The sequence below is a fragment of the Anabrus simplex genome, chromosome 1 (assembly GCF_040414725.1).
Source record: "Anabrus simplex isolate iqAnaSimp1 chromosome 1, ASM4041472v1, whole genome shotgun sequence".
NCBI classification, from domain to species: Eukaryota; Metazoa; Arthropoda; class Insecta; order Orthoptera; family Tettigoniidae; genus Anabrus; species Anabrus simplex.
The window spans coordinates 643,288,486-643,432,664 of record NC_090265.1 but is presented as its reverse complement, the minus strand read 5'-3'; positions in this window follow the sequence as shown (position 1 = coordinate 643,432,664).

Sequence of the window (144,179 nt, the reverse complement as noted above, 5' to 3'; positions counted from 1 at the left end):
ATCTCAAGTTAGCCATCAAATCCAGGTAAAAATCTCTGACTTATCTAAAACTAACTCAGGATAAAATAAATTTAGAAAATACTTGGAAAAGGAAACATTTAACAACAAATTATACCTGAAAAATATACCATTAATTAAAAAACAGAATGGCACGTGAAAAAATATCACTAGATTTTATCAAATCACAATATTAATGATTATTCATTAAAGTAGTCAAAATGAAAATTAAATTTTTGCCTCTAAAGAAGAAGGAACCAGAATCCAACAAAGAAATGGGGAATTATGACCCGCATCAATTAATCGGAAATGACAGATATCAAGAAACTACACAGATCATAAAATTAACGGACGATTTAGAAGAACTGATACCATTTCTCAAACAATAAGATAAAAATTTAGCCACTTTGAATCCATGTAAAAGACATGCCTGGTGGACTTCAGAATGTGATAAAATTCATGAAGAAAGACACCAGGTATGGTTAACATTTCAAACCCACAAAACAGAAGAAAATGCCATCAACCTCAAATATACCAGAAAGAAAATCATCCTACTTATAAGGCAAATCAAGTGACAATCTCAGAAAAATCTAATCAATTCAATAGAAGAAATACCATAAAACCAATTCTACAGACTATTACAAAATCTTTGAAAGACAGCTACAAAAGGCTGAAAAGTGAGGATGGGAAAATGGCACATAGTAACAAGGAAAACCATTGAAATCATGGCAAAAGCGTTTAGTAAATGTTGAAGAACCCAAGGAACTTTAAAAACTTAACACAAACACCCTAATAAAGACCAAAGCTGAACATACAAACCCACCAACAACCCAAGGAGTTGAAGAATTACAAAGCCTGTGGTGAAGACCAAGTTTCTTCAGAAACAGCTCGGATGTTCCTATACATAGCTCTATCGAAAATTTGGATTATAGAAGAATTCCCCAAACATTGGAGCTCTGCTATAATCCACCCACTCCCCGAGAAAAGGAAGAGCAATCTAGATAACTACCGAAGTGTCTCTCTCTTGGACCGCACATATAAGATTCTCTCCAGAATCCTATATGGTATGATTAATGAATAACTAGAGCATGAATTAGGTGAACACCAGGGAGGTTTCAGACCTTAGAGAAGCTACCGAGCTCGATAGCTGCAGTCGCTTAAGTGCGGCCAGTATCCAGTATTCGGGAGATAGTAGGTTCGAACCCCGCTGTCGGCAGCCCTGAAAATGGTTTTCCGTGGTTTCCCATTTTCACACCAGGCAAATGCTGGGGTTGTACCTTAATTAAGGCCACGGCCGCTTCCTCCCCACTCCTAGCCTTTTCCTGTCCCATCGTCGCCGTAAGACCTATCTGTGTCGGTGCGACGTAAAACAACTAGCAAAAAAAAATTAGAGAAGCTGCACAGAACAGATCATCACTTTAAAATTAGTCATGGCATATTACAGGAAACAAAACAAGCCTCTGGCAATAAACTTTGTAGACTTCTTCTTTTATGACCACATAGGATCACTTTAGTCAGTCCGCCGTTCAGGTCTCTTTGAAGTGATTGTTCGGGCTTTGCGGTCTTCCCAGTACTTCTTCAGACGCTCCAATCTTCGTGCCCTTTCCTCAGTTGAAAATATGCGTGTTGTTGGTTTGTTTTATGTAAGGGTAAAGTGGAGGTTTGTATTCTTGAGTTTTGTATTCAATTTTATCTTATTTGTGGTGTCTTCTGTTGTAAGGCCTATTTCCTTTAGATCCTTTCTTACTTCTCTGATTCATTTACATCCTGTTGTGGTATTTTTTTAGACGAGATTGTGTTGTACTAGTTGTTTCAGAAGCCTCGAATCCTGCATCCTCATGATATGTCCAAAGAATCCCAGTCTCCTGTTACGCATAGTATCTGTAATGGGTTCTAGCTCTTTGTACACAACTCCTTCTGGTATTTTTGTTGATGCAGGTTCTTCCAATCTTCCTTTCAATTTTCTGAAGTCTGTTGTCTTTGATTGTTTATTCAGGTGAAAAAGTGTTTCTGCTGCATATGTAGCTTCCGGTTTTATAACTGTGCTGTAGTGTTTTATTTTTGCATTTATTGATAGACATTTCTTTTTGTAGATATCCCATGTTAATTTTTGTGCTTTAGCTAATCTATTTGTTCTTGTTTGGATTGAGATTTTTTCATTTAGGTTATGTGTTATTATTTCTCCAAGATATTTAAATTGAGTTACTATTTTGATTTTATTACCATTTATGGTAACTTCTTTTAGCTGTGTTGGTTTTTGGGGCATAATTTCTGTTTTTTCAAATGATATTTTGAGGCCAATTTTATTTTCAATGTTTTGAAGTTCTGATATCTGAGTTTTTGCTTCTCTTATGTCCACTGCTAGTAATGCTAAATCGTCAGCGAAACCCAGGCAATTTGTTTTGATTTTTCGGCCAATCTTTATTTTGGGGGGATATTTCCTAAACCATTCCCCCATTACCATTTCTAGAGCACAGTTAAATAATAGCGGTGAGAGCCCATCTCCCTGCCGTACTCCAGTTTTAATTTCAAATGTCTCTGATGTTTCACCCCTGAACTTCACTTTTGATTTGGTGTTAGTGAGAGTCAGTTTTATCATGTTTATTAATTTGGGGTGTAGTCCAAGGTGTCTTAAAATTTTGAACTTTGTAGACTATATGACTGAAATATTGAAACTCTCACAAAATTTTGGACTCCACCCAAAATTAATCAGATTGATAGAACTCACCATAACCAACAGAAAATTCTTAAGTCAAGTTCAGAGAGGAATTTTCTGAGCTATTCCTCATAAACAGAGGTTTAAGACAGATATCCTGTCATCACTTCTGTTCAACTGTGCCTTGAAGTATATAATGAGAGAATAGTACAAGAACAACCTGAAGAACATCAAAATTGTAAGATCCAAAGAACATGAGTTTAAACAGTCTGGGATTTGCTGATGGCCTTGCTCTCCTGTCCAACAACATTCAGAAAGCCTAGTGACAACTAAAATCACTACAGGAAATAGTGCAGGAAATCAGCCTCAGAATATCCTTTGAAAAGACAGAAATCCTGTTAACTGAAACACCACATGTAAAATAAAACCACGATAAACAGGAAATAAAAATCATTGACAAATTTAAATATTTAGGAGAAATAGTAAAATGTAACCTCAACAAAAAGCAAACACGGCACAATAGAATGAATAAACTGACCAGAGCTATACATCACCAAGAACACATACAAATAAAAAGGCCTCTCAGTAGCCATAAAAATAAAACACACAACCAGAAATAACATATACAAGCAAAATCCTTTTCAAAACAACTAATACTGCAGAAATATAATACTCAAGATTGAAAGAAGAATCAGAACGTGCATAAACAAAAACTACCAAGCAAATGTACACTGAAGACCAGCTTCTAATGAAAGAGTCTACAAGGAAATAGAACCAATTATGGCAGTAGAAAATGTGTCAGTGCAACGTAAAGCAAAATAGCAGGAAAAAAAAAAAAGGACAGTAAAAAAGTTGTGGAACTGTAAGAGCAACATTAGGTGGATTACAGAAATCAAGGAAGACAAGAGGGAACTACAAATTACAACAGAAGATTTAAAAAGAATAGAACAAACAAAATCAAGAAACTCGTGGACAAATAAACCAGATTAGAAACCAAGATCAACAGATGGACAATGGGATGGGTAATTTCAGACAAAGAAAGAAACTTAAGATCTTAGAGGATGATGAAGTATTGTGCTGACAGGAAAATGTAACATTTATGTTACAATTCTGTTTTTACACTTCATAATATTATTCATCAATTCATAATAATAATTGAAAAATAATAGTAAAAATTAAAAGTGTGATTTGATAGAATTGTTCTTTCAAGAAGGAAACGTGTTACTCTGTTCTATTAATAGTACATTTTTCATGTAAAGTGTAATCTATTATTTTTTAATGTTTTTGTTTCAGGTATTTTCTAAATTTATTTCATCCTGAATGTTTCAACAGACTGAAGAACTTCAGAGTTACAAATACAGCATACCACAATTTTCATATTAATCCTGTTCCTACTTTCATCATCATCATAATCATATAACCCTTCCAGCTACCAGGTAGGTGTTGTCTGTCCTTATAGATCTTTCCCTCCATGTTGACTCTCTAGTCCCCTTCTCTGCTCTTAACATCTATCTTCAGTTGGTTTAGCCATCATTTCCTTGGTCATCCAACAGGTCTCCTTCTGCTTAATCTCTGTTCCATGTATGCATGTGATGTTCGAGTACCTGGCATCTCTTTAGATGTCCGAACCATTTAAGCCTTACTGACCTTAGTCTTTCTTCCAGGGGGTGCTCCACTCCCAGAAATGATCTGACATCCTCATTTCTCACATGATCATGCCATGTTTTCTGCATGGCATTCCTAAGAAATTTCATTTCACAGGCCTGCAGTTTACTAAGGTCTCTAGTCTGCAATGTGCAGGGTTCTAAGCCCTGAAGAGTTGTTGTGACAAGATGGCTGACAGAACACGGAATACCATTTACTAATACTATGTATAAGTCTGAACTGTACAATTAAATAAAACTCAACAAATGGAAGCATAGAATATTCAATATTGATGATAACTTAGCAGAGGAAGGCCACTCAGTATTACGTATATTGCCGTATCAACCATCGAAGCCCCCATTGAATTGATATGGAGGTTAATGAAAGGTATTGTAGCAAACGAGAATGTTACATACACAATTATTGATTCAATCATGAAGTTAGTGGAAGAAACTTGTGCACCGATAACCTAGGAAAACTGTGCTTCTCAATGTGAAAACTGTAAAAGATCTGAACAAGAATATTTAACAACAGAACCAGCCATCGACAATTTAACAAAGCAGTTTACAAGAAGCTTTTCAGTGAGGAAGAGACCAATACTGACGAGGAATAACCAGTGATCTCAAAGGAATGTAACCATTTTGAGAACAGGTAAAGTGCTTTGACTAGATACAGTAATACTTTTCATTTCTAAATTATAATTTAATAATAATGTTGTTAGTTTTCCCTCAGAGGAGCCTGTCAACCCCTAGAGGACGTGTCCCCAGGTGGGACGTATTCCACATTGTGTGATCTGGTATGCACTTCGTGACCATGGTATACCAGAAAGCCTTATCCATTGGATCAAGATACTTTACCCAAACACCACAAGTCATGTATGTTGCCCTGTCGGCATCTTGGAGAGCTTCCCATTGAAAGTCGCTGTACACCAAGGCTCCGCATTGTCCCCATTGCTCTTTGTTCTCGTCATGGACACAGTTACATGAGACCTGCGGAGAAGTGTCCCTTGGACTATTTTATACGCAGATGTTGCACTTGCTGATACCACCAGAAGTGGAGTGCAGCATCAAGTTGAAGACTGGAACAGCTGTCTCTCACATTACAGTCTTAGACTGAACAAAAAGGAAGACCGAATACCTGGAAACCATTCCAAGCCATGGCTCAATTGAAGTTGATGGAGACACCTTAATGAAGACCGTAAGCTTCAGGCTTCTAGGATCTCGCCTACAGACTGATGGTGGGATACGTCATGAAGTGCGAAGTAGGATAAAGGCAGCATGGATGAGATGGACGGTAGTCACAGGAGTGCTCTACGACAGAAGGATGCCACTACATCTGAAGTCCAAAATATACCGCATGATAGTATGTCCTGTTGTGTTATACAGTGTTGAATGTCGACCAGCTGACAAAGCTACAGAGCGCGAATTACACACTGTGGAAATGCGTATGCTCTGTTGGTCAATGGGCATCACACTTCTGCATCATGTCAAAAACAACGCCGTTCGTTAGCAAATGGGCATTGCACTCGTCACTGAGAAGGCGCGGGAAAAACATCTCCAATGGTATGGTCACGTCCTATGTGCTGCATCTGGAAGAGTTGCCAATTTCACCCACACCTTTGAAAGTAATGGGCAACGACCACGTGAGTGTCCAAAGCAGTGCTGGCATCACACAGTGAATGCTGATATAAAGACTCTGGACTTAAGACCCCACAATGCCTAAGACCGTGTAAAATGGCGAGCCAAGATTAGAACAGTGGACCCTGCGCCAGTGGGAAAACGCTAGAAGAAGAAGAAGAATGCTGTTAGTTTTACATCCTTTTAATTACTTTTCTTTTTCACAGATGTCAATGATGATGGAATTGTGTCCCATGGGAGTCCTTTTACGTGCCAATAAATCTGCAAGACTGACTTATTTAAGCACCTTCAAATATCAGGGCTGAGCTGGGATCACACCCATCAACTTGAGCTCAGAAGGCCACCATTCTACAATCCAATCTGTTCTGCCTGAAAACGGTTATAATTTATTTTTAGAACATTCTGTGATATTTGTTATGTCAGTAACACATCAGACCAGGGAGCATTTCTATGAGCATAATCAAGGAGATGCTTACATGTGAATATAAATGTAGTCATTGTTAGCAAACATTAGTAGCTGTATGACCATTTTGTTTCACTCTCCTCTTGGCCATCGGTCCGTACCCCTCTTCTGCATCTAATATGGCAGGTTTCGCCTCTGACAGTACTGACACCAACCTAAGCAATCGTTTGCTAGTGTCTCCTAGATTTAAGGGTTTGTAGTAGTCAGCATGGTTTGTTTGAGTTAGCCTTTTTAACATTTCAAATTGGACTAAAAACAAAATAATTGAATAGGTCTATGCCAGAATTAACTATTATATAGAAATAACAAAGAAAGAGTGTGTGTGTGCTTTTTTAATCATTTATTAACAGAATGCTCCATTACAGAAAGTAATACTACATGCTTGTATATACATAATGACAGTACTAATACACTTAACTGCTATCTCGTTGTAAGATGTCAATTTTTTTTTTTTTTTACAAATTTATAATAATCTTTTAGGTGTTTGTTCACGAGTTCGTGTTTCTCCACTGGCCAGTGGCCCACTGACTTTATAACACTTCTACAAAGTTAATCTCTCTTGGAGTTGAGTAATTTACACTCCCAAAGAATATGGTCAACTGTCTGATGATTTGTTTCACTGCACACACATGTAGGGTCATTTGTTATTTTGAACCTAAAGGAGTATTCACCAAATTTTCCGTGGCCTGTTGTCATAGCTGTCATATTATGACTTAGGTTTAATTTAATTTAATTTTTGGTCTACTCTGTACATTAGGAAAGTATGATTTTGTTATGCTTCCGTTTGTAGTGTTTTCCCACTCATTCTCCCACAGTCAAATGGTTTCCTCCCTCAGGTCTTGTTTGATTGTACAGATAGCTGTTTGATTGTGATGGAAGTCCAGATTGTTTGCAGCTTGTTTGGCCAAATGGTCTGCAAGTTCGTTTCCTTCATTGCCAACATGAGCCGTGATCCATGTAAAATGTATGATCAGTTTTCTTGCTGAAGATATCGTAAAATCCTTTGTATTTCTTCTATTAGTGTATTGTGCTTGCATTTGTTTCATAAAAGATCCAAGCTTATTTTACTGTCAGTGTGTATTACAGCAGATTTTTCATGTATATTGTCTGTCTTGTAGCTTTTCAAGGGCCTTCAGTACCACAACTTGCTCAGCCTGATTGAGCATCTATTATATAATTTGAACCTAAGCTGGTGAGTTAGTTCAGAGTTGATAGGGTATATAACTATTCCAGACCCAACACCCAACTCGGTTTTGCTGACGTCACAAGTAACTAATCTCATTTTGTTCCATATTGAAGATACAATAAGTAAATTATTTCTTGAGTAAAATTACTGTGTCCACCTATTCAATGCAATTATATTTTGTAGTGATTAAATTCTACATGAAATATAAACACTAGTTAGGGACATGTTTCGCCTAGTTTTGGGCATCTTCAGCCTAATACTAATCTTAAGGTCAAGTCTTAAATCTATTGACATAGGAACTTAATACTAAACTTAAAATTAATATCAAATACTAAATACAACGGTCTTATGCTTATTACATATTTACATAGTTTACAATATGTACATTAACTACATTGCTGCCGTCTGTGTACATCTGAACTGTATACTGTACTTCTTCCTTTTTGTCTTATATTATTTTTTCAGCTGGGTGAGGTCAATTTTTGTAATTTTTGGTACAGTGAATTTTAGCGATATCTCTCATGTGTTTAACTCTTCTCTTGCAATCATGGCCGATGACAGGAGAGGTGAAAATGAGCCTCAGTGCGAAGAACAGAGTAATTTAGTAGAACGTAGTGGAGAAATTGTTTCTGCTGATCAGGAGGGAGAAAATAATGGTGTTTCAGACATGAATCAGGAAAGGTAGAGATATCAACCCACAAAATTGGAGTCATTTTTTGCCATCACTAAATCTTTAATCATACGAGCACTTGTCATTTACTTCATAACATAATTCCTCCGTTGGCCACCTCTGAATCAGCAGGCGTATGAAATGGTGTAGTTGCTCCTAGCAGAATTTCTGCCTTTAATGTATTTGAAAATGGAACTGTTATGGATATGTATGTCTCTTTATCTGAGGATGACGAATTTAAGGATTTTGACAACCATAAAGCCTTCATATGGAGTATACCGAGGCTTACAATTAGGCATGCAAAGCACAATAATCCAAGTGTGTGTGTGGAGGGGGGGGGGGGGCGGGGGTTAAAAGTAGATGTCAGATACAATGAACCTCTCTTACTGAATCTTGAATCTCAGTATTAAGTTAAGTTATGCTACAGTAGAAAATTATTTAGTAACTGGATCACGTAGCTATCAGCTTGCATTCAGGAGATAGTGGGTTTGAACCCCACTGCCGGAAAATCTGAAGATGGTTTACCGTAGTTTCCCATTTTCACACCAGTCAAATGCTGAGGCTGTACCCTAATTAAGGCCACGGTCACTTCCTTCCATTACCTAGCCCTTTCCTAACCTATCGTCACCATAAGATCTGTCTATATTGTTGCGATGCAAAGCAAATTGTAAAAATTGTTTAGTGACTGAATCTCTTCATGTAACTGGTGAATTCAGTTCTGTTGAATGGCTTTGTTATGAGCATATTGACTTTTATTGAATTAGAACTTCATTTGTAGGATTTGAATCAATAATGCAGAATGAGTAGCTTTATTATAATAAGTATTACCAACAAAAACTGTTAAGAGACTATAGTGGAGATTCATCTGTGTAATAAATTAGGATATACCATTTAAACTCAGCATTTGAAGGCTAGGGGGCACTGAGCTGCTCCATATCTGCCCCACTACTCACTGTCCTGGGGCTGGGTTGCAGACCATGCACCTTTTATTTGACAGTGTTACAAACCACTTGAGTAATTTAAATGTTTCATTGTGAGGCATAAATGGGAATTTTCATTGTTTGAAAAACAATTACAGGAAAAAGATTTTGAAAGATTCCCATCTTTCCAATTGTAACACCGATAGTTAAGTCCTTAACCATTTTAGCAATGATTTAGATACAGTATATCAAAGAATTGCATTAAACATTTTCACAATGCCCTTTTCTGTAAATTTTGAGCATGCTTTCAAAGTCAGATTTCAAAAAGGATTCAATGTAACACAGTTTTGAAAGACAGTTGTTACAATATTCTAAGTGGTTCCTTGCATTTTATAAAAACATGGAAAAAATATTATTCTTTTTTTTTTTTTTTTTTTTGCTTATCCACGTCTTGGCATGCTAATTAGTTGCTCTGTTTTTCTCTACATACCTTAGCAAACACATAATATTGTCTGTCATGAACCTCAATATGAATAAAACGAGGTCATGTTTGACTGGTGTGTTGAAAACAGGGTTACGCATTCATTTTCCCCTGACATCACTAAGTTGGGTGAAATTACAGAATTGTAGAAGTGGAGAATACAGGACAGTTTAATTTTTTGAGTCTGATTTTTGTAATTCTTGAATTATTTCTATGTTTAATAAAATATGCCACCCATACCTAACTCCCTTCCATATTTTTTTTCTTTTTTTTTCCCTTTCACTTTCTATCTCTCTCATTCCGGGCTCACTCTCAGCCCTGAGAGCCTGCGTCTGTCCTCAGCCAGGCATAGGGTCTGTCCACTTGGATTAGGAAGAGAAGAGGGACATGGTAGATACTTGTAGCTCCTCTACAGTTATGATCTTTAAGTCAATTACTGATCAAATAAATTCATTTTTTTATTGGTAAGGTAACTCTCTACCAACCACCACCTCCATCACGGATACCTATTTTCAGTTTTGCTTTATGTCATACAGACACAGATAACTCTTAAGCGACGATGGTATAGCAAGAGCTTAGGAGTGGGAAGGAAGTGCCCTTGGCCTTAATTAAGGTACAACCCTAGCATTTGGCAGGTGTGAAAATGGGAAACCACAGAAAACCTTCTTCAGTCTATTGGATATCAGCTGGATATTAGCTGGTCAGGTTGTACATCTTTAATTGCTCAGATAAGTAAGCTAACAGGAGCAAAATTTATATACATTTAAGAAACACATGGTGAGCAGTGACTTATCGTGTACACACAAGTGGATAAAGTACTTATGAAAGAAAGACATAGGTCCAAAATTTTCTACTGCAGCCTTCATTAGTGGAGAATTAGAGTGGTCATTGTTGAGAGCTAGTTACTGTTGTAAGGTAAAGGGAGGGGTGGTGGTGGTGGTGTGGTGGTGGTGGTGATGGTGGTGAGGGATAAGCAAAACAAGAGAATGGAAAAAGGGAGCAATTATCTATTGTTAAGGGTGAGTGCTTTCCTGAGTTTGAATAGCTGTTATATCCACCTTCATAATCTCTTAACACGTTCGCTGCCACCATTTTCTAAAATATCTTTATCAGGAGTCGTTTTGACAGTATCGGTCAATTCTTATAAATGGCACTAAATTATATCAAAAACGTGTCCATCGAGTTAAAAAAGTAAATATTACACATTTAAAACAGTATCTATTTTTTTTTATGCTTTAAAGTGTCGGTGGCACTTCAGGCCGTGTTTCGGATGAGAGTGCCATCTGACGCTTTAAAGTGTCAAGCAGTACTTTTCTTTAGTACTAATTATTTGCATAACAATGCACAACATGATGGATCAGAAAGCACATTATTGTAAATAAACATCCATTTGTCCCAAATTGTACCAGCTGCGCGGTTAGGGGCGCGCGGCTGTAAGCTTGCATCCGGGAGGTAGTGGGTTTGAATACCACTGTCGGCAGCCCTGAAGATGGTTTCTGTGGTTTCCACACCAGGCAAATGCTGGGGCTGTACCTTAATTAAGGCCACGGCCGCTTCCTTCCAACTCCTAGGCTTTTCCTGTCCCATCGTCGCCATATGAACTATCTGTGTCAGTGCGACGTAAAGCCACTAGCAAAAAAAAAAAAAGTCCCAAATTGTGATAACATTTTCACGAACACTGTCATCTTCATTCAGCGCACTGTTGTCACTTTCACGATCAGAATTCCTCCAGTCATCGCCCTCACTGCCTGAAAATACAGTTTATCAGATTCGCTGTCAGAAACCTCTAACATTTTAATTAAATCATTAGTATAGAATTGTCTCTCATACTTCTTCTTCTTAGGATAAGATGGACTGGATTCTGACCTGTTCTTCTCAATTTCAAAGCAATACTGATTGTCACCTAACTGCTCAACAATGGAACCACATCCGGCAAATTGTTCTAAAGGTAACCTTCCTGCAGTGCCAGCATAACCAAAAGCAACAATCGCCAAGCTGGCACATTTCTATGTAGCTTTAGAATTATAGGGCTGTGGACGCTTTAAAGTAGCAGCGGCATTGCTGCATATATCACCTTGATGCTTTAAAGAGCTAGTGGCAGTGAATGTGTCAAGAGCAAGAGAGAGGGATGATGTTTAAGGACTTAACTTCAACTGTGAAACAATCATCAAATGTTGTTTGATGGAGCTGGGTATAAATAGGGATGGGAATATTTATGTTACATGTTTTGCAGGTACTGTAGTGGCTGCATATTTGTTTGGCTGAAGTGTTGATAGTTGTAGTCCAGCAGTTGATTTACCTTCATATAAACCCATTGGCAGGTGAAAACCAATACCATAGGCAGCTTCTAATGCAAAGCTAAATTTCAGTAATGTGTAATCAGGATTTTAAAAATAGTCATGTAAGTCAAACTTGTCTTCACAGCATTTTCAAATATGTTTGAGTTTAAGGAAGCGGAGATTGTTATCAGTGGAATAGTGTAGGAGGGATACTGACTGGAAGGTGATTGGAAATTTAAATGAGACTATGGAGTGGGTATGTGGGAACCTGGGAGTGAGATTTCTAGATCCTAATGGGTGGGTAAGAGATAGGGATCTGCGCTCAGACGGCCTTCACTTAAACCGCAGTAGTACACATAAGTTAGGAAATTCATGTAGAAGTGTTATAGGGAGGTACCTTCAGGGAAACGGGGTGGTCTAGAGGCGATGATAAGGGTACGGGGAACTGGAAGTCAAATAGGGATGACATAAAAATGTTAGTGCTCAACTGTAGCAGTATTGTAAAGAAAGGAATAGAATTAAGTAATTTAATAGATATACAGGGTGAAGCGAATTTCACGCACTTGGGCATAGCAGCGCGACTCCTCACATGCCAGCAATAAAAAAATGTCTGTCACAAAAGTTCGTCCAACGAGTATATCCGGGAGAAAAAAGACGTTGAAGAGTGGCAATCTGGCAACACTGTAACCACATGTAGTGTAACTACCTCTGTCAACACATATAAGTCATACTGTACAGTTGGTGCAGTGGATAAGAGTTTTGGATTAGCATGCAGGAGGTCGAGGGGGTCAATCCTGGTTTGAGGCATATGTTTTTTATTTCGTAAATGTAGTCCAGGTGGTATGGTATCTGGCATCGTAATCATCAACAGCGATTGCAGCGGGTCCTCTAGAAACCTTTTGCACTTACATACTACGATCCTAGATATGCACCAACATTCATTTTCATTGGTCATCTTTCCCTTTCCACGTCGTGGGCGTGAATTTATTCGCACCACTTCATCTACTAGATGCATTACAACGTGTTCAACGTTTTGTAATTGTAGGATAAATGTGACCTAAGAAATGATGTCTTACTGTATTACAGAATGTAATGTCTGATGGAAATTAGCAAATTAAAAAGTGCGCCTCAACCCAGGATCGAACCCTCAACCTCCTGCATGCTAACCCAAAACTCTATCCACTGCATCAATTGTACAGCACGACTAATGTGTTCTGACAGAGATAGTTACCCTACATGTGGTTACAGTGTTGCAAGATTGCCACTCTTCAACGTCCTTTTTCTCCCGGATATACTCGCAGGACGAACTTTTGTGAGAGAGATTTTTTTATTGCTGGCATGTGAGGAGTCGTGCTGCTACGCCCGAGTCCGCGAATTTTGCTTCACCCTGTATACTTACCAGATATTATAATAGGAGGTGAATCATGGCTGAGAAATGATATAATGAATGCAGAAATATTTTCACAGAACTGGAGAGTGTATCATAGAGATAGGATAGGAATGGTAAGAATGGGAGAATTCATTCTGGTGAAAGAAGAATGTATAAAGCTACGAAAAAGTTAAAGATGACAAACATGAAATTCTAGGTGTAAGGCTCATCTCTAAAGATAATAGGCAACTTGATGTCTTTGGGGTGTACAGACCGAGAAAGGGTAGTGCTGACGTTGATTCAGAATTATTATTAATTTTTTGCTATGTGCTTTATGTCGCACCGACACAGATATGTCTTATGGCGATGATGGGATAGGGAAGGCCTAGGAGTGGGAAGGAAGCGGCCATGGCCTTAATTAAAGTACAGCCCCAGCATTTGCCTGGTATGAAAATGGGAAACCACGGAAAATCATCTTCAGGGTTGCCGATAGTGGGATTCGAACCCACTATCTCCCGGATGCAAGCTCACAGCTGCACGACTCTAACCGCACCGCCAACTCGCCCGGTGATTCAGAATTATTTGATAAGATAATCAGCTATGTGGGAAACGATATGGAAAGGAACGTGATATTAGCGGGTGATCTCAATTTACCAAATGTCAATTGGGAAGGTGATGCGAATGACAGGAAGTATGACCAACAAATGGCAAATAAGTTAATATGGGAAGGGCAGCTGATTCAGAAAGTAATGGAACCAACTAGAAGGAAGAATATTTTGGATGTGATGCTGGTAAAACCAGACAAACTCTATAGAGAAACCAAAGTAATAGATGGTATTAGTGATCACAAAGATGTTTTTGTCATAGTTAAAAATAAATCTGAAAGAAAGGAAGGTATTAAAATTAGGACTATTAGGCAGTACCACATGGCAGATAAAACAGACATGAGGGAGTTTTTAAGAAGTAACTATGATCGGTGGAAAACGGTAAATAAAAATGTAAACAGACTCTGGGATGGGTTTAAAGCAATTGTTGAAGAATGTGAAAATAGGTTTGTACCTTTAAAGGTGGTAAAGAGTGGTAAAGATCCACTATCTTATAACAGAGAAGTAAAGAGACTAAGAATGCGGTGCAGGGTGGAAAGAAATAGAGTTGTAAATGGCTGTGGAAGTAAGGATAAATTGAAGGAACTTACTAGAAAATTGAATCTAGCAAAGAAGTCAGCTAAAGATAACATGATGGCAAGCATAATTGGTGGTCGTACAAATTTTAGTGAAAAATGGAAGTGTATGCGTAGGTACTTTAAGGCAGAAACAGGTTCCAAGAAGGACATTCCAGGAAACATTAATGAACAAGAGGAGTGTGTATGCAAGAATCTTCAAAAGGCAGAAGTATTCAGTCAGCAATATGTAAAGATTGTTGGTTACAAGGATAATGTCCCAGGTAGAGGAAGTGACTAATACTGAAGAAGTATTAAAATTTACCTATGATAACAATGACATTTACAGTAAGATACAAAAGTTGAAAACTAGAAAAGCAGCTGGAATTGATAAGGATACTGAAGACAGTGGGTTGGGATATAGTACCATATCTGAAGTACTTGTTTGATTATTGTTTAGTTGAAGGAGCTATTCCAAATGAATGGAGAGTTGCTATAGTAGCCCCTGTGTATAAAGGAAAGGGTGATAGACGCAAAGCTGAAAATTACAGGCCAGTCAATTTGACATGCATTGCACATAAGCTTTGGGAAAGCATTTTTTCTGATTGTATTATACTGTTTGCAAAATTAATAAGTGGTTTTATAGAAGGCAGTTTGTGTTTAGGAAAGGTTATTCCACTGAAGCTCAACTTGTAGGATTCCAGCAAGATATCCTGGATTCAGGAGGTCAAATGGACTGTATTGCGATTGACCTATCTAAGGGATTTGATAGGGTAAATCATGGGAGACTACTGGCAAAAATGAGTGTAATTGGACTGACAAAAGAGTGACTGAATGTGTGGCTATGTTTCTAGAAAATAGAGCTCAGAAAATTAGAGTAGGTGAAGCTTTGTCTGTCCCTCTAATAATTAAGAGGGGAATTCCTCAAGGCAGTATTATTGGACCATTATGTTTTCTTGGTATACATCAATGATATGTGTAATGAAGTGGAATCAGAGATAAGGATTTTTGCAGGTGATGTTATTCTATACAGACTAATAAATAAGTTACAAGATTGTGAGCAACTGCAAAATATACCTCAATAATGTTGTGAGATGGACAGTAGGCAATGGTATGATAATAAATGGGTTAAAAGTCCAAACCTTCTGATAAAAGACTCTTTGTACTTGTTCTAGGTTATTTATTAAATATACTTGTTTTGAACCCTTTTAAATTATTTATTTATATTTGATCCAAGTCCTTTGTTAAATATGTATGCTTGTTGTGAGACCTACAGTATGTTAAATATTTATATTTATTCTGAGTCGTTTATTTATGTTTGTCCTGAGCTCTTTGTGAAATATTATATTTATTGAGACTCCTGTGATAAATATATTTATTTGTTCTAACATGATATTTAAATTTGCACTATCTTTCCTTGTTTCAAGTCCTTTGTTAAATATTTACAATTACATGTATGTTAAATATTTATAACTGTCCCAAGCTCTTTGTTAAGTACATGTGTTCATTCCTAGCTTTTGTTAAATATTCATATTTGCCTCGAACCAAGTGAGTTTCTTTTGTGGTTTGAGTCGCGTAGCTCTCAGCTTGCATTCTAGAGATAGTAGGTTCAAACTCCATTGTCGACAGCTCTGAAGACTGTTTTCCGTGGTTTCCCATTTTCACACTACGCAAATACTGGGGCTGTACCTTAATTATGGCCACGGTCTTCCCAGTCCTAGCCATTTCCTATCGCATCGTCGCCGTAAGACCTACCTTTGTCAGTGCAATGTAAGACAAATAACCCTTTGTTAAATGTTTATATTTGTCCTAGGTCTTTGTTAAATATTATAAATGGTCGGAGTTGTTTAGAAAATATTTAATTTTTTGGAGTCCTTTTTTATTCTGACTCTCTTTCCTTTGTCTCTTCATCTGCCGTCTAGAACAGTAGAAAATTCAGTTCAATTTATTGGGTTATTATCATTACCTTATGGATGTCAGCATTAGAAACTATTTCATCATCATCATCATCATCATCATCATTGGTGGCAACTTAAGACATACGGAAAAATGCATTCTACATGCTTTACCAAAGTTCCCATTGGCTTTGGTGTTAAATTAATTGTCGGCAGGCTGCTCACCCCTACTTGCTAAGTCAGTTATTTAACCATTTTGGAGCTCTGCAGCGAAATCAGAAAACCTCCTCTGCAGATGTGCTGGTTGTAGTGGCACCTCGAAGATGAACACGCATGTCTTCTATTGTCATTGTTTACTCGTTTGCACAAGAATAGTTTTCTAGCATGAGTACCCTGCCATAGTTCTTAGGCAGTCCAGTCACTCACTGTACCTGTGTGCCTGTCTCTTGAAGGCCTAATCACTTTAGCTCTCTAACGTTCTTCATTAATGTGGTAACTCAACTATTTATTTAAAGTAGATCAGTGCACTTTCTTTGGTAATCGCCGCTGACTTCTCTCCTACGTACTTCCTTAACTTCATTTAATTTATAATGAACTATTTATTTATGTAGAATAGGTGCACATCTTTTGGTTATCACTACTGGCTTATCTCTAATGTACTTTCTTGCATGTTCCTCATAACAATAACTCGAACTTCAAGTTGAAGCCTTGTTTTCATAGATCTATAGCTTTTGCGGTGATCCTCGCTGCTATTTACGAGGGCAAATCAATAAGTATCAGCAATCATTTTTTAAAATAATTTATTACAAAAAGAGTACACACGTTTTATTGGTATCATTTTTCAACATACAGTAGTCACCCTGCTTTTCAATGGACATGGTTCACCGTTTCACAAGCTTTCGGATAACCTCTGCAAAAAAAGGTTTTTGGTTGCACAGCAAGCCACGTATGCATCGTTTCCTTCACTATGGCTAATATGCATACCATATGGTTTGTCACATTAACAGTCACTCGTCTGTTATTTAGGAACATATCACGCACTTGTTCAATATTGGCATCAGTTACGACTGCAGATGGACGCCCGGATCTTTCCTCATCCTTCACGCTCGTGCGACCTCTTTTGAATTGTTCAATCCACTGGTAAACACTTCGCTGTGGCAAAATTTTGTCCCCGTATTGTGCTGAAAGTCTTCTATGAATTTCCGCTCCTGGTACACACACCCTCAGACCACAAAAAACGGTTTACGGAACACTGTTCTTCCTTGGTGCGAATAGAGAGTGGCGCGGCCATCTTTACGTCGCAACAGCGCAAACTGTAGGCCTACTGCTCTTATGTTCTACCCTCTTTGGCTCTGATAACACTGAAACCTACCACAAACATAGACAACGGTGTCATCTAGCGGCTGGTGATCACACAACGCCATAGAGCCAACTTTAAGCCAATTAGAGCAAAATTGTAGATACTTATTGACTTGCCTACGTACATTGTAATTTTTCACCCTCAAAGAGTTAGGTATGAAAGAACCCATCATTTCCGCTTGTTTGCATTATAAAGGGAAAACTATGACTTAATTCTGTTAGAATTTTAATTATTAAGTGCCTTTACGAAGAGTCACTGGCTTCTCACCAAGGCGGCTAGGGTTTGATTCCCAGCCAATACACACGGGATATGCTTTGTATTGCAAAGTCACATCCCAGTGGTTCGGGCTGCACTGTACGTAAAACCGGACGTCACGTGGTTATGACCACGACGTCAAGTGTTAAACAATCGTCATTGATCTGAATTCAGGAGTGTCGCCATGGTGGCAGATGGTGGTAGTGGTGGTGATTATTGTTTTAAGATTCCCTTTCATATATTTACCTAGTCTTTCCTTAAATTATTTCAAAGAATTTATACACTTATGGAACATTCCCCTAGATTCATTATTCCAATCCTTAATTCCACTTCTTATAAATGATCTATAAGATTTATGAAGTACAGTGACGAGGAGTCACCCAAGCTTCTAAAGTAATGTGACACATCCGTCACATCCGTCAGTCTTCTTGTGTGAAGAAAGAACAATCTTCCGTGGTTACTTACGTAATGAAGAGAATCCCGCTAGAATGTCATCTGGGCTGTGAGTTGTCTTGCGAGGGGCACATGGCTAAGTTTGTCATTGCATCCCTTTTCTTTGTACGGTACCACGCGCTCCCTGCAACCATTTCTGTCCTACCTCACTTGCTCAGTTCTTGTTTTTCTTCCGAACCCATTGATATCACCTTTGAGAAACCTAGGGAATCCTTCATTTTCGCGTTCTTCGTGGCCTTTCTTTTGCTAATATGTACAGTACCTTCATTCTTCAAAAGTCTAACGTTTTCCATTTGTACTTTCCCTTAAAAGCAATAATCGATACCGTGATACATGAGTGTTTTTTCTTCCGCTGGATTGTCATCAAGACGGTCGCAGTTCGAATCTCGGCCAGTGCAGCGGCGGGAAATTTGAATATTAACTCACTTCCCTATAATTCGGATCCCATGTAGCACTGGAGGTTCCTTGCCTGTGATCACAATAATAATAATAATAATAATAATAATAATAATACAATAATAATAATAATAATCGCGTGGCCTCAGGTATCGTGTGGAGGCATTTTAACTCGACAGCATCTGACTGCCTGCTCGTCAATTTCGACGTTCCGTTTTACTCTAGACCTACTAGATGGCAGAATAAGCCGAATATCTCTTGGGCATCTATGGCTGAGATTTTATTAATTTAATGGGGTGAACACCAAATGTGCCACCAGAAATCTGTTACACGCCGACATCCTACGACATGGAGTGTCGAATGAATATTTTTTTTCGCCCTTCCAAACTCCGATTAACTCTGCCGGGTTTGAACTCCCTATCTTGGGATCCGGAGGCCGGCTGTGATCACTAGGGCCCGGATGTTTATGACTTAAAAGTTTTTTGGTCACGTTTTCGACATTTTCAACATCTTACCGCTGTTTAAATTAACATTATATTGAAAATATCCGTTTGAAATCTAGAGCATTAAATAATAATAATAATAATAATAATAATATATTATTATTATTATTATTATTATTATTATTATTATTATTATTATTATTATTATTATTATATTTTGAATTTATTTAATTATTCGATCCAGAGGTAACTCTCAATTCTACCAGAATGAAATAAATGTCACATTTTGATGGGCGATCAGAAAGAATTAGAATAGCAAATTACATATATTTTAAAGTTTTCAAAAAGGAACGGTCTTCTATTTTCACGCAGCATTGACATGTAACGGGAAAAAGACCGCTCAACATCGCAGGATGTTATTGGGTCATATTTGAAAAACGTCATATCATTAGACTTCAATTGAGGCTTCCTACGCATGTGTCTTTCTATACAGCTTACCCTTCTAATTCTCATAAATATATATTTCTAAGAAAGATAATTATAAGAAATTGCAGACAACAATTAGGAGATGTGAACAATCCGTCTTTGAGACGACTGAAAGCAGGTATGCGAAAATGTAATAAAAATATAAAAATGTTACAAAAATACGAAAATTCACGGGAAAATATGACCATAATATGAAAAATCACCGAAAAATCACAAAGAACGTTAAATGAGCCAAAATATGACTTTATATGAATACTAATGGAAATATGTGTTTTGACGCATTATTTATCAGAATAAACCAAAATAAGGGCAATACAAAGAAATAAAATATGACGTCATAAATATCCGGGCCCTAGAGATCACGAAACTCGTGTTGATTTTAGATTGATTTGAACGATAATCCACGGGCCTTTGACTTAGATTTTAGACCCTTTAAATCAGGGCTTCTCAAGGTGCATGCACCGGTGCATTGCGCGGCGCAAGGTCAAAAGACGACTTCGCTAGGTTGATCAGCTCTGTCTCTCTCTTTCCCTACGCCTGTCTCGCTCGCTCCGTCTGTCTCGTCCTTCCTCACTTGCTCTCTGGCGCTCCACCAACCGAGCTGAGTTGAACCGAGCTTAGCCGAGTCGCTCCGAAACAAAACGCTGGTCCGAACTGAGCCAAGTCGGGCCGATTCACTGTGCACAGAACCTGTGCGTCTCGGTTTGCACAGGTGACATTTTGGGCGTTTGAGAGGCCCTGTTTTAAATCAACAGCCACCATCATGTACATACCGGTACATAAAATAATTTTATTGTACACTTAGAAAATTTTGCCTCATACTTCGTTTTTATCTCAGGTTAGGCATTAAAAAGTCGAAAGTTCGTTTGTTCAGTTCAGTTTTTGTTTGGCTGTCTTTCTGGATGTTTGTGTAAATATTGCAGTGGCTTGACAGAATTTCTTAAAAGCTTGTTACGGTATTTAAGTTCATAGAAATCTGTGGAATGCACTAGGCTGTACATTATTTGATCATTATACTTAGCTACAGTGCCGGGCTGAGTGGCTCAGACGGTTGAGGCTCTGGCCTTCTGACCCCAACTTGGCAGGTTCGATTCTGGCTCAGTCCGGTCGTATTTGAAGGTGCTGAAATACTGTACGCCAGCCTCGTGTCGGTAGATTTACTGGCACGTAAAAGAACTCCTGCGGGACTAAATTCTTGCACCTCGGCGTCTCCGAAATCCTTCAAAGTAGTTAGTGGAACGTAAAACAAATAACATTATTAACTTAGGTAGAGTGGCGTAGCATTATTAAGAGGACCCAAATGGGAAATGTAAAAATTTCTCCCTTAATATTAACTGCATCGAAAAACTGTACATTATAAAAGTTGTGTCAATTATAATTTCCTGTCTTTTATGCTTTATGCACTTCTACGTTACGAATACTAATGGAAATATGTGTTTTGACGCATTACTTATCAGAATAAACCAAAATAAGGGCAAACGGTTAGTCTTATCAGAAAAGGAGAAATAGTCCAGGATTTAGGATAGAATTTGCTATGAACATTTTCACAAACATTTTTCTTCGCAACTATAAAGATTTACCAGGAAATGCACTTAGTGTTATGTACAGCCGTGTTAACGAAGTATGAATTCGGATATATTGCATTTTTAGGCTGTCTTATGGTGTTTTATTTATCAACAGTTCTGTAGGAATGAAGTCATTATGCAGGTGGCTGAATTTTTAATGGACCCACTGTGCCACCCGTTCCTTGTGCTAATCATTTTTATAGAAATAGTGATTCTACTAAGTAAATTAGGAAATAGAGTATTAATATTGCGGATAAGACACAAGAAGTTGTATTTTGCCTTATCTGAGTTGTGAGCTTGTGCTGTGTAGAACAAATGAAATGTTATTTTGCATTTCCTTCACCTCATTTATACTTTTTTAAGTGTTCTAATCAACAATGTTTTGATATATTTATTTGACTGTTGATTACAATTTAGCTTTTAATGGACAGATACTGAGAAATGGAAGTACAGTCGAAACCGTTTATTGCGACATCGGTTTTAACGACGTATTGGATATAACGGCGAAATCTAATGGTCCCGTCTAAATCCTATATAAACACTGTGTAAATTGTCGCTTAGTACGACGTCGCTTATTACGACATATCGTATAAAACGTATTTTTGTCACATTTTTTGGAGAAATGTATCGACTATAACGTCCAATGTTGATTTTTGTCTGTTACACGTTTCGGGATTGCTGACAACAATGTAAAGATTTTCAAACCCTTGTTTTCAGTAGATTGTAGTTTTCAACTCAGTCCGTCTGTTAAATATTCAAGGCAAGCATCGCTGTGAAAATGTCGCAAAAGAAAGGGAAAGTGTTTAATATTGAAGAAAAGTCACGCACATAATATGGCGATTACAAAATGGGGAAACAAACATCAGCATCACGAAGGAATTGGGTGTATCACACTCAACGGTTTCTACAATTTGGAAGGACAGCGAAAACATTTCATTTATTAGCCAAGACCGTGTGCGACATTATTGATCAATGTACATTGTTGTATTTCTTTCCTCGCTTATTATTTTACTAGCTGATGTACCCGTGTTTCGCTACGAAGTCAACATAGGTCATTACAATGACGTCAGTAGTAATGTCGCGATTACAAGCAATGCTATCAAATGAAATACTCGTTCAAATGAAAAACCGCACATTTTCTCACTTTTTACGAAGAGTACTAAGCTGCCGATCTAACAGTCCAAAGTTCCAGAGCTGGAATGACCAGACCGCAGACAGCAGCGAACACTCCTCTGCCATTATTCTGTTAAGTGAGAACACTGCTCATTCCCCCATTCTAATCAGCCCTTCAGATAGCAGTAGTATCAGAAAATTTATGAACCAGAGGAATGGCATGCTAAAGAAGAGAGAGATCTAACTCCCCAGCTACTTCCTGTCAGTATTCAGGCAGGCTGTTGTAGATTACTCGGTACGCAGCAGTAATCCCATCTATTGGAGGTAAGTGGTAGCAGAAGACACAAAGCACATCGCAACAAACAATGGTCAGTATAATGTTATTGTTGATCAGTTTTATGAGCTTCCTATATTGTACGTTTTCACATTTAATATACCCTGGTCTTCTTCCGACTCTATGATATTAGGGCATCTAATGTAAAGTGAGTTCCTTCTTTCATGACTCCCTCTTGCCTTATTATTCAAGCGATCGTTTCTCCGTGATTTTTCTCATTTTTATAATCATCTTCACAATTTCTTTTGTTGATATTGCCGGATGACCATACGTGTTTACACCTTAAGACAATTATGACCATCACCATCACCAGTTAACACGATTGAACAATGTTTCCGTGTAAGCAATGCTCGGCGTTGACATGGACTAAGCAACAAATGTCTAAATTAATCGAAATTCATGAATTCTCGTATGATAGTCGTCCCCTTGTGGGTGGCGGCGGTAAAATAACACTCACGGTACCCCCTGCCTGTTGTAAGGGGCGATTAATTGTGGCCGCGCAGGCTCTGAACGTGGGAGGGTGGGTTGGCAAACACGGGGCCCTTAGCTGAGTCCTGGCATTGCTTCCAAGTACTTTGTGCCAGTCTCCTCATTTGCATCTATCCTATCCGACCTCCCTTGGTCAACTCTTGTCCTTTTCTGACCCCAACAGTATTTCGTATGGAGGTTTAGGTAGTCTTTTATTTTCCCGCCCTTCGTGGCCCTTGTCTTTCTTAGGCCGATATCTCCATTCTTCGAAGTGTCGGATCCCTTCCATTTTTTTCTCTCTTATTAGTGTTATACAGAGGATGGTTGCCTAGTTGTACTTCCTCTTAAACAATAATCACCACCACTCTTATCATAGTTGGTACGGTAAAAGTGAGTAAGATAAATGATCGGAAACTGCATTCTCTATAACTTTGTTATGCAGTAGGCCCTACTTGTCGATAGGACCAATAACATAGGTGATTCAACATTTATTTTTAGACACCTTCCCCTAAACTACCATTTCAAACACCGGGCGAGTTGGCCGTGCGCGTAGAGGCGCGCGGCTGTGAGCTTGCATCCGGGAGATAGTAGGTTCGAATCCCACTGTCGGCAGCCCTGAAGATGGTTTTCCGTGGTTTCCCATTTTCACACCAGGCAAATGCTGGGGCTGTACCTTAATTAAGGCCACGGTCGCTTCCTTCCAACTCCTAGGCCTTTCCTATCCCATCGTCGCCATAAGACCTATCTGTGTCGGTGCGACGTAAAGTCCCTAGCAAAAAAAAAAAAAAACATTTCAAACAGGAAGAATAACATTATTTATAGCGTAGACTATAATTCCTTATTCCCCGATTTTATATACCGATTTCCGTTAAATTCTGTTTAGGCATTTTCTCGTGACTCGGCGCCGATATGGACTTTGCAACGAAAATCCAAATTCATGAATATATCTGTCATCATAGCCGGTACTGTAAAAATGCATTAGACATAAATGATCGGAAATTTAATATTGTATAACATACCAATAACTTAAATATTTGAGAATTAAATTTTAGGCCTTTCCCTAAAGTACCATTTCTCTGAGTGTGAATAAAATTATTAATGTCTTAGATGGTAGCGACTTATTCCCCGACTTTACATACCTATTTTTATTAAATTCTCTTCAGCCGTTTTCTGGAGGCGCATACATACATACATACAGACAGACAGACAGACAGACAGACAGACAGAATTGACGGAAAATTAAAAAGTGCATTTCCTTGTTGCTGTGGACACGACCGATACAGAAATACCATTATTTATACATTCTGAGCAATGTACATACAAAACTCTTATTTATATAGATATTTTAGTGACATATAATTGCTGAACGTACTGTCCGGCTCCATGGTTAAATGGTTAGCCTGCTGGCCTTTGGTCACAGGGGTCAAGGGTTCGATTCCCGGCAGGTTAATTTCTCTGACACGGGGGTTGGGTGTATATGTCGTTCTCATCATCATTTCATCCTCTTCATGATGCACAGGTCGCCTACGGGCGTCAAATCAAAAGACCTGCGTCTGGCGAACCGAACTTGTCCTCGGACACTCCCGGCACTAAAAGCCGTACGCTGTTTCATGCTGTACGTACTGTGTAAACATTAGGAAAAAACCCTCACTCCCTCTCCACAAGTAAGGTAAGGGTGTATTCTGCCCGAAGGCAGGTCGAACCTCCGCAGAGGTGCGCCTGAGTCGGAGTTTACGTACGGTAGGGTGGCCAGTTCTTTTCCGCTCCTCCACTCCCTTACCCCCGCCAACAGCAACCCATCCACATCTTGACCAAGCCCAATGTTGCTTAACTTCAGAGATCTCACGGGATCTGGTGTTTCAACACGGCTACGGCCGTTGGCTTCTCCAGAAGTAACGGTACGTTATGTTTTCTGAAGTTTTAACTTTATTATGTTAATTAACCATGTAAGTGTGCAGACTAAACCTTACACATATGGTACTTTTAGCAAAAAGAAAAACCCGGTTTTTGTAAGGACCGTTAATTTGCCGTCCCTTCGGAGTCGTTATAACCGTTTTCGACTGTAGTAGAGCTATGGAGGGTACCCAGTCACCTTTTAAGAGAGAGAGAGAAAAAAAATTAACGTCCGCTCCTGAATGGCATCAATATGTTTCTTTTCGTAATTCCAAGGTTGTGGGTATTTGGGTTCACACATTGATATAGCATTAAAACATTGCGTTCTTCCAATGTTAGCATTCAATACAAAGTCTTCTTTAAGTAGCTTTCACCACCACGTTTAATACCTGCAATGTTGCCATTCTATTTAAAGCAGTTCTTACGTCATCTGCAACAAAGCGGTCCACGCATTCTCCACCACGTTGGATGTCATACATTTGTATTCTATCAAGTATGCTTGAAGTTTTGTATTTGTTTGAAACTACGACCGCGCGTGCGAAGTTGCGAGTAAAAACTAGTAGATAAAGTGTGCAAATCCTTTAAAGGATTATATTTAACTTTTCTTTCTTTTATTTCATTAGAAAATATTAACGTAAGCTTTTGAAGTATACTTTTCTATTGAATAATAATAATAATAATAATAATAATAATAATAATAATAATGTAAATTTTACATCCCACTAACTACTTTTACAGATTTCGGAGACGCAGAGGTGCCGGAATTTCGTCCCGAAGGTGTATTTTTACATGCCAGTAAGTCTACCGACACGAGGCTGACGAACTTGAGCACTTTTAAATACAGTTAAACTTCTATATCTCGAACGTCTGTAACTCGAATTTCCTAAATCTCGAAGGGATTTTCGTTTCCCGATGGAATCCTATATAATTCATGTGTTATATACAACTTGAAGTTCCATTACTCGAATTCTTCGATATCTCGAAGGATATTTCAAGCCGAGATGTGATTGTTTAAAAACTCGAAGCAGGCTACATGCAGAAGCAATTAGATTGTAAAGTAAATGTTAAATGTCACTAACTAAAATAAAAGTTATGGAAAGAAAGATTTTTAAAGTACCAAGGTATCATAGATGATAGCCACTTTTCCCTATGCAATTAAAAACTCGAAATGAAGTACGATAATCTTATTTTTTTTTTGAAACTTCGGCATCACTCCAGCCCAAACTTAATAAATAAATAAATAAATAAATAAATAAATAAATCTATATATATATAAAATAACTTGTCCTGACTGACTGACTGATTCATCATCGCCGAGCCAAAACTACTGGACATAAAGAAATGAAATTTTGGGGATATATTCATATTAAGATGTAGGTGCTCGCTAAGAGAGGATTTTTGGATATTCCTTCTCTAAGGGGGTGAAAAGGGGGGTGAAATTTTAAAATGAGTGTATCTATATCTCAAAACTTTAAAGGTTTACAGATGTAAAAATTGGTATTTAGAATCTTCTTTAAAAATAAGGAAACACGTATTTTTTTGTTTTCAGAAAATTCCAATAGGAGGGGTGAAAAGGGTGAAAATGGGGAAAAATGGGTTGAATGCCTTTAATCAGGATACCGGTACTTATATCTCAGAAACTGAAGATATTACAGACCTGAAAATTGGTACTTTTGATCTCTTTTAAAAATAAAGAAACACGTATTTTTTTGTTTTTGGAAAATCCAATTAATGGGAGGGTGAAAAGGGGGTGAATTTTTAAAATGGGTGAATCTATATCTCCAAACTTTTAAAGTTTGCAGATGTAAAAATTGGCATTTAGAATCTTCATTAAAAATAAAGAAACACGTATTTTTTCGTTTTCGGAAAATCGCAATAGGAGGAGTGAAAAGGGGTGAAAAAAGGGTTAAATGCCTTTAATGAGGCTACTTATATCTCAGAAACTAAAGATATTACAGACCTGAAAATTGGTGTTTGGGATCTCCTTTAAAAATAGAGAAACACGTATTATTTGTTTCTGGAAAATCCAATTAAGAGAGGGTGAAAAGGGGGTAATATTTTAAAATGAGTGTATCTGTATCTCAAAACTTTTAAAGGTTATAGATGTGAAAATTAGTATTTAGAATCTCCTTTAAAAATAAAGAAACATGTATATTTTGTTTTCGGAAAATCCTAATAGGAATGGTGGAAAAGTCTGAAAAATTAGTCCAACGCCTTTCATGAGTCTACTTATATTTCAGAACCTGAATATATCACAGATCTGAAAATTGGTGTTTGGGATCTCCTTTAAAATAAAGAAACACGTATTTTTTGTTTTTGGAAAATCCAATTAATGGGGGGGGATGAAAAGGGGGGTGATTTTTTAAAATGAGTGTATCTATATCTCAAAACTTTTAAAGTTTATAGATGTAAAAATTGGTATTTAGAATCTCTTTCAAAAATAAAGAAACACGTATTCTTTTGTTTTCGGAAAATCCCAATAGGAAGGGTGTAAAAGGGTGAATAGTGGGTTGAATGTCTTAAATGAGGCTACTTATATTTCAGAACCTGAAGATATTACAGACCTGAAAATTGGTATTTGGGATCTACTTTAAAAGTAAAGAAACACGTATTTTTTCGTTTTTGAAAATTCCAAATATTGGTGGATGAAAAGGGGGGGGTGAATTTTTTAAAATGAGTGTGTCTACATCTTAGAACTTTAAAATTTACAGATGTAAAAATTGGTAGTTAGAATCTCCTCTAAAAATAAAGGAACACGTATTTTTTTGTTTGCTGTAAATCGCAATAGGTGGGGTGTAAAAGGGTGAAAAATGGGTTTAATGACTTTAATGAGGATGCATATATCTCAGAAACGAAAGATATTACAGAACTGAAAATTTGTATATGGGATCTCCTTTATAAATAAAGAAACACGTATTTTTTTAGTTTTTGGAAAATCCAATTAATGGCGGTTAAACAGGAGTGACAAATTGGGGTGAATTTTTTGAAAGACTATATCTACAGAATATCTTGGAAACGTAAAATGTTACAGACGTAAAAAGTGGGTGTTTGGAATCTCCTGTAAATGTAAAGAAACATAGGTGATTTGTTTTTGGAAACTCCACTTAAGGGGAACTCAAAAGGGGAGAAATTTTAAAATGAGAATTTTTACAGTATATCTAAAAAAACTTAGCATGTTACAGAAGAGAAAAATGGTATTTTTATCTCTATTAAACATAAAGAAACGTGTATTTTTAGTTTTCGGAAATGCCAATTGGGTGGCGAGGGGGGGGGGGTAAATGTGACTGAAAATGGTGTTGAATTCTTTTAATTACGCTACTGATATCTCAGAAATGAAGGAATTACAGACGTGAAATTTGATATTTGCAATCTGCTTTAAAAGTAAAGAAACACGTATTCTCGGAAAATCCAATGAGGGTGTGTGTGTGTGTGTGTGTGTGTGAAATAATTGAAAATTTAATTGACTTAATTGTATGAGAGTACATACATCTAATACAAACAAAAGCTGTTACAGACGTGAAAATTCGTATTTGGATCTCCTTTAAAAACAAAGAAAAACGCGTTTTTGGGAGGAAACCATCTTGGAGGGCGGGAGTGTAAAGGAGTTGAATTCCTTTCATGAGGACACATAAATCAAAAACTGAAGAAGTTAGAGTCGTGATAATTGGTATTTAGAAGATCTTTTACTATTAAAGAAACACGTATTTTTTGCGGGAATATTCACTTAGTGGGGGTGGGGGTGGGGGAGTAGTGTGAAATGAAGTGAAAAAATAAATTATTTTTATGGGGATACTTATATCTCAAAACTGAAGGTAATAGACGTGAACATTGGTGTTTGGAATCTCCTTTAAACATAAAGAAACAAGCCTTCTTTTAATTTTTTGTTTTTTGGGAGGGGAGTGGGTGGCGGTAAATAAACTTAACGGTGGTGGGGTGTAGAAGGAGGTGAAACCTATTGATTTTACTGTTCTTAATGTACTTATAAGGATCCTCCGTTGCTCAGGTGGCAGCGCGCCGGCCTCTCACAGCTGGGTTCCGTGGTTCAAATCCCGGTCACTACATGTGTCATTCGTGCTGGAAAAAACGGAGGCGGGACAGGTTTTTCTCCGGATACTCCGGTTTTCCCTGTCATCAGCCATTACAGCAACACATAATAATAATAATAATAATAGTAATAATAATAATAATGTTCCGGACCGTCGTCAGTTGTGCGGACTGCGCTGGAAACGGCTCCTGGACTGGTAATGACTAAGAATGCAGTCCGGCCGCGGGTTTAGTGCCGCCAAGGCACCCAATATGACACCACGCCGGTTCTCCTGAAGGATTTTATCCATATTAAAAATGATTATAGGAAAATATGGCAAAGATTTAGAGACCCAACTGACCGGGAGGAATACCTGAGCCTAGCCCGGGAAGTACGAAATCGATTGCTGGAAAGGAAGATTGAAAAATGGGAGGAAACATGCCGAAATCTAATAGAAAACGAGTCAGATCGGGAATTTTGGTGGATTCTCGCCGAAAACGAGTCAGATCGCGAATTTCGGCGGATTATATATCTAAAACAATAAGCATTCAATTATAAATTTCAGTATAATACCGTAGCGAAGCACGGGTATCTTGCTAGTCTATATATATAAAATAACTTGTCCTGACTGACTGACTGACTGACTGACTGACTGATTCATCATCGCCGAGCCAAAACCACTGGACATAAAGAGATGAAATTTTGGGGATATATTCATATTAAGACGTAGGTGCTCGCTAAGAGAGGATTTTTGGATATTCCTTCGCTAAGGGGGTGAAAACGGGGGTGAAATTTTAAAATGAGTGTATCCATATCTCAAAACTTTAAAAGTTTACAGATGTAAAAATTGGTATTTAGAATCTTCTTTAAAAATAAGGAAACACGTATTTTTTTGTTTTCAGAAAATCCCAATAGGAGGGGTGAAAAAGGGTGAAAATGGGGAAAAATGGGTTGAATGCCTTTAATCAGGATACCGGTACCTATATCTCAGAAACTGAAGATATTACAGACCTGAAAATTGGTACTTTTGATCTCTTTTAAAAATAAAGAAACACGTATTTTTTTGTTTTTGGAAAATCCAATTAATGGGAGGGTGAAAAGGGGGTGAATTTTTAAAATGAGTGAATCTATATCTCCAAACTTTTAAAGTTTGCAGATGTAAAAATTGGTATTTAGAACCTTCATTAAAAATAAATGAACACGTATTTTTTTGTTTTCGGAAAATCGCAATAGGAGGAGTGAAAAGGGGCTAAAAAGTGGTTGAATGCCTTCAATGAGGCTACTTATATATCAGAAACTGAAGATATTACAGACCTGAAAATTGGTGTTTGAGATCTCCGTTAAAAATAAAGAAACACGTATTTTTTGTTTCTGGAAAATCCAGTTTGGGGGGGGGGTGAAAAGGGAGTAATATTTTAAAATGAGTGTATCTATCTCAAAATTTTTAAAGGTTATATATGTGAAAATTGGTATTTAGAATCTCCTTTAAAAATAAATAAACACACGTATTTTTTCGTTTTTGGAAAATCCAAATATTGGGGGGTAAAAAGGGGGGAGTGTAAATTTTTTAAAATGAGTGTGTATACATCTTAAAACTTTAAAATTTACAGATGTAAAAATTGGTAGTTAGAATCTCCTCTAAAAATAAAGGAAAACGTATTTTTTGTTTCCTGTAAATCCCAATAGGAGGGGTGTAAAAGGGTGAAAAATGGGTTGAATGCCTTTAATGAGGATACATATATCTCAGAAACGAAAGATATTACAGAACTGAAAATTTGTATATGGGATCTCCTTTAAAAATAAAAATAAAAATTTTTAGTTTTGGAAAATCCAATTAATGGCGGTTAAACAGGAGTGACAAATTTTTGAAAGACTATATCTACAGAATATCTTGGAAACGTAAAATGTTACAGACGTAAAAAGTGTGTGTTTGTAATCTCCTGCAAATCTAAAGAAATATAGGTGATTTGTGTTTGGAAACTCCACTTAAGGGGAACTCAAAAAAGGGGTGAAATTTTAAAATGAGAATTTTTACAGTTTATCTCAAAAACCTTAACATGTTACAGAAGTGAAAAATGGTATTTTTTATCTCTATTAAACATAAAGAAACGTGTATTTTTAGCTTTCGGAAATACCACTTGGGTGGAGGGGGGGGGGCTAAAAGTGACTGAAAATGGTGTTGAATTATTTTAATTAGGCTAATGATATCTCAAAAATGAAGATGTTACAGACGTGAAATTTGATATTTGCAATCTGCTTTAAAAATAAAGAAACACGTATTCTCGGAAAATCCAATGAAGGGGGGGGGTGAAAGAATTGAAAAATTAATTGAATTAATTGAATGAGAATACATACATCTAATAAAAACTAAAGTTGTTACAGACGTGAAAATTCGTATTTGGATCTCCTTTAAAAACAAAGAAAAACGCGTTTTTGGGGGAAACCATCTTGGAGGGCGGGAGTGTAAAGGAGTTGAATTCCTTTCATGAGGACACATAAATCAAAAACTGAAGAAGTTAGAGTCGTGATAATTGGTATTTAGAAGATCCTTTACTATTAAAGAAACAAGTATTTTTTGCGGGAAAATTCACTTAAGGGGGGGGGGGGAGTAGTGTGAAATGAAGTGAAAAAAGTAAATAATTTTTATGGGGATACTTATATCTCAAAACTGAAGGTAATAGACGTGAACATTGGTGTTTGAAATCTTCTTTAAACATAAGAAACAAGCCTTCTTTTAATTATTTTTGGGGGGGGGGGGTGCCGTTAAATAAACTTAACGGCGGTGGGGTGTAGAAGGAGGTGAGACCAATTGATTTTACTGTTCTTGATGTACTTATAAGGATCCTCGGCAGCGCGCCGGCCTCTCACAGCTGGGTTCCGTGGTTCAAATCCCGTTCACACCATGTGATATTCGTGCTGGACAAAACGGAGGCGGGACAGGTTTTTCTCCGGATACTCCGGTTTTCCTGTCATCATCCATTCCAGCAACACATAATAATAATAATAATAATAATAATAATAATAATAATAATAATAATAATAATAATAATAATAATAATAATGTTCCGGACCGTCTTCAAATTTGCGGACCGCGCTGGAAACGGCTCCTGGACGGGTAATGACTAAGAATGCAGTCCGGCCGCGGGTTCAGTGCCTTCTAGGCACCCAATATGACACCACGCCGGATCTCCTGAAGGATTTTATCCATATTAAAAATGATTATAGGAAAAGATGGCAAAGATTTACGGACCCAACTGACCGGGAGGAATACCTGAGCCTAGCCCGGGAAGTACGAAATCGATTGCTGGAAAAGAAGATTGAAAAATGGGAGGAAACATGCCGTAATCTAATAGAAAACGAGTCAGATCGGGAATTTTGGTGGGTTCTCGCAGAAAACGAGTCAGACCGCGAATTTCGGCGGATTATATATCTAAAACAATAAGCATTCAATTATAAATTTCAGTATAATACCGTAGCGAAGCACGGGTATCTTGCTAGTAAATAAATAAATGTCAATGATTTCTTCAAGACTGGTATTATGTGAAGTAATTTACTGATTACCTGTTGAAAATGTAATTGAGTAAAATAATTCTCAGATAACTATAATTCAGCCCAGTTACGTTTTTCTTGTACTTTTTCCATTACTGATCCTAAAACAGTAATCAATACCACTTCCCTTTCCTATTCCATCGTCGCCATAAGACCTGTCTGTGTCTGTGCGACGTAAAACAAATAGCAAAAAATTGCACTCGCCAAACTAAAGATAGCCATGATGACAGCATCCGAATAAGGCGAGCGAAAGACAAGAATTGGTTTGTCTCTTGCCATACTCTTTAGGTTCAATCAATACTTCGTCGTTACAAAGTGATCAGCTATTCGCCTCTGATGAGCTCAGTGACCTTTCTAAGCGATTCTGCCCTAAGCATGTGCAAGTGGCGGTCATAGTTGGCACGCTCGGGAGTCTCGTGGACAGGTTACGTCATTCGGGCTTTGGCACAGTGGCCGGTAGCGAAAATAACACGAACAGTCCACGAGCACGGGGTGTACAAGAACAATCAAACTTTGCAAAGACGTATTTCTATACCTCCTTGTTGCAGTCTTACAGATGCAGTTGATCTTTGGCTTGGTAATATTGTAATTCCAAATGCACACGAGTATGCCTCGTTTGGACTCATTTTGAAGCATGAAATGGAAAGATTTTAAAGTTATTGGTTTTACGTTCCTCTGGCTGCTTTAACGGTTTTCCGAGACGTCCAGGTGTCGGAACTTTGTCCCACAGGAGTTCTTTTACATGGCGGTAAATCTACTGACACGAGGCTGGCATATTTGAGCACCTTGAAATACCACCAGAGTGAGCTGGGTTCGAACCCGCCAACATGGACTCAGAAAGCCATCTCTCTACTGCCTGATTCACTCAGCCCGACGCGTGAACATCAGCTTGGTCCGACATTGCTTCCACTAGACTCCTTTTTATACTCTCTGGCCTTAATTGGCAACTCTTCCAACCTTGTTGATGTGGGAGTGGTAGAATTTATCCATGGTATACCGTAACTGTCATAAGTGGCGATTAAATTGGCAACCAAGGGCCTTCAGCTAGAAAGCGTGGGTTGGCGACTACGGAACACTTAACTCAGTCCTGGTATTGCTTCCACTTACTTGTGCTAGGGTCCTCAAATTCATCTGTCCTATCCGATCTCTCTTGGTTAACTCTTGTTCTTTTCTGGACCCGACGGTATTCGGTGTCGAGTTTAGGGGGTCTTTCTTTTTCACGCACTTCGTGGCCCTTGTCTTTCTTTGGCCGATACCTTCATTTTTTGAAGTGTCTGACCCCCTTTCATTTTTTCCCTCTGATTAGTGCTTACAGAGGATGGTCGCCAAGTTGTACTTCCTCTAAAAACAATGATCACCACCACCACTCATCCGTTACATCTTTCGTTTCCAACCTCCCCTGGCCAAATCTTATTCCTTTGCGACTCCGACGGTGTTAGGTTTATGAGACATACGGAGTTTTTCATTTTCACGCCCTTTGTTCCATGGCTAAATGGTTAGCGTGCTGGCCTTTGGTCACAGGATTCCAGGGTTCGATTCTCGGCAGGGTCGGGAAAACTATAATTAGTTGATTTCCTTGGCACGGGGGCTGGGTGTATGTGTTTTCATCGACATTTCATCCTCATCGCGACGCACAGGTCGCCTACGGGTGTCAAATCAGAAGACCTGCATCTGGCGAGCCGAACTTGTCCTCGGACACTCCCGGCACTAAAACCCATACGCCATTTCATTTCATTTTGTACTCCCTTCGTGGCCCTTCCCTGTCTTTTGCCGATACCTTCATTTTTGAAGGGTCGGAACTCTTCCTGATTAGTATCAATAGAGGAGGGTTGCTTAGTTGTCCCGAGTGGGCAAAATAAAAGTGGCCCGGAAAGTATTAACTATAGGAGTGACGCAGGAGGGCCCTCGTTAGTCATCACAGAAGATGCTGGAAATGGCCTCATCTGAAGAAATGAAAAACTGAGGATACAAAAGTCCTGACTTCACTTCACCACGCGAAAGTTCGTCTGGACGCTTTAACGCATGCAAAGCAAAGCAAAGCAAAGCCACCTCCGTACAGGCCATGAAGGCCCTTGGAGGAGTGGAAGGTAAAGGCTTCCTTGATAACCTCGGCACGTAATGGGGTAGAGTGGTTAGCTCTACGCCCGGCCGCCTTTGCCCCCAGGAATTAACCTGGTACTCATTTTGGTGTAGGCTGAGTGAACCTCAGGGCCATATGCACCTCCGGAAGTAGAAATCTCGTTTCTTAAATGTTACGACTTCCTGACGGGATTCGAACCCACGTCCTTCCAGGCGACCCGGGCACGCCTTTACCGCCTCGGCCAGGCAGCCCCTCTTTAACGCATGCACAATAGTAAATTTGTAAGGACACACATCACAGAAGATGCTGGAAATGGCCTCGTCTGAAGAAATGAAAAACTGAGGATACAAAAGTCCTGACTTCACTTCACCACGCGAAAGTTCGTCTGGACGCTTTAACGCATTCAAAGCAAAGCAAAGCAAAGCCACCTCCGTACAGGCCATGAAGGCCCTTGGAGGAGTTGAAGGTAAAGGCTTCCACCATTGTTAACCACGGCACGTAATGGGGTAGAGTGGTTAGCTCTACGCCCGGCCGCCTTTGCCCCCAGGAATTAACCTGGTACTCATTTTTGGTGTAGGTTGAGTGAACCTCAGGGCCATATGCACCTCCGGAAGTAGAAATTTCGTTTCTTAAATGTTACGACTTCCTGACGGGGATTCGAACCCACGTCCTTCCGGGCGAACCGAGCAAGCCTTTACCGCCTCGCCCGGTCAGCCCCTCTTTAACGCATGCACAATAGTAAATTTGTAAGGACACAAATGCAGGTCCTTTCTGATAATGTTTCGACACAACGATCTCTTAATTCCCACTTGCACAGATAAATGGCGTTGAGATTTCGTCGGACTTTGTTCCAGGCTGTCCTTCACTTGAGTAATGTTTTCTGGTGTTCGAACTCTTTTCGGATAGTTGTGGTTTTTATTCGCTACAGAGCCCGTTTCACGCCATTCGCCACTAAGTTTTGCATTGCAGACTTGACTGGAGGTTTGCCAAAACACTTCTAGTCTTAAACTCCTGCGCAAACAGTTCCGCACAGGTTTTCCACGAATCGTGCTTTGTATAACCCTCGACAATGAACACGCGCTGTTTTACCGTGAGCACCATTTTGTGTTGTATTCAACTGGTCACTAAACACGCCTGCTTCTCTCATTCACTCACACGTAATGACACAGCGACGTACTCGGGAGTTGTGCACCTGCAGACATGTGACAGCATCCGATTGGTACATCGAAATTACGGCTTCCAGCATGTCTTGCGTTGGGTAGTTCTCCTGTTCATTAACAAGGGTCAATTCCGCGTCAGTCTTATGAATATTTTCCTAGAGAGTTTTATTTTTCCCAGATTGTACTTCCTCTTAAAACAATAATCACCTCCACCATCTCTACTCGGAAGTGTGGGTTAGTGACCATGAATCTCCTACCGGATTATGGAATTCATTTCTACTTACCTGTTTCTGGCTCCTCATTTTCATCTTCCTAGCTCATCAATTCTTGTTCTCTGCAGACCTCAACATTAGCCTATTAGGTTTCGATGCCTTGAGAGTCTCATTTTCACGCCCTTCACGGGTGTTTCCTTTCAGTTGACGAAACCTTCACTCTTCGAAGCGTCGGATCTCTTTTTTCTTGTCTCTCTTGTGACTAGAAATATCAGGAAGTGGTTATGTTTTACTTCCTCTCAAGATATTATTAACTTCTATCACCACCATTCTCCTTTGCCCCATGGCTAGAGTGCGATTACTATCTGATGGCACAAACCTGCGCGAAGTCTCGAGCTTGGAGAGGAAGGAAGAAAGGTATTGAAGAGGGTAAGTACTGTTGTACTACTGGGAGGGAAATTAAGTTTTGTCACACTAACACAGTCGTCACCTGGCCTGCTTGGAGCAGAAGGAGAAGCGTGGACAAGGGCATTCAGTTCCCAGGAACCGATGTGAATACTTCCTCAGCAACTAGTGAAGTGAACGTTCCTACCCTCCCAATCACGCTGCAGTAAATGGATTCGTCTGCAACTAAGGTTTTGTGGCATCAGATAGTAATCGCGCTTTAAAATCACTTTCGTTTGCAAGTGTAATTTTATTCTTAACGAAAGAGTGTTTCTTTTAACAAAACTGCCACTGTATTTTTTTTCCTGCAATGATAGTGGTTTTTTCGCACGCTTCCTAATAATGCATCAACAATATACTAATGTAATCATCTCTGATAATGTACCAATTATCTAATATACACCTTTCCAGAAGGCAGTGTCCCAAATATGAAGACTCTCATTCTATACTGTGTACCATTTTATTTGATCTTTTAAAATTATTAGGTCACATTCATAGAAAAAAATAGTATGGAGTATGGGGCGATCGAAAGTTTGCGTTCGACGGCCGTACAGTCGTGAATCGTGCCCTGCTGCGTGAAGAAGTCCGTAACCGCCTGCTGCACATCCTCGGCCGACAGGAAGCGTCGACCATTCAAGGCCTTTTTTGAGGGGAACGAAGGTGTGATAATCGCATGGGGAGACTGTAGGGCCTCATCGCCTCATCCACCATCCACTTATTGTTGTCCATAATGGATGAGGTTGGCCACCCAGGTTGACCAGCGTCTTGTGTCGAAACGCGACTCGCACGAAACTTGGTGCACCTTTCCACAACAGTGGTTTAAGACAGACATGCTGCTCTATGCACAGTATTCGTTCTCCGAATGATGTCCACCGGAATTTGTCCTTCGGCAGCCAAAAATAGAATAAGAACACGTTGGTCCTGTTTGGACGCATTTGGTAATACCGTCGCCATAGTTCACGAGGTCTCATTTAACGCACGCACATCGGCACGACAAGACTTCCACACTAGTCCATTTGCCTACATGTCCGTGCTTATGTACCCGCATTGGAATCGCGCTACGTTGCATGTCCGCTGCAGCAACGCCCTCAAACATAAACTTTTTGATCACGCCTTATAAAACACACTTGCGGAAATGATTATTGCAGAACTCGGATGAAACTTTCATACTTATTTCGCCATAGAGCTATTTCCACACCTATATTACAATATACTGTTTTGTAATAATTCCGTTATGCTGTATATGGTATTATACTAGAGATTACTCCCGGACTTCTATTTATGTCAAAACCATCATAAAGGAACCCTCGCTGCTGTCAGTCTGGCATTGTTTCCACTTCTAATTACTCTTTTCCATCCGAGTTCCCTTGATCAACAACGTAATACGTGTGTGCCGGTTTGCTGAATCAAATTTCCTACGTTCGATTCCGGCTCAGTCCATTGGTATTTGAAAGTACGCCAGCTTCGTAAAAGAACTCCTTCGTAAAAAAAAATCTGCATTTTGGTGTCCCTGAACACCGCAAAAATACATAGTTACGGGGACGTAAACCGATTCTTCTTATTATTATTACTCCGACTCTTTGGCTGAATAGTCAGCGTTGAGGCCTTCGGTTCAGAGGGTTCCGGGTTCGATTCCCGGCCGGGTCGGGGATGTTAATCTTATCTGATTAATTCTTCTGGTTCGAGGACTGGGTGTTTGTGTCAGTCTCAACACTCTCCTCTTCATATTCAACCCACCACACTACCAACAACTACAGAAACACGCAACAGTGATTACATCCCTCCACATGGTTTGGCGTCAGAAAAGGCATCCGGCCGTAAAACAGGGCTAAATCCTCATGTGTGACACAGAGCGCACCCGCGACCCCACAGGTGTGGGACAAGCGGAAAAGAAGAAGAACATCTTCATTATTATAATGAACCCTCGCTGAGTCCCAGAGAAAAAAAACAATCCTGGAAGTTAAACAGATTAAGAAAGAAATAAGAAAACAAACAAAGATATTATTATTATTATTATTATTATTATTGTTGTTGTTGTTGTTGTTGTACCGGGCGGTACACCTCTACGCGACGCAAGTTCAAATCTTGCGCCAATTGAAACTTCTCTTCTGGAGAAACCCGGAACTTTACCACCGAACTAACTCTACTGGTTATCAGAAGATGTCACTGTGTGTTTTTGATTTGCTTTTGTTTCTCATTGATCAAGAAGTGTGGACTTTCTCTAACAGATATCTCTACCAAAAACTATGGTAATACACTCTGGTGCAATGGAATGAACTCTCTTGAAGAAATTTTGTATTCATAAGTTTTGTATTTACTAAATTTTGTTCCGTGGTTTGTGGGTTGGCAATATTAACCCTTTCTTTCCGCCTGTTTTGAATTTAACCAATCAGTAATTTCTGTAATTTATTTTCCTCCAATCATAGCTTTCTTCTTGAAATTTCCATGTCTAATTCATAGTCTACCAATAAAAATTGAGTGGGTGTGTCTACTCATTCTTGAAAGGTCTCAAATTTTCCACAAGGGTATAAAAACTGCTGATTTTCTTGTCTCGGGGCCACTCGTATAACATCTAACTCAGTGTGTGAATATGTAGCAGGGGGCGGGAAGCGCCTCGTTCTTCAGACAGCAAATCTTCAACAAGGTAATGGCCTTTTAACATCTTTATTTCTTGCTAGCTCAGCAGTCTAACTCCCGAAGAGGGTTCGAAACCGTTAATATGTAACCCATCTCTTTAAAATGTAAATTCCTTTTCAGTCTAAGTAAAAACTACAAATCTCTTTTACCGTAAATCGGGGATAGAGAGTGCTTCACCCTCTCGAGCTCCCCTTCATTTTGAAATTGAGGTGACTACGTTTTCATAACCGTTTCTTCTCTTCCTTAATGTATTAAAGTTTTTTCATACGAGTCACCTCCCTAGCTTTGGATTAGCCCCTGTGTATCGGCCTAGAGCCACTTAGGTTTTAATATTGTGTATTTAGGAGTGCAAGTTCACGCCTCCAGTCCTTCCTGTACTTTGGGCCATTAACTTAACCTGATGTTATGTTTTCTTCATGCGAAGGCCCTGTAGGTTGGGTATTAAATACCCCTGTTTCTTTGTGTGCCTTGAGGGCAGTTAGTGTAAAGTCAGTTTATGGCCTCTTAAATAGGCTTGAAAAATTGAGAGCGGGTCAGCTCTTTCTTGTGTGTGAAAGGTGCCTCTGGGAGGCTTGAGGTTAAAAGTTGGGAGCAAGTGCTCCATGCAATTCGGGGTTTTCTGCCCTTTGGTAATTTGTGGTTATGAGCTGAGGGCTCAGGAATTGTAACTTGGGGCACGAAGCCCAGAACTTGTAAGAACCCGAATCTCGGGCTTTTCTTGTAAATCTACTGTGGTACCTGATTTTGTTATTTCCCCTAGTGGAAACTGGTTTAAGTTTGGACTTCTTGATTGTGTACCTGATTTAACTTGTTGTTATTTGTTGTACGCTCAAAATTCTATGTCACCATTGTTAAGTTTTGAAAATATAACCTTTATTGAAATTTTAATTCATATTTCAGACTTGTAGTTAGACCCATTCCAGCCCGCACCTTCTTTCACCTCTGACTTCCACGGATAACTCCGTAACAATTATTATTATTATTATTATTATCATTATTATTATTATTATTATTATTATTATTATTATTATTATTAATGTATTTGTGTATTAAGCATGTATGCATTTTAGATGAAGCTTGAGTTCCTCTTGTCTCATATTTAAAATCACTCTTTTTATATTAATTTCATCATATGATACGATGTGCTTCAGAACTTGTGTATCTAGATAATGGCAAAGTTTATGTAATGCAACGCGTATCTAGCACACGTCATATTATAACGTTATATTCCAATACACGTGTATGGCCCAGACGAGTATTCATTCAATCCCCCGTTGTGATCTTTATTTCAAGAGATACATTATCCCGTGAAATTTACCTCTACTGTACTTTGAAATTACTTTATCAAAATAGACTGTAACAACAAACACAATATCAAGCCTTCGTTAGCTTTTACTGTCATCTGCGATTTGGACATAGCCGTATCATACTGCTTTGAAATATTCCTCGAACTAAGAGCAAATTATTATTGCTCCACCGTGTTTACCGTTCATTAAATCCTATTGTACTCTGTTTTGACGAATAACAACGCTTCAAGAAATGAGGTCACTTCTATTGTGAGTAAACTATGCTTGTGAATGCTAGATTAACGATGACATTTCTTGATACAGTTGAATAATTCATTTTTGATAAATGAGATATTTAAACAGTTATTATTATTACTGTTAGGGTCTACATAAATTACAATGTAGCCTATAAGTTTATATTTATATCATTTATGAGAGAATTAGAGTAGGCGAAGCTTTATCTGACGCTGTATTAATTAAGAGGGGAATTCCTCAGCACAGTATTATTCAGGGGCGGTGCGTGGTATTGTTGCAGTGTTGCGCAACTCCCAATAATTTTGCACTTCATTTGTCGTCTTTTCTTCCGACCTTTTAGTTTAATAAAGCTAACATATACTCGAAAACATGTTAAACTCAACCATCTTTGGTCGTTCGCTGCACTAATGCTTCGTAACGGACCAATAAACGCTGCTGGCTTCGAATCAAAGTCGGGGGGTTTGCTTTCCTACGGCAACTCCCTAGACATAGAGGACAGTGCGGTGCAATGTACTTCAGCAAGGACGAGCCTAAGCCTGCATAGCATCAGGTAGCAAGCTCGCCAGTATCGGTCTCAGGGAGTTGCACGAGACTAGCAAGTCCCCTATCGAGAAACAGTCCCAAATGTCCCCGTTAGATTGCGCCACTCGGTGGAGATTACTTCATTCGTACTTTCCTGTAGCAAAGGTAATTCATTTCCACTTTTTGTTTTTTAAATTTACAATTTTTGCTTTACGTTTCACCGACGCAGATAGGTTTACGGCGACGTTGGAATAGGAAATGGCTAGGAGTTGGAAGAAAGCGACCGTGGCTTTAATAAAGGCACAGCCGCAGCATTTGCCTGGTGTGAAAATGGGAAACAGCGGAAAGCCATCTTCAGGGTTTCCGATAGTGGTGTTCGAACCCACTACTGTATCCCCCGAATGGAAGCTCACAGTTACGTGACCCTATCCGCGCGGCCAACTTGCTGGGTAATTTATTTCCCACGCCATACGATACCACCCGCAATATTACCAACATCTTGCTTAACTGAAAAACAGGACGGCAAATTTTCAATTCAAGTGAGGCAAAAGTAACTGTGCCACGCTGAGTGGCTCACACGGTTGAGGCGCTAGTCTCCTGACCCTAACGTGGGAGGTTCGATCCTGGCTCAGTCCGATGGTATTTGAAGGTGCTCACATACGTTAGCCTTGTGCCAGTCGATTTACTGGCATGTAAAAGAACTCCGGCACCTCGGCATCTCCGAAAACCGTAAAAAGTCGTTAGTGGGACGTAAAGCCAATAACATTATTATTAGTAAGTGTAGTTACAGTGTATAATTATCCTCTTACTTCCTGGGTTGTAATTGCCAGATATATTTCAGTTTTAGTAGGAATGTAGTTCATTACTTAACGATCATACAGTTTCTTAATACTTCTGTAAACTATAAAAATATGACACTGAAAATGTTGGTGCAACACCCAGCTTCAGATCGCACCAGCCGCTACTGGTATTATTGGACCTTTATGTTATCTTATAGATATAAATGATATTAGTAAAGGAGTGGAATCAGAGTTTAGGCATTTTGCGGATGATGTTATTCTGTATAGAGTAATAAATAAGTTACAAGATTGTGAGAAACTGCAAAATATTGTGGATAATGTTGTGAGATGGACAGTAGGCAATGGTATGATGATAAACGGGGTTAAAAGTCGGGTTTTGAGTTTCACAAATAGGAAAAGTCCTCTCAATTTTAATTACTACGCTGATGGGGTGAAAGTTCCTTTTGGGTATCATTGTTAAGTACCTAGGTGTTAAAATAAGGAAAGATCTTCGTTGGGTAGTCACATAAATGGAATTGCAAATAAAGGGCACAGGTCTCTGTACATGGTTATAAGGATATTTAGGGGTTGTAGTAAGGCTGTAGTCCGCCTCTGTGGTGTAGTGGTTAGTGTGATTAGCTGCCACCCCGGGAGGCACGGGTTGGATTCCCGGCTCTGCCACGAAATTTGAAAAGTGGTACGAGGGGTGGAACGGGGTTCACTCAGCTTCGGGATGTCAAATGAGTAGAGATGGGTTCGATTCCTACTTCAGCAATCCTGCAAGTGGTTTTCCGTGGTTTCCCACTTCTCCTCCAGGCAAATGCCGGGATGGCACCTAACTTAAGGCCACGGCCGCTTCCTTCCCTCTTCCTTGCCTATCCCTTCCAATCATCCCATCCCCCCCCCCCACAAGGCCCCTGTTCAGCATAGCAGGTGAGGCCGCCTGGGAGAGTTACTGGTCATTCTCCCCAGTTGTATCCCCTGACCCAATGTCTGATGCTCCGGGACACTGCCCTTGAGGCGGTAGAGGTGGGATCCTCGTTGAGTCCGGGGTAAAACCAACCCTGGATGGTAAACAGATTAAGGAGAAGAAGAAGAAGTTAGGCTGTAAAAGAAAGGGCATATAAGTCTCTGGTAAGACCCCAACTAGAGAATGGCTCCAGTGTATGGGACCGTTATCAGGATTACTTGATCCAAGAACTAGAAAAAAATCCAAAGAACAGCAGCTTGATTTGTTCTGGGTGATTACCGATAAAAGAGTAACGTTACAAAAATATTGAAAAGTTTGGGCTGGGAAGACTTGGGAGAAACTAGACGAGCTGCTTGACTAATTGGTATGTTCCGAGCTGTCAGTGGAGAGATGGTGTGGAATGACATTAGTAGACGAATAAGTTTGAAAGTGTCTTTAAAAGTAGGAAATATCACAATATGAAGATAAAGGTGGAATTTAAGAGGACAGATTGGGACAAATATTCGTTTATAGGAAGGGCAGTTAGGTATTGGAACAGCTTACCAAGGGAGGTGTTCAATAAATTTTCAGTTTCTTTGCAGTCATTCAAGAAAAGGCTAGGAAAGTAACAGATAGGGAAACTGCCACCTGAGCGACTGCCCTAAATGCAGATCAGTAATGATTGATTGATTGTTTGATTGATTGATTAATTGCTTGCTTGCTTGCTTGATTGATTGATTGATTGATTGATTGATTGATTGATTGATTGATTGATTGATTGATTGATTGATATTCACAGAGACAATATAATAAACAGAAAAGTTAATATAAATAATTGTATAGCCCCTGAAGTAACTGGGATAAACTGAAGAAAGATTTTATACAAGTAAATAAATATCTGATTCCTTGGCCGAATTGTTCACAGGATTTCATTTGTAGATGGAGACCACGCATCCCCTACCTGTCAAGTGGAAGGGGAAGCCCCGGAGCTCTCAACATGGCAAAGTGGATTGCCGACCATGGGGCCATAGATGAATATGGCATTGCTTCCACCTGCTTGTCACAGCCTCCTCACTTTCATCTTTTCTATCCCATCTTCCATGGTAATTTCTTCTTCTCTTACCCCCCATGACGGCATTAGGTTTGTGAGACCTAAGGAGTCTTTCATTTTTTACACCCTTCACCGAGGTGGATAGCTGCAGTCGCTTAAGAGCGGCCAGTATGTAGTATTCGGGAGATAGTGGGTTCGAACCCCACTGTCGGCAGCCCTGAAGATGGTTTTCCGTGGTTTCCCGTTTTCACACCAGGCAAATGCTGGGGCTGTACCTTAATTAAGGCCACGGCCGCTCTCTTCCCATTCTTAGCCCTTTCCTGTCCCATCGTCGCCATAAGACCTATCTGTGTCGGTGCGACGTAAAGCTACTTGCAAAAAAAATTACACCCTTCGTAGCCCCTCCTTTTTCTGATACCCTGATTTTTAGAATTATTAGATCTCTTCCATTTTTCCTCTGTTAATAATAATAATAATAATTAAATAATAATAATAATAATAATAATAATAATAATAATAATAATAATAATAATAATAATAATAATAATGGCGAAAGGTCTGGTGCAGGTCTTTCGAGTTGACGCCGTATAGGCAACCTACACGCCTATGAGGATGTGGCCCTACCTACGATGAAATCTAATGATGAAGAGAGCAGACACATCCAGCCCCAGAGCCTTCGGAATTAACCAACGACACGGCCGAGAATCGAACCCGAGACACTCTGGACCAAAGACCAGCACGCTAACCATTTAGCCATGGATCCGGACATTTCTTCTCTGATTAGTGTTAAGAGAGAATGGTTGCCCAAGTTGTGCTTCCCGGGTTCGATTCCTGGTTCTGCCACGAAATTTGAAAAGTGGTACTAGGGCTGGAACGGGGGAGCAGATTTTTAAAAAAGAAAGGAAAAATGGGTGAAGGGCAGTTGTGTGCGTGTTTGACTACTAAGTTATTAGATTTTACTTTAAAGAAAAGATTCTCATAAAGTGTACCGGTATGTTTTAAATTAAACAATCACAGGAGAGTATACAACAAGTTCTTGATCTGTCTTCTTGTTCATACTACATACTCACGTGGCTTATCAGAAAAATAAAATAAGTTGCTTACAGTAATCAACATTACATTAAATGGAAGAAATATAATGTAGAGATTATATTCAATTTTAGTTCTTTAGCCAAATATTGGCTACCTAATCCATTCAATTTCTTTTTCACATGCAAAATTGTGCGTCTTTCCTATCTGGTATTTATCGCCAGGCAAATGCTGGGAAATAATAATTTCGTGTGGCTATTTCTAGCCGAGTGCAGCCCTTGTAAGGCAGACCCTCCGATGAGGATGGGCGGCATCTGCCATGTGTAGGGAACTGCGTGTTATTGTGGTGGAGGATAGTGTTGTGTGTGGTGTGTGAGTTGCAGGGATTTTGGGGACAGCACAAACACCCAGCCCCCGGGCCATTGGAATTAACGAATGAAGGTTAAAATCCCCGACCCGGCCGGGAATCGAACCCGGGACCCTCTGAATCGAAGGCCAGTACGCTGACCGTTCAGCCAACGAGTCGGACTGCTGGGAAATGAAGAATGAAAACCTAGAGCCTGTTTCCAGTCAGTGACCGGGTCAGGGATGGAATGAATGAAGCCCCATCTTGCGGCGAGGATAGGAAATGTGCCGGCTTCCGAAGCCTGTCGCACTCCTCTGGGGCAACAAGTAACCTTATTTACTCGAAAAGAAAAATTTTCTCCGCCAATCCGCTTGCACCATCTTTCTTAACATAACACGTAGAGCATCTCTGATTTTTTATCGATATAGTTTTTTTTTTTTTTTTTGCTAGTTGCTTTACGTCGCATCGACACAGATAGGTCTTATGGCGACGATGGGACAGGGAAGGGCTACTATCTCCCGAATACTGGATACTGGCCGCACTTAAGCGACTTCAGCTATCGAGCTCGGTGATATAGTTCTGATACCCCCTGTATTTTATATAAGATTTTTACTAAAGATCGTTGGCAAATTTCTTTGCCTTGCCTTAGGCAAGAGGAGGATCTTTCTAGCTTGCTCTATGTTTTATCTTCAGAGGACACTGAACAAACAGCTACGTTCTTGTGTTATTCAACACCGTCATTGCATGCCGCGCAAGCAACTGCAGCTATTGCGAATCTAGAATTCGAGGTATCTGGGGAAAAATAAAATTGAATAACGGCCACTGATGTGGTCAGGGCAGACACGCGTGGCCTACTTAGGAAGAGACAGGCAAGAGTCTCAAGGTCGTAAGTTAATTAAGCCAATTGAGACAATTCGGAGCACTACAGCAGCGAGGACTAGCAGGAGAGTGGATGTATATGTCTTTAAAAATCGAAGGGGTTTATGAGTTAGTCACCGTCGAAACTTCTGACGTAGAATACAAAGCATGTGACGTTTTAATTCCCAATTATAAACACATTTGCACAATCCGACTCCTTCGATTCAAAGATTCCCGGGTTCGATTCCCGGCTGGGTCACGGATTTAAAACCCGTATGATTAATTCCTCTGGCTCGGGGAATGGGTGTTTGTTCTAACACTCTCTTCTTCATGTTCTGACAAAACACCACACTACCAACAGCCACAGAAACACGTAATAGTGATTGCATTCCTCCACATAAGGTTGACGTCAGGAAGGGGATCCGGCCGTAAAACAGAGCCAAATCCTCATGTGCAAAACAGTTCGCACCGACGACCCCACAAGGTGTGGGAAAAGCGAAAGAAGAAGAAGAGAACCACATTTACATATCTACGCTACAAAGTATGTGTACAATGGATCGATGATATCAATGTTGTTAAATTCAGAACTTTGTTTGGGGCCGTCCAGAGTTGATTTTTCACTCGGACGCAGAGAGGGATCCCACCTCTACCGCCTTAAAAGCAGTGTCCTGGAGTGTGAGACATTTCGTCGGGGATGAAGTTGGGGAAGAGGACCAGTACCTCATCCAGTCAGCCTTACCTGCTATGCTAAACAGGGGCCTTGTGAGGGACGGGAATATTGGAAGGGATAGACGAGACAGAAGGAAGGAAGGAAGGAAGGAAGGAAGCGGCCGTGACCGTAATTTAGGTACAACCCAGGCATTTGCCTGGAGAAGAGGTGGCAAACCAGGATGGCTGAGACGGGAATCGAACCCCTCTACTCAGTTGATCTCCAGAGGCTGAGTGGACACCGTTCCGCGTTTTTCAAATTTCGTGGCAGAGCCGGGAATTGAACACGGGCCTCCGGCGGTGGTGGCTAATCACACTAACCTCTACACCATGGAGGCGGACAGGTTTTAGATATACTTTGTCTTTATTATCCATTATTTATTGCAGAGCGGGGAAAATTTTTGGACGACTCTATTTTTCTTCAGAGCAGAAGTTCTCTTGAGCAACTTGCATGTGTTTAATGCGGTACATTTTTAAACGGATTGTACTTTCAATCGATAGCCAGCCTCCGTCTCGTAACTTGCAAGAACTGTACACAACTCCTCTGACGATTTTAGACTGTTTTGCTGAGTACGCGTGCAGTAGCTACATCTGTGTATTCCATTCGTTCATGCTGTTTGATCATGGATTGCATTCCAAGGCACAGACACGGGTAGCGAGATGACTAACAAAGATGAATTTAAATATCATAAAGTATAGAATGTGTCTGATAGGACTGCTAATTGGAGGTGAGGTAAAGTTCTGATAATTTTCACCAAAAGAAGATTTTGTAACAATTATTTTATTTTTATTCATGTCATTCAATTTTAGACTCTTGTGTGGCAGCACCAGCGTGAACCACAGAGCTATAATTGTATTCTAATAAGGATCTTTTTGAAAATCTATTGGTGGATATTACTATGATAAGAGAGAAGTTTGCAGAAGAGGAAGATATGTTGCTATTTGGAGATTGTAATGCGAGAATAGGGTAACAGAGCCCAGTATATGGTAGGGAGGAAGGGAGGCGTATTGTGAAAAGTAGGAGAAGTGAGGATAAAAGTATAAACAGCTATGGTGAGAAGCTCTTAGTGATGTGTGCAGCGGGGAATTTATATATTCTGAACGGATGGAAGGAGGGTGACAGTACAGGGAAATTGACCTATGCGTCTGAACAGGAGGTTGTGTGATTGACATAGTACTAAGCTCGGCAATAGTGCTAGAAGATATTGTAAGGATGGAAGTAGGAGACTGGATTGAATCACACCATTTCCTAGTGTGGGTGCTGTTAAAAAGGGAGGAGAAGCTTACAAAGAAAGAGGTTAAGATGAGGGATGAACTAGGGAATGGATATACTAAGTAAAAATGGACAGAGAAGGTGGAACGAGATGGTATATAGTAATAAAAGAATTATAAATTATACTTACTAAAAGTTGGATGGGAGGGGGCGTTAGAGGAAAATAATATTTATAAGCCTTGGAATTGCTGCTACATCCAATCAAGAGGATAGCGCAGACTAAAAAAGATAGAAGGAGACAAAAGAAAGAGGAAGAAGAATGGTTTAATAAAGAGGGTGTGAAGGAATGCGAAGGAGGGTTTTGGGAGCGTTAGGAAAGTATAGGAAAAGTGGGAGTGCAGAAAGAGAGGCTTTCTGTACGGAAAGATTACAAAAAGAATGTGAAATAAAAAAGGCTTGGGTAGAAGAACAAGCGGAAGCGATAAATAAAGACTGTAGGTTGAATAATATGGAAAAAGTTTGGGAAAGGATAAACAGAATAAATAAGGATGGAAGGAGACTAGAGAAAACTAGTATTGATGATGTACAGTGGGTGAGCTATTTTAGCGAATTACTCGGGGGGGAGGTGGGGAGGCATGGGTGAGAGATGGGGAAGAAGCAATTAGGAGGAATAGAAGAGTCGCAATATACGAACTAGAGAAATAAATTATAAGAGATGAAACGTTGCAAGTGATAAGAGGAATTAGGGGCAGGTCGGCGGGTGGGGGGGGAGGGGTTGCAATGGTATCAATAATAGGTTTAGGAAAGAAATGGGCAAAAATGGGACACTGATAGATGGCATAGTAAAATTATTCAATAAGATTTTTGATGAGGCGAAGTACCCGAAGAAGTTGGAAACAGGGATTGTATGTCCAATATATAAGAAAAAGGGTAGCAAGAACAGTATGGATATGATCACCTTTCTGAATTCCGTATCGAGTAGTTTCCTTTACTACAACATCAATAATATGTTCAGGAAACAAGGTAGTGTGATAAGCATAAGGAATTCCTGAACTTATACCAATGTTACAGCGGTAAAGACCGACTGGAGGTTGTCCTGCAAGAACATTGTCCTTGTTGGGATACCATATTGGATCTCTTGCGACTGGAATGAATGGTAAAGTTGTAGTTACAGCTGATGTTGAAGCAGCAGTTGTGGCTGGAGGGGATAATGCAGCACTGCTGACTTGCTTACCGCCACATGATGGCCCTGGTGTGTGTAAGGGTCCTGTCTGGTTGTCAGTATTCCGGTCATTATTACCTTTACCATGAACAGTAGCTGCCGCAACACTGGATCCGTTATTTTTGTCCATGGCATCTTCTGCAAGTTCTGTTTCCTGCTCAGATAATTCATTTCCACAACGAATGAATTCATACCGAGCTTCATCACATTCTTATTCACTGTCAATAAATTCGGATGATTGAGTATTATTATGTCTACGTTTGATAGTCTAGAACCTCTATTCATGTTGGAAATACACAACTGTAAACATTTACTTGAATAATTATAACTGAAAACTAGGTTAAGTAGTTTCCTCAATGTTTTACCTGGTATATTTTGTCACATGTTCATGAACTTTCTTGCACAATTGCCACAAATGTGTACGCATACAAATGTAATACTAGCAGACACTCAAAACGAAATTCTGAGCTAATTTACAGCCTAAACTAAACCTCTATTCTACGTGCTATTAGAACTTCAGTCTATGTCACGCAACATTAGTACCATGGTTGCCGCTTGCATCGGCAATATCTACGCGCGGTATGACTGTCCTATGTTCATTTTTCTCGCAGACGACTTGCACGACTCGCCGATGCTGCCAACCACTGTACTTAGGAACTAAATGGTACTGAGCCCTGGACCACAATTACATTTGTTGAGCCCTGGACCACAATTACATTCGTTTTCACATAGGTTAGGTTAGGTTAGGTTAGGTTAGGACTATGTTTAATTTTATCGCAGGTTAGGTTAGGTTAGGTTATTTATTTTTCTCGCAGACGACTCGCGGTTAGGTTAGCCCTGGACTATGTTTATTTTTCTCGCAGACGACTCGCACGACTTAGCCCTGGACCACAATGACGTTTCTCTTCACATTAATACAGCACGGCATTCTATGTCGCTTACTGGTCACGAAATGATAGGATTGATAGAAGCAAAGCCTACTACTTCTTTCTTCGTACATAGCGCATCCAGTGCATCTGGCCATTGTTGATACAGAAAACATATCTAATTATATTGACATGGCATCGTACGATGGATGTGTTATTAATGTAACAAGTTTTTCAGCGAATTACAAGAACAACTTCAAGGATTTACTTCAATTCTATGTACGTCACAATTTGATTTCAAATAGCAGAGTATGTGAATGGTGTGGCCGTCACGTCAAATTATTAGTGAATGAGAAGTTCAATCGTGTTGTTTTTTCGTGTCGTCGCCTAACCTCCACTACATTAAGGTTGGTTCCATTTACATACATTCTTCTTCTCTATTATACATTGCTTATCATTCACGTTACATTTCGTTGTGATTTTTTTCTTCCGGTGTCGGGAACGCTACGTACTACTAATAATTAGGCCTCTATTTCTTTTTTATATTCAATCACGTTGTTATATAATCGTTAATAATCGTGGCTGGCGTTGGCACGAATGGACTCTGCATCTCCTGAAGATTTGCCCTATGAAATGTCACTACCATAGTTCAACATAGCCAGATATTCTTACTCTTATTTGTTTCATATGGTTATTCTTTGACATTGCCTCACTCTTAGGTCTTTTCATCGCGTAAGTTGGTCATAACTTCTGTCTGTATTGAATTATGGGAACGACATTTCAGTGGACTAGCCTTCAACCAATGGCAGTGTCCATTCGCCCACCGTCAGCCATGATTACTATGATACAAACTTGCGTGACAAGGTCTGAACTTTTACCTACGTGCTTTGAATTTAAAGAGCTCTATAAATATATCACTGAAACTGGAGAAAGTAATGAAAACATGAGTTGTCTAGCGACGGAAATGTTCATAGTTCTTGCAAAACATCTGACTATCGAATAACAGACTCATAGATGCTGTTAGTGATTGCTGCCAACTTACAGAGTATAATGGCAACTGTTGTGCAGTTTGGGCGTCTGAGGACCTTTAGCTCTTGCTTTTATATAGCAGTGAAGTTAATGGCCACATATGTGCCAATTTTCCTCAAGAGGTTAACGTCTACTTTAAAAGCACAGATGTCTGATGACCTGGTTTTGAAGCTTCCTTTAATCTTGTTATGTCTTCGTTCTTATGTCTTTCCACAGGTTGACACTACACCAGCGGAAATGACTTTCGGTTCAGCAATCAGGGTACCAGGAGCATTCCTCAATGAACAAAAGGTAGTCATTGAAAGAACGGACGAGCAGCCTAAAGCCAGTTCCCTGTGAACATCATAACCAGAAGATTATCCAGAACTGATGACAAGCAAGTCCGTTTTCTTTCGACATGATGTTGTTTGAACACCCCTTCAGCCGACATATATCCAGTTCTATATCGCAGTGACAAGCACTTTGAAGTGGATATGCTTATAGGGGCTATTTTTGGTTTGTACAGAATTAGAAGAAAAGTACGGCACAAAAAACGTCAGCATTGAAGCGTACGGCAAATTGAGGGAGAAAATAGAATCATATTTTCTATGAGATCGAGGGGTGAGGGATGCATTTAATTGCATTCAAGAAATTTCCACAGGCAACGCGGGGTACTACTGTGCTGTCGTATCGCTCACATAAACAACAGTAAAAATTAAATGCGATCGTAAAAAAGTGGTAACATTAAAGTGCGCTTAAGAAAGAACAGCTGTATAACAAAACCAAGCAAAAATTAAATGCATGGCATTTTTTTATCAGTACAAGCTATTCCATGACGTATCGCTGCGCACCACAACACCAAAATCTTCAGTAACAACTTTTGTACAGTACGAAAATAATAGAACACACACAAAAATACTATGCAATATACAACCAACTCTTACTCAACACAAGACAAGTACGGACTGATTTAAGGCCTAAAGGCACACATTCAACCAATAAATACTGTAGATGACTTCACTACAGAAACTTTTTTTGCTAGGGGCTTTACGTCACACCGACACAGATAGATCTTATGGCCACGATGGGATAGGAAAGGCCTAGGAGTTGGAAGGAAGCGGCCGTGGCCTTAATTAAGGTACAGCCCTAGCATTTGCCTGGTGTGAAAATGGAAAACCACGGAAAACCATCCTCAGGGCTGCCGATAGTGGGATTCGAACCTACTATCTCCCGGATGCAAGCTCACAGCCGCGCGCCTCTACGCGCACGGCCAACTCGCCCGGTAACACTACAGAAGTGAGCTGCCGGCCGTTCACAGAGTGAGGGACTACACGAGGCTTGTACCAGAGCAACACAGGAGAAGGAAAATGAAGGAAGGCAACGCAGCGATGGCTGATCTTGCCATTGTGCTTCCTCCCAAAGAATATATTTATGAAAAAGGAAATTTTATGCAGTTATTTTAATAACTCAGGGCAAAAGTGCCTAATCCTTTCTATCTGTCTTTCATAACACATTACAAAGTACAGTACAATATTCCTTAATCACGAGGAATTACGGGTGTCTCAGAGGGGGTGTATTCACTCCTTGTAGGTCCATAAGAGCAGTACTGAGTAGTGGTTAGTGTGATTAGCTGCCACCCCCGGAGACCCGGGTTCGATTCCCAGCTCTGCCACGAAATTTGAAAAGTGGTACGAGGGCTGGAACGGGGTCCGTTAAGCCTCGGGAGTCAACTGAGTAGAGTTGGGTTCGATTCCAACCTCAGCCATGCTGGAAGTGGTTTTCCGCGGTTTCCCACTTCTCCTTCAGGCGAATGCCGGGATTGTACCTAACTTAAGGCCACGGCCGACTCCTTCCCTCTTCCTTGTCTATCCCTTCCAATCTTCCCATTTCCCACAAGGCCCCATGTTCAGCATAGCAGACCCAATGTCTCGTGCTCCAGGACACTGACCTTGAGGCGGTAGAGGTAGGATCCCCCGTGTAACAAGTGTAGTCTACCCTATTATTCTGCTCCTTAAAATACTGCACAGGTGCGCAAAGTATTTGAGGACATGGAACTGACGTATACAACTGTGTGCGTATTAAATGACGTACTTGCATCTTTTCGTCCGTCTCTGTGGTGTAGTGGTTAGTGTGATTAGCTGCCACCTCGAGTGTCCCGGGTTCGATTTCTGGCTCTGCCACGAAATTTGAAAAGAGGTACTAGGACTGGATCAGGATCCACTCAGCCTCGGAAATTCAACGTCAACTGAAGTCGTTTTCCGTGGTTTCCCATTTCTCCAGTAAAATGGCGGGATGGTATCTAACTTAAGACCATGGTCGCTTCCTTCCATCTTCCTTGCCTATCCCTTCCGTTATTCCCTTCTCACACAAGGTCCCTGTTCACCATAGCGAGTAAGGCCTCCTGGGAGAGGTATTGATCCTCCTCCTCCTCAGTTTTGTCCCCGACCCAATGTCTCACATTCCAGGACACTGCCCTTGAGGCGGTAGATGTGGGATCGCTCGCTGAGTCCGAGGGAAAAACCGACCCTGGACGACAAACGGATGAAATAATAATAACAAACCTTTTGTTTTGTCAGAGTGCCACGTCGCCACTGTCAAGACTATCATCTAACGCAAGAGACGAAGAGTATCCATTTCCTTGGCTGAATGATAAGCGTAAAAGCCTTCGGTTTAGAGGTTCCTGCGTTACATTCCCGACCGAGCCTGTGATGTTAGGTAAGTCTGATTTATTTGGTGGCTGGGTGTTTGTGTTCGTCTGATTACGCATCTTCATTTACATACAGGTCCACCTCTGTAGCGTAAAGGCTAGCGGTATTAGCTGCCGTCCTCTGGGGCCCGGGTTCGATTTCAGGTACTTCCAGAGATTTAAAAATGGCAGGAGGGCTGGTATGTGGTGGACATGGTATATTCAGCTCACCTCCATTGAGGGTGTGCCTGAAAAGTGCTGCCCCACCTCGGGATAAAGACACGAGTTACTTTTACTATTTACATACAACACATAACACTACTAACCCCCACAGAAACATGCAATAGGGAAAGCATTCCTCCAGATAGGAAGGGCATCCGGCCGTAAAATTGGCCTTAATCAATCCTTTCGACCACCGCAAGTAATCGCGAAGGGTCCAGCACGAATAAATAGATGATGGAAAGGCACTCTATGATTTCTGTGATACATGCAAAGCACAGTGATGATGAGATTGCACGGCTTGTAAGAATCGATTGGTCATTTTGTGTACAAATTTTGGAAGCAGTTGGAAGCCTCAGGCTGGGATGTGCCGCATGTAGCAAAGCGTAAAGTACATTCACAGATCGTTAAGCAGATGTAGCTGAAAGGTAGCGGTTGTTGCGTTAATTAAGGTACAATCTCGGCATTTGCCTGATGTATAAATAGGAATCCATTTCGAGAGCCTTTGGCGGTGAGGATCGAAACCATCTTCGCCCGGATACGTGCTTTCACAGCTTCACCAGACCTGTCTAATTTGATGCGCGGTCACCTGGCTACAACCCATTGTATGAACATGAACCTGCCCACCGAAGATTGAGGTCTAGGAGAAGTTTCCTGAATACAACCGAAGATCTAAACGAATCTGCTCAATCCACAAGTTTTGGGGTATCTGTGGAACGCAGAGAGGTGAAAGAAGGTGTGGGATTGAATGGGTCTAACTACGATATCAAAAAATTAATTTAAAACTTTAAATAAAGATTATATTTCTTTTTAGGAAATCAAACTTAACAAAATTCTTCGCTTAGTGAAGAGAAACCAAAGTATCAGGTACAATGACAATTTTGATACCAGAATAGAAAACCCAAGAATAAGAAATTTAACAGTTCTGGGTTTCAAGCCCCAAATTTACAGGTTTACAATGTCGCCAAAGTAGCGTTTAATTAGACACAAAATTCCAGAGCACATTGCTCCAACCGATACAATTTACGGCCTTCCAAAGAAACCTCTCAATATTACACAAAAATCAGAAAAGAGTTTACATGCTCTCCGATTTCAACAAAGGAGAATGGTTCCCAATTTCTTACAGCCTACACAAGGCAACTTTACAAAAATCCTATAATATCTGGCCTCTCTAGGCACAACCTACCACTTACAATTTGGTTAATACAGGGGTATCTAGTACCCATACTACTGGGCCTTCGTGGACAAGAGGAACAGGTTAACATTACTGGCCCAAACTCAAAATGTATGGAGGCGTACACTTGCGCTCCTAGAATACCAAGAATAAAACCCAACTTGGGTTCGCGGCCGGATGTTACAGAGGCTAATCCCAAGCTACTGAGGTGACTAGAAAGAAAGGTTAATTAATACTTTACAGAAAGAGAAACATTTACAAAATCGTAGTCACCTCAGGATAAATGGAAGGGGAACTCGAGAGGGTAACGCACTCTCTATCCCCGGTTTACAGTTTAAGAATTTATGAAATTTTACACGAGAAGAAGTAGTTTACATTCTTAGGAAACGGGTGGTTACATAGTTAGAAATTAGAACCTTCCCCTCGGGTATGTCTACTGAGATAGCTACAGAGATATAAAACTGGTGGCCGTTACTTGGGCTGATGGTCTGCTTGCCGAAGAATGAGGCACCCCGCCTCCTGTCTTAACACACACACTCAGAAATCCTACGATCTATAAGACAAGGTAGCTAGAAAAAGCCGCAGCTTTAATACCCGAGAGGAGGGTTCGAGAAGGCTCTGGACTAAATCAGGTCACACCCTCTCATTTTTATTGGCAGAACAAAAAGCTACAAGAAGCCTATAATTGGCTGAAAAATAATTACAGAAAATTTGTGATTGGCCAGACTCAAAAGCTGGAGGGAAGGGAAGGAAGTGTTGCAAACCTTAAAGTACCAAAATAAATGAAAGTCAATTTAGTTGCGAAAATCTATGAACACAAACTTCTTCAAATCATTAATTATTCTACCTTGCATCAGAGTGCATGACCTCAGTTTTTATAGAGACATCGATGAAAAAATTTCAATCTTCTTGGTGTACACCAAAACAAAACAAATAAATCCAGTCAGTTTAGGAAACTGTAAAATAACATATTACTCAGTTATTCAGTAGTGACATCTTCTGATCAATATCTCAACTTTATGCAAGAGCGATTTCAAGTGTTGTTCGATAGATAGTATTTCTTAAGGCGCTTCTTTTAAATGTGCGGGTTTGAGGTGTACCTCCCGAATAATAATAATAATAATAATAATAATAATAATAATAATAATAATAATAATAATAATAATAATAATAATAATAATAATAATAATAATAATATTTCTTGATCTTGAAAATAAAATATAACCTTTGTTAAAGTTTTAAATTAACTTTAATTTCTTAAGTTGAGACCTATTCATCCCAGCACCTCCTTTCACCTCTAACTACCACGGATAAACTCCGTAACAATAATAATAATAATAATAATAATAATAATAATAATAATAATAATAATAATAATAATAATAATAATAATGATAATAATTGTACCGGTTGGTACATCTATACGCCGCACATTTGAATTTTCCGCCTTAAAGTACTCCTCTACAGTTAAAACTCTGAACTTTAAAACTGAATTAATTCAACCGTTTATCAGAAGATGTCACTGTGTTAATTTCGAATTGTTTTTGTTTACTAATTATCACGAAGTGTGGACATTCTCTCACAGATGTCTCTACCAAAAAACTATGATCATGCACCCTGGTGCGAAGTGAAGAAACTTTTTGAAGAAATTTTGTATTCAGAAGTTTTGGTCTTTGCTAAATTTTGTTTTCTCATTTGTGGGTTGGCAATATTAATCTTTCTTTCCGCCAGTTTTGAACTTAGCCAATCCCGAATTTCTTTAATTAATTTTGGACCAATCGTGTCCTTCTTCTTCACATTTGATGTGTAAACTTTAGCCGACCAATAAACGGATGTGGGCGTGTTTTAATTATTCACGAAAGGTCTCGAATCTTCTCCGAGGGTATAAAAACTGCTGATTTTCTTGTTTCTCGGCCACTCGTACAACATCTAGCTTAGTGTATGGAAGTATAGCAGGGGGCGGGAAGCGCCTCTTTCTTCGGGCAGCAGCTCTTCAACAAGGTAATGGCCGTTTAATATCTTTATTTCTTGCTAGCTCAGCAGTTTAGCCCTCGAGGAAGGTCCGAAACCTTTTCAATGTAACCTACCTTTCTATAAATGTAACTTAGTGCCGGCTTAGTTTCTTATTACTTTAACTGTAAATCGGGGATAGAGAGTGCTTTACCCTCTCGAGTTTCTCTTCATTTTTGATTGGAGGTGACTACGTTTTCATAATCGATTTTCTATTCTTAATGTATTAAAATTTTCTTATACGAGTCACCTCCCTAGTGTGTGATTAGCCCCTGTTTAATCAGCCTAGTGCCCCTTAGGTTTTAACACGTGTTCATGTAGGAGTGCAAGCAACGCCTCCATTCTCATTGGTTTTTTGGGCCTTTTAATTAAATTATTTTTCCTTTAAGGCCCTGTAGGCTGGGTACGAGATACCCCTGTTTAATTCTTGTAAGTTGCGCCTCGATGGCAAGTGATTGTAAAGCATTGTATTGCCTTTAATAGGCTTAAAAGATTGAGAGCGGGTCAGCTCTTTCTTGTGTTTGAAAAGTGCCTCTGGGAGGCTTGAGGTTAAAAGTTGGGAGCAAGTGCTCCCCGTAATGAGGGTTTTTCTGCCCTTTTGGTAATATGTGGGTTGTGAGCTGAGAGCTCAGGAATTGTAAAATTTAGGGCTTGTGGCCCAGATTGTTAAAGTCTCTCTAAATCTCGGCTTTCTTGGTCTTGTACCTGATTTGACTTGTTGTTATTTGTTAAAATCTGAAGTTTTTATGTGAAAATTGTTAAGTTTTGAAAATATAACCTTTATTGAAATTTTAATTCATCTTTCGGCCTTGTAGTTAGACCCATTCCAGCCCGCACCTTCTTTCACCTCTGCTGATCCACCAAACCACGGTAATAATAATAATAATAATAATAATAATAATAATAATAATAATAATAATAATAATAATAATAATAATAATATCTTCTGAATTCAGAAGACATCTCAAACCGAACAAAGTTTAGGTCAGTGATCGACAGATTTCAGGGATTCCACGACGAACCAAAACTTAACCGTGGGTGGACGGACGAAAGAAGACAGGCTGCCAGAGAGAGGATGCTGAAGTTCTGGGCTGTGAGGAAGGCTTCCAGAAACATGTAATTGTTATCTAACGTGGTCTCTAATGGCCGTAAACGAATATATATATCTATATAAATAAAATTGTATCTGTTTGTCTGTTTGTCTGTTCCACCATCACGTCGAAACGGCTGGATAGATCTCAACCAAACTTCATATTTAGAGTATACTCATCCCGGGGAAGGTTTAGATACGCATATCATTTTAAAATCTTTGAATACACGGGGGGTTTATAAGAAAACCAGAATGGTTTTTCCACCATCACGTCGAAACGGCTGGATAGATCTCAACCAAACTTCATATTTAGAGTATACTCCTCCCGGGGAAGGTTTCGATATGCATATCATTTTAAAATATTTGAATACAGGGGGGTTTATAGGAAAACCAGAATGGTTTTTCCACCATCACGTCGAAACGGCTGGATAGATCTCAACCAAACTTCATATTTAGAGTATACTCCTCCCGGGGAAGGTTTAGATATGCATATCATTTTAAAATCTTTGAATACACGGGGGGTTTCTAGGAAAACCAGAATGGTTTTTCCACCATCACGTCGAAACGGCTGGATAGATCTCAACCAATTTTCATATTTAGAGTATACTCACCCCGGGGAAGGTTTCGATATGCATATCATTTTAAAATCTTTGAATACACGGGGGGTTTGTAGGAAAACCAGAATGGTTTTTTCCACCATCACGTCGAAACGGCTGGATAGATCTCAACCAAACTATATATTTAGAGTATACTCCTCCCGAGGAAGCTTTCGATATGCATATCATTTTAAAATCTTTGAATACACGGGGGGTTTATAGGAAAACCAGAAAGGTTCTTCCACCATCACGTCGAAACGGCTGGATAGATCTCAACCAAACTTCATATTTAGAGTATACTCCTCCCGGGGAAGGTTTCGATATGCATATCATTCTGGAATATTTGAATACACCGGGGTTTATAGCAAAACCAGAATGGTTTTTCCAGCATCACGTCGAAACGGCTGGATAGATCTCAACCAAACTTCATATTTAGAGTATACTCCTCCCGGGGAAGGTTTCGATATGCATATCATTCTGGAATCTTTGAATACACTGGGGTTTATAGGAAAACCAGAATGGTTTTTCCAGCATCACGTCGAAACGGCTGGATAGATCTCAACCAAACTTCATATTTAGAGTATACTCCTCCCGGGGAAGGTTTCGATATGCATATCATTTTAAAATCTTTGAATACACGGGGGTTTATAGGAAAACCAGAATGGTTTTTCCACCATCACGTCGAAACGGCTGGATAGATCTCAACCAAATTTCATATTTAGAGTATACTCATCCCGGGGAAGGTTTCGATGCATATCAATTTAAAATGTTTGAATACAAGGGGGGTTTATAGGAAAACCAGAATGGTTTTTCCACCATCACGTCGAAACGGCTGGATAGATCTCAACCAAATTTCATATTTAGAGTATACTCGTCCCGGGGAAGGTTTCGCTATGCATAACATTTTAAAATCTTTGAATAGACGGGGGTTTATAGGAAGACAAGAATGGTTTTTCCACCATCACGTCGAAACGGCTGGATAGATCTCAACCAAATTTCATATTTAGAGTATACTCCTCCCGGGGAAGGTTTAGATATGCATATCATTTTAAAATCTTTGAATACACGGGGGGTTTCTAGGAAAACCAGAATGGTTTTTCCACCATCACGTCGAAACGGCTGGATAGATCTCAACCAATTTTCATATTTAGAGTATACTCACCCCGGGGAAGGTTTCGATATGCATATCATTTTAAAAAATTTGAATACACGGGCGGTTTGTAGGAAAACCAGAATGGTTTTTTCCACCATCACGTCGAAACGGCTGGATAGATCTCAACCAAACTATATATTTAGAGTATACTCCTCCCGAGGAAGCTTTCGATATGCATATCATTTTAAAATCTTTGAATACACGGGGGGTTTATAGGAAAACCAGAAAGGTTCTTCCACCATCACGTCGAAACGGCTGGATAGATCTCAACCAAACTTCATATTTAGAGTATACTCCTCCCGGGGAAGGTTTCGATATGCATATCTTTCTGGAATCTTTGAATACACCGGGGTTTATAGGAAAACCAGAATGGTTTTTCCAGCATCACGTCGAAACGGCTGGATAGATCTCAACCAATCTTCATATTTAGAGTATACTCCTCCCGGGGAAGGTTTCGATATGCATATGATTTTAAAATCTTTGAATACACGGGGGGTTTATAGGAAAACCAGAATGGTTTTTCCACCATCACGTCGAAACGGCTGGATAGATCTCAACCAAATTTCATATTTAGAGTATACTCATCCCGGGGAAGGTTTCGATATGCATATCATTTTAAAATGTTTGAATACAAGGGGGGTTTATAGGAAAACCAGAATGGTTTTTCCACCATCACGTCGAAACGGCTGGATAGATCTCAACCAAATTTCATATTTAGAGTATACTCGTCCCGGGGAAGGTTTCGATATGCATATCATTTTAAAATCTTTGAATAGACGGGGGTTTATAGGAAGACAAGAATGGTTTTTCCACCATCACGTCGAAACGGCTCGATAGATCTCAACTAAACTTCGTATTTAGAGTATACTCCTCCCGGGGAAGGTTTTTATATGCATATCATTTTAAAATCTTTGAATACACGGGGGGTTATAGGGAAACCAGAATGGTTTTTCCACCATCACGTCGAAACGGCTGGATAGATCTCAACCAAACTTCATATTTAGAGTATACTCCTCCCGGGGAAGGTTTCGATATGCATATCATTTTAAAATCTTTCAATACACGGGGGGTTTATAGGAAAACCGGAATGGTTTTCCCACCATCACGTCGAAACGGCTGGATAGATCTCAACCAGATTTCATATTTAGAATATACTCATTTCGGGGAAGGTTTCGATATGCATATCATTTTAAAATCTTCGAATAGACGGGGGTTTATAGGAAAACCCGAATGTTTTTTCCACCATCACGTCGAAACGGCTCGATAGATCTCAACTAAACTTCATATTTAGAGTATACTCCTCCCGGGGAAGGTTTCGATATGCACATCATTTTAAAATCTTTGAATACACGGGGGGTTTATAGGAAAACCAGAATGGTTTTTCCACCATCACGTCGAAACGGCTGGATAGATCACAACCAAACTTCATATTTAGAGTATACTCCTCCCGGGGAAGGTTTCGATATGCATATCATTTTAGAAACTTTGAATACACGGGGGTTTATAGGAAAACCAGAATGGTTTTTCCACCATCACGTCGAAACGGCTGGATACATCTCAACCAAATTTCATATTTAGAGTATACTCATCCCGGGGACGGTTTCGATATGCATATCATTTTAAAATCTTTGAATAGACGGGGGTTTATACGAAAAGCAGAATGGTTTTTCCACCATCACGTCGAAACGGCTCGATAGATCTCAACTAAACTTCATATTTAGAGTATACTCATCCCGGGGAAGGTTTCAATATGCATATCATTTTAAAATCTTTGAATATACGGGGGTTTATAAGAAAACCAGAATGGTTTTCCTCCATTTTCTCTTATACTATTGATTTTCTGTAAACTTCGTTTACCGTACGTGAAACGTCTCTTAATTATAAACAACTTTCGTTATGTTCATAATTTTTCTTACTCTTTACATGACGGAGAAATTTACAATTTTCTGCTGGTACCATGCTCTGCATTGAGTGACCGACAGACCGACAACGAACCTACAGGTTACCATGGCAACGTCTCTGACTGCATGTCAGCAGGGAAGTAACGTATTGCCATTTTCCTCATCATGCTTTTAAATTCGTGGTTGTTCCTTAGGTAGAAGGCAAGAGAGGCGTCAATCGGCCTATCTGCGGGATATTGGCGGAATATCGTTGGATGTTATAACCGCCTTCGAATATATTAAGTAATAACACCATTAGTCATCTTCTTATTATTTGTTTACCTAGGAATCAATGGACCTAAATTTCTCCTCTGTTACCGCTTTATTATATCCATAACTCACACTAGCATAATTTATTGAGGGGCATTTGATTTTCCAATACATTAACTTGGCATTTACATATTTGTCGTTTTCCGGCTGCCCTCAATTATAATCCATTTTCTATTACTTTCAACTTTCTTAACTGTATTATTTCTTCCTTAATTACGCCGTATGTACGCGAGTGCTACAAACTACTGGATGTATTTCCACCAATACTCATATTTAGAATACACCTGTCCTTGATAGGTTTTAGGGCAAATATTGTTTCTAAATCCCTGAACTGACTGGGGGTTTATACGAAACCGAAACAGTGATTTTGCACTTCCACAAAATATACACAACCAACGTTAATTTAAATCTACCTGCCTCGGTAGAAATTAATTTCTAAACCTTTTTTCTCATGTGCATCATTTCGATACGAGGATTAATAAGGGAGATATCATTAACGGACCGTTTTTTTGTACAAGTCCCATCGGACTTAACTCACGAGCAGGTGCGTGTAAAGCGTATTCCTTACAACTTGAAAACTACTGAAGATATTCGAACCAAAATTCATATTTAGCATCCACCTGTCCAAAGGTAGGTTTTAAACGTAAATAACATTTCATGTTCCGGAATGGACTGGCGGTTTATAGGGAACCGAAATGGTGATTTTACTCTTCCACAATATATAGAGAACAAGACCAACCTGACTGGAAATCGACCAAACGTGATGGAATTCCACCTCTAAACCTTTTTTTTTCATGTGCATTTTTTCGTCAGGAGGATTAATAAGGGAGATATCATGAATGGTCAGTTTTGCAGGTTAAGTCCAGCGGACATAGCCAAAAAGGTGTTTTACATGGAGCAGATTCCTTATCTACATAAATCAAATCGTAACGACTGTGTGCCTCTACACTGACTATTTTGGCGAAATTTTCGTACAGCTTTCCGTTTAAGGGGTAATAATGACCATCTGCATAATTTTTGGTTTAGTTTCCTGAAAGTCCTAATTTTTACCCGCCTCGCCCAAAATCCAGATTGCGGCATAATCTGCCAGAAGAAAAAGAAGATAATTGAAATTTGACAAAATTATACGTTTTAGACTGTAACGAACGGAAAACATCCAAGATCATTAAATTTTTCACTTTTTATCCCCGAAGAATATCGAAATATGCAGGCAATTTTTATGATGGTGCAGACCTTCGGAAATTCCTATCACATAACAGATTGCACAATCTCCGTTCAATTTGGAATGATCTACAACCTTGGTCTTATGACTTTTTGCCGTATCTGTATCACTTTTACGTTTGATTTTTCTCTATTAATGGATGTTAAGTCAATTTGGAATTTTCACATGCATAATTCATACCTTCGATTACTTCTATGAAATACAGAATCATCAAACTCTTCACGAAAATTGGCCCACCCAGTAGCCATATATGAGCCAAATGCTATGTATGTAGCCGTCACATAATTATTCGAAAATTAATGTAATGTGAGATAATCTTACAAGAACGTTACCCTGTTCCACGTTTCTAACTCAATCTGACCCAAGAATAGATTACATATCATAGGACCAGCCATTTAGGCCACTAAATCCGGCGTGTCTTATGGTATAATCCTTTGTCGATATGACGTACGTTTAGCAGCAGTTAATCTGTAAATGAAGGTCTTCAATATTGTAAACACGCATATACTTTCGTATGTCGATCTATATATATTCACTGATGACGATTTTTAGCGATCGAGAAAGGGCGGGTCTGCTATTGTAATCAGTACTCCCCACACCGACTTTGACTGGCAGTATGAAAGGGTTCCTTCTCCAACTCCTGTGTAACTGTCATTAGTAAGGAAGGTCTACAATTGTAATGAATAGTTCACTTCTCGATTTGACTTGCAGAAGGCAAGTGAGCATGCAGTTTTGTTTAAAACTCCCCTACCCGATTGTGTTTGGCAGTAGGCAAGGGTGCCCGCCATTATAAAGAAATGTCCTCATCTAAAATGTGACTGGCATTAGGCATAGTGGCCTGCTATTTTGATGGAAACTCACCAACTTGGTGTGACTGGCAGTAAGCTGGCTGAAAGTAGGAAAATGGGCCTGGCATTATAATGATAACTGCACAACTCAATTTCGAGTGATAGTAGGATAATTGCCTGCCATTATAATAAAAACTGTAATCTGTCTGGAAGTAGGAAAGGGGGGCTGCCATTTTAACGAAAACTCTCCAAATCGATTCTGTCCGCATAGTAGGCAATGGGGCCTGAAATTATAATGTAAACTTCCCAACTCGATTGTGAATGGCAGTAGGCCAGTGTGCCTGCCGTTATATCACAAATCCATAACAAACACTTTACATTGGAAACAACGTACGGGGACCTCCCCATACTCTTCCTCGGATAACGCTAAGAGACATGCAATTTTAAAACAATCTTATTGACTGCATGCACACTATTTACTTCGATATTCGAATACAATGTAGAATACCGTAGCGAAGCACGGGTACATTCGCTAGTATATATATATATATATCTGTTGAAGATTATGACCATGTACAAATTAGAGAATTTTACTTTTGTATGTTGACAGTTGATATAGATAATGAGGAAACAGTTGACAGTAGATTATTGTATTGTATGTTCACGAGACGTAAATAAAAATCACGATCAGCTAGTTTTGTAATAAACACGCTTTCAATTAACACCCGTAAAACATATCATGGTGCCGAAAGCCCGGGAACACGGAATACAGGAGAAAATAACATACAACAATCTTTAATCTTGTGTAATACGTAATAAGGTGATGATTGAAAAACTTGTGAAACTGTACCTATCGGCCCCTTCGTCAACCTACGTTTCACTACGACAAGGGAACAGATAAGTACTTACACGGCATTAATACTATTTTGAATGTTGTTAGAGCACTAAAAGCTTGCTTTTATACACGGTTGAGTGCTCCTTGATTTTCAATCATCTCAAAATACTATATTTGATTGCAATATATTTTAGCCGCCATGTTGTTGTCATATAACCTGCAAAGAGGTCATAATCTCTAGGAGACTCTAACAACGACAGGTTGACAACTAGCGCTATCTCCTGAGCATTTCTGTAACTACAAAAGAAAACATATTGTCAGACACGTCACGAGAAAATTCACGGAACATTATTACACTAACCGACTAACAAGAAAGAATGTCTCAGTCCTCGCTTGACAAGCTAAAAAGGAAACGCACTACTCAGCGTTCCAACGTTACACGTTTTACTAAACAGATAAATGATTTCAGCGATACTGCGGCGCTGGACGATGTAGAACACTGCTTGGAACGCCTTAAAGACACTTTTGAGAGCTTAATCGTTCTAGATGATGCTATACACGATCTGATTGAGAACGACGACTATGACGAGGATATACAAGTCTGTGAAAATTACATAGACAGTGCTAAACGTGCAATGCGGAAGGCTAATAAACTTATAAAGGCAAAGAATTCACAAGACGCACATGCTTGCTCAGCTACTACTACATCACCCATAGCTACTTCCGAAGTTAAGCTTCCTACTATTAGAATAGAGACCTTTTCAGGAGACATAGAATCATGGCCACGGTTCTGGGAGCAATTTCAGGCTTCGGTGAACAAGAACTCAGCGGTATCGGTAATAAACAAACATGTATTCCTTCGAGGATATCTCGACGGTGAACCCAAACATCTGGTGGATGGAATATCAGTAACGGCCGATACTTACGAACAGGTGAAGAAGATTCTGGAGTCCCGTTATGGGGATAAAAACAGAGTTATTCAATCCCACCTGGATTTTTTGGAGCATCTGCAACCTGCACATTCCGACAGTCCTGAGATTCTCAATGCCACGTATATTGAGTGCCACCGACGGATTCAAGCGCTGACAGCACTAGGTGAAGATGTAGACGTCTATGGAAAACTGCTAGCCCCTAAAATTCTTCGCGCATTTCCTGACGATCTTTGTCGCCGATGTCTACTTAACGCCAAGAGGTTGGAAATACCAGAAAGCAGTATCTCGCGTCTAATGCAGTTTTTGAACGAAGAGGTGGAGTGTGCCTTGACTACGCAGAAGATACGTTGCGACCGGCCATTTTCGACTACTTATACTCCGACGGCAGCGGCTCTTCATGTTAACACCAGACCTAACAAGCCGAAGAGAAAGAATATCAAACAAGTCACAGAACCGTATTGCGTTTTTTGTGAGAATCGAGGTCATTGGGGTCAAGATTGTCAAACAATAACGAACAACCAGGAGAGAACTGAAAAACTGAAGAAAGCGAACAGATGCTTCCTTTGTCTTAGACGAGGCCATCACTCTAAAGACTGTGCGAAGAAGAATAAGGTATCATGTTCCATATGCAAGAAGACACACCACGTGTCAATTTGTGGAGGAGATGAGAGAGAAGCTGTAGCGATGGGCAAGATAGATGTAAACACGCCCTCCAACTTCACGTATCTTCAAACTGCTCGGGTTTGGATAACTGGCCCGACTGGACTGACCAAACTTACACGGTGTATTTTAGATGCTGGAAGTCAGTCCAGTTTTATCGAAACAAGCCTCGTGGATCAGCTCAATCTTACTGTTGTCGAAAAAAGGAAACTGTCTGTTACGGCATTTGAGTGTGATCGACACACGGTCACAACACGTAGGGTTGTCCAGTTTAACATCAGTGGCGTGTGGTCGAAAACTAATATAATGATAACAGCTTTCGAGAGCGAAAACAAGTATTCCCCGCATCCTGCTGTTCCACACGATGTCTATTCTTTATCATGCGCCGGAACGTTGCAATTAGCAGACCCCAAGGACAATAAAAGCGACCTCCCTATTGAACTTCTCATAGGTGGTGATCACTACTGGAAGGTGATCCGAGATGGCCAACCAATACGCCTTTCTGAGTCCATAGTACTTCTCCCGTCTAACTTGGGTTGGGTTCTTAGCGGAAACAAGTCAGGAATCTCAGTCCATCATGTCGCTATAAATCATGTTCACACAAGTCAAGAATTTGAACCTAAAGATGACAGCATGCGACAATTCTGGGATTTAGAGACCATGGGAATAAGAGAGCAGCAAGGTAGAACACTTTCTAGGAAGGACGCTACCATTCTTCAACAGTTTCACGATTCATTTCGTATGAAAGAGGGGCGGAGAGTAGTGTCTCTACCCAGAAAACAGGAAGTTATCTTACCATCAAACCGCGTCAACGCCAAGAATCGCTTTAGATCACTTGAAAGGAAACTTCACGACAATGCTGAGTTTCGAGAAATGTACTGTTCACAAATGACTGACTATATTGAGAAAGGTCATGTTGAAATTACTGCTGCAGAAGATAATCTAAGCGATGTTTTCTACCTACCACACCACGCTGTCAAGAAAGAGAGGAATGGAGCAATCAAATGGAGGATTGTTTTCGACGCTTCGTCACACGAGAGAGACTCGCCATCTCTTAACGACGCTCTGGAAGCAGGACCAAACCTCCTTCCTGAAATTCTGTCAACGCTAATCCGCTTTCGTACATATCGAAAAGCAATAGTCGGGGATGGAACTCAAGCCTTTTTGCAACTGTACCTAGATGAAAAAGACAGAGACTTAACCAGATTTTTCTGGTATCACGTCCAGAAGGGGGAAGATGGTAACTGGCAAACAGCAGATGAAATTGTCACGTACAGGTTCACGCGGCTACCGTTTGGTCTTACGTGCAGTCCTTTCCTTCTATCTGCGACTCTACGTGAACTGGCTTCAAGGTGCAGTAACACATACCCCACAATAGCAGAACTCTTAGATCAGAGCACATTTATGGACGACTTCGTTGCTGGTGCTGACGACGACAATGGGGTCATAAGCTTATATTACGAAGTAAGCTCCATGCTCAGACACATACGACTACCAATGGATAAATGGGCAACGAACTCAGAACCACTTAAGAGCGTATGGCAGTCTGAGAGACGAGATATCAAACAAGAAACTGGAGTATTAGGTATCAGGTGGAACACAGAATTGGACTGTATCCTTTTCGATCATCGAGAAATTACTGAAAAGCTAGCTCACATTCCTACCACGAAACGTCAGCTCTTACAAGGAACAGCAAGATTTTACGATCCACTGGGGTTATTCTCACCCGTCTCAATTGTTGGAAAGTTAATCTTCCAAGATACTTGGTGTCGAGGCATAGAGTGGGATGAGATTCTTCCACAGGATATAGCCTAAAAATGGCAACTTTGGATCTCGAGCATCAAACAGCTGTCACTTATAAACGTCCCAAGGTGGACTGGAATGTGTAAACAGATGCCAAACGCTACGCATATCCATGTGTTTTGTGACGCTTCTGAGAGAGCATATGGAGCCGCATTGTACACTAGAACGGTAACAGACGATAATATATCAATACACTTGGCCTGCAGTAAAAGCAGATTGTCTCCAGTTAAAAGGATTACACTCCCACGACTAGAACTTCTGGCTACTTTGATAGGTTCCCGCCTCTTGAAATATTTTTGCCAGTCAACAGGATTTGACAGCACGCGAGCTACACTATGGTCGGACTCTATGGTGGCCCTCGGTTGGGTACGGAGTGACCCAAATCGCTGGAAGACATTCGTATGCAACCGCGTGACAGAAATTCAAGACTATCTGTCGCCGGTTCAGTGTCAATATTGTCCCAGTGAAGACAACCCCACAGACCTTCTGACGCGTGGAATGTTAGCGACAGATCTAAATTCCTCTTCATTATGGTGGAATGGACCACAATGGCTTGCTGAGGCTCCCACTTCTTGGCCACAGGAAATCTCACGTCAGAAAGTATCACTACCCGAATCCAAGGAGGCAAACCCTCAAGTCCTTGTAATCAGTGCCAATGAATCACTGATAGATATTTTACGATATAGTTCGTATTGGAAGGTAATACATATCACCTGTTGGATTTTACGTTTCGTGGAGGTGACACGGAGAAGAGTGGAGTATCCACGCCATTTGACAACCACAGAATTAGAAGCTGCAAGGCTCTACTGGATACGCCGAGTTCAGGAGGAATGTTTCTGTACAGAGTTTACTGCCCTGACACGAAAGGAACCGGTACCGGCTATATCCAAGATTGCACGATTCCATCCACTTCTAGAAGACAACCTGATTCGACTTGGTGGTAGGCTCCAGTTTGCAGATCTTTCCGAGAATGATCGAAACCCCCTACTTCTTGATGGCTCTCATCATTTCACTAAATTATTGATAAAAGAAACGCACGTAAGACTTCATCACATGGGAGTTCGTGTTGTGTTATCAGAATTGCGTCGTGAATTCTGGATTTTGAAAGCTAGGCAAGTAATCAAGAAGGTCATTTACTCATGCCTTCCCTGCAAAATAACACACGCCAAGAGATGTGAACAGATAGAAGCTCCTTTGCCAATGGACCGTGTTAAGTTTCAACGGCCATTCACCGTTTGTGGTGTAGATTTTGCAGGCCCGTTGTTCGTGAAGGCTGGAGCTGCAGAGAAATGCTACATCGTGTTGTTTACCTGCGCAACGACAAGAGCCATTCATCTCGAGCTTACAACTGACTTGTCAACTGATAAATTCCTACTTGCCTTTCAGCGCTTCGTAGGAAGACGTGGACTTCCGAACACCATGTATTCAGACAATGCTCGAACGTTTCACGCCGCCAACAAAGAAATATCCGAACTCCAGGAATTATTAGAAGATTCAAGAGTACAAACTCACTTGTCACACCACCATGTTACATGGAAATTTATAGTACCAAGAGCCGCATGGTGGGGAGGCTTCTGGGAAAGGATGGTAGGGTCCACTAAGATGTGCCTCAAGAAGATACTCGGACGAGCTCAAGTAGACGAGGAAGGGCTAAATACTATTTTGGTGGGGATCGAGGCCACTGTAAACTCGCGCCCTATTACCGTAGATGACAGTAACTCTGATATCCTGACACCTTCACACTTCCTCATAGGGGAAAGGCTGATATCTCTTCCAAGTACAGCAGATACTTCCATCTATCAAGATTTGACTAAGGTGTACAGACAGAGACAAAAGCTAATCTTACACTTTGAGCAAAGATGGAAAAGGGAATACCTCCTTCAATTAAGGAGTTATCACGAAGTGAAGCAGATCAAAAAAGAAACCGAACTACGGATAGGTGATGTAGTACTTTTACAAGAGGATCTGAAGCCTAGACTGGCGTGGAAACGAGGCCGAATTTGTGAACTGCACCGAGGACGAGATGACAGAATCCGAACAGTCATTCTTCAGCTCCCGGATCACTCCATGGTCACAAGACCAGTGCAGCTGGTCGTTCCCTTAGAAATCGACCGACCAGGGTGGGGAGGATGTTGAAGATTATGACCATGTACAAATTAGAGAATTTTACTTTTGTATGTTGACAGTTGATATAGATAATGAGGAAACAGTTGACAGTAGATTATTGTATTGTATGTTCACGAGACGTAAATAAAAATCACGATCAGCTAGTTTTGTAATAAACACGCTTTCAATTAACACCCGTAAAACATATCAATATCTATCTTTGAGTCTTGTATTACACCATATTCAGCTGGCCCCGTGGTGTAGGAGTAGCGTGTCTGCCTCTTACCCAGAGGCCTCGGGTTCAAATCAGGGATTTTTACCTGGATTTGAGGGCTGGTTTGAGGTCCACTCCACCTACGTGATTGCAATTGAGGAGGTATCTGACGGTGAGATAGCGGCCCTGGTCTAGAAGGCCAAGAATAACGGTCGAGAGGATTCGTCGTGCGGACCACACGACACCCCGTAATCTGCAGGCCTTTGGGCTGAGTAGCGGTCGCTTGGTAGGACATGGCGCTTCAGGGCCCTTGCGCCATGGGGTTTGGTTTATTATACTGTAATTCGGTTACGGTAAATGAACGGACCATCGCCATTTCACTTGTAGTCGCTCTTAAATCATATTAGATGTATTAATCAAATCAAAATCTACAGCCTGTTTCCAGAAATTCGACAGGATCACGAATAGACTGAATAAAGCCCCATCTAGCGGCGAAGATAGGAATCGTGCCGGCTGCCGCAGACTGTCGCACTCCTCTAGGGCAATGATTAATGACTGACAGATTAAATTAAATGATATTGGAGAGTGTTGCTGGAATTAAAGACGACAGGTAAAACCGGACTACCCGGAGAAAACCGCTTTGTCCAGTACAAATCTCACATGGAGTGTCCGGGATTTGAACCGCGGAACCCAGGGGCGAGAGGCAGGTGCGAAAATGGTGCACTATAATTGACTACGAGAACACATCTCAACCCGGGTGATTGCGGAGTGATGATTTTATACCTGACGTCAGAGAGTGTTAGCAATAGACAGAGAATTAATATCCAAAAACTCTGAATTTTACTTTCATCTCCGCAGTTGGCAATTTATATTTATATTTATATTTATTTGCGTCATGAACGGAGTCACCAACATGCACTCAATGACTGAAATACTATGAAAACAGGTGGTGTGTTGTTGGATACAATTGGTACTATTGTCGTACGCATGGCCGTTTGTCACCTTTTCAAATGCTGAAGCTTTGACAGCTTGAATACGTGTTTAGTTGACATGCGGTGTTGGAATTGAAACGTTGTGGAACTGTTCTGTGGTGCAATGAAACGATCCAGTGTTAGAAGGTAATTTTCCACTGGGGTTGAAAATTGGGCAATTATATTTTCAAGAAATGTACAAGAATTCACAATTCCAGTGTATTGTGAGTATTATATTACAATTTGTTTCATTTTACCAAGTGATTTAGAAGTTCTGTTCTTAATATCGAGTAGTTTCTGACAGTGTTGCGTACAAAAATGTTCCAACTTGTCTACTGTTAAAAATAGGACTGTTCTGAATATGTGTCGGATTATCAGTATTTCTGCATGACTTTCTAGTGTCAAGATATTATTTGAGTGTTATATATGAGATTTAATTGCTTTTAAACACCTTTACCCTGTTTTATATTCAGCAGTTACTTTGAAAAAATGAAAATCCACAGCCTGTTTCCAGTCATTTGACCGGGTCAGGAATGGAATGAATGAAGCTCCCACCTAGCGGCGAGGATAGGAAATGTGCCGGCTGCCGAAGCCTGTCGCACTCCTCTGCGGCAATGATAAATGACTGACAGATGAAATGTTAGGGGAGAATGTTGCTGGAATGAAAGACGACAGGGAAAACCGAAGTGCCCGGAATAAAACCTGTCCCGCCTCCGCTTTGTCCAGCACAAATCTCACATGGAGTGACCTGGATTTGAATCACGGTATCCAGCTGTGAGAGGCCGGCGTGCTGCCGCCTGAGCCACGGAGGCCAGTAGCAATTACTTTGACATTGTGTTATTTATGTGAAACGTCATGGAGCAATATGGCTGCTTTTTTTTCTTTTCATAACCGTGTGATGTGTGCTGTCATTAACATGTATAACAAACCATTCCCTTAACCACACTTTTAAAACATGATAAAGTACTTACTCAATTGAAACTGAGAAAATTCATGATTTTCGCATGTAACTTTGTTTTTTGCACGTGGTTAAAAGAAATTCTAGTACCCGAATTGACGATAGCGTGTTTCTTTGAGGAACCCCTGTAGTACTACGACTTGCAACTACGAGGTATGAGAAACGTCTTCATCTGACACATAGACAAATGTTCAACAAATAAATCAGGAATGAGTTTTAAGCCCCGCAAGGTCAATAAACCGTGTAGAAAATTTATCTTTAAACTTCGAATTACTTTCTATGTTTTCGATTACAATAGCAACCCAAGGAATGTTACTTTAAATTTTAAAAATTACGGTTACATAGGAGAATTAGCATTTCCGCTATTTGAAGGTTGAGGACTCTCCTCTTCTCCGTTTCTTTTCAAGGGTCGCCACAGTCGAAATTATACCACCAAGCATACACCTTGCACTTGATCACAAGCGCTGAGCAAATGCGAGGAAAACAAGGTTAGACTGACCCGTGTAACGGCCGTACGCGGTGCACTGTCTGGCGCGCGGCTAGGTCTGAGCTACAGACCCAGTCAACCGCATAAACAAAACGCGCGGCAAGTCAAATAAATAAATAAATAAATAAATAAATAAATAAATAAATAAATAAATAAATAAATAAATAAATAAATGTTGTATGTGTATGTTTAGTCCTCAGCCCGAAGGCTGGTTGGATCCTCAACAGTTCCGCCATAAGCTGTCATAGATGGCCTAGGCATCACTGAAGAGGCGTACTAGGGAAATGAGGAGTGAGGTAGTTTCCCGTTGCTTTCCTCACCGAGCCAGAGTTGCTATTACATATCAGTCTGCCAAGCCCACTGAAATGCATGCACCAATTGACTCTATGAGCAATATTTTCACACCATTCATAGCAGGGACTGGCTGCAGAAGGAATGGCATTACTAGCATCACTCATACCTCAGTCACTTTCATTTTGTCAAAGCCAAGGATAAAGCTGAGACAGATCAATGAAAGTAACAAAATTGCTCTAGCCCATACCAGAAGACATAGTGCACTGTAAACACTAGAGGGGGTCCAAAAATGTAGACTCTCTTTGATAGTTAATATCTTTGGAACAAAATGCCATATCGTTGCAATTCTTACACGGTAGCGTAGACCGTTGTTTTCTCAACAGATGATGAAGGTCACGTGAATGGCGCGACAATCTTGGCGTGCGTTTTCCAGCAGATGACAGTGCAGCAATAAATGAAGTAAGATTGTCGTTTGAGCAATGCAAGGCCGTATTGAAGTGGTACTGGAAGTACAAAAACATGATGGAGGTACAACGGCAATGGCGTAATGTGTATGGAACTCAGCCACCAACCGTAGAACAATTTATTGTATTCGGGATAAATTTGAAGCCGGTGATACTGTTCAGGATGTGCACAAGAAAAGGACTGGTCGACCAAAAATATCAAGTCCAGCTTCCAGCGCTGTTGTGTTGCAAAATTTTACTAGGTCACCTCAGAAATCTGTGAATCAGGGTGCACGTAAAAGTGGGGTAAACCGATCAACAGTACGATGAAATCTTAAGGCTTCAAAGTGGAAAGTGTACATTTCAAGATCGCTGCACGCTATGCTGAGGACGACCCGGATCGAAGGATGGAGTACTGCGAGCGGTTTGCAGGCATGCTTCGCGAGGATGAGCGGTTTGCAGGGATGGTTATCTGGTCTGACGAGGCGCAATCAAAACTGAACGGAACTGTAAACTGCGTGTACTGGGCTCTTGAAAATTATCGCGTTCACGTGGACAAATATGTTAATATACCCGGTGTTAATGTGAGGTGTTGAGCTTACATCCCGGAGATAGTGGGTTCAAAACCTACTGTCGCCAGCCCTGAAGATGATTTTCCGTGGTTTCCCATTTTTTTGCTATTTTGCTTTACGTCACACCGACACAGATATGTCTTATGGCGACGATGGGATAGGAAAGGGCAGGAATGGGAAGGAAGCGGCCGTGGCCTTAATTAAGGTACAGCCCCAGCATTTGCCTGGTGTGAAAATGGGAAACCACGGAAGACCATTTTCAGGGCTGCCGACAGTGGGGTTCGAACCCACTATCTTCCGGATGTAAGTTCACAGGCGCGCGTCCTAACCGCACGGCCAACTCGCCCGGTGATTAAAGATTTTACCTACAAGAAGATGGCGCTCCGCCTCACTACCACAGAGATGTCTGAGCCTTATTCGAAGGGCATCCGGCTGTAAAACTGAGCTGAATCTATACAAATCGCTGACCCCTGGTCATTGAGAACAGACCAGGAAGAAGAATAGTTATATTACATTAACTGAATATTGCAATGCTAAATATATATTTACAGGAGCTGCCTGGCCGAGGCGGTAAAGGGTGCTCGGTTCGCCCGGAAGGACGTGGGTTCGAATCCCGGTCAGGAAGTCGTAAAATTTAAGAAACGAGATTTCCACTTCCAGAGGTGCATATGTCCCTGAGGTTCACTCAGCCTACACCAAAAATGAGTACCAGGTTAATTCCTGGGGGCAAAGGCGGCTGGGCGTAGAGCTAACCACTCTACCCCATCACGTGTCGCGGTTAACAATGGTGGGAACCTTTACCTTCCACCCTTCCAAGGGTCTTCATGGCCTGCACGGAGGTGTCTTTGTCTTTGTCTTTACTTCGCATCGACACAGATATGTCTTGTGGCGACAATGAGATAGGAAATGGATAGGGGCTTGGAAGGAAGCGGCTGTGGCCTCAATTAAGGTACAGCATTTGCCTGGTGTGAAAATAGGAAACCAGGGAAATCCATCTTCAGGGCTGCCGACATTGGAGTTCGAACCCACGTCCCATCACTAGGCGAAAAGCGATAGAAGAAGACGTTCATTCCTCTAGCTCGGTGAATGTGTATTCGTCTCAATACACACATCTCCATCTATGCACAACGTACCACCCTATCAACCTTCCACAAAACACGCAATTTTCGTTTGGAGTGTGGCATTTTATGGAAGTGAAACTTGGACGTAACTAGCTCAGAAAGAAAGAGAAAAGAAGCTTTTGAGATGTAGTGTTACATAACAATGCTGAAGGTCAGATGGGTAGCTCGAAACACGAATGAAGTGATACTGAATCGAGCTGATGAGAGGAGAAAGATTTGGCAAAATTTGATTGGAAGGAATGATAGAATGACATAACACATCTTAAGACACCTAAAACTTGTTCAGTTCTTTTTTAGGGAAGTGTAGGTGGTAAAAACGGCAGGGGTAGACAAAGATATAATAATAATAATAATAATAATAATAATAATAATAATAATAATAATAAACCAAAACCAAACCCCACGGCACTACAGCCCTTGAAGGGCCTTGGCCTATCAAGCGACCGCTGCTCAGCCCAAAGGCCTGCAGATTACGAGGTGTCGTATGGTCAGCACGACGAATCCTCTCGACCGTTATTCTTGGCTTTCTGGACCGGGGCCGCTATCTCGCCGTCAGATAGCTCCTTAATTCTAATCACGTAGGCTGAGTGGACCTCAAACCAGCCCTCAGGTCCAGGTAAAAGTCCCTGACCTGGCCGGGAATCGAAGCCGGGGCCTGCCGATAAGAGGGAGGCACGCTACCCCTACTCCACGGGGCCGGCAATAATAATAATAATAATAATAATAATAATAATAATAATAATAATAATAATAACAACAACAACAATGTCCGCCTCTGTGGTGTAGTGGTTAGTGTGTTTAACTTCCACCCCCGGAGGCCCGGGTTTGATTCCCGGCTTTGCCATGGAATTTGAAGAGTGGCAGGAGTGTTGGAACGGGTTTCACGCAGCCACGGGGGATCAGCTGAGTAGAGAGGAGTTCAATTCCCACTTCAGCCACTCTCGAAGTAGTTTTCCGTGGTTTCCCAATGCTCCTCCATGCAAATCCTAGGATGGTACTTAAGGCCAAGGCCGCTTCCTTCCCTCTTCCTGGTCTGTCCCTTCCAATCTTCCCCCCACCCCTCATACATCCCTTGTTCGGCATAGCAGGTGAGGCCCATCTGGACGAGGTAATGGTCCTCCTTCTCAGGTGTATCCTCCCGATCCAAAGTCTCACGCTCCAGGACACTGCCCTTGGGGCGGTAAAGGTGGGATCACTCGCTGAGTCAGCAGGAAAAAACAACCAAGAAAGAAAGAAAGAAAGAAAGAAAGAAAGAAAGAAAGAAAGAAAGAAAGAAAGAAAGAAATAATAATAATAATAATAATAATAATAATAATAATAATAATAATAATAATAATAATAATAATAATAATAATTCAAATGTTGTGAAGGAATTGTTTTAATAAAATAACATACAGCAGTGCTATGCAATGAGCGAGTGTCATACTGTAACGCCTGATACTCCAACTCAGTTAGTTTTGTCAGAGAACGAAAATGCTGCTAGAATGAACACGAAGAGGCTGATAAATTAACAAGTCTAGACAGACCCGCACCAGACTCATTTACGCTCAGTCAAACTGGGAGAAATTTGAACAGTTAGTTGTTTTCGTCAACGTTACCTCGATAATAGGCTCGTATACCAATCCACTAAGATATTCAGTCACTCCATGGTTTACCAGCCTGCGAGTTGTTGACTTGTTTCTGCTTCACTTGATTACGTTATGAGTGTTATATGCAGTAATGGTACAAAGAAAAAGTTCTCCGTACAGGCCCCTTGAGGGGTGGAGGGTAAAACCTTCCACTATCCGTAACCTCAGCCGGGCAGCCCCTACCAAGAAGACGGCTGTACAATAAATATGTGCGGAGAACCAAATGAATCTCAACACTGTATCAAAGACTAAACCACTTACACCTCCGAGCTTCCCCCGCCCGGAGTCGTTTCTCCTCATTGTGATCAGACAATATGGACAGCTCGGTTGACTCACTTGCTAAGTGAAGTTGAGCGTGGTTTCGAGTTTGGTTCAGATAAATAAATAAATAAATAAATAAATAAATAAATAAATAAATAAATAAATAAATAAATAAATAAATAAATAAATAAATAAATAAAGAAATCTTAGCCTCAGGAGGTCAACTGAGTAGAGGTGAGTTCGATTCCCTCCTCAGCAATTCTGGAAGTGGTTTTCCGTGGTTTCCCACTTCTCCTCCAGGCAAATGCCGGAATGGTACCTAACTTAAGGCCACGGCCGCTTCCTTCCCTCTTCCTAGTCTATCCCTTCCAATCTTCCCATCCACCACCAAGGCCCCTGTTCAGCATAGCAGGTGAGGCCACCTGAGCGAAGTACAAGTCATCCTCCCTCGTTGTATCCCCCGACCCAAAGTCTCACGCTCCAGGACACTGCCCTTGAGGCGGTATAGGTGGGATCCCTCACTGAGTCCGAGGGAAAAACCATCCCTGGATGGTAAGCAGATAAATAAATAAATAAATAAATAAATAAATAAATAAATAAATAAATAAATAAATAAATAAATAAATAAATAAATAAATAAATAAATAAATTACATACATTATCATTATAGACTGTTATGCCTTTCAGCGTTCAGTCTGCAAGCCTCTGTGAATTATTTATTCCCCTATTTGCAACTAATGTTGTGGCCACATTTAGTTCTATAAGTCTTATCTTTGAATCGCTAGAAACTGAGTCTAACCATCGTCGTCTTGGTCTCCCTCTATTTCTCTTACCCTCCATAACAGAATCCATTATTCTACTAGGTAACCTATCCTCCTCCATTCGCTTCACATGAACCCCCATCGAGTTCATTCCTAAATTAGCCTTTATCTCCTCATTCCGAATACCCTCCTGCCATTGTTCCCACCTGTTTGTACCAGCAATCATGTCTGTTACTTCTAACTAGTGAATAAGATATCCTGAGTCCACCCAGCTTTCCCTCCCATAAAGCAAAGTTGGTCTGAAAACAGACCGATGTAAAGATAGTTTCGTCTGGGAGCTGACTTCCTTCTTACAGAATACTGCTGATCGCAACTGCGAGCTCACTGCATTAGCTTCATAGTCGCCCAGGTGGAAGATTCCCTATCAATGGTTTTCCTTGTTTTTTATTAAATGATTTCAAAAATTTCCCCTTAATAAATCACCCCAATCTCTAATTCGTTTTCCTAAGGAACCGAGCGAGTTGGCTGTGCGGTTATGGTCGCGCAGCTGAGAGCTCGCATTGGGGAGATAATGGGTTTGAACCCCATTGTTGACAGACCTGAATATAGTTTTCCGTTGTTTCCTATTTTCACACCAGATAAATGCTGGGGCTGTACCGTAATTAGGGCCACGGTCGCCTCCTTCCCACTCCTGGCCCTTTTCTATTCCACTGTCGCCATAAGAAACTGTCTTTGTCGGTTGTATGTGATCCTGTTCTTACCCCCGTGTCCAGCAGCTCCCACATGTCTTCTATTGGATTTACATCCAGACTTAGCTATGCCAAAATTGTCATCTTCTTTTGCAAGTAATCTGTTACACATTTACGTTGATGTTTGTGGATATTATCATGTTGAAATCACGATCGTTGAATCGTAGTTTGTCTGGCATTTGGTATCATATCGTTGTCCAAAATATGCTTGTATTCAGGGTTCTTCATTATTCAATTGATGAGCACTAATGAACCTGCGCCCTTAGCGGAGAAGCATCCACAGACCATGCTTTACAATAGGAACCTGGTAGCGTGAATGGTATCTTTTATTCCTAGGGCGAAGAACTAGCGAGCGAGTTGGCCGTGCGGTTCGAGGCGCCTGGCCGTTAGCTTGCATTCGGGAGATAGGGGGTTCGAACCCAACTGTCGAGCGCCCTGAAGATGATTTTCCGTGGTTTCCCAGCGAGGGATCACACTTCTACCGCCTCAAGGGCAGTGTGCTGGAGCGTGAGACATTGGGTCGAGGGATACAACTGGGGAGGAGGAACAGTTCCTCGCCCATGCGGCCTTACCTGCTATGCTAAACAGAGGCCTTGTGAGGGGATGGGAAGATTGGAAGGGATAGACAAGGAAGAGGGAAGGAAGCGGCCGTGGCCTTAAGTTAGGTCCATCCCGGCGTTTGCCTGGAGGAGAAGTGGGAAACCACGGAAAACCACTTCAGGGCTGAGGAGGGAGTCAAAACTCCCTCTACTCAGTTGACCTCTCGAGGACGGGAATCGAACCCGGGCCTCCGGGTGTAGCGCCACAGCAAGTAGTGGATACTTTGCATGTGGTGTGAGGGAGGGTAGCAGGTTTTTTTGTATTGTTTTTGTTTTATTACAAGTTATAAATCTCATTTTACAACCGTATTGGATTTCTGATATTGCTTTTGTTTGGTAAGGACATAGAAGGTGAGGTATTATTCACCCGCTTGCCGCGCGCAATCGTCAGTTTGGCAGTCTCTAGTTCCTGTTAACTTCTTAGTGTGTAGTCAAATACAAAATAATTTTTAATTGTATATTCACTCCGTACTTCTATTTAATTGTAATACATGTGTAATATTATTCCTTTGGTGAAAGTTGTATTGTAGAGTAATGAATCAAAATCTCAAAAAGCTATTATAACCGCACTTAAGTTGGTAAACCGTTTAACATTTGTAGCTTTTTCTTTCTTTCAGTTTTTCATGTATATACCCTCCCCCCCCCCCCTCCTCCGCCTCCGTCCGCTGTATCCCACAAACCCGGGTACCTGTTTGTTGTCGCAACATTTTTGCCCCCTCCTCCCACTTCTAATTCCCAATTGCCGCTACTGCCTGTCTGTGTCGGTGCGACGTAAAGCAACTTGTAAAGAGAAAGAAACAACATATTGAATACCATCAGATGACTTCATATTAAAATTTGCTTTCGTCCCTCCGTAGACAATTCCTGATATATCCAGTTATGGTGCTCTTTTGCACAGGCAAGTCTCTTCTTTCTGTTACGTGCACTCATAAAGGGTTTCTTGCAAGGGCGGTGAGCTAACAAACCCTGATCTTACGTTTTACAGTAGATACATGGACATCTACTCCATAACTCTGCCTCAGATAAGCAGTGATTTATGTCGAGCTGTCTTTCTAAGGTCTGCTTCTTATTGTCTTCTATAAGGCGTCATCAAAAAGTTTCCGTCTGAGGGAGTTGCTGCAGCGGACATGCAACGTTGCGTAACTCCGATGCGGGTTCATAAGCCCGGACATGTAGGCAAAGGGATTAGTGTGGCAGTCAAGTCTTGACGAGGTGCGTGCGTTAAATGCGGCTACGTGAACTATGGCGACGTTTATTACCAAATGCGTCCAAACAGGACCAACGTGCTGTTATTCTGTTCTTGGCTGCCGAAGGACAAGCACCGGTGGACATCCATCGGAGAATTAAGACTATGTATGAGGCAGCATGTCTGTCGAAAACCACCGTTGTGGTATGGTGCATCAAGTTTCGTGCTGGTCGCGTTTCGACGCAAGACGCCGATCGATCGGGGAGGTCAACCTCGTCCATTACAGACAACAACAAGCGGGTGGGGGATGAGGCAATTAGGGCGGACCGGCGCATAACCATTCGTGCAACGGATCTCGACGTCAACTTCGGTTCCGTCGATGCTTCCTGTCAGACGAGGATGCGCAGCAGGCGGTTACGGACTTCTTCACACAGCAGGACACGGTGTTTTAACACACGGGGATCTTTAACCTGGTTTGTCGGTGGGATGGGTGCCTCGGTGCTCACGGCGATTTTGCCCGATTGGCATCACGATTCAGGACTGTACGACCGTCCAACGCAAACGTTTTGATCGTCCCTTATAATTAGCTAATCTATTCTCTCTGTTGTTTTCCGAGGTCGATCCAGTTGTGGTTTATTGTGCAGATGACCAGGTACTGTTTGCAATCTTTCGCAGATAGATACCAGTCATCCTGGTATAACGTACGACAACGTCTGCCTGAGATCTCCCCTCCTGCAAGGCACATATAACTGCCTTCTTAAACTGTACGGAGTACGTTTTTGCTTGGAAATAGGCATTGGACTAGTTAATGATTTTAAATTAGTCTGCAACGCGCAGAATTTCACAATTGAGAATGGAATATCTAAACGATTCTTGTCAAAATACTTTTGACCGAGATCAATAGCTACAGTCGCTGAAGTGCGGCCAGTATCCAATAATCGGGAATAGTGGGTTCGAGCCCCACTGTCGGCAGCCCTGAAGATGGTTTTACGTGGTTTCCCATTTTCACACCAGGCAAATGCCTGGGCCGTACCTTAATTAAGGCCACGGCCGCTTCCTTCCACTTCCTAGGCCTTTCCTATCCCATCGTCATCATAAGACTTATCTGTGGCGGTGCGACGTAAAGCAAATAGGAAAAATAAAAATAAAATATTTTTGAACATTCACGACTGTGTTAATGGCCATTAAAAAGCACTTACTATTCGAGACTTGTTGAACCTGCTGGGTTGTAGTAAACACTGCAACTATCCTCCACCCTTACACACTATAGGTGGACCGTCTGTGTTTGTGCTGCTATCGTTTAGAGATCGAACACACTATATCAAAAGACTTATGATCGCTACTGTACGCCCTACGGTCGAGAATGAAGTAATGATCTCCGGATAAGAGGCTATCTCTGCCCCGTAGGGCTATTTAGTGTCAAGGATATTTGGGACGCAAACTTTGTAACTATTAGAATTTTAATATTATCGACCAACAAGGTAATTTCAGATTTTCTGGACTAAAATATTTTACTTTTGTTTACTTCCACCTGCCAGAATTAATATTTCCTTCTCATGATAGCAGAGTTGAAATTAGTGCGTCTTTTGACATGCTTATACCGAAACCTGTGCATTTCTTCAACCATCCTGCACAAATTTGTGGAGAAAAATTTATTCCTTAAGTAAATTGAATTGATATAACAGGCACGACGATCTGGAATCCAGTATCTAGATTGTAATTCTGGGTTTAGTTGTGCTAGTTTTCATGGTGAATTATTCTTATCTCAGTTTGTAGTATTTTATATTTTAGTGTGCTATTTTTAAAAATCACATCAACTACCAAAGCACGGCAAAAAGTCATGAATGCCGGGTTGAATGGCTCAGACGGCTAAAGCGCTGGCCTTCTAACCCCAATTTGGCAGGTTCGATCCTGGTTCAGTCCGGTGGTGTTTGAAGGCGCTCAAGTACGTCAGCCTCGTGCCGGTAGATTTACTGGTACGTAAAATAATCCTGCGGGACAAAATTCCGGCACATCGGCGTCTCCGAAATCCGTCAAAAGGCGTTAGTGGGACGTAAAAAAATCATGAAAAATCATGAAGCTATTGCGGGCGATTGAAGGAAGGGAGTCCTAGAGCTTATTGCCTCAGTCATCCCGTATTAGGCATCGACCAACATTGGACCCCGGGCAATACCTTCTACGACCAGGTGGGTATTGCCTAAACTAATCGGTTCAGCTACAGAGGCCCCTGATCGGAGTGGGTGGCATTCGGGGCGGATGATTTCGGGCATGTCGTCGAAATATCTTCAGCCTGTCACGGGTGGTTCGCTACCAAAACCTTTAACATTTGATTCCCTGAGGGGAGCAACCCTCTAGGAACAAGCGCAGCGCATTAGTTTGGGTTCCAGCTTCCCTACGTTCCTGGTTGCTATCAGAACCAGTGGACAAGATTTCAAGGTGGTTAAATCGATCCTTTTAAGTCGACACATCGAATGTGAATACGGCGAACTTGAGAATCTTAAGAAAAAGCGCAATGGTGGTTTGCTTCTTGAGACGAGTACTGCGCTCCAAGCAGATCGGTTGCTTAACTTTGGCGAAATCCCCGTCAAAGTGGAAGAGCACAAAAGCTTGAATATGGTTCCTGGAGTTGTTTTCCGCCGTGATCTCGTTCTGAACACTGACGATAAATTGAGCGAAGACATGAAGCACCGTGGTGTAACTCACGTCCGGCGCATCACGCGCAAGATCAACGGTGAAGACGTTGCCAACAAATGCTTTCATAGTCTCCTTCAAATTGTCAGTGTTGCCAGAGGAATTCAAGGTTACAACCTATCGTTGCGATATGAGGCCGTACATTCTGTCTCCTATGCGGTGCTATCAGTTCCAGAGATTCGGATGCATGGCATATCATTGTTCGAATGCGTCTATGTGTGGTACGTGCGGAAGAGAAGCTCACGGTACGGAAGAGTGCACAACTCCTTACAAGTGCGCTAGCTACCCTGGTCTTCATTCTCTTGGAGATCGGAACTGTCCGGTATACCTAAGCGAGGAAAAGATCTAGGAGATAAAGACCCTGGATGGTCTTTTCTACCAGGAAGGGCGCCGTAAGTTCAATTCTCTGAATGCCGCGGCCAAGACATTAGACTTCAGTATATCACAGTCTCTCCCGGGATCATCATTTACAACTGGAACACGTTCCCAGATGATCGCTGCGCCCAAGGCGGCAGTTGCTCCTGTGAGCAACTCCGCAGAGATAAAATCTCCAATGCGGGTACATCCCAGTCTTCGACCATAAACAAGTCTGTGCCGGCTAGGAAACGTGGAGTTATTTTCCACCTGAGAACTACGTCGCCCTCATAAACGGAATCGCAGGCAGCCTACTCTGGCCAACGTGGTAACATTTAAAAAACTCCGCGCTAAGGCGCGAGTTCTTATTTGACAGAGTAAAAAGAACTTCCTGAGAAAGGTATATGACGAGGTGATGGACATCGAACATTTATCTCCACCTTCGAATGGGGATGTGATTATAGGTTAAGTTGCATCTCGCTGCTTCTAACCTAAACGTCAGACGTCCACATTATGGCACTGTTGCAGTGGAATGGTAACGGTTATGACAGCCATCTTACTGAGCTACGCTAGTTAACCAGTCAGTTCGCGGCGAGTATAGTCTCTATTCAAGAAACAAATCTCAGATCAGGTCATCTTACGGTCTTCAGAAATTTTCGACTATAATCGACAGAACCATATTGTGCCCACCGAGCTTCCGGTGGGATTGGTATTTTAGTTAGCTCTGACATCTACAGCGAAGAGGTTCCCTTAAGAACCCCACTGGAAGCAGTTGCGATCCGAGTACCGCTGCCTGTCATAGCAACAGTGTGTGGTGTATATTTTCCACCAGGTCAGCCGCTTAACTTCAATGACGTAATTGATCTTATAGATCAGCTCCCACATCCATTTCTCTTCTTGGGTGATTTTAACGCCCACAGTCCTATATGGGGCTCTACAATGCCATGCTCCAGAGGAAGAGAGTTGGAGAGATAATACGAGAGCTGTATTTATGCATTTTGAATACAGGTGAAGCAACACATTTCAGCGCGGCGTATGGCACTTATTCCCGCAATAACGTTGGTCTCTGCAGCCGAGCTCTCGTTCCCCTGATTCAATAGAATACACATGATGACCTCTGTGACAGTGACCATCTCTATATTATTGTACCGAGCTCTATAGCTGCAGTCGCTTAAGTGCGGCCAGTATCCAGTAGTCGGGAGATAGTGGGTTCGAATACCACTGTCGGCAGCCCTGAAGATGGTTTTCCGTGGTTTCCTATTTTCACACCAGGCAAATGCTGGGGCTGTACCTTAATTAAGGCCACGGCCGCTTCCTTCCTATTCCTAGGCCTTTCCCATCCTATCGTCGCCATAAGACATATCTGTGTCGGTACGACGTAAAGCAAATAGCACAGAAAAATAAAAAAATATTATTGTTACTTTGTTGAAACAGAAATCCATCGAGGTTCCTCCCCGATTGATTCTTAAACATTCTGGTTGGCCAACTTTGACATCATTAGCTATTTTCTTGCTGCTGCTGAGGAGTCCGTTCCATTCTTTTCAGGGACTCCTCGACGAAAACTCGTTTATTGGTGGAACGAAGAAATTGCAGCAGTTATATGAGAACGACGTCGTGCTTGTAAATGGCGTCGTTGGCCTATTCTGGCCAACCTGGTAAAATTTAAAAAAAAACTCCGCGCTAAGGCGTGAGTACTTATTCGACAGAGTAAGAAAACTTCCTGAGAAAGGCTTGTGTCACCTATGACGTCATATGCACCGTTATCTCAAGTGTGGACTAAACTTCGACGTATTTCTGAAGTACAAGGGTCATCCTCAGTACCGGGAATTTCCATTGTAGGCCGCATCGTGACGGATGCACCCTCGGTTGCTAACCGTCCTACAAGCCATTTTGCAGATGTATCTGGTTTCTGGAATTAGCATCGTGATATCTTACCTCTGAAGCAGGAGGCAGAACGTCACCATCTGAGTTATGCCACTCAAGCTTGAGAGGACTGTAATGCGCCCTTTACGGAGTGGGAACTACGCAGCACTTTGGTGCATTGTAGGGATACGTCTCCCAGACCAGATAATGTCCATCATCAGATGTTGAAACACCTCGGTGAGGACAGTATTTTCTATCTCCTTGAGATGTTCAGCCCGACTGGATTGAGGGTGAATTTCCGTCACAGTGGCGAGAGGGTATAGTAATTCCTGTCCTTAAGCCTGACAAAAATCCCAAGTATGCACGAAGTTACAGACCTATTTGCCTGACTAACTGTCCGTGTAAGCTGTTTGAGAGGATGGTGAATCGCCGACCGACTTGTGTGGTGTCTGGAGAAAAGGGGAGACGCTCAGTTGACCACTGACCACTTGATACACCTAGAGAGTTCTATCCAGGACGTTTTTCTCCGCAAACTGCATTTGGTGTCTGTTTTCTTTGACTTAGAAAAGGCCTATGACACCAAATGGCGATACGGCATCCTATCAGTCCTGCGTCATTGGAATTTCCGAGGTAACTTGCCGGTATTAATTGTGAAATTTTTGTCCCTCCGTCTATTCCGTGTCCGAATAGGGAGGGTATATTCTCAAACGCAAGTTTATGAAAATGGAGTACCACATGGATCGGTTCTCAGTGTCACTTTGCTTCCAATTGCCTTATACGGTCTTGTCATTGCTGCTGGTGCAGCAGTAATACCGTTGCCATATGTAGACGATTTTTCGCTGCATTATAGCAAGAAAAATATGGTCGTCACCGAGCGACAATTACAGCAAGCAATTAGGAGTGTGGAACAGTGGACCTTAGAACAGGGCTTTCGGTTTTCAACCGCAAAGACCTCCGTTGTACACTTCTGCCGGGAGCGCACCCTTCACTCCCATCTTGAGCTTTATTTAGGGAATATCGTTCTTCTTGTAGTTGATGCTTACCGATTTCTTGGACTCCTTTTCGATAGCAAAATATCGTGGGAGCCACACGTGCGGCAATTAAAAGCGAAATGCGCTAAGAAATTGAATATTTGAAGTTCCTAAGCGGTACTATGGGGGGGGGGGGGGTTAGACCGCACGGTGCTCCTACGATTTTACAGGGCACACATTTTGTCCAGGTTAGACTACGACAGTGCAGCATATGGAACAGCAAGGGAAAGCGTCATTGAGAAACTGAATAGCATCCACCACAGTGGAGTTAGGTTGGCAACGGGAGATTTTCGTACAAGCCCCATTGCTAGCCTGTTCGTTGAATCTGGTGTACCGGTTTTACACCTGAGGCGCCAGCAAATGCTTCTGTCATATGTTGCAAATTTGCGACAGATGCCACTTCACAATGAAAACTGTGGGCTGTACGCTGTTTTCCCTCGAGCAACGCAACACGTTGCAATACGCCTGGATACAGTCACAGATTGTTTGATGTACCTTCAGTTCCTTGTGTTGTAGGATGACCAAGTAGGGTACCTCTTTGGATAATACGACGACCTGAAATCATTCCAGATCTGTACACTGGCCCGAAGTAGAAAACGGACCCTTCCATTTATCGGAGAATCTTCCTGTCCGTTGTTGGTCGTACGCCGTTTCGGTCGTTGTTTTCACGGATGGTTCGAGGACAGAAGCGGGATTAGGCTGTGGATTCGTTGTCGACAATAACAGGTTTCTTTTTGCTCTACCGGAAGTCTGTAGAGTGTACACAGCAGAGCTCAATGCTATCTCTGAAACTCTGCGGTACACGCTGTCCGATGAGCACCGACTCCTTTAGATAGATGGTGCCCTCGGCACCTTCTGGTGCAGCGAGTCCAGGACCTGCTGGCCGGGTGTTCGGATGCCGGCACCAGAATCACGTTCAAGTGGCTCGCAAGCCACATGGGCGTAGAGGGAAACGAGTTAGCTGATCAGGCTGCCACGGACGCTGTTACATTGCCCTCGTTGCCTTACAGGGTTCCAGCCAGTGACATTCGCTCTCAGCAGACACATCTGGTTATGTCCCGTTGGAAGATGGAAAAGCAGGCCACCCCTCTCCCAAATAAGCTAAGAGCGATAAAAGGAACTAGAAAGGTATGGAAGACTTCGCTTCTGGCTTCTCGGAGAGAAGCAGTGGTATTATGTCGTCTTCGGACTGGCCATGGCATAGTAACTCACTCCTAGCCACTGAAGGGTGAACGCCCCCCCCCCCCCCCCGACCGGTGTGTACTTGCGACGGTCATCTAACCTTGGTACACATCCTGACAGAGTGCGTAGACCTGGCCGATCTGCGCCGTAGACTATAACTCCCGAGAGCCATTTCTGTCATCCTACGAGATAACGAGCAGTCAGCAGACCACGTTGTCCGTTTTATGAGGGATAGTGGCCATTTTTTATCTTGCGTAAAAGTGTATTTTCTATTAGTGTAGTTTTGTTAACAACGCTTTTATCCCATTGACTCTATTTTACTTCCTGTTTGAGTATTTAAAGTATTATTTTAACTTCTAACATCTCTGTACTTCAAAGCAATGCCTCATTTAGTCGTAATCTATATTTTATATATATTGCTAATTAGATTTACTGATTATTTTAATTTCATAATCATTTTTCATCATCATTTGTTTTAAATTCTAGTTAGTGGATATGTTTTAATTATTGTGTCTTTCCGTTCCATCTCGCACCATTAGGGGCCAATGACCTCGCTGTTAGACCCCTTTAAAAAACAAAAATCATCGTCATCATCATAATCAAAAATCATGAAGGACCTTGGAAGAGTGGAAGGTCAAGGCTTCCACTATCTGTAACTTCGGCACTTAGTGGGAGAGATAGATAGATAGATAGATAGATAGATAGATAGATAGATAGATAGATAGATAGATAGATAGATAGATAGATAGATAGATAGATAGATAGATAGAGTGCTTGCCCGTCACCTTCGCCATCAGTGTTTAACTTGGTACTTATTTTTGTTGTAGCCTGAGTGATTTTCATAACCACGCCCCTCTCTAGAAGTTGAAATCTCGTTTCTAAGTTTTTCAACTTGCTGATGTGGTATGGTACCCACGTCCGTCTATGCTAACCGAGCACGCCTTTGGCACGTCGGTCAGCCACCTCCTAATTACTTTCTTTCTTTCTTTCTTTCTTAATCCGTTTGCCCTCCAAGGTTAGATTTTTCCTCGGACTCAGCGAGGGATTCCACCTCTACCGCCTCAAGGGCAGTGTTCTGTTGCCCGAGACTTTGGGTCGGGGTATAAAACTGGGGAAGAGAACCAGTACCTCGTCCAGGCGGCTTCACCTCCTATGCTGAACAGGGCCTTATGGGGGTTGGAAAGATTGGAAGGGACAGGCAAGGAAGAAGAAAGAAAGTGGCAGTGGACTTAAGTTACGTACCATCCTGACATTTGCTGGAGGAGAATTGGGGAACCATGGAAAACCACTTCGAGGATGGCTGAGATGGGAATCGAACCCTCCTCTGCTCAGTTGACCTCCCGAGACTGAGTGGACCCCGTTCCATCCTTGTACGACTTTTCAAATTTCGTGGCAGAGCCGGGAATCGAACCCGGGCCTCTGAGGGTGGCAGCTAATCACGCTAACCACGCCCCTCACTTTCACCTTTACATTTCGACCTTCCTTGGTAAACTCGTCTGGGCCAAGCGGTATTAGGTTTGCGAGGCCTGGGTTCTTTTTATCCTTTTACCTTACCGATGCCTTAATACTTCGAAGAATCGGATATTTCCCTCTAATTTCCTTCTAATTACAGTGGAGATGGGATTCTTATTTTATAGAACTTTCCCTGCTAGAATAACCGCCACCAACAAGACCATCTTTCTCTGGATTATCTTGTTGGTTGCGCAAGAGAAGGAAAATGGGTGCCGCCTGCTGCCTGCCCATCGCCGTTATTTCCTCCCGACCGAGCGAGTTGGCCATGAGGTTAGCAGCACGCAGCTGTGAGCTTGCATTCGGGAGATAGTGGGTTCGAATTCCTGAACATGTTTTTCTGTGGTTTCCCATTGTCACACCAGGCAAATGCTGGGACTACCTTCATTACCCACTCCTAGCCCTTTCCTATCCCATCGTCCCCATAAGACCTATGTATGTTGGAGCGACTTACAGCAACTTCTAAAAATAAGCCTCCTCTTGAGCAGTCAGTCAGAGCAGGGTTTCCCAAACTTTTTGTCTCTTAGCATATCGCATTCATGTTAAAGGACCACCTAACCACAGAACATAATGCAAAATTCAGTGAACAAAAAAGAGGATTTTGTAATTTCACCATGTTTGAATGTATTCGTATAATTTAGGACAATATTTACTTACTTACTTAATTACTTACTTACTTACTTACTTACTTACTTACTTACTTACTTACTTACTTACTTACTTACTTACTTAATCTGTTTACCCTCCAGGGTTGGTTTTTCCCTCGGACTCAGCGACGGATCCCACCTCTACCGCCCCAAGGGCAGTGTCCTGGAGCGTGAGACTTTGGGTCGGGGGATACAACTGGGGAGAATGGCCAGTATCTCCCTCAGGCGGCCTCGCCTGCAATGCAGAACAGGTGCCTTGTCGGGGGATGGGACGATGGGAAGGGATAGACAAGGAAGAGTGAAGGAAGCGGCCGTGGCCTTAAGTTAGGTACCATCCCGGCATTTGCCTGGAGGAGAAGTGGGAAACCACGGAAAACCACTTCGAGGACGGCTGAGGAGGGAATCGAACTCCCCTCTACTTAGTTGACTTCCCGAGGCTGAGTGGACCCCGTTCCAGCCCTCGTACCACTTTTCAAATTTCGTGGCAGAGCCGGGAATCGAACCCGGGCCTCCGGGGGTGGCAGCTAATCACACTAACCACTACACCACAGAGGCGGACACTAATATTTACTTTCCTTTATATTTAAAAGTAACTTCCCCTAGGCCTACATAAGGATACTTTACATATGCATAGAAATTATAAAGTGAGCCTCCGTGGCTCAGACGGCACCGCGTCGGCCCCTCACCCCTGGATACCGTGGTTCAAATCCCGGTCACTCCATGTGAGATTTGTGCTGGACAAAGCGGAAGCGGGACAGGTTTTTCTCCGGGTACTCCGATTTTCCCTGTCATCTTTCATTCCAGCAACACTCTCCAATATCATTTCATACCATCTAGCAATCATTCATAAATTACTTTGGGAGTGGCGACTAACAGCCTATATGTGATTCATTCATTACATCCCTGACCCGGTCAATAACTGGAAAACAGGTTGTAGGTGTTCATTTTCAGAAATTATAAAACAATGTGACGATTGGGTAATAATTACCACAGTCAGGATATTAAAAGTTACTTAAGAATATTGGCACGGTTGTTGAATCAATGGGAGGGATGATGCTGTTTTCCAAAGACTAAGCGTTTTACAACCGTAATCACCCGAAGAGAAGATCAGCCTCTACATTAGTTCCATTTCTGTACTTCGTTTTAATGGTGTGAGAGCAGAAAAGGTACACTCACTCAGGTATGTTTCACGAAAGCATTAAACGCAGTATTTGCTTCCTAGAAATGAAATAGAGTATGGCTTTTAGTGCCGGGAGTGTCCGAGGACAAGTTAGCTCACCAGGTGCAGGTCTTTTGATTTGACGCCCCACGCGTCGTGATGTGGATGAAATGTTGATGAACAAGACACTTACACCCAGCCCTAGTGCCAATGCAATTAACCAATGATGGTTAAAATTCCCGACCCTTGCTTTCTTCTTCTTCTTAATCTGTTTACCCTCCAGGGTTGGTTTTTCCCTCGGACTCACCGAGGGACCACACCTCTACCGCCTCAAGGGCAGTGTCCTGGAGCGTAAGACATTAGATCGGGGGATACAACTGGGGAGGATAGCCAGTACCACGCTCAGGCGACCTCACCTGCTATGCTGAAGGGGCCTTGGTGGGGGATGGGGAAGATTGGAAGGGATAGACCAGGAAGAGAGAAGGAAGCGGCTGTGGCCTTAAGTTGGGTACCATCCCGGCATTTGCCTGGAGAAGTGGGAAACCACGAAAAACCACTTCCAGGATGGCTGAGGTGGGAATCGAACCCACCTCTACTCAGTTGACCTCCCGAGGCTGAGTGGACCCCGTTCCGACCCTCGTACCACTTTTCAAATTTCGTGGCAGAGCCTGGAATCGAACTCAGGCCTCCGGGGGTAGCAGCTAATCACACTAACCACTACACCACAGAGGCGGCCCCTTGCTTTCTAAAACTTAATTCTCAAACATTCACGTCGCACTGACACAGATATATCTTATGGCGACGATGGGATAGGAGAGGCCTAGGAAGTGGAAGGAAGCGACCGTGGCCTTAATTAAGGTACAGCCCCGGCATTTGCCTGGTGTGAAAATGGGAAACCACGGAAAACCATCTTCAGGGCTGCCGACAGTGGGGCTCGAACCCACTATCTCCCGATTACTGGATACTGGCCGCACTTAAGCGACTGCAGCTATCGAGCTCGTAATAAATTTTTACCGTACCGGCTATTATAACAGATATATTCCTGATTTTGTATTTTTTGTTGCAAAGTCCACATCAACCTCGAGCCACGAGAAAATGGGTAAACAGAATGTAATGATAATCGGTATATAGAGTCGGGGACTTCAAAAAGTACAGTCTAAGCTATAAATAATTTTATTCAGCCTGGATAAAAGGGTAGTTTAGGGGAAGGAGCCTGAAATGTAACTTTTTAAATACCTATGTTATTGGTCCTATCGAAAACTAACTTACTAGAGAATACAATTCCCGATCATTTATGTTTTTATTCAGTTTTACCATACTGACTATGATAAGAGTGATATTTCAGAGTTGGAAGAAAATTAAATGTAATGGCCTACAATATCGATAGCTCATTAAATTGATCAACAATAACATTACGCCGATCATTGCTTTTTTTTATGTTCTTCGTCCCTTATGCTGCCACTCATCACCGATAGATGGGATTACTGCTGCCTGAATATTGTCAGGAAATAGCAGGGGAGTTTAATTTCTTCTCAAGCATACCATTCTTCTGGTTCATACATTTTCTGATACTGCTGGTACGTAACACACTGGTTCATCATAGTATTCCAGCTCTTCGATCCCTACACTGACGCGCTGATTGGATTGATCAGTGTACACAACTAACGGAATAATGGCAAAGGCTGACTTATGACCTGGTCTAGAATTACAATTTCGGCCTATTCCAAATTATAGCACCACAATTCACTAAATAACTCTAAATAACTCTAAATTCAACCCTGAAATGAGCCGTTTCTTAAGAAAAACGTCTTCCTCTTCTTCTTATTCTCTTCTTCTTTTACTACCGCTTTTCCCACATCTGACATTATAATGAAAACTCCCCAACTTGATTGTGACTTATGGTAGACACGAGAGCGTAGCATTACAATGAAAATTCCCTAACCCAGTCCTCACGTAAAAAATACGTTTTGTGAATTCCCCGTCGCGTTTCAAGGGGAACGTTATGAGCTATGCAATTTGATATAATCTTATTCACAACGTGTACACTACCTAACCTATAATTATGTATACCATGTAGAATTCCGTAGCAAAGCACAGGTACATCAGCTAGTATTCTATAAAATCCCTTAATTATATGGCCATATAAGGTGAAAGGTACGGCCATGTGGGGTGAAACTATAAGTTGTTACGTAATCTTAATTACAGCGATTAGGGCTGTATTATAGTTCTAATCAAGATTACATAAGTAATAATGAATGATTATCAATATTGCTTCTCTTTATGTATCTACCTTTCACATAAATAATTCACAAATCTCACGAATTAAACTTTTTATTAATAACTTTAGGAAAGGATTAAAGCGAATTTAAAGCGATGGGGTCAGTCCTGTTTCGCAAAATAACGCGATTTTTCCTTTTCGAGAAATCGAGCTTAAAATAATGCGAAAAAATTATGCCTCTAGTTGTACCCATGAAAAATAGCCTGTCATTAGTGGAGCCGGCTTTCTGACAATCTGTATCATTTCTTGCAATTTCAGGTCCAATTACTGTCAACAAGAACTGAAAGTCATGTGGGGGCATTCTCAAGAAAATTCTGAAAGCCTGATGCATCACAAATTAAAAGTTCTGACATACGTGTTCTCTTCAAACTCAAATCTAAACGCCTTTCTTATATTTTTCTTTGCCAGACTTTACGTCTATTCTTCTTCCTGCCCCTATGCATCGTAACCTGACAAACAGCTTTTTTGGTGTGAACATAATGTTGAAGAAGATTATTAACAAAAGTTTATTAACTATGTTGTGAAATGTTTTCATTAACATTCGGTGTGGACTAGCCAGGTCTCTCCAGAGGCTACACGCCGCTATATTGTTAACAGACGCGAAGTAATGCTCTTGGAAGAAGTCCTCACCAGCACTCGAAAAAGTCTTCCAAAATGTGCGGGGGAAAGGACATTATAAGACCTTGACCTACCGGGCGAGTTAGCCGTGCGGTTAGGGGCGTGCAGCTGTGAGCTTGCATCTGGGAAATAGTTGGTTCGAATCCCACTGTCGGCAGCCCTGAAGATGGTTTTCCGTGGTTTCCCATTTTCACACTAGGCGAATGCTGGAGCTGTACCTTAATTAAGGCCAAGGTCGCTTCCTTCCAGCTCCTAGGCCTTTCCTATCCCATCGTCGCAAGACCTATCTGTATCGGTGCGACGTAAACCACTAGCAGAAAAGACCTTCACCTCCATGCGACTGATAGCTTTATTTCGGTGATGACGTATTCGCTCCCTGTCGTTATCGAGGTTAATGCAGATACAATCTGGCGAAGCATGTTCGTGTTGACCATTCGCACTAATAATTACCCATACCAGTTTTTCGCTAAAACCAGAATTGTTACTTTTATCTGCGATTTTCACTTCCGCGTGATAAGCTTTGGAAGAAAGTTGTAGACCTACATTAAGCCAGTGTTGACAAGTTCTCGTTAGTTCGTTTGTCGTGTAATGTGTTTTATATTGTGAGATATTTTTCTTCTTTACATACCAGCCTCTTGATTCAGCCAATGGTTTTTGAAGGAGGGGATGAAGATATGCGCTGGAATATGGGTTCCTGGTTTTGGAATGAGCTCAATTCAAGGTAAGTGCCCGTGTAAACTCGAGATATGAGTGCGGTAAAAATGTAATGTGTAAGAAATACGGTATTCCATGATTTCCTTGAACAAGAAAAATTGCAATTTCCGACTTCTGAATCCACATCGATATCTTCTAAGTCCCCTTAAGGTTACTTTTGTTGGAACGCCAGTCAAGTTGAGATCTATGATAATCATCTTAATTATTTGGTCAGTGCTTCTCAATGTTACGTGAATTGTGACTATAAGGACCTATGAAGACTCATTTTGTGAGCCTTGGAGTTCGTAAAATCTACTCCAGTGGCAGATTACACCAGAACAAAATACTCTGAAGGGAAATAATCCACTAAAGGGGGTTGAAAAGAAGTAAAGAAAGAGTTGAATTCTTTTTATGAGTATACTTGAGACGTGAAAATTGGTATTTGGAATCTACTGTAAAAATAAAGAAACACGTCATTTTTATGTTTTCGGAAAATCCACCTAAGGTGGTGAAAGGAACTGAAAAATCGGGTGAATTTTTAAAAGAACCAAAACTTAACATGTTATAGACGGAAAATTGGAATTTGGAATATCCTTCAAAAATAAAGGGACTTTTTTGTTTTCGGAAAAGCCCCACTTAACGGGGATGGGAAAGAAGGCGAATTATTTTGATGCGGATACTTTTATCTCAAGAATTAAAGAATGTACAGACATGAAAATTGATATTTGGAATCTGTTTTAAAATTGAAGGTACACGTAATTTTTGTTTTCGGAAAATCGTTTCAGTCGGGGGAGAGATTGGGGGAAGGACTAGAAATGTGGTTAAATTATTTTTATGAGGGTTCTTATATCACAAAAACTGAAGATGTTACAGGCGTGGGCATTGGTATTTCAAAAATCCTTTAAAAATAAAGAAACAGGAATTTTCTTTTTTTTACGACTTTTTGTTTCTCACATGTACTGTTCTATGTTCCAGAGTTAGCTCTGCCAGTAGCCTGGCCATATTAGCCGGAAAAGGCAATATCAGAAACGTGGTTTACAAAGAGGTACTGGGGTAAATGAAAGTCAATTTTTCGGTGAGTTTTGATACTTTAGGAATTTTCAACATCTGGTGTGCGACTCAGGTGGCTGCGTGCCGGCCTGTCACCGCTGGCTTGCGTGGTTCGAATCCCGGTCACTCCTTGTGACATCTGTGGTAGACAAAGTTGAGGCGGGACAGATTTTTTTGCGGATGCTCCGGTTTTCCCTGTCATATTTCATTCCAGCAACACTCTCCAATATCATTTCATTTCACCTGGCAGTCGTTAATCATTGCCCCAGAGGATTGCGACAGGCTTCGGCAGCCGGGACAGTCACAATCCTTGCCGCTAAATGGGGCTTCATTAATTCCATTCATGACCCGGTTAAAACTGATAAAAGGCTGTCGATTGTCATCAATATGGCGGTGGGGGGAGGGGGCGAATTCGGGTGAATTTATATTTTAAAGCTTATTAGTTTTTATAACCTTGCAACATTTATCACATCGGTTCTGTGAAACAAATACCCTTGTCAATGCTAAATCTGAGTTATTCATATCATAATATGCTATGAAATAAAGAAAAGTAATATTTTTATTTCACTTCATCTGGTTTTGCGTTTGAAGAGGTTAGTTTTGTTGACATATGTATCTCTTAGGACTGGGGAGGGAGGGGTCATTTGAAAATTTGTGTAACGAAATAGTGTCATGTAACAAATTGTGTGATGGAAGTGTAACTTAACAACCGTGCAGGCTGTGATGAAAGGTATGGGTGGATGGCCAGACAGTGTTACCTAGCAAACGTGCATTATTGGTTGGTGATTATTGTTTTAAGAGGAAATACAACTACGCAGTCATCCTCTGTATAACACTAATCAGAGAGAGAATAAGTGGAATGGACCCGACTCTTCGTAAAATGAAGGTATCGGCCAAAGGAAGACAAGAGTCATGAAGTGCGTGAAAATTAAAGACTTCCTAGGTCTCACATGCCCTAGTACCGCCAGGATCGGAAGAAACAAGAATTTCCCAAGGGAGGTCGGATACGATAGATGAAAGTGAGGAGCCTGCACAAGTAAGTAGAAGCAATGCCAGGACTCAGCTGAGGGCCCCGTGGTCTTCCAATCCACGCTCCCAAGTTAAGAGCCCTTGGGGCCCTTTTTAGTCGCCTCGTACGCCAGGCAGGGGATACCGTGTGTGTAATATACCGCCCCCACCCACAGGGGGATACAAACCGTACAATCTATGTCTTATGGTTGGCGGTCATCTGAAATTAGCAGCCGTTGATGGATAACAATGTACCCCTGTGGGTGGGGGCGGTAGAATAACACCCACGGTATCCTCTGCTTGTCGTAAGATGCGACTAAAAGGGGCTCCAGGGGCTCTGAACTTTGGAACGTCGGTTGGCGACCACGGGGGCCTTAGCTGACTCCTGGCATTGCTTCCACTTATTTGTGCCAGGCTCCTCACTTTCAACTATTCTGTCCGACCTCCCTTGGTCAATTCTTATTCTTTTCCGACCCCGACGGTATTACGTACGGGGGCCTAGGGAGTCTTTCATTTTCATGCCCTTCGCGGCCCTTGTCTTCCTTTGGCCGATACCTTCATTTTTCCAAGTGTCGGACCCCTTCCATTTTTTCTCTCTGATTAGTGTTAATGCATGATGGTTGCCTAGTTGTACTTCCTCTTAAAACAATAATCACCACAACCAGTGGATAGCAATGATCGTGATGTATATTTATGCTAATTTTGATTTTCCCGTAGGGAAATATGACAACATTTTTAATTTAGAAGCCATCATCTTCCGTGTTATTCAGTTGGAGTTTAATTAAATTGCGCTTCCTGCTTGTGAATATGCGATAAACTTCAAAATGGATTTGAGTGGATGATCATATTAAATGTCCGGCTTCTAGGCTGAATGTTCAGTGTCGAAGCCCTCACTTCAGAGGGTCCTGGGTTCAATTATCCGCCAGTCTGGAGATTTTAATCACATATGGTTGATTCCTCAGCCCTGGGGACCGGGTGCTTGTGTCTTCATAAACAGACAACACATTACACTAGCAACCACTACAGAAACACGCAGTAGTGAATACGGACCTCCATACAAAGCTGGGGTGAGGAAGGACATCCAGCTGTAAAACTGGGTCAAATCCATACTAAGTACCAGCCTCAAGAAATTGGGAAGAAGTAGAGGAAGAAGGTGACCTCTTACTCGGAGAACACATGTTCAATTCCCGGCCAGTCTAGGGATTTTCATTCTTGACCGAGACCTTTAATTGGGGTCACTCAGTCTCGAGAGATTAACTGAGGAGCTCTCTGATACGATAGGTAGTGTACCCGGGCAAGAAAGCCACCAAACCGCTATGGATGGCATCAACCTGACCAGTGACAGGCCAGTATCTGAAGACATCTGGCTGGGCAGCAGTCTCCTTGACAAGCCAGGGCTCTTAATAGGCTGTTGCGCTACGGGTTTTTTAGTCATATTAAATAACTACAACACTAACTATAAAAGTACAAAAAGGATAAAGAAAAGTGTTTAAATAACCGACAAGAAACGAGAGTGAAAAACCAAAAATATGTGAGATATAAATTACAGAAAGGTTAACAAAACTTGATAGTGCATATATATTCTGTAATATATATATATATATATATATATTAGGTTTTATCCGTTAATGTGCATCATTTTAAGAAAGTATTCCTAGTTGTATTCTTCTTTGCGATCTTACCCACCATACTCTTAGAACGTAGTCTATTACTTTACGAGATAGACAAACCTAAAGCTGGAAGCTTTAGATAACGATTTCTGTGATTAGGAAATGTTAAAATGGGGGCAGTTTTAGGACGAAGGATTTCATGCACAGCTATACAACTGTTTCCTGGCTTAAACCCGATAGGCGACGGAAGTTTCATACGTTTATGGTGATAAATCAACTCTGAACGAAAATATATTTCTTCAAAATTCCATTTAGTATCTTCATTCCATAATTATGCCTGGATCTGACACTTCCCTAGCTATTACCGGCAACCACTCTTCAAGGTGGCACTCTTCGTTGTGGCTGGGTCACGACCTTGGAATTCACTTCCATCAGCTTTCAGGAACTCTAAGACGATATCAAAATTTAAGGTTGCATGCAGAGATTACCTGTTGGATACGGCTGATTGTTTCGTGTGATTCGTGACGTATAATAGGTTGTGTGATTTTGGTAGGTAGGCTAGTAACATTGCCATTTTACTGTAACATAGTAACATAGAAAATCACTTTATTGCTCACCCTGGTACACACCATCGGCTTACAGGCAATAAAGACAGCGAAACACACAGATACAAAAAATAAACAATATCTACTATATATATCTCTTAAAACTACTTAATTACATACTCTAACTAATTTAGTGGCGCCCGCACAGGCGGAATACCAGACCATGCACTGCACCACCCTTCACTAGAACTACTGAGCTGTCTCTGATCTCCTAACCACATGTTAGGGCACCCCCTACATCAACTCTAACGTGCTAACTATTTATTCTACTACCTACAACTAACTAACTGAAAAGGAAAAAGAAAACTGGCTGGTCGCGGTATCACCCTGCCCGTCCCGCCCGTGATATCACTATCAGCCAGTTTTCAGTACAGCTGAAGAACACTGTTGTTTCTTATAATTACTATTAGGTTGTTATTAGTATTGTTATAGTGTAACTCGTGTACATATATCACTGTTTACGGCCATACCTGTATTTCCATTACCTTATTAAGTTTTGTGCTATGTTTATACATTGCTAATATGTTTCATCTTGTATTTTACTGTTTTACATTATGATTTTTTATCTTTTGGTTTTATGCTCCGGATTTCTTTTCATTTATTTGCTGAGCTTTGCTTTATTTCTTCATAATGTGTTATCCAAATCTGTTATTTAGCTTAGTTCGGCTCTGTAATAGAACAGTATATTTCTTCTATATGTACAGTACATTATCCTGTCGTTTACGTGGTCACGAGCCCTAACTTCGCCACTGCTAAAGTCAAAATAAATACATAAATGAACAAATGAGAATGCCTACGAGAAGCAGGAAGCTTCTTGCCCGCTCTACTGTTGTGTTGGGAGAGTTTCATAAGTAATAGGAGTTGTGGGTTAAACTGCAAACAAGAATCAAGTATCTTCTTGCACGCCCTACGGTAGTGTAGAAGGAGTCACATAAATCGTAGGCGTAATAGGTTAGAGCAGGGCCTCTCAGGGTGCATGCGCCTGGTGCATGCACTGTGCACGGTGCAAAAGACGACTTCGCTTGTTTGACCAGAGTGCAGATCCCCCACTCCTCGATTTGGAGCAATAGCGCTTACTCTCTCTTTCTTCACGCCTGTCTCGCTCGCTCCCCCTGTCTCCCTCTTCCCCACTTGCTCCGTAGCGCTCCTAATCTGAGCTGAGTTGAGCCGAGTAGAGCCGAACTTAGCCGAGTAGCCCAGAGACGAAGCGTTGGTCCGAGCCGAGGCGAGCGAGACCGATGCAAAGTGCACGGAGCTCTTGCGCCTCGATTTGCACGCGTGAGTTTTTGAGCGTTTGAGAGGCCCTGGGTTAGAGTGTTGCGAGTGTCAAGCGTATCCTCATGCTCATTCTTCGATTATGTAAGGAGAATTGCACAAGCAGGTGGGTTATAACTTTGTTATTTCTACTGTTTTAACGTCGTTCTAACATATCAGAGGTCTTCGGCGACATAAGGATTGGAAAGGGTTGGGATTTGGAAGGAGGAGTGCGCAGCTGTGAGCTTTCATCCGAGAGACAGCGGGTTCGGGCCCCGCTGTTGGCAGCCCTGAAGATGGTTTTACTTGGTTTCCCATTTTCACACCAGGCGAATGCTGGGGCTTTTCCTTAATTAAGGCCACGGCCAATTCCTTCCAACTCCCAGACCTTTCCTATGGCATCGTCGCTATAAGACCTATCTGTGTTGGTGCGACGTAAAGCAAGTTGCAAAAAAATAAAATAAAAAAAATAAAAGAGGACTTGGAAGGTGATATCCGTCATCTTAATTACGCTACAGAGCCAGTATTTGCCTAGTGTGAAAGTGAGAAGCCACTGGATGCTGATGAACTCACCAGTTCCTGATTGCAAGCTCATAGCTATGCGACCTGAATAGAGTAGCAAATGCGCTCTCTGGGGTTATGAGATGTCGTACCTCAAATAGCTACGCAATATCATAGCAGAACTATGCACGGTCGAAGGGACACTTGATACTCGTTCTGATATCGACCTGTTACAGCATGAAATTCCTGACCTCGTTATCACACGACATACGACAATTTCGACTTGGGTGCGCGGTATGGAACGTGTAGCTGTAAGCTTGAATTTGGGAGGTACTGTGTTTGAATCCCATCGTTGTAGTCTTGAAGATGGTGGCTTCTCACGCACGCTCCAGACAAATGCTGAGGCTGTACTTTAATTACGGCCATGGCTGGCTCTTTTCTGTCCTATCGACGCCGAAAATCTTTTCTGAGTTAACGTGACGTTGGAGATCGTTCGTAAATATACCCAAATATCTTCTGACTGATCGAAGGCACCGCTAGGTGGTCCTCGTCTAGATTAATAACAACAAGGGGCGTATTTTTTTTGCTATTGGATTTACGTCGCACTGACACAGATAGGTCTTATGGCGACGATGGGACAGGAAAGGGCTATGAATGGGAAGGAAGCGGCCATAACCTTAATTAAGGTGCAGCCCCAGCATTTGCCTGGTGTGAAAATGGGAAACCATGGAAAACCATCTTCAGGGCTGCCGACAGTCGGGTTCGAATACACTATCTCCTGAATACTGGATACTGGTCGCACTTAAGCGACTGCAGCTATCGAGCTCGGTAGGGGGGCGTATTTAACAACCTGAAATATGTGTCTCGTGCTTTAATAAGTACCGGGGCAGCGATACTAAGTTGCTTCTAAAAATGGAACTATAGGCCCTACCCAATTCTATCGAATGCACAAACTATAGTCTTAAAGATTATTCCCACAGTTACTTTATGTTGAAGCGAGTAGGTAGCTAGTAGATTGATCGCCAACACCTGGGGGACTGAAGCTGAAGCGGAAAAGGAGAAGAAAAAGAGTTATTAAGCTTTTAAAGTATATTATTATTTCGTATGATCCATTACTTCATCATGATCCATATTACAAACATTCACATTAATAAGAAATTGATATGAACGTCCCCCTATTCAATACAATTTAATACGATGTCCAATTTTAATATTTTAATTGTTCATGTACAGGGTTTATTTATTATGACTATTCGTTTTAGATTTATACCATTGGCAATGTCAAACCTGACACAATTCGACTAGTGGACTTTAAATTCACTAATTATGGAGTGATAGATTTTTTGTTTCTTTTGTAAAATAATTTGTAATATGTAAACAATACTTTAAAGTGTTAATTGGATTGAATTTAGACCATATTTTGTCAATTTTATTCCATGGCTGAAGGTGACGCATAATGGGGACGAAACCGGTCCCATTGCATAAGTGATTTAATAATAATAATGTTATTTGTTTTACGTCCCACTAACTACTTTTTAAGGTCTTCGGAGACGCCCATAAGTGATTTGACATCATACTAAATGATATTGAATAGGTGGTATTTAATTTTAATTTCTTATTAATGTGTGTGTTATGTTTTTGATATATTGTACTGCAATATACACTGACTGACAGAGCAAATGCAACACCAAGAAGGAGTGGTCAGAACTTTATGCCAATTGCAGGGTAGACTGACGTCACTGAGGTATGCTCATGATGTGAAATGCGCCGCTGTGCTGCGCACGTAGCGAACGATAAATGGGACACGGCGTTGGCGAATGGCCCACTTCGTACCGTGATTTCTCAGCCGACAGTCATTGTAGAACGTGTTGTCGTGTGCCACAGGACACGTGTATAGCTAAGAATGCCAGGCCGCCGTCAACGGAGGCATTTCCAGCAGACAGACGACTTTACGAGGGGTATGGTGATCGGGCTGAGAAGGGCAGGTTGGTCGCTTCGTCAAATCGCAGCCGATACCCATAGGGATGTGTCCACGGTGCAGCGCCTGTGGCGAAGATGGTTGGAGCAGGGACATGTGGCACGTGCGAGGGGTCCAGGCGCAGCCCGAGTGACGTCAGCACGCGAGGATCGGCGCATCCGCCGCCAAGCGGTGGCAGCCCCGCACGCCACGTCAACCGCCATTCTTCAGCATGTGCAAGACACCTTGGCTGTTCCAATATCGACCAGAACAATTTCCCGTCGATTGGTTGAAGAAGGCCTGCACTCCCGGCATCCGCTCAGAAGACTACCATTGACTCCACAGCATAGACGTGCACGCCTGGCATGGTGCCGGGCAGGAGCGACTTGGATGAGGGAATGGCGGAACGTCGTGTTCTCCAATGAGTCACGCTTCTGTTCTGTCAGTGATAGTCACCGCAGACGAGTGTGGCGTCGGCGTGGAGAAAGGTCAAATCCGGTAGTAACTGTGAAGCTCCCTACCGCTAGACAACGCGGCATCATGGTTTGGGGCGCTATTGCGTATGATTCCACGTCACCTCTAGTGCGTATTCAAGGCACGTTAAATGCCCACCGCTACGAGCAGCATGTGCTGCGGCCGGTGGCACTCCCGTACCTTCAGGGGCTGCCCAATGCTCTGTTTCAGCAGGATAATGCCCGCCCACACACTGCTCGCATCTCCCAACAGGCTCTACGAGGTGTACAGATGCTTCCGTGGCCAGCGTACTCTCCGGATCTCTCACCAATCGAACACGTGTGGGATCTCATTGGACGCCGTTTGCAAACTCTGCCCCAGCCTCGTACGGACGACCAACTGTGGCAAATGGTTGACAGAGAATGGAGAACCATCCCTCAGGACACCATCCGCACTCTTATTGACTCTGTACCTCGACGTGTTTCTGCGTGCATCGCCGCTCCCGGTGGTCCTACATCCTACTGAGTCGATGCCGTGCGCATTGTGTAACCTGCATATCGGTTTGAAATAAACATCAATTATTCGTCCGTGCCGTCTCTGTTTTTTCCCCAACTTTCATCCCTTTCGAACCACTCCTCCTTGGTGTTGCATTGTCACTGTCAGTCAGTGTACTTTTTTAAAAAAAATTCGTGTGGCTATTTCTAGCCGAGTGCAGCCCTTGTAAGGCAGACCCTCCGATGAGGGTGGGCGGCATTTGCCATTTGTAGGTAACTGCGTGTTATTGTGGTGGAGGATAGTATTATGTGTGGTGTGTGAGTTGCAGGAATGTTGGGGACAGCACAAACACCCAGCCCCCGGATCATTGGAATTAACCAATGAAGGTTAAAATCCCCGACCCGGCCGGGAATTGAACCCGGGACCCTCTGAACCGAAGGCCAGTCGGACTGCAATATACTGAAGCACTATCAAAGCAAAGCAAAGCAAAGCAAAGCAAAGCAAAGTCACCTCCGTACAGGCCATGAAGTCCCTTGGAGGGGTGGAAGGTAACCTCGGCACGCGATGGGGTAGAGTGGTTAACTCTACGTCCGGCCGCCTTTGCCCCCAGGAATTAACCTGGTACTCATTTTTGGTGTAGGCTGAGTGAACCTCAGGGCCATATGCACCTCCTGAAGTGGAAATCTCGTTTCTTAAATTTTACTACTTCCTGACGGGGATTCGAACCCTCGTCCTTCCGGGTGAACCAAGCACGCCTCGGCCAGGCAGCCCCTACTGAAGCACTATACTACAGGTTAATGTACTAGCCTACTGACTGAATAGTCCAAAGTATGGTTCTCGGTAATAACAGAACTTCGTCCCCAACCAACCAAGTTTCTCTGAATCAACTCAGTTGGTTTGTTAGATAAGTTTTGAATGGATTTCCTACATCCAAGGATTTTCTCAGCAAGTTAGCAGAAAGCCAGCCACAGTATATTTCTTCTAAATGTATCTCTTTATCATAGTTTCACGACCTGAATACGCATTCCGACTCCTTTCTTTCTATTCCTGTGCGCCGTAAAAATAAAGTTAATAGGTCATTTGCGGTGACTGGCGTCAGATTATGGAATTCTCTGCCAGCTCATGCCAGAGAAACTAGCTCGTTATCGAGACTTAAGCTCGCCTGCTCAGGACCATTTTCAACTATCTAAGCCTTAGAGGGTCAGGACTCTACCTTCTAAGCTATTCAGCCCGTCTGTCAATGTAGGGGTGTACTAGTGAAATGAGGAGTGAGGTAGTTCCCAGTTGCTTTCCTCACCGAACCAGAAATTCCTATCACATATTAGCTTGCCAAACTCACTGAAATGCATACACCCACTGTCGGCAGCCCTGAGGATGGTTTTCCGAGGTTTCCCATTTTCACACCAGGCAAATGCTGGGGCTGCACCTTAGTTAAGGCGACGGCCGCTTCCTTCCCACTCCTAGGCCTTTCCTATCCCACCGTCGCCATAAGACCTAAATGTGTCGTTGCGACATTAAAGCAAATAGCAAAAAAAGAAAAGAAATGCTTACATCCTATGCATTACGCCGTCATACCTTTCATCGCAAGGATTGACGTATAATGGCATCGCTCGCCCCCTTAGTCTAGCGCAGAGGTGCTCAGCTGGGCGCCCGTTGAGGCGCCGGGCTGGCGTGACCTAAATGGGGGCAGCTTACGTAGCAAGAACACGTCACAGTGGAGCGAGAGAGCGAACACACTTAGGAGGGAAGTGGAGCGGTGACGATCGGTTGTGTCTACGAATCTCTCCTCCACTTATCAGCGAATGTTGATTAGAGTACAGTATTTAAAGAAGACGCTGAAATCGCAAGAAAACGGACCTCTTCATTATATTGCGCTTTGATTCATACTGCGCTCGATGTAGACAATCAGTTTTATTTTCTTACATTTATACATTCAAATATAACTGGCACGTTGTATTTTTGTATTACAATTTACAAAGGGACAAGGTCTAAGCGTACAAGCTACGATTTACAATTCTTGGATTCCATTTAAAGAGTGAAATTACTTTTATTCATTCAGAAAACCGAAATATGTTTACATAATTCAACAAGCTTACTGGGTGATATTTCATAGTGTTGTAGTGTTTTGTGACTTTCCCTTGTTCACTGAATTTCTGAAAATGGTATTTACAACTGATCAGACATCCGAGGGAGTTTCATCACAAGTGAGGACATAGATATTTACTACCCAAGATTACAGTACAACATTTACCAAATAGATTACAGTAAATTATGCCTTCAAATAAATAACCTAACTGATATTAATTCCGGTAAGCATGATTGCATTGTTGGTGAGTTTATCGATAATTTAAACCCAAGCAACCACAAGACACAGCTTATTCACCTTAACTCCGTACTAAATTAGAAATGTTTCTAATGCACCTCTTAAAATATAATAGTGACAATTGTAATTTATTACGTACATTATAAAAATATTTGAAGTTGTAGGCCCAACTCTTTATTGTACCGGAAAAGAATACATAAACTGCCAATGAACATAGATAACGTATTTCTTACAATGTGAATTGAAAATGACGTAGATTTTTGCCTCCTTTCTTTCATTAATTTTTGCCTCCATTTCAAACTCGGGTATCGCCGCAGTGATCGAGAGTGACTGGGAGAACTTCGCCCCACCTTCATGTGACGTAACCATGCTCATCCCCAGCCTGCCCGACCGCTTACAGCGCTGTGCGCCCGCGGAACGAAACACCCAGCTTGAGCACCTCTGGTCTAGCCCAAGCCAGAAGACACCGTGCAGTCTGGACTTAACATCGTCTTTGTTCTGAACACTATTCCTCAGCAGAAATGGCCGAATGTTACGGTTCTTATTCCTATAATTGCTTGATTTATCAATCATGAACGGTTGAACTTCGTTATAACGACATCGGTTTTAGCGACAACTCTTCTATAACGTCATGTTTTCTGTGGTACGGACATATTTCTCATACCGTAATAAATGTGTTTTCTAGTCTTGCTTAATACGCCAAACGTATATGCGTCTACCTCGTCATTTTCAACCTCAGTTTGGAATAAGATTTTCCAAGAACCAAAGTATTTTAAGAAATATTCTGTTGAAATCTGGCAAATTATTTCCCGCCCCCTTTACTCATAGAATTCGGGAATGCAGGCAGATTCCCCACCCCATTGTAAGTCACCAAAATTCTTGCGATATTAACGGTACCTGCGTGCGGTCAGTTTCGACTGGAAGTTTCCCCAAAGTGCACGCATTTAAACGCAGTACGACTACTAAAAGAAAAGTTTTAACGTTGGAAGAAAAAGTTACAATGATTCACCAAATTGAGAAATTGAGAAACTGACGTGTGTCGTGAGTTTGGCCCTGTTTTAATTCTACAGTCCAGACGATTTGGAAGAGCAAAGGTAAAATTGTTGCTACGTTTGAACAGAATGGTTTCAAAATTAAGCGGCTACGAAAGCCTGAACGGAACGCCGTGGACGAAGCCTAATTAAGTTTATGTTACTGTATTTTTCATTTTCCACCTCACTAGACTGATAATACGAATCTCGGATACTACGACACTCGTTTATAACGACACAATTTTATAGGTCAGGGTCGTTGTAACCGAGTTCTCATGTATTTACGATTTTCCGTCGTAGCTTCTTGCTAAGTCGTACGAAAATCAGGTAGATACTAATGAAACAATTTGTGCTGTTCCGGAGCCAGGAGAAACTGCGTATCGGCGGGGAGATGGAAGGATGTTCTACTGTAATACCGGAGCTGAAAACATCAGACGAGCTTCTTTATAGACAGATGAAATAGCAATCTGCGCTCTTCAGCATATACCAGGGATTTATGATGTCTTTAAATTCTCCCTGGCTGATTTTGGTTGTTGGCCAAAGGGACGCCCTTATTGGTACAACGTAAATTCTCAGGGGAAAATTCCAACCCGGTATGACTGGGATTCTAACCTTGCCTGTTAGAGTGGAAATGCTTTATCTACGTCATAATAATAATAATAATAATAATAATAATAATAATAATAATAATAATAATAATAATAATAATAATAATAATTTGACTAAATATGATCTCTGAACTATAAAGGGCGTACAGACTCACTTGGAACAGATATTATAAAACATCCATATCCAGAAATTCAAACTAAATGCATTACAACACTGTAATCAAGCCTGAAGCACTATATGCATCTGAAACACTGATCATTTGGTGCAGATCATTGATTAAGTACCGGTATGTAGAAAAACAAGAAAGAAAAATCTTAAGGAAATATTTCGGAGCAGACTGTAAGGGGGAATTTGGACGATGAGGAAATCTCATGGCTTATATCAACACAGCGAAAAAATCTCAGACACATTTAGGGATAGACATTTGAAAGTTTACAGACGTATTCTCAGAATGAGTAGGCGTAATCAGAGATTGACCAAAAGAATCCTGATACTTGCCCTATCAATTAAAGAAATGTTTGAGGTCGCTAAATTCTTCTTGGCTGATTTTGGATATTGGCCAGAGGGTTAAGGCCGGACGCCGTTATCGGTACAGCGTGATTTCTCAGAGGAAAATAAATAAATAAATAAATAAATAAATAAATAAATAAATAAATAAATAAATAAATAAATAAATAAATAAATAAATAAATAAATAAATAATAATAAAAGGGAAAAGTTGGTAAAGATCTTTAGTAGGCATCACAGATGATATTATACTACACGGATGTAAGTTCAGAAAATTAGTCGACAATCACCGCTTTTCATACCATCCAAGCGCTACCATCAACAAAACCTTGTCAGAAGATCGCAAGAAAAGCCACAGCGTGAAGATGAAGATATTTCGGGAGAAGTAAAAGGCAACATCATTTGCCAAAAATATCAATAGCACTCCTTAGTCCGGCATAACGTTCAATAATAATAATAATAATAATAATAATAATAATAATAATAATAATAATAATAATAATAATAATAATAATAATAATAATAATAATAATAATATAAATAACCATTGATATTGCTTTACGTCACACCAACACAGGTGGCGCCGATGCGGTAGGAAAGTGCTAGGACTAGGAAGGAAGTGATCGTGGCCTTAATTAAGGTAAAACTCCAGCAATTATGTGGTGTGAAAAGGGGTACCACGTAAAACCATCTTCAGCGCTGTCAGTAGCGGAGTTCGAACCCAATATCTCCCGAATGCAAGTTTACAACTACGTGACCCAAACCACACAGCCACTCACTCGGTATTATTATTATTATTATTATTATTATTATTATTATTATTATTATTATTATTGTCCGATTCCTTGGATAGAATGCTCAGCAATGAGTCCTCCTGTTCAGAGGTTACCGAGTTCGATTCCCGGCCTGGTCGAAGAATTTAATCACGTGTGATTTATACTTCTGGCTCGGAGACTGGGGTTTGTGTTTGTACCAGCTTTTTTCTCTTCACATGCAGACAGCACGCTACGCTACAAACCACTAAAGAAGCACGCATAAAGGTTTAACGTCAGGAAGGGCATCCGGCCGTAAAATATGGCCAAATCCACATGTGCAACACAATGCGCACCCGCGACCCCGCAGGTGTGGAAAATTGGTAGATTATTATTATTATTATTATTATTATTATTATTATTATTATTATTATTATTATTATTATTATTATTATTATTATTCACAACTGGGACCACGATAAGCCTCACTTTACATTCTGGCATTTGTACATTTTTCGCTTAATCCACATCGACTTCATTAGCTCACTGCGTATAACACGATGTTCTTCTGTCCATTTCGCACCAGTTGCCCGTTTTTCGTTCCGGAAAGTCCCAAAATTCTTGATGTTTGCTCTGAAAATATTTCAGTCATGTGCATCTTCTGTTTGTATGCCCAGTTCTTTAAGATTTTTCTTGACATTAACGTACCATGGCACTGCCGTTTTGGGTTTTGAGTCAAATATACTGAAGATACGTTTCGTCCATCGAGAGTCGATCACCCATCGTATGTGACCGTAGAAGCGAACTCTGCCTTTACGGATTGGGTTCGTGATCTTCTCTATCTTAGATTATACATCTTGCCTGGATTTTCTAATGTAGATGCCATTTCCTATCTAAATTCGCGAGCAAACATTTCCCGGACAGAATAAGACATTCAGATGGTTACAACGATACTGGTTTGATGACAGTGTTGTAGTGACGAATTTTTGTGTTCAGAGAAAAGCATTTTTTGTTGTATATGTTGTGGGTGGTTTGGAAAGCGACTTCCATTTCCTTCATTCTTGCTGCTATGGCCTCTTTGTCAAGTCCATTTTGCTGGATCTATTCCCCAAGGTATTTAAATTTATTAACACAGTTTATCGTTCCATATTTGGTGTATAGTTGTGCGGTATCATCTTTGATGTTCGACATTACTTCTTTTGAAAGGAAATTTGTAAACCTGTTTGTTCTGCTACTTCCTTCAACACATTAATCTGTTCTGTTGCAATTTCGAAATTTTTTCTCATCAGGGCTATAACACCAGCGAACGCTAAGCAATCTATTTCCACTTCGTTTTTCTTTGTCCCAATCCTTAAGGGTTTGTAAGCGTTTGTAACGTCTTTCGCCACTCCTGTATTATCTTCTCAAGTACGCAGTTGAACAAGAGGGGTGACAGCCCATCTCCCTGTCGAAAGCCTGTCTTGATCTCAAAGTGTTCAGAGAGACATTCTTGGAATTTGGTATTAGTTAGTGTTGCCCTTATTATCGCCAGCAGTTTCTCATCGACTCCCAATTCTGCAAGTATGTTAAGCAACACATCACAGTCGATGAAGTCGTATGCTTTCCTGACATCTGTACGTGTCGATACATAAGTTCGACCTCTCAGCATATGGTATCTTATTATGGTTTTTTAAGGTTAAGTATTAGTTCTGCACTTGATCGGCCTTTCCGAAAACCTGTTTGGTATTCCCCGAGTTTGTGCTCAACTTGCTGTTCCACTATTTCAAGGATGGATAGTGACAGGATCTTGTAGGCTACTGACAGAAGAGAAGTACTACGTTAATTGTTCACATATATTTCCTTTCTTGTGTAAAGGATGGATCAAAGCTGTCTTCCAGTCCTCTGGTACTTGTTCTTTTTCCCATATAGGCCCATCTACAATGGCTTGGTGTAGGATGTCAGTTGCTTCTTCCGGGGCATGTTTCCACAGTTCCGCAATCATGGAGTCTTCACCAGGAGCCTTGTTAGTTTTCAGTCTTATGTGACGTCTGATTTGATCGTGATTTGGTGGAGAAGATGGCAGGTTTTGGCTCACTGGTTTGTTCGTTTTGATGGGGTAGGCTGGTTTTCCACAGTTTAGAAGGTCGTTAAAATAGATAAGATTTCGCAATCTTCTTCATTTGATGTAGCAAGTTCCATCTCTCCTTGGAGAGGAAAGGGAAGGTGCCTTGTATCCTTGCACCCTCTTTTTAAAATTCCTGAAGTATTCACGGGTCTCGCCTCTATGAAAGTCTTCCTTTTCATTCTTGCGTTTCTCACTGCGTATTAATTTTGCTGTTTGTGTTTGTTGTGTTTTGTACATTTTCCAATATTCTTCTTTTTTCGAGGTGTAATACTTTTTCCGGGCATTCAGACGATCCCCTAAGGTCTTCTCGCAGTTATCGTTCCACCACATGTGCTTCTTCCTCTTCTTGATTTCGACCACTTCTTTTGCAGTTTGTATCATCTGCTTTCTCGTGCTTTTGAAGTCTTTTTTCACTGGTTGAGCAATTTCTTTGAATTCATTCTCTTTCTCTGAGCTTTTTTTGTATCAAAGCGAATTATGGTAGGTTTGTATTTGTTTTTGGTGAGAGGGATTGGCCGGAAATTTATTACTCATACGTAGTGATCTGAGTCTATGTTTATTCCCTTTTTTACGTAACCGGACTGTATCTTCGAGATATTGCAACATGGTCTATTTGGAATTATCCTATTGTTTTGTTTGGGAATCTCCATATCGTCTGTTTTCTAGGCAAGTGACGAAAGTGTGTTGACATCAGTTGGAGGTTATGGTTATTACATACTTCAATAAGGCATTCCCCATTCCTGTTGGTTCTTTTTTGTGCTGGTTAGAGCCCAACAACTTTCCTGTGTTTCTGTTCACGTCCTACCTGTGCATTAAAATCGCCCATTAGGATCTTGTCGTGGTGTTTCGGTATTTTCGCTAATCTGGCATCCAGGAGATTCCAGAATTTATCTGTGTCTTCTAGGTCTCTTTTATTTCGTTCATTAGTTGGAGCATGTGCATTGACTAGCGTATATGTTGCTTTTTCCGCAACCGGGAATTAGATAAGAATCCAAGGTGTAGTATTCATCATACGATATGTGCTTGGTGGGCGTAGTTCACATGACTGACTGGCTTTCAGAACATGGAGGTTTTAGGAGAAGGTTGTAATCGGGAAAACGACCAAATTATTAAGGGCACCCAGAAATTCTGGAAAGATATTTCATATACTCAGATGGGCGTGTTCTGTGCGTTGAAAAAACAATCGTGAGTTGCTAAAATAGTTACTAATCACGATTTGACATTGGGAACTGAAGATAGGATCCTTCATCATGCAAGTGGCGAAAGAAGTGTGATATGCCAAAACGTCCATGCCGCCTTTAAACTTAAAGAGATGAGTTATTTGCATGGGTAGCCTGGTAACAATAATGCATCAATCACTCAATAAAGATGAACTTAAGTGTGCAGAAGTGGTGTATATGGCAAAACGGCGTATCCTTCCTCCGCTCCCAAAATCATGAAGTTCTCTCCCCTGTTTCATGTATGAACATTAGAGTAATATAAAAGTTAACGTTCGGGTCTCGAATTTCTTGATCATGCCAATCCCCATGCACGAAAACCATCGTCCTCGGAACACCATAGAAAATTTGAAATTATTGAATAGTCACTAAATAATATTTATATTTTTATTTATATAATATATATTATTATTTCGTATTAGTTGGCGACTGGCACCAAAAAGTATTGTGGTGAAGATAAAGTTCTTGTAATCCCCGGTGCAAAAGCAAGATACCTTTTCAGGTAAGTGGTGCAAAATCGTTACTCCCATGCCTCATTGTTTATCAAGTACAAAATCAGTTCACGCCGAGGAAGTAAACCACAGTAGGTGTATGTTGTATAGTAAAGAAACTGCTAGTTGAAGCATGCGCCCTGACATCCATCTACAGGTCTGGTTTCAGCACATTAATCAAGAACAGTTTTCTTTTAGTCCACACTGAATTTCAATGTGTTACACAAGTGCTTCCTAGCCGCCAGTTCACAATGCCATGTAGGTTAAGGTAATGATGCTATCTATAGATTTCTTTAAGTATGTGAGGATGGAGCCACGTTGGCTGAATGGCAGCATGCAAGGAATAAGTCAGCTGGAAAAAGGAACCTTGCTCCATAAGGTTCTGAGAGAACTGCGCTTGAGTAACATTCCCCTAGCTTCAGACAGGTAGCAATGAATTATTTTTCATTAACGTCCGACTCGTTGGCTGAATGGTCAGCGTACTGGCCTTCGGTTCAGAGGGTCCCGGGTTCGATTCCCAGCCGGGTCGGGGATTTTAACCTCCATTGGTTAATTCCAATGGCCCGGGGGCTGGGTGTTTGTGCTGTCCCCAACATCCCTGCAACTCACACACCACACATAACACTTTGCTATTCGCTTTACGTCGCATCGACACAGATAGGTTTTATGGCGACGATGGGACAGGGAAGGGCTAGGAGTGGGAAGGAAGCAGCAGCAGTAATGATTGCAATTCATAAACACACACATTCTCTCTCTCTCTCTCTCTCTCCAGTTGCTGGTCATCAGTGATTGAAATTAAGGTACAGCCCCAGCATTTGCCTGGTGTGAAAATGGAAACCACGGAAAACCATTTTCACACATAACACTATCTTCCACCACAATAGCACGCAGTTACCTACAAATGGCAGATGCCGCCCACCCTCATCAGAGGGTCTGCCTTACAAGGGCTGCACTCGGCTAGAAATAGCCACACGAAATTATCATTATTTCTCATTAACCGGGTTCTCCTACTACATCGAGTCCAGAGGCGTAACGAATGCGATACGGGCCCGCCTGCCAAAATCAAATTTCGGCCCCCCTCAAATAAAATATAAAACCAATGAGGTTTTTTTGTTAGTTGCTTTATGTCGTACCAACACAGATAGGTCTCATGGCGACGATGGGAGTGGAAAGGCCTAGGTGTTGGAAGGAAGTGGCCGTGGCATTAATTAAGGTACAGCCCCAGCATTTTCCTGGTGTGAAAACGGGAAACCACGGAAAACCATCTTGAATTATCATTTTAGGACAGTGAAATGGTACAGTATGTATTAGTAATTATTGCAATTCATAAACACACACATTCGCTCTCTCCAGCTGTTGCTGGTCATCAGTGATTGAAATAAAAATTGGCGGTATGTTGTCACTACTGTAACGGGTGCAGAATTTTGAGCGTTTCGAGGACTTACTTAATCAATTGTCTTCGCTGTTTCAGCTAACTTCCAACTGAGCGCGCGAGTAAACACAGCTCCATCTTGTATCAGTGTATGCGTGTGACGTCACATACTTAGCACACATTTTGCTTTGCTTTAAAGCAGTGATTCATGCAAACTACGTTTCAGATTTTCATTTCTTTTTGAAGCAGTGTAGCCTCGTCTTTTGCCTGTCAATAATCGTAAGTTAAATACTGTCTGAGATATACGCGTTCTACCCAAACACTAAAAGCGTAAGTCTACGTTCAAATCCATTGTATTCGTTCATTTATTCATTCATTTCCGTTCATTTTCAGTGACTCAATCGTTCATTCATACTCGTGACGTACAAGAGGACAGACTAAGTAACAGCAGGGGAGTATGAATCCAGACGGAGACTCGCTTCTCCGTGTAGCCGTTGTCGATCACAGGGTTCAGACTTCTGACCTCGGTACATCGACAGCTATTCAACCTTTTAAAGACCTATTTTTTATTCAACATCTAGCGTTTACTGGCGGGACCTAGTTTTTACAGTGCACTATGTCTTCTGGTATAGGCTAGAGCAGTTTTGTAACTTTCATTGATCTGTCTCAGCTTTATTCTTGGCTTTGACAATATGAAAGTGACTGAGGTATGAGCGATGCTAGTAATGCCAATCCTAATGCAGCCAGTCCCTGCTATGAATAGTGTGAAAATATTGCACATAGGGTTGGTTGGTGCATGCATTTCAGTGGGCTTGGCAGACTGATATGTAATAGCAACTTCTGGCTCGGCGAGGAAAGCAACGGGAAACTACCTCACTCCTTATTTCCCTAGTACGCCTCTTCAGTGATGCCTAGGCCATCTATGACAGCTGATGGCGGAGCTGTTGAGGATCCAACCAGCCTTCGGACTGAGGACTAAACATACATACAACATACATCTAAGGGCTCGGAGAGATTCGAAAGAATACCTCAAATTTGTAATGAGATGAAAATCAAATCAAACAATCACCATTGATTTGCATTTAGGGCAGTCGCACAAATGACAGATTCCCTGTCAGTTTTTACCTCGCCTTTTCTTAAATAATTTCGAAGATGTTGGAAACTTACCGAATATCGCTGTTGGTAAACTATTCCACTCCCTAACTCCTCGTCCTACAAACGAATATTTGCTCCTAATTTGTCCTCGTGAATTCCAACTTATGATCTTTCCTACTTCGAAAATGCCACTCAACACTATTCGTCTACTAATGTCATTCCACGCCATCTCTCCACTGATAGCTCGGAGCATACCATTTAGTCGAACAGCTCGTCTCTTTACTCCCAAGTCTTCCCAGCCCAAATTTCGCAACATTTTCGTAACGTTACTCTTTAGCCGGAAATGACCCATAACGAATTGTGCTGCTGTCCTTTGGATTTTTTTCCAGTTTTCAAATTAAGCAATCCTGGTGAGGGTCCCATGCACTGGAACCATACTCTCGTTTTCATCATACTAGAGACGAATACGTCCTCTCCTTTACATCCTTACAATAGCCCCCAAATACCCTCATAACTAACTGTTGAGACATGTAACTTTTTTTTTTTACAGTCCCCTTTATGTGATTAACCCAATGAAGGTCTTTTCTTATTTTAACAGCTTGGTATCTACTTACAGTGAACCCCATGAGGTACTTTCACCCGATAAACAGAGTAATTAAAACTGTGAGAACATTTCATTTTGGTGATACCGTCTGGCTTTTCACCCCGTTTACAATCATACCCTTATCTGCTTACCATTTGATGACACTGTCTAGGTCTTTTTGTAGTCGCTCGCGATCTTGTAACTTAATAATAATAATAATAATAATAATAATAATAATAATAATAATAATAATAATAATAATAATAATAATAATTTCGTGTGGCATTGTATCCGGATGCAGCCATTTAAAGTAGACATTCCAACGAGGGTGGTCGGTGTCAACCGGTATGGGAATCTGCGTTACTGTGGTAGAGTTACAGAGATGTCAAGGACAGCGCATACCTCAGTACTTGAACTAAGGGAATGAACCGTTTAACGAGCAGGTTGGCCGTCGGTTAGCGTCGCGCAACTGTGAGCTTGAATCCGGCAGATAGTGGGTTCGAACTTCGCTGTCGGCAGCCCTGAATATTGTTTTCCGTTGTTTCCTATTTCCACACTAGGCAACTTAAGGTAATGTCCGCTTCCTTTTTATTCCCATGCCTTTTTCTATCCCATCGTTGCCATATCTGTGTCGATGAGACGTAAAGCGAACTGAAAAAAAAAAGAGCTTATAAGTTGCTAGTACTGAACATTCAAGTTTTACACAGTGCGTTTGAAATGTACCTCCGCAGTGAGCTTGGATGATACTGCGTATATTGGCAAGGCTCCAGCCGAGCCGAGGGGGTGCAATGCTGTTAAAGTGAAGGTCGGGGTAGTTGGTCAGTAGCTTGCGAGACTTAAGATGCTTACTCCAGAGGAGCAACGTAATAAAAATTGTAAAATATAAATTAACCGTTTACAATGAAAATCCTACGGTGCAGCAGGGAATCGAATCCAGTGCTCCCACAAATTCAACCTTGTAGCTGTAATGAGATGCAATTCTCTCATATGACCACTAGCAAGAAGCTGCGAATCCTCAAGAGGACCTCATACTCAGGGTGGTTGACACCGGTGACTGGATTCTAAGCTCCAACTACAACACATCTACAGCTATTAAGCACATATAATTCCAGTTATAATTCATTAAGTCCTTCACTTCACGCCGTTAGCTAAGTCGTGACCTACTTTTAGTGGTCCTACCCACTTCTGACACTCTTGCTTTCCTGAACCTTTGCCAAGACAGTTGGGACAACATACATCGTCTCGTCACTCGTCATATTGCGACATCAACATGAGAAAACTGCGTCGAAGTGAGAAAAAATCTACTGTGGACCTCAACACGGACTGGAGTGTGCTGGGCTCTGATCTCGAGATGTTCTCCAGAGTTCTTGTCACTGGAACTCCCGGTCACATTCCCTCATCCCCCTCTGTGGTTCCGTGGTAGTGTGTCGCCTCTGTAGTCCAAGATCGCAAGTTCATACCCTGATTCTTGAAGGGTAGAAATAAATCCCCTTGACTTGGCATGTCGTACGATGTCGGCATGGGAATGATTTAGTGTCTACTCAACAAAATGAATTAAACCTCAGCCATTAGATTACCCAACCTAGATTTGGTTTAGGCCCTACTCTATCATCTCGTGGAGTAAAATAGACCGTCGAAGTTCACGCGCAGATGTACTATATTAATTATTATTATTATTATTATTATTATTATTATTATTATTATTATTATTATTATTATTATTATTATTATTATTTCCGAAGTTAGCCAACTGTGGACCGCATTGAACTTAAGTCTTCTTGGCCTTTCCTCTCTTCCCAAAACCTCTTCATTCTTTCGCTTCTCATCTTTCTCTCCTCTTTGGAAATGATCCGTTCGGGCCTCCGTTTTGGTGGTTTCTCTTCAAATGAATTAGACTGTCGACACTTTTTTCTGAACTCTCTTCTATTGAGGATATCCTTAGTATAATCCCACCTTCTTCAGCATCTCTCTTGACCTATTCTACCCACCCACTAACACATGGTGTATCTGAAGATCCATTTGGTCAGTCATTTGTCATCCATTCTTACTAGGTATCCGTAGAATTTCAGCCTTCTTTGCCGCATTGTGTCCGTGTTCGTTTCAGTGTACTTCTAGAGCTAGTCGTTTCTTCTTTCCTTCCAAGTTCAGTAGTCTTCTGCGGTCCCATAATTTTCCTCAGAATTTTGCTTTCCTTCTTCTCGAGTTCTTCCTGCTCCCGTTTTTATTTTAAATAAGGCATTTTGAAGTGTACAATCCTTCCGTTTTTATTGCTGAATTATAATCTCGGATTCTGGCCGTGTAGGATATTACCCGCGTGTTATACCTGTTCTGTGCTAACTTATAATGATTATTTATTATTTAATCCTTTCATCGTCTAGGGTTGGTTTTCCCCTAAACTCAGCGAGGGATCCCACCTCTAGCGTCTCAAGGGCAGTGCCCTGAAGCGTGAGGCATTTGATCGGGGATACAACTGTGGAGAACCAGTACCTTTCCTAGGCGGCTACACCTGTTATGCTGAACAGGGCCCTTATAGTGGATGGGAGCATTGGATGGGACAGGCAAGGAAGAGGGAAGGAAGCGGCCGTAGCCTTAAGTTAGGTACCATCATGGCATTTGCCTGGAGGAGAAGTGGGAAACCACGGAAAACCACTTCGAGGGTAGCTGAGGTGGGAATCGAACCACCTCTACTCAGTTGACCTCCAGAGGCTGAGTATACCCCTGATCGAATACTCGTACCACTTTTTAAATTTCGTAGCAAAGCTGGGAATCGAACCCGGGCCTCCGGAAGTGGGAGGTGACCACACTAACCACTATACCACAGAGGTGGACATATCATTATGTCCCGTAAACTACCTTTACAGTGTTCAGAGACGCCAAGTTGTCGGAAATTTGTCATGAAGAAATTATTTTAAGTGCCGATAAATCTACAATCTCGAGGCTGTCGTACTTGAATACCTTCTAATTTCACCACACTGTGCAAAGATCGAACCCGTCAACTTAGGATTAGAAAGCCAGTACTCTACCGTCAGAGCCACAGAGCAATCATGTTAAGTTCTAAATTATCTCGTCTCTTTTGAAGAAGATTGGTCATCCTAACCTGCTGTATTGCGGGTAGCGTATTTGGCACCAGCTAAGTGAGTTTTTCATTACACAGAATTACACTGGGTAGTACCTTGGATTGTTTAACTTTCTACTTATAGCTGTGGCTTTTAGGAACTTATAAACTGTCTTCAGCACTGGTTCGGAAATAGCTTAACGGTAACTTACAGACAAAGATCCTCAGAATACACTCTCCAGTAAAGTCTTGCCAGCAGTACCAGGTGGTGTGATAGGAGATTCGAATACCAGAGTAGTAGAACATTTCTATAGGTGTTCCAAATTACATGTCTATCTTCTTATCATGTGCTCGGTTTGGATACCTTTTCTCATCATCTACAGGATGACTCATAAGTCCATTAACATTTGACGAGACAATACTTCTTTTTCTTCTTTTTTGTGCAAGTTGCTTTACGTCGCACTGACACAGATAGATCTTATGGCGACGATGGGACAGGAAAGGACTAGGAGTGGGAAGGAAGTGGTCGTGGCCTTAATTAACGTACAGCCCCGGCATTTGGCTGGTGTGAAAATGGGAAACCACGGAAAACCATCTTCAGGGAGACAATACTTCACGGGATATTGGAGGTAGAGAGGTAATAACTGGCACACAACATTGGCATGCCATGGGGCTTTATTGACACCTAAATAAAGTACACAAAATGACAAAATGACAAACAGATGACGCTTCATACGATACACAAGCAAAACTAGCACAACAATCGAGGTTTGGCAACGACATATCCGTAGGTACGGCGAGAATTTGCCGTCGGATGTTGTCTTTCAGCGTCCTTAATGAGATCGGATGATCGCGGTAGACTTGAGAGTTCAGGTAACCCCACAACCAATAATCACACAGATTGAGGTCGGGGGACCGGGGAGGCAAAGCATGACGCAGGTGGGAGCTCAGCACGAGATCCTCAGCACGACAGCACCTTTTATACCGTACAAGGGTCTCAGGCGTGTTGCTGTCCAGCGCCATCTGTTGGCCTGTTTGTGCACTCGTTGTTGGTGTCAGTAAAACCCTATGTCATGTCAAACATGTATGGCCATTTTCACCTGACGTGTTGCTGTCCATCGCCATCTGTCAAGTCATTTTGTGCACTTTACTTTGATGTCAATAAACCTCCTATTCATGTCAATCTCTACCTCAAATATTCCGTGAAGTGTTGCCTCGTCAAATGTTTTAACGGACTTTTGGTTCGCCCTGAATATCCCTCGAGAAATACCGAGGTAAGATCTGTAACTCACACATCTGTGGGGGCGGGAGGTTGGGGGGCGGTGCGGCAAAATATACCCGCTATTATTTTCAACTATAGCCAGTCATAATATAAAGAACTTGTAATTTTACAGTATTTTGATCAGTTAAGAATGACTGCACTCAGAAAAAGCAAAGAGAGTAATGAAATGCATGGCGTACAACGGTTACAAGCAAGTCACAAACCACAGGAACATTAGAAAATGTTTCTTCAACCGTTCACTCTCATTCTCACAGTTGGTACACATTGTAGTTTTTGTAGAATGAGCGTATTTGGAATATCTGCAGCAAACGGTTGTCTCTTTGATCATCTTGTCTTTGTTCTTCTTAATGCGAACCGATGAAATGAAATGGCGTATGGCTTTTAGTGCCGGGAGTGTCCGAGGACAAGTTCGGCTCGCCAGATGCAGGTCTTTTGAATTGACTCCCGTAGGCAACCTGCGCGTCATGATGAGGATGAAATGATGATGAAGACGACACAGACACCCAGTCCCCGTGTCAGCGAAATTAACCAATTATGGTTAAAAATTCCCGACCCTGCCGGGAATCGAACCCGGGACTCCTGTGGCCAAAGGCCAGCACGCTAACCATTTAGCCATGGAGCCGGACTGTGAACCGATTTCAAACACTGATGACATCTTTCTATTGTTTATGATAGAGTAGAATCAGTAGCTGGTGTAGCACTGGATGATGGTCTTCCAAGGACACTCTTCATAGCTGTAACTATCGGTTAACTTACGTTCCTCGACAAGGCGTACAAAAAGGAAAAAAGTGTAAGACGCTTTTAGTGTTTGGGTAAAACGCGTATGTTTCCGAGAGTGTTTAATGTCTCAATTGACAGATAAGAGAGGACGCTACCTGTTGCATAAGTGAAAATCTGATATGTAGTTCTCATGACATTTTGCTTCAAAGCAAGGCGAAATTTTTGTTAAATATGTGACGTTACACCGATATTCCGTTATAAGATGATGCTGTGTTGATTCGCGCGCTCAATAGGAGGTTACCTATCGTGAATACATCGTACAGAATAACAAATTTAATAATGTTAAGTGAAGATTTGATTATGCCGAGCAACTATCCCAGCACAGTGGGCAATTCATTTATTGGTCTTACTTTTTTACTCGTAATATTACTCCCGAACTCTTAAACTATGTATCTTATTTCTCGTATCACAGACCCATACTGCACTGAGCTATTACCCACATTTCAAGTGTACCATGTTCTATTGAAATAAATTCATTATCCACATAATATTTCTCTTTTATTTCTAGTAAGTAAGTCTACGACACCCGCAAGACCCTGCGGGCGTAACAATAGTGACAGCCTACCGCCAATTGCAATGCTGAAAACATGTCTTAGCAGACAAAGTAGGGGCTTCATACTACGAAAAACGTAAAATAAGCAACTTTTCAATTGTATCGAAAGTTGAACGGCTGAAGGGACCGGGAAGATCTCAAATCAAATGTTGAACATCACTTCCGGCCTAAATGCAGTTTCGGAAAAACCGCCTAAAATCGCTTGTTTCTTTACTCGTTTTCTGTTTTATTCAAATCCTAGCCAAATCAACTTATTTACACAACTCTTTCCGTAATGTAATCTGTGGATAAATAAACTCAGGATATTTTTGATTTGTTTGAAAAATGTCTATACCGGATGTAATTATAAGGGCTTAAGTGAAACAATGGATTGACTCATATTAGCGCTCGTAGTGGTGCTTAAGTGAAACAATGCATTGACTGACATTAGCGCTCATGGTAGTGCTTAAGTGAAACAATGCATTGACTCATAATAGCATTCATAGCGGTGCTTAAGTGAAACTCTGCATTGACTCATATTAGCACTCATAGCCGTGCTTAAGTGAAACATAGCATTGCCTCATATTATTCCTCATAGTGGTGCTTAAGTGAAACAATGCATTGACTCATATCAGCACCCATAGTGGTGCTTAAGTAAAACTCTGCATTGACTCACATTAGCGCTCAAATGGTGCTTAAGTGAAACAATGCATTGACTCATATTAGCACCCATAGTGGTGCTTAAGTGAAACAATGCATTGACTCACATTGGCACTCATAATGGTGCTTAACTGAAACAATGCATTGACTCACATTAGCGCTCATAGTGGTGCTTAAGTGAAACAGTGCATTAACTCACATTGGCACCCATAATGGTGCTTAAGTGAAACAATGCATTGACTCACATTAGCGCTCAAATGGTGCTTAAGTGAAACAATGCATTGACTCATATTAGCACCCATAGTGGTGCTTAAGTGAAACAATGCATTGACTCACATTGGCACTCATAATGGTGCTTAAGTGAAACAATGCATTGACTCACATTGCCACTCATAGTGGTGCTTAACTGAAACAATGCATTGACTCACATTAGCGCTCATAGTGGTGCTTAAGTGAAACAGTGCATTAACTCATATTAGCGCTCATAGTGGTGCTTAAGTAAAACTCTGCATTGACTCACATTAGCGCTCATAATGGTGCTTAAGTAAAACTCTGCATTGACTCACATTAGCGCTCATAGTGGTGCTTAAGTGAAACAATGCATTAACTCACATCACTCATATCAGAACCCATAGTGGTGCTTAAGTGAAACAATGCATTAACTCACATCACTCATATCAGCACCCATAGTGGTGATTAAGTGAAACAATGCATTGACTCACATTAGCGCTCAAATGGTGCTTAAGTGAAACAATGCATTGACTCATATTAGCACCCATAGTGGTGCTTAAGTGAAACAATGCATTGACTCACATGGCACTCATAATGGTGCCTAAGTGAAACAATGCATTGACTCACATTGGCACTCATAATGGTGCCTAAGTGAAACAATGCATTGACTCATATTGGCACTCATAGTTGTGCTTAAGTGAAACAATGCATTGACTCACATTAGCGCTCATAGTGGTGCTTAAGTGAAACAATGCATTAACTCATATTAGCGCTCATAGTGGTGCTTAAGTGAAACAGTGCATTAACTCATATTAGCGCTCATAGTGGTGCTTAAGTGAAACAGTGCATTAACTCATATTAGCGCTCATAGTGGTGCTTAAGTGAAACAATGCATAGACTCACATTAGCGCTCATAGTGGTGCTTAAGTGAAACAATGCATTAACTCATATTAGCGCTCATAGTGGTGCTTAAGTGAAACAGTGCATTAACTCATATTAGCGCTCATAGTGGTGCTTAAGTGAAACAATGCATTAACTCTCATTAGCGCTCATAGTGGTGCTTAAGTGAAACAATGCATTGACTCTCATTAGCGCTCGTAGTGGTGCTTAATTGAAACAATGATTTGACTCACATTGGCACTCATAGTGGTGCTTAAGTGAAACAATGCATTAACTCATATTAGCGCTCATAGTGGTGCTTAAGTGAAACAATGCATTAACTCACATTAGCGCTCATAGTGGTGCTTAAGTGAAACAATGCATTGACTCTCATTAGCGCTCGTAGTGGTGCTTAATTGAAACAATGATTTGACTCACATTAGCGCTCGTAGTGGTAGAAAAAAGGCAAACTGCTAATCTAATCGACCGGATAAAGATGATTAAGGAAAATATTGTAATTTATTTAGGGATAAAGAATATATTCTCATATTTTGTTATATTTTATTTACCTAAAATTCGCAGCTCATATCCATAGGATGTTTCCAACATTGAATTGCTTGCCTGAAGGGCTAGAACTGTGGATTTATTCTTTTTGAAACCAAACACTTGCTTTACCCCGTCTTCTACAGTTGGTCTCATGAGCCTTGGGCTGAGCGTTGGGAAGAATTATTATTTTTTTACAATTTACTTTATGACACACCGACACAGATAGGTCTTACGGTGACGATGGGGTAGGAAGCGGCTGTGGCCTTAATTAGGGTACAGTCCCTAGCATTCGAATGGTGTGAAAATGGGAGACCACGGAAAACCATTTTCAGGACTGCCGACAGTGGGGTTCGAAACCACTATCTCCCGAACGCATGCTGATAGCTACGTGGCTCCCTATGCGCACCGCCAACTCAGTCGTAGGGGCGGAAAGAAGAATGAGGCAACCAGGCACATGGACGAAGTATGGGGTATCGTTTACATTGCTTGCAGAACCAGACCTGGAATGTGGCCAGTAATAATAACTTCATAACTCAATAGTAGTCTTCATAAGAGTCAATATTGCAAGTGCAAAGATGTGAAAACGATTATTTGACGTTAAGATAATCCGAAGGCCACGGCCGCTTCCTTCCCATTCCTGTTCCTTTCCTGTCCCATCGTCGCCATAAGACCTATGTGTAACGGTGCGACGTAAAACAAATAGTTAAAAAAAATGTATATCCGTAAGATTTAAATGTTACATGCAGGTCTAATGGAGGGCAAAAATTGCCCACTCTACAAAAGTACATTATAGGAACTGTAATTTATAGAAATTGAAATAATGTCTGTATGGCACCTTAGCAGACATATTAAGTGACAACTACTTAAAATATTCCGTTTTTAGGTTACAAATAGCGCATTTTATATCGGACAATATAAACAATATAAACTAGGCACAGAAGACACATGCACCGAGCTCGATAGCTGCAGTCGCTTAAGTGTGGCCAGTACCCAGTATTCGGGAGACAGTGGCTTCGAACCCCCCTTTCGGCAGCCCTGAAGATGGTTTCCCGTTGTTTTCCATTTTCACAACAGGCAAATGCTGGGGCTGTACCTTAATTAAGGCCACGGTCGCTTCCTTCCCACTCCTAGGCCTTTCCTATCCCATTGTCGCCATAAGACCTATCTGTGTCGGTGCGACGTAAACCAACTTGTAATAAAAAAGACACGCGCACGAAAAAATGTAACAATATAATTTCATATTTTTGGAGAAAATAGTTTGCGGGAAACAGGTAAGGACTTTTCCCAGAATACAGATAGGCCTTATACTTCACGATGTTCCTGACGTTTATCCTTCGTCAGATGTATACATGAATTCAAAAATCCTCTGCAACTTTAGCTAAATTACATAATCGAAATGAGTAAACCATCACTCATATAAATAGTCAGGCTCTCTTACAAAATTATGCACAAGGTTAGTATTGTGGCAATACTTTTCAAGTTTTCTCAAAAATGGAAGAGTGTTTCAGAGAGATGAATGGTGTTAGCTCTCCCACTGCAGAACGAAGTTTATTAGCAATGAAACTTCTCAAAACATACCTGACAACTATACCGGGAGATAGTGGGTTCGAACTCCACTGTCGGCAGCCCTGAAAATGGTTTTCCGTGGTTTCCCATTTTCACACCAGGCAATTGATGGGGCTGTACCTTAATTAAGGCCACGGCCGCTTCCTTCTAACTCCTAGGCCTTTCCTATCTGATCGTCGCCATAAGACCTATCTGTGTCGGTGCGACGTAAAACGACTTGTAAAAGAAAAGTCATCTAGCAATGATTTCACTTGAGAAAGACAAAAGCTACCACTGCATAGACTATATGAACCATATTGGTAAGTTCGCCTGACAGAAAGAATACACACTTCCATTCACCATACATCATGTATTTCATAATTATTTTATATAGTTATCTTTCTTTCTTTCTTTCTTTCTTAAGCCTCCAGGGTTGGTTTTCCCTCGGAACTCAGCGAGGGATCCCACCCCTACCACCTCAACGGCAGTGTCCTGGAGCGTGAGACTTTGGGTCGGGGATACAACTGAGAATGAGGAACAGTACCTCGCCTAGGTAGCCTCACCTGCCATGCTGAACAGAGGCCATGTGGTGAATGAGAAGATCGGAAGGGATAGCCAAGAAAGAAGGAAGGAAGCAGCTATGGCCTTAAGTTAGGTTCCAACCCGGCATTTTTCTGGAGGAGAAGTGGGAAACCACGGGAAAGTACTTCGAGGATGACTGAGGTGGGAATCGAACCCCATTTTGCTCAGTTGACCTCCGGAGGATGAGTGGAACCCGTTCCAGCCCTCGTACAATTTTTCAAATATTTTGGCAAAGTCGGGAATCGAACCCATGCCTCCGGGGGTGGCAGCTAATCACACTAACCACTACACCACAAAGGCGTACTTAAATGTTTATAATGAAGGATAATCAGTATCATTTCTTTATATTTTTCTAAAAACTAATTGGCGTCAGGAAAGCCATCCGGTCCTAAAAACATGCGATATTATTTCATCTTGCCTCATCAGGAAACGGAACTACGGGATAGATATGCATACAACTTTTCTGAACAAAACTAGGCAATGTATTGTTTAGGTACAAGAAAATTTGACTCATTCTGTCAAATATTCTGATAACACGTGAATGCTGTTTTCAATATTATGCTGCTATTTAATTTGTACAAAAATGACCATGCATGGTTTATACTTTCCTAAAAATAATCGTCCGACTCTTTTCTTGAATGGTCAGCGCAGAGGCCTTCGATTCAGAAGGTCCCAGATTCGATTCCCGGCAGGGTTGGAGATTTTAATCGCGTCTGATTATTTTTTCTGGCACGGGGACTGGATGTTTGTGTTTGTTTCGACACTCTCCTCTTCATATTCAGACAACACACTACACTACCGACCACTCAAACACGCAGCAATGACTACATCCTTCCACATGTGTTGGCGTCGGGAAACGCATCTGAACTTAGAACAGGGCCAAATCCATATCTGCGACACAGTACGCACCGGCTACCCCACAGGTGTGGGAAAACAGTTGGAGGAAGAGGTAGAAGACCCTCCTAAAAGTATTTCTGCTAGAAACGCTTACTGGAAGGTACCCGAACAGTTCCAGGAAAAAAAATGTCTATATTAAAACATGGCCTAGTCTTCAGTATTCAAAAATACTATAGGTCTAATTCGGAAACTGGGACATGACAGTCAAGCTTGGAACTATAGCTGTGTGTTGCCAGTGAAGACGACCACGTGATCAGCTGATGCAGGCAGAGATGCCTTTCCCTTGCTTTTGCATTTGAGCACTATATACTTTTAGAAATGAACCGAGCCTTAAGGAAAGGATTTGGTTTATAATTTGAACAGATCGTAAGCAAGCAGAGGCGTAACAAATATGATACGGCTCCCTGCAGAACACAAAATTGGGCCTCTTCAACGAAAACGTGTGAAACCTGTCAATAACACATACCAGGTAAGTCAGCTGCGCCTGACTTTTTCTGCTGTTAGGCATCCCAACGAACGTCACTGGTGGCATGATGGTCGATTCTCCTTTGTCGTACACCAAGCAACAACTGACTTTAATCACTTACTGCACTATCACCATTTCAAAAACATGTACCGTATGTGAAAGGTATGCATCAAACTGGCATGCGTTTATGTAAAATGTACGTACCAATTATAAGCTTTGAGTAGGGTATGAAATGAACGCTAAAGGCGATGGCATACTGATAGAAAGCGTGTGCGCATTTATGAAGCGTAAGTAGTTGTCCATCTAGTAGGCTTTCCGGTAAACTCCTCGCTGGAGTCGCCATGGTGTCATAGATTAAGTGGGGTCTGCTAATACAACTGCGATTGGTAGCTGAGTTCGAATCTCACTTTAGCCTGATCATTTTTTTTCGCATTTTGTACTTCGAGAATCGTCCACAAAGCCAATGTATCTGAGTGCCCTCACGTCCGGGTTATTAATTAGTTTATTTATTTCTTAACCTGTTTACACTCCAGGGTAGGTTTTCCCTCGGAATCAGCGAGGGATCTCTTCCCTACAGCCTCAAAACAGTCTTGGAACGTGAGACATTTGGTCTGGGATAAAACTGTGGAGGAGGACCAGTGCCTCGTCAAGGTGGCCTGACGTGCTATACTGAAAAGGTGATTGTGAGGCATGGGGGTGATCAGAAGGGGTAGGCAAGGAAGAGGGAGGAAAGCGGGCGTGGCCTTAAGTTAGGTACCGTCCCGACATTTGCCTTGAGAAGAAGTGGGAAACCACAGAAAACCACTTCGAGGATGGCCGAGGAGGGAATCGAACCGCCTCTGCTCGGTTGACCTCCCGAGGATGAGTGGACCCCGTTCCAGCCCTTGTACCACTTTTCAAATTTCGCGGCAGAGCCGGGAATCGAACCCGGGCCTCAGAGAACGGCAGCTAATACCGCTATCCATGGGGTATAAATTTTAGTGCAGCAGATACAAGCAGAACTTTGATGCAATCTATATCCCTTCCATACAATATAACAACTTACCGTGAGATCAAACTAATTCATGTATTTGTTTTAAAAATTAAATATATTGTAAGATTTGGAATTCTGTGTTGTAGTGGTTGGTGTGGTTAGCTGCCACCTCCGAAAGCCCGAGTTCGATTCCCGGCTGTACCACGAAATTTGAAACGCATAACGAGGACTGGAACGGGGTCCATTCTGCTTCGGGAGGTCAGTTGAGTAGAGGGAGTGCGATTCCTACCTCAGCCTTCGTCGAAGTGGTTTTCTGTGGTTTCCCACTTGGTCTTCAGGCGAATGCCGGGATGGTAACTAACTTAAGGCCACGGCCGCTTCTTACCTCCCTCTTCCTTGCCCATCCCTCCTGATCTTCCCATGCTTCACAACACCCCTGTTCAGCATAGCAGGTGAGGCCACCTGGGTGCGGTACTGGTCCTCCTCCATAGTTGTATCCCAGACCAAATGTCTCACGCTCCAGCACACTGCCCTTGAGGTGATAGGGGTGGGATCTTCGCTGAGTCCAGAAGGAAAACCAACACTGGAGGATAAACAGATTAAATAAATAAATAAAATAAATAAATAAATAAATAAATAAATTTCACCTCTGTGGTGTAGTGGTAAGTGTGATTAGCTGCCAACCCTGGAGGCCCGGGTTCGATTCCCGGCTCTGCCACGAAATTTGAAAAGTGGTACGAGGGCTGGAACGAGGTCTACTAAGCCTCGGGAGGTCAACTGAGTGGGGTGGCTCGACTCCCACCTCAGCCATTCTGGAAGTGGTTTTCCGTGGTTTCCCACTTCTCCTTCAGGCAAATGCCAGGATGGTACCTAACTTAAGGCCACGGCCGCTTCCTTCACTTTTCCTTGCATGCCCCTTACAAACTTCCCATCCCTCTACAAAGCCTCTGTTCAGCATAGCAGGTGAGGCCGCCTGTGTGAGGTACTGGTCTTCTTTCCCAGTTGTATCCCCCAACCCAAAGTCTCACGCTCCAGGACAGTACCCTTGAGGTGGAAAAGCCGACCCTGGATGATAAAGGATTAAGAAAGGAAGAAAAAAGAAAGAAAGAAGGAATAAATAAATAAATAAATAAATAAATAAATAAACTTATAAGCGTTATCGGTGTTTTTGGGACATCCTGTATTTTATTCAACCTATTCAACAAAAATATTGTGATATCACATGTACTATGCAAAATTATATTTGTGTGAATTTTATTTTTTTATATGTGCGGATTACTCTAACATGCCTCCTTAATCTCCAGGCCATGCCTTAGATGTCCTAACGTTACGCCACTGTAGGAAAGGTAGAAGACTACTTGTTACCAACAATGGCGATAAGGACCCCGCAGACCCCGCGGGCTGGGAGGGTGGGGGGAGACCATGAGTGTTACTTAACTCAGTAGCTGAAGAGTGAAATGAAATGTCGTATGGCTTTTAGTGCCGGGATATCCCAGGACGGGTTCGGCTCGCCAGGTGCAGGTCTTTCTATTTGACTCCTGTAGGCGACTTGCGCGTCGTAATGAGGAATTGGAATTAACCAATTAAGGTTAAAATCCCCGACCCGGCCGGGAATCGAACCCGGGACCCTCTGAACCGAAGGCCAGTACGCTGACCGTTTAGCCAACGAGTCGGACAGCTGAAGAGTGATTTTACATATTGAAAAAGCTATAGCACACAACACAGTATTATTTGTATTACAGAGGGTTATTCCAAACTTAGGCCGTCGTAGTGCAGAGCTTCTTTCGTCAATAGGAGTACGGTAGTCATTTCTGAAAAGATGTGTTTCCCAACCTGTTCAAATAATAGCCATCCCTTGCTGTCACTCACATCAGTTAACAAGGCTTCTGAAGTAATTAGCCGGTTCTGAGAACCCAGTGGTCAGAGAAGATGCGATAACAAATACATCCTTCTTATCTAAACTCCAAATACTGAAGTTTCGAGCCTGTGTATAACTCTGGACAGCCAGTGTAGCTAAGTAGGCTTATGATGGACGGTTAAGTTGTAAATTATTTGGTCCTAGGAATGAGATTATTTCTTAATATTGTGACGGCAATGTTTACATAGAACATGCAGTAAAGGAAATCAAAGAGAAATTTGGAAAGGGAATCATAGTCCAAGGAGAGGAAATCAAAACCTTGAGATTTGCCGATGATATTGTTATTTTATCTGAGACTGCAGAAGATATCGAGTTGCTGAATGGTATGCATGAAGTCTTGGGTAAGGAGTACAAGATGAAAATAAATAAGTCCAAAACAAAAGTAATGGAGTGCAGTCGAACGAAGGCAGGTGATGTAGGAAATATTAGATTAGGAAATGAAGTCTTAAAGGAAGTAGATGAATATTGTTACTTGGGTAGTAAAATAACTAACGATGGCAGAAGTAAGGAGGACATAAAATGCAGGTTAGCTAGTTGCTTAACGTCGCACCGACACAGATAGGTCTTATGGCGACGATGGGACAGGGCAGGGCTAGGAGTGGGAAGGAAGCGGCCGTGGCCTTAATTAAGGTACAGCCCCAGCATTTGCCTGGTGTGAAAATGGGAAACCACGGAAAACCATTTTCAGGGCTGCCGACAGTGGGGTTCGAACCTACTATCTCCCGAATACTGGATACTGGCCGTACTTAAGCGACTGCAGCTATCGAGCTCAGTAAATGGAGATTAGCACAAGCAAGGAAGGTCTTTCCAAGACAATAAATTTGCTCACTTCAAACAATGATATCGGAATTAGAAAGATGTTTTTGAAGACTTTTGTGTGGAGCGTGGCATTGTATGGAAGTGAAACATGGACGATAACTAGCTCAGAAAGAAAGAGAATAGAAGCTTTTGAAATGTGGTGTTACAGAAGAATGCTGAAGGTGAGATGGATAGATCGAATCACGAATGAAATACTGAATCGAATTGGTGAGAGGAGATCGATTTGGCTAAATTTGACGAGAAGAAGAGATAGAATGATAGGACACATCTTAAGACACCCAGGACTTGTTCGGTTGGTTTTTGAAGGAAGTGTAGGCGGTAAGAACGGTAGGGGTAGACCAAGGTATGAATATGACAAGCAGATGTAGGATGCAATACTTACGTAGAAATGAAAAGGTTAGCACAGGATAGGGTGGCATGGAGAACTGCATCAAACCAGTCTATGGACTGATGACTCAAACAACAACAATTGAAATATGCCTTAATTGTGTTTGTGTTCGTAACATACGTCTGTCTGTTAGGTCACCAGCCCAGAGGCTAGTTGGATCCTCAATTAGCACCACCAAAGGTTATGCAGTTATAGGGAAACCGCAAAAAACAATGGCAGAGCCCAAATGAGGCGTACTAGGCAAGATGAGGAGTGATGTAGTTTGCCATTGCTTTCTAATATTTTAATTCATTCGGATTTGAAAACCAAATTATGTTATTATTATTATTATTATTATTATTATTATTATTATTATTATTATTATTATTATTATTATTATTATTATCGTTGCATCGTTGTTGTTCATTTTACTAATAGCAGGGGCGGTGCGTGATATTGTTGCACAACTCCCAATAACATAATTTTACCCTTCATTTATTGTCTTCCCTTCTATTGTTTTAGTTTAATAAACATAACATATATTCGAAAACATGTTTAAATCTACTCTCTAAGGTTTTTCGCTGACTAATGCTTCGTAACGGACCAATAAACGCCGCTGGCTTCGAATCAAACTCAGAGGGTGTGCTTTCCTAAGACAACTTCCTAGCGGAAAGCGCGGCGTGACGTACCTCAGCAGGGACGAGCCTAAGCCTGTATAGCATCAGGTAGCATGCTCGCCAGTGTCGGTCTCAGGGAGTTACACCAGACTATCAATCAATCAATCAATACTGATCTGCATTTAGGGCAGTCGCCCAGGTGGCAGATTCCCTATCTGTTGTTTCCCTTGCCTTTTCCTAAATGACTTCAAAGAAATTGGAAATTTATTGAACATCTCCCTTGGTAAGTTATTCCAATCCCCAACTCCCCTTCCTATAAATTAATATTTGCCCCAGTTTGTCCTCTTGAATTCCAACTTTATCTTCACACTGTGATCTTTCCTACTTTTATAAACGCGCCCCTATCGAGAAACAGTTCCAAATGGCCCTGTTAGATAGCACCACTCTGTGGAGATTACATCATTCCTACTTTCTCTCCTCTCGCAAAGGTAATTTCATTTCCATTTTTAAATTCACAATTTTTGCTTTACGTTGCACCGACGCAGATAGGTCTTACATAGACGATGGGATAGACAAGTAAGTACAGAAGAGCTTGGCCGTGCGGTGTAGGGGGCAGCGCGTCCGCCTGTCACCCACCGGCCCCTGGTTCGATTTCCGGTCGGGTCAGGGTTTTTTAATTGTAATGATTAAGATCCTTGGCCTGGCGGCTGGGTGTTTGTAACGTCCTTAATCTTCCTTTCCTCATACACAACATTTCACACTACCGCCATTCCAATTACACGCAGGTTTATACAATATGGTACCAGTAGGGGCAAAAGATTCACGTGGGTCGACGCCCCGAACAAATAGCATTTAAAAAAGTACAGAAAATATTATAAGTCCATTACTTAACGATAATAGAGTCTCTTGTTATTTCTGTAAGCTATAAAACTGTGACACTGAAAGTGTTGGTGCAACACCCAGCTTCAGATACCATCAGCCGCCACTGACTAATAGACAACCTTAGACTACGAAATAAACTTGTAACTTTCCTTATCATGAAACGAGGGGCCCATTTTCAATTATTGCGAGCTTCTTAGCGCCGCTACTGCTTGTCATAACTTGCTTTTGCAGTTGGTCCATCATAAATGATCATCAGCAAATTCTGACACAATAGATGAAGCTACCCGTGTAACCCACTGACTGTACTACCTGCCAAAGTCCGATTTGTTGCGCACTATCGTAAACTTTCTTGATTACGAATAAAGGGAGGACCTTGGTCGTGCACTCAGAGATACACGAACCTTAGCTTCGAACTTTCTCCATGAACATTCCTCAAGTGTTGTTGCATCCTTCCCAGCCTCATTAGTGAAGAGATGACGCAGAGAGTGACTCATTCTTCACTCTAATAAGTAGGGCTTGGATTTCTGTAGTACAACGTATTTTTATCCTGGTCTCGTTCTACAAATTCAAGTTAACCCATTAACTGCCAAATTTTCTTCCTGTAAATTAAACTGTTTCATAAGTTTCTCAAAGTATCATCACCACCATCATAATTATCTTCATCATCATTTCCCCGTTTTCCAGCCGACATCGGGTGGGGTCAAATATGGTTCCTTCCCACTTCGTCTCGTCTCTCCACCATTCCTCACCCAACACCGTTTTCCAGTCCAGGTTCCGTTATCCTATGCTGTCCTTCACAGAGTCCATCAACGTAATCTTTGTCTTCCTCGTCCTCTCTTACCTGTCGTCTGTTTCCAATGCTTGTCTTGGCGCCAGGCTGAGTGGCTCGGTGGCTGACTTACTCTGTTTACCTTGCAGAGTTGGTTTTTCCCTCGGACTCAGCGAGGGATCCCAACTCTACCGCCTCAAGGGCAGTGTCATGGAACGTGAGACATTGGGTCGGCGATACAACTGGGGAGGAGGACCGGTATCTCACTAAGACTGCCTCGCCTGCTATGCTGAACAGGGGCCTTGTGGGGGATGGGAAGATTGGAAGGGATAGACCATTCCGGCATTTGCCTGGAGGAGAATTGGGAAACCACGGAAAACCACTTCGAGGATGGCTGAGGTGGGAATCGATCCCACCTCTACTAAGTTGTCCTCCCGTGGCTGAATGAACGCCGTTCCAGCCCTAGTATCACTTTTCAAATTTTCTTGGCAGAGCCGGGAATCGAACCCGGGCCTAGGAGGTTGGCAGTTAATGACGCTAACCACTATACCACAGAGGGTGACCCCAACTTGGCAGGTTAAATCCTGGCTGAGTCCGGTGGTATTTGAAGGTGCTCAAATAGGTCAGCCTCGTGTCCGTAGATTACTGGCACGTAAGAGAACTCCTGAGGGATAAAATTCCGGCATCTCGGCTTCTCCGAAAACCGTCAAAATAGTTAGTGGGACGTAAAAACAATAACGCTATGACATGCGACAATTGGAGTATACTCCAACTTGACGAAATTACAGAGTACCGACCTGTCAAGCAGCCTACCTGACGATAATCACCACAGCTTTTTTAAGGGGCCCATTCACAGTCGAGCCGGTTGGCGAGCCCGTCCATGTATAAAATCCACACCCCGAACCCGACTGGCTCGACGGTGACCATGCACTGGCGAACCCGTTGGCGGACCAGTCAGCCAGTCTGTATTGCAAATAGTACGTGCATTTCCTAGTTTTTGTTACAGAGAAAGTGGGTTCGAATCCCACTGTCGGCAGTCCTGAAGATGGTTTTCCCTTGGTTTTCTATTTTCACACGAGGCAAATGCTGGGACTGTACCTTAATTAAGGCCACGGCCGCTTCCTTCCAACTCCTAGGCCTTTCCTATCCCATCGTCGCCATAAGACCTATCGTGTCGGTGCGACGTAAAACCACTAGCAAAAAAAGGTTTTTGTTATGGCCCAACGAAAACATTCCAAAGTGGCTGTAGCTGTTGCAGAATTTGTGCAATGATGAAGTAAAGAAGAAGAAACGTGAATGAATGGAGGAATGGTTGAGAGATAAACTAGGATTTTCACACGTTAGCCTATTAAGAACTCTGTGCGTACAAGAACCTGCAGATTATAAGAACTTTCTGCGTATGGATAGCGACAGTTTTTGCGAAAAGTTGTTGGAGTTGATTCGGCCAAACATAGAGAAACAGGAGACACACATGAGAGATACCATCTGTGCTGAAGAGAGGTTAATTGTAACATTGTGATTTTTTTTTTTTTTTTGCTTTACCTCGCACCGACACAGATAGGTCTTATGGCGACGGTGGGACAGGGGCTGGGAGTGGGAAGGAAGCGGCCGTGGCCTTAATTAAGGTACAGCCCCAGCATTTGCCTGGTGTGAAAATGGGAAACCACGGAAAACCATCTTCAGGGCTGCCGACAGTGGGGTTCGAACCTGCTATCTCCCGAATACTGGATACTAAGCGACTGCACCTATCGAGCTCGGTCATTGCGATTTCTAGCGACAGGGAAAAGTTATGAAGACCTGAAATTTAGCAGTGTAATATCTCCTCAGCTACTTGGAAAAATCATTCCTGAGACGTGTTGGGCAATCTTCGATACGTTGCAGTCGGAATATTTGCACGTAAGTGGGCCTACACAATTTTGATTGTTATGTATTATAAGATAGTTTTTATAAAACAAACGTAATATTCTTTTGAAAGTGATTAGTTTGGGAAATGTTATTTCACTACTACTTATGACATACAGAAAATTCAACTACTGTAGTAATGTATGATACTGTAACCGTACAACAGGGTTACAGATTCCATTCAGTATTTATTATTATTATTATTATCATTATTATTATTATTATTATTATTATTATTATTATTATTATTAACCCGATTCATTAGATTTTATATATTCTGTTTCTCATCATTTAGACTGTAATAATTAGGTATCGCGTATATTATTGTATTTCATCATAGGTTAAGTGAATATGTTTGTAATTATTCTGTATTGTAGTAAGTGAGATTTGTTGGTTTCATATTGTCATGCTGTGGCTTGTAACTTTGGCTAGATGAGCTGGCATAGTATTTTGCAATCGAGGCTATGTTTAACTGTGCAAGGAGATTTCCCGGTGACGCATTCGGCATAGTCATTCTCGGACCGCTTGGGTACGCTTAGACAGCGCGTGACTGATGACATCAGTGCGTGGACAGGTGATTGCGACCAAGTGTCAGTATTCGCCAGCTACTGTATGTGGAAGTGGAAGGGATGAACAGTGAGTGGGGAGATGAGTCGTCATCGCGAGGTGATATAAGTCGAGGCAACGGTAGTGAGAGAGGCAGATGATATCAATCAGTGGATGGTACTCAGTTCATAAGCAGTTGATATCGTGCAGATCATATGTAACAGTCAGATGTATCAAATGGAAGAAGTGGTCTTAGTGTGATGGTCAGAGCTAAGAGTTGTGTTTGCAAGAGGTCCGGTAATAATCTAGGAGGTCTACAAGTGGTGCTTGTATCCGAGCAGAGACGGGTACTATGCTGATAAAGAAACATCATCTTCTTGTGAGGATGGACTTCACAAGATGTTTCAATAATATTTTCGAATTATTTAAAATATATTGAGTGGACGTAATTACATTGGAGCTCCCTACACGCGTACATGGTATGTAGGCCAACTCCCTGTTATATAAGAAGATTACAACAGACGGCTCCCGACTTCAGCTCACAGGTTTTCCCAAGAATTTCAAGTTCAACAGCGGTGTATGCAGACAACAGGTAATTAAAGCATCAGACATGTTATGCATTCATAACATGAAGAAGAGTGTAATCAGCGGCGATATCACATCTCACTTCAAGTTCATGCCAATAGTTTTTTTGTTTAGCTTAAATTTTTCCTTTTATTTAATACCGCAAATCTCACGATATATTTCTATTGTTAAATTAAAAGACGTCAATGATTGTTCATTGTGACGTAAATTTAGTCATAAACTCAGTTTTATTTTTAATTATAATAAGTGATTCCAGTTCCATGTACAATCCTCAATTGTGGAAATGCCACAATAATTTAATATTTTCCTGATCCATATCCCTGTATATTGCCAGATATGTGAGTTTATCACCTCACGCCTTGAGATAATTGATTTAAGAGGTATGCTCTACCGAATTTTGTTGTTTTTCTTAAAAAAAGCAACTGGCGCTCAAACAAATGTTATGTATATTGTGTGAAGGAGATGTAAGTATAAGAGTAGTGGTTGGAGGAGCCACAATACATAGCCTGCTTACAGTATTAACAAGTTAAGTGCAGAGGCACGAGAGTCATATATGTCATAGCACAATGGTCTATAGGCTAATAATATTTGTACGAGAGTATCGGGAGACCATGGATTCTTCTTCTTCTATTACTATTATTATTGTTGTTATTGTTATTATTATTAGCGTTCGAATGTCGCACTAACACATGGAAGGCATTGCGTGACGCAAGGATGGGAAAGCTCCAGGACTCGCCCGGTACATTTCAATAAATTCTTCCCGGAACTGCTTATTCTTCTCAAAAGTCATTGTTAGTTGAGGTAGGCCTAATTAACTCACACAGAGACCAAATTAAGCTACAGACGAAACCACAGTGAGTCGGCCAGGTAGTGGCCATACACACACTGACGGGTTGGCGAACCGGTCGGGTTCGCTGGTTTAGCAGTCGAACCGCCAACACGGACCCAACCTCGAGCCCAACCCTCAACAACCCCCCATACACCTTCGAGCCGGTCAGTGCGACCAAGGTCACGAACGGGCTCGCCAACCCGCTCGACTGTGAATGGGCCCCTTAACAATTCAGTTATCTCAAACACATGTCATATTTTCTAATAGTGTACTGCAGAAGCTGATGTCCACACTCAAGACAATAAATACTTTTGAAATATGCCCTAACAGGAGGAAAACCGCAAAATATTCACTGTTAAGATAAAACTGCTCCAAATATGCAATATGTAAATGCATAATTATCCGAAGCCTGGTCGTTACCGTTGGCCTTGCTCACCAAAGAAGCTATGCTGCGGCTTTGGATTTGAGTGTGTTGAAATAGAAAGTTTACCATCAGTGACGTCACATTAGTCGTTACCGTAGGCCTTGGTCGCCAAAGATGCTGCGGCTATAAGTTAAATTCCTTTGACGTAGAAATGATGTAAATAAATCGTTCGTTATCATATTTGAGTTTCATTTATTGTGAGACATGATCATTAGCTTTGCAGTCCGACTCGCTGGCTGAATGGTCAGCGTACTGGCCTTTGGTTCAGAGGGTCCCAGGTTCGATTCCCGGCCGGGTCGGGGATTTTAACCTTCATTGGTTAATTCCAGTGGCTCTGGGGCTGGGTGTTTGTGCTGTCCCCAACATCCCTGCAACTCACACACCACACATAACACGCAGTTACCTATACATGGCAGATGCCGCCCATCCTCATCGGAGGGTCTGCCTAACAAGGGCTGCACTCGGCTAGAAATAGCCACACGAAATTATTATTATTATTATTATTATTATTATTATTATTAGCTTTTCGCAAAGGGAAAAGTTTCTTTCCCTCAACTTTTTTACTTCCTCTATTCATCACCAATATCTTGTTCTTCTCCACGTTTATCTTAAATCCCTATTTCACTCCTTCTATTCAATACAATCAGCTATTGCTTAACCGCCTCCTCATCTTCTCCCCAGAACACGTCATCATCCGCAAAAAAATAACGTCAAGTAGACACTTTGAACAGCTATCATGAGCTTCAAATGTGGATCGTTCAGAAAACATCTCACCACAGAACATCAGTTGTGAAATCAGAACGTTAAACTATGAGACACAAAATAATGTCCTACACATCTTCATTATATACTGTTATGTCTTTTAGCATTCAGTCTACAAGTCTCAGTGAAGTAACTAAACCCTTCCACAATCCTATATTTGCAACTAGCTCTGTAGATCGTTTACATTGTATGTATATAATAATATGAATTAGTTTGTTTTTTTAAACTCGAACAAACCTTGATAAAACCTGTATTCTTCCTACAAGTAACACTCCAAAACGAATGTGTCTTAAACAATTCAACAGTGCAAACTTGAACAAGTGGTGGAAAACTGCCAGCCTAAGTATGTGGTGGTAGTGGTGGTGATTATTATTTTAAGAGGAAGTACAATTGGTCAACCATTCTCTATTAACATTAATTAGTGGGGAAAAGTGGAAGGGGTCCGGTCCTTCGAAAAATGAAGGTATCGGCCAAAGAAAGTCAAGGGCCACTCGAGAGTGTGAAAATGAAAGACTCCCTAGGCCTCGACGCCTAATAACGCCGTGGTTAGGAAAATAAGAGTTGACCAAAGAAGATCCGATAAGATACAAGCAGGTGTATTTTTCTTTATTAGAATTGGCTTTACGTCGCACAGACACAGATAGGTCATATATAACTGACGGAGAGACATTGAGATCCACAGCACCCGACGAAAAGTCCATCCTTCCTGGTTTACAAATATTTTTTAAATTTCTAGTTATTCAACTTTGCACCAGAGTGCATGACATTAGTTCTTTAATAGAGACATCTATGGAGAAAAGTCCAAGCTTCTTCAAATAGCTCTTGTAAACCTTGATACACTAAAAAAAAAATCCAATCAGTTTAGGAAACCCTAAAATAATACATTACTCTATCTAGAGTGACATCTGTTGATCAAAGTCACAAATTCTTGCACTAGTTGTTTCAATTTTTATGTGATAGCGTTCTTCAAGGCGCTTCATTTAAATGCATGGAGTTGAGGTGTACCTCCCGGTACAATAATAATAATAATAATAATAATAATAATAATAATAATAATAATAATAATGGGTGTTTGACAAGGAGATGGACTCTCTTCTCTTAACTTGGTTTCAGATAAAGTCTGCAGAGAGTGGGGAAAGGATATCACAGACATAAGCGTCGGGACTGCTGGGAATAAAATCAAAGTGAAATTCATGACTTTCGCAGATGACCTAGCTGTCATCACTATGAACAAGAAGGAAACTAGGTATGCTATCGAGACATTACACAGAATAGCGTGATAGGCACGCCTTCAGATTGTAGAAGACCAAGTACATGCAGAATTTTCAGCAAAAGTGCAAAAAAAAAAAAGAAAAAAACTGAAACGTTATATAGGGCAATTTCACAGGTATCTTTTTTTTTTAAATACCTTGGAAAATATTTTTTCCTTTGAGATTATACAGTTTGGCCAATGCAGAAAGGGCCTCAAAACTTTAGAGGACATTTAGACTAGCATGGGATCGCTACAATAAACGAGTAATCTCACATAATGTTAAATGGAAACATTACAAAACATTTATTCTGCCAGAAGCGCCATATGCACCAGAAATCTAAAATAGTAGATACCGAAAAACAAGGACGTAAAATTCTAAGGAAAATGTTCAGCTCCACACAAGAAAAAATGGATTTTGGATCAAAAGACGAACTGCAGACCTCTATAGTCACACAGATATTTACTATGCGAGACATTTGACATTTTTGGACAGTAATAGACTTACAAGAAGAAAATTCAATGTAATAAATTCCCAAAACGGGAGAATAAATTGACTGGAGGAAACAAGAGGGAACCTGAATGAAATGAACATCGGGAGAAACATAATGAAAAATCGCGAAGTCTTCAGTACCACAGTAAATAAACACACACTTGTGGTGAAAGCTGCACTGAGTTTCTCTCATCGGCTGGCCGGGAGGAGTTCGAACGCGCTCTATGAATGGGCACAACGAAATAATATTAATAATAATATATGGTTTCACTTATGTAAATGGCATATGGATTAAAAGAAAAGTTACAGATCTGTACACAACAAAGATAAGTTTACTGATGGCTTGAAATTCTATGGTCACATCTGTAGAATGGACAGTAAGAGATTTACTAAAAAACGTTTTCTTTCTTTCGTAATCTGTTTACCCTCCAGGGTCGGTTTTTCCCCCGGACTCAGCGAGGGATCCCACCTCTACCGCCTCAAGGGCAGTGTCCTGAAGCTTCATACTTTGGGTCGGGGGATACAACTGGGGAGGATGACCAGTGCCTTGCCTCTCCCAGACGGCCTCACCTGCTATGCTAGTTGGGGGATGGGGAGTTTGGAAAGGATAGACAAGGAAGAGGGATGGAAGCGACCGTGGCCTTAATTTAGGTACCATCCCGACATTTGCCAGGAGGAAAAATGGAAACCACGGAAAACCACTTCCAGGATGGCCGAGGAGGGAATCAAACCCCCATCTACTCAGTTGACCTCCCGAGGCAGAACCGAGAATCGAACCCGGGTCTCCAGGGGTGGCAGCTAATCACACTAACCACTACACTACAGAGGCGGACAACTTGTAATTTTCAAAGAACTAAAAGAACTTGATTAATAAAGATTTTCATCGTATTTATTTATTTATTTATTTATTTATTTATTTATTTATTTATTTATTTATTGTTGAACATAATTGAACATAATAAAATAATACAACTTATGTACTTGAGGTATTTTTGCAGTAAATGGTCATTGTTACCGTAGAAGGGTACATGGAAAAAACAATAGGTGTGTAAGTTGAATTTTAAGTTTGAATCCACTATGTATGTTTACTGGTTCATGTATTCTCCTATTTCACTGTAGTAAATGCAAAGCAAAGGAACGCAAAGGAAAATCATCTCCGTACAGGCCATGAAGGCCCTTGGAGGGGTGGAAGGTAAAGGCTTCCACTATCCGTAACCTGGGCACTTGGTGGGGTAGAGTGGTTAGCTCTACGCCCGGCCGCCTTTGCCTCCAGGAATTAACTTGGTACTCATTTTTGGTGTAGGCTGAGTGAATCTCAGGGCCATGTGCACCTCTGGAAGTGGAAATCACACTAGTGCTGGTAGTTACACATTACAAGCAGACGATGTCATTAATAGGCTACAACTAGTTTTAAGGTATTATAGTTGGCCGGTTTCTGGTACACCACAGGTACCTATGAGTTACTTAAATGTGCTTGTAATTTTAACTGTGCTGTTAACTTTAATGAGTTTCCGGAAACTTAAATCCAGATGTATAAGCCCTGGTAAAAAACAGTAAAGATATCGCCATGTTTAGTGTTTCTCGTCCTCCAGTAGATGTCTCTTCGCAAATGTTTTTAGGGTTATTTTGGTAATATCTAGTTACTTTTACTAGCAGTTGTTTTTTTGTAATGAGAACTGATTGGTAAACATGTACACAGTCAGCCAATCAATCTGATTCAGCATATAATAATGTCTCATAATATGAATATATGTAGGATCTCATAATGAAAAATTAGATGTATTTCCTCTTCTTTCTTATTCGCAGTACACAGAGATCGTCTCAAATTTCACCTTGATCATTGTCAGTAAAACCATACAAACACACTTCAATTGCCAAACAGATCACTATTCACTGATCCAGAATACAACAAACGTAAACAAAAGTAATCGTATAAATGAAAACGTGCAGCACACTTTGGAACCTAACATTCCGGCACTGAATTCCTACACTGAAATGGCGTATGGCTTTTAGTTCCGGGAGAGCCCGAAGAAATGTTCGGCTCGCCAGATGCAGGTCTTTCGCTTTGACTCCCGTAGGAGACCTGCGAGTCGTGATGAGGATGAAATAATGATGATGAAGACGACACATACACCCAGCCCCCGCGCCTGCGAAATTAACCCATGATGGTTAAAATTCCCGACCCTGCCGGGAATCGAACTCGGGACCCCTGTGACCAAAGGCCAGCATGCTAACCATTTAGCCATGGAGCCGGACATTTCTGCACTAATGGGGCGATATCCATTCGTCCTCGCTGCAACTGTTGCAGAATTTTTTTAGTAGACCGCGAACAAACCGAAAACTCCCACTTAAAACCCATATGCTGTTTTCCTTTTGAAGGATGCTGGACCTGTACGCCATGATTGCCGTTTCTTCAGTATTTTCTTCCGTATCTCGGCGCTAAGTCTTGCGTGCATAATGTTGCTCATTTCTGCTCGTATCTCTCTGGGAACTCGCGCATTTATCATTCTTCTTTGACATGTAATTTCACCTGATCAGATGCCAAACCCTTCAAGATTTCCACTTTTTTCCAGGCTTTCATTACACAACTTGAACAACACGAAAGCATTACAAATTGCGATCTCCAACAGCCAAAAGAAAATAGCTATATCACTACATTTTTAATTAGTAGCTCTCTAATGTACTCCTCGAGCCGAGGGTTTATAGTTCTTAATAACTGCAACGGACTAGTCATTTGAGATATTTTACTTACACAGACCACGCAACATGCATTGACACAAATACTCTAATAACTGCTGACGTGAAGTCCACTTGAGAATTTCAGTCGAACTTAGCGAGCTAACCCAGACCCAGGGTATGAAGTGTGTTGACACAGATAAGACGGTAACATAAACTACAGCTCTCTGAAAGATTTTAATTAAATAAGTCCAGATGTTGTATGTTTCTTGGGAGTCTATGAGACCTCACGTGACCATTTAAAGGATATAATAACATTAAAAAACGCAATGAATAATCGGTATTTATTATTCAGCAGGCTTTTATTACATGCATACCAGTATCTAAGATATTTATTATTTAGTAAAAATATAAATATTAATGGTAAATACTCCAAATTTCAGATTGGGTGTTCACTAACTGTTGCTGGGACTCATGATTCAAAGCCTGACGAAAGAGATCTTAACATTATAGCTGCACTGGAAGATGAATTTGAGCCTGATGATAATTCGTTTGATTCGAGCTATTTTATTTCATGATTAATTTCCCGTATTGGATGATATATTTACAATAGAGGCGTCGTGCTCCGAGGAGATTGTAACCGAAACAGCTGGGACAGATGACACCATACAGTAGAATCAGTGACTAAAGCCAGTGATAACGTGGAAGTAAATCTACTGACCGAAATATTGTCGACTCCAGCACACCCAAGCACGTTAAAACTACAATGAATGACTGTAAAAATATTATAACCCGTTCATGATCACTTACTAATGTTTACGAA